At 39.6% G+C, this 118,971-nt stretch overlaps 4 protein-coding genes across 14 annotated transcripts; 2 read left to right on the top strand and 2 right to left on the bottom strand.

Moving 5' to 3' along the window:
* Positions 1-314: 314 nt before the first annotated feature.
* On the bottom strand, positions 315-20,001 carry mapre2 (microtubule-associated protein, RP/EB family, member 2). Of its 2 annotated transcripts, none has more exons than XM_033982635.2 (7): positions 19,919-20,001; positions 9,578-9,705; positions 6,039-6,184; positions 5,141-5,357; positions 4,910-5,064; positions 3,549-3,707; positions 315-1,526 (listed from the first exon to the last, which is right to left on the bottom strand). In XM_033982635.2, exons 2-7 carry the CDS (start codon positions 9,696-9,698, stop codon positions 1,431-1,433), a joined length of 894 nt encoding a protein of 297 aa, XP_033838526.1. In that variant the 5' UTR covers positions 9,699-9,705; positions 19,919-20,001; the 3' UTR covers positions 315-1,430. The 2 variants fall into 2 exon arrangements, with proteins under 2 accessions (XP_033838526.1, XP_033838525.1); XM_033982634.2 differs by lacking the exon at positions 19,919-20,001 and adding an exon at positions 12,015-12,285.
* Positions 20,002-21,225: 1,224 nt separating this feature from the next.
* Positions 21,226-62,665, bottom strand: dtna (dystrobrevin, alpha). Of its 10 annotated transcripts, none has more exons than XM_055228501.1 (22): positions 62,387-62,663; positions 56,018-56,080; positions 55,076-55,156; positions 53,713-53,926; positions 51,912-51,997; positions 50,372-50,526; positions 48,268-48,373; positions 46,338-46,504; positions 45,439-45,563; positions 41,129-41,212; positions 40,898-40,984; positions 38,974-39,069; positions 38,033-38,117; positions 36,193-36,287; positions 34,624-34,737; positions 33,797-33,893; positions 32,389-32,412; positions 31,042-31,201; positions 29,847-29,936; positions 29,660-29,753; positions 25,343-25,454; positions 21,232-24,271 (listed from the first exon to the last, which is right to left on the bottom strand). In XM_055228501.1, the coding sequence occupies exons 2-22, from the start codon at positions 56,049-56,051 to the stop codon at positions 24,254-24,256; spliced, it is 2,124 nt and encodes a 707-aa protein (XP_055084476.1). In that variant the 5' UTR covers positions 56,052-56,080; positions 62,387-62,663; the 3' UTR covers positions 21,232-24,253. The 10 variants fall into 10 exon arrangements, with proteins under 10 accessions (XP_055084482.1, XP_055084476.1, XP_033838780.1 ...); XM_033982889.2 differs by having other exon boundaries at positions 40,898-40,975; XM_055228503.1 differs by having other exon boundaries at positions 40,898-40,963.
* Positions 62,666-63,640: 975 nt separating this feature from the next.
* Positions 63,641-83,509, top strand: LOC117384817 (coiled-coil domain-containing protein 178). Its single transcript, XM_055228260.1, has 20 exons — positions 63,641-63,694; positions 63,836-63,929; positions 64,778-64,914; positions 65,014-65,072; positions 65,148-65,227; positions 65,301-65,504; positions 66,188-66,408; positions 66,960-67,102; positions 67,171-67,324; positions 67,410-67,505; positions 68,162-68,298; positions 69,312-69,495; positions 69,616-69,678; positions 70,455-70,583; positions 70,735-70,848; positions 71,503-71,648; positions 71,926-72,085; positions 77,252-77,401; positions 80,802-80,936; positions 83,381-83,509. Exons 2-20 carry the CDS (start codon positions 63,869-63,871, stop codon positions 83,507-83,509), a joined length of 2,502 nt encoding a protein of 833 aa, XP_055084235.1. The 5' UTR covers positions 63,641-63,694; positions 63,836-63,868.
* A 12,106-nt stretch (positions 83,510-95,615) lies between these two features.
* klhl14 (kelch-like family member 14) lies at positions 95,616-112,459 on the top strand. The gene is made up of 9 exons (XM_033982656.2): positions 95,616-95,695; positions 96,506-97,402; positions 100,159-100,280; positions 105,904-105,993; positions 108,933-109,011; positions 109,109-109,299; positions 109,946-110,104; positions 110,834-110,991; positions 111,709-112,459. The coding sequence occupies exons 2-9, from the start codon at positions 96,525-96,527 to the stop codon at positions 111,847-111,849; spliced, it is 1,818 nt and encodes a 605-aa protein (XP_033838547.1). The 5' UTR covers positions 95,616-95,695; positions 96,506-96,524; the 3' UTR covers positions 111,850-112,459.
* The last annotated feature ends 6,512 nt before the right edge of the window (positions 112,460-118,971 follow it).

Raw genomic sequence — 118,971 nt, 5'->3', positions numbered from 1 at the left:
TAGATTGAAAAGTAAAAGTATTTTTTATCATTGTTTTGTGTTTATTTTGAACACATTTGTCGTCCGTGCAAATAAAATATACAGAAACATACAAAAAAAAGCATACAGATACCTTTTACTCTTCAAGTATAATTTTAAGATTAATATTTTTACTTAAGTAGTGTAAAAGTTGCCCTGGTAGCTGTACTTACTTAACAAAACTGAGTACTTCTTTCAACACTGGTTTACCTGAATGAGATACTGTGACTGAAATAATAAACACTGAAACGAATCTACCCAAATGATTGTAGTGGAGTGACACAACAACACTCCTAAGAACTCATACATTTTATTACAGCCAAACCATCCAAATCTCAACATCTCTCAACCAGCAGCTAAAACAAAAGCTCACTTAACATAGTTTTTTATTAAATATGTAAAAAGCAGGTCAAGTTATTCACAAATAAAATGCAAACATGCAACACATTTTTGGGGAATGCATGAGTGGGACATAAAAAACATAGACCATTCATCACATATAGACAGTACATGTTTACATTCCTTATCATTTACACATGTATGACTTAAGCATTATAAGCATCGCCCAGTTCAATATTAGTAAATGCAATGTTAAGAATGGGTTTACTATGTAGTCACTGGAGAAAAACGTAGCAGTGGATTCAATGTACAATTCCATATAACCGTTTGCTTAAAAAATAAACAGATGAGATTAGCTTTAACGACTTTGAACGCTGCTTTTGTAAGAAAAACAAACCATATGTATATTTACCATACGAATATACAGTTTCCACTCTGCAGGGCATTAGTAACAGTAAAGCACAAACATGACTGGAACCTCCGTAAATCGTGAATAAAGATATTAATCATACACAGATGCTAGTTTACTACGTTTTTTCCTATTTTTGAATGACTGCGTTGTCTTCCTTCATGAACTTGTCTTGCTGAGTGAAGTCGCACTATTCCTAAGGCTTAACAATAAATACAGATATAATGGACAGACTGTTCAGAAATGGAATCTACCATCAGTGCAATAAATGGAGGGAACTTAAATAAAAGCCGCTATGAGCTTTGTGTATTGCATCATTGCATTGACTATTTACGGTGGCTTTGAAATAAAACATAAAAATACGAAGTTAGCGCATGGGTAAAAAGCTACCCATTTAAAACTTCAGCATTACAACTAGGATTTGATTTCATCCACACAATTCCTTGGAAAATTGCGATGATCTGAGCTTGTTTGCTGCCGGTTGGGGTTCAGTTGGCGCAACAGCATTCACCAAAAGTCACAAAACACGTTGAGTTGAGGGTACAAAATGATGATGATTGCTTCGTGTGCTCAGTCTTTGAGATTCAAACAAAACCCTGTGGAAATAAAAATCCTGGTACAGTTCTCACAGACTGGAAAGGTGGTGTGATTGTGTGGGTGAGAGTCAGTATTCGTCTTGTTCTTCCTGCTGATCATCTGGGAGCTCGTGTGCATGGAGGTCCTCATCGGGGCCGTCTCCCTCCGCCAGCTCTGCTCCTTCCTAAAAATAAAAAAAAGTTAGAGATCCAGAGGCAAATTAAACACAAAGACTGTTTTCTGACTTGAACCAAAACCCATTCACATGATTTTGCCACTTAAAAAGTTGTTGGAGTTAGGCCTGTCACGATAATACATTTTGTAACAATAGACAATAAAATTGCAACTAATTTACGCCACTGACACAAAAACCCGAGAGCAGATTAAAACCACAAAAACTATTCTAAATCTATGATATTGTTAAAAAATCACAAGCTGCAATAAATAAACAGCAGAATGAAACACTTTAGTTTAGTTTACATCTGGAATGAGACAGAAGTTGTCGATTCAAACTTTTACAGCTTAAATCTGATCATATAGCCAAAATATAACCACCAATTTTCCAGCAGTGCAAAGAAACAGTCCACACGATAAATACTGATTCCAAAGAAATATTGTTCCAACTTTCATATACAGAATGAGAAGTTTATATGAAAAGAGGAGCTAACCTCACTGAAGCAAACACACCTGTTTGTTGACTAGGTCTATTGAACAAAACTAACAGAAACTGTGAGCTGAGTCATATTTTGCATCATCATTCAGACCCTTAATGGCTGCTTTCACACCTATTAGCATAATGGCTACTGTTTTCCTTGTTTAGATTTAGGTCTGAGGATGGAGTTGCAAACAGGAGATAAATGTTGTTTAAATCCAGGCTTCAAACAGTTGTTTATCTGTGCATATGACTGAAAGGTTTTATTCTGTAGGTTTTTTTTAATGTCAATTTTATGATGATTATTTATGTTTTAATTTGTTGTGTTGTGATTTTAATGTCTTTCTTTTTCTGTAAAGCAGATGGATTGTCTTTGCTAACAAAAAATGCCTCTTTAACTCCTCTCAAATGTGATGTTTTATTGCAGATCATACTGGGAGAATATTCAAGAACAGGCCACCACAGGTATTTTCATTCAGACACAGTCACCTCCATTACTGTTTGTACCTCTGATTAAATCTATAGCAACACAAGTTAGGGCTAGATATTAGTTTGAGTTTTTCAGACCTTTGGACCCAGGAACCATTGTCCAGTTTAACAGTTTGTGACAGCAACACTGACCTGGCCTTTTCCAGTCTCACTCTAAAAACTACAGATCGATTAATGTGGGTGTTTTCATGGTCATGAAAATGTCGTTCAGAATCCAGAGCAACCCACGGCCAATAAGCTCTGCAATATTTTGGCCAGATGATGTCATTTAAATTTACAACAAACCAAATATCGGCCTGTGCATGAAATTTTAGGATGATATTAATTAATTAAACAAAGAGAGAAATGTGAGAAAATGTTAATGCCTGCCTGAGAAAAGTGTATGAAGTGTGTGGTGAGGGGTTTTACAGCTGCAAAACATATATAATAATTGTAAAAATAAAGCTGACTACTTCGCAGACTACTTCACCTATTGTGGGTTATTTTTAGAACATAAACCCCGCCATAAACGAGGGACCACTGTATGGTAAAAAAAAAAAAAGTGCAAATATCGGTCCAATATATTGGTCCATCTCTACTAAAAACATTCTGTTAACCACAAGTATAGTTAGTTTAATATAGCACATTAGAATACATAAGAAGGTAAAATATAATTTATGGATAATACTTCAAATGTGCAAATGTGCGATTCTTGTTCATCTAAAATGTAGTGTTTTTTTTTTTTTTTTTTTATAAATTATGAAACATTAAAATAACACTGCATAACTTTTTGTAGGTGGTACATCACCACCTACAAGATTCCATGGAAATAGAATGTTAAAACAATACATTCTCAGAGAAGTCTTGCGCCACAGTATGGAATATTAAACCCAAAGAAACGACATTTCCATGGAGACAAGCAAAACCAGGCCATCCTCCAGAACAAGTAAGAGTCAGGTTTGTGGAGGTGCAAGCCAGCTCACATTCAGGACCCATGGTATGTCAGTGAAGTAAAAAGTTCCCAAATGATTTTAGTTCATGTTTTCAGATCACCATGGATACTAACATCAACCACTGTGGACTCACCTGGTCGTCTGCAGCGTACAGGACCTCCATTAGCTGTTCCACAAACGGGGCGTTTTCTTCTGCCTGTTCTTGGCATAGCTGCTCCACCGCTCGCAGTCGACCAAAGTAGTAATCCCGCTCCTTTTCCACTCCCTCTAACGCCATCTTTAACGTGCTCACCTGTGACAAAGGACGAGCAGTTTACACGATGAGAATGATACAAAGGTAAAGCACCAGGGAAATGAGATAAGATGATAGATCCAAAAGTCTTTACATGAGGCTTTGTTTATGTGAGTACATTTTAAATACAAAGAGCATACTTCAGATTCTGGCTGATTGGCTGAGTTTCAAAGAACAAGTTAAGACCTTCACTTAATCAAATCAGCAGAAAGAGTAAACAAAAAGACTGCAGCTGTTTATGAAGTCAAAATACAGCTGACAAATGTTTCTGTTAAATCAACCCCATTGTGCTTGTGTCTCTATGGTTCTCATCTCTGACCCCTGTGGATCATTATGTTATAATTTACACAAAATGATGATTTAAGTAATAAACAATAACATTTTAAGAGCATTAAGCAATTATTAAAATGAAATGCTTTGAAACTTAATAAAATGCAAGAATTTGATCATTAATGCTGGTAAAGTCTCCAAATACTTGAGAGGCTTCTACAACACAGAACGATTAATGTTAAGTGAGTAATACCCTCACTGCAACTGATCACCATCGAAACTTTAGTTGATCTCAATAAGGCGAGGGCGTTTCAGTGGACAGGTCTACAGCGGGTCGTGTGTCAGTGCGAGCCTGTGGTGCTGAAGTCACCGCTTTCTTTTAACGCTCTGAGTCAGGACCAGGATGTTTCCTCAGGTGTGTCAGGTGTTTTGGTACAAATGAAAAAAAAAAAGTGCTGTTCGCTAGTGTGACGTGCAGCTATCCAAAAGGGACACCAACAGCATGTGGCACTTTGTTGTGATGATGTTTACGCCGACGTCAGCTCCCATTGGACACCTCAGTTTTCTCATTTCTTTTAATTTTCTTATTAAGTGGTTTTAGATGAATATTGTGATTTATGTATAAATTATAACATAATGATCCACAGGGGTCAGAGATGAGAACCACAGAGACACAAGCACAATAGGGTGGATTTAAGATGTTGTACAAATTCATTCCAAACTTTAAGTGTGGAATTCTCCGGAATTATTGGTCCCTATCAACATGAAATAAAGCTGTAGTGATCCTGACCCTCTGCTGTTTATGCTTGAAGCCTGTTTTCAATAAGATGGAAAAAGATTGCATCAAAAATCAACACTGATCATATTGCCTAACCCAAAGTAGTCCTAGTATTCAATTTATACATTTTAAAGAAAAGTACTCCTAATCGTACCTGATCTGTGAGGTGTATGACCTGTGCTTCCAGTTCCTTCTCTCCTTTTGCAGTTGGAAACGCCGCTGCCGCTGCCGTCGGGGTCCTTTTGGCCGAGGAGGGTCTGGACGTCGGGGTTGAAGATTTGGGGGTTGTTGAACTCATCCTTGACGCTCCTGAAACAAAACAGTGGTGTTGTCTTAAATCCTTTTCAAAGTTTGACCTTCTGCTGATGCTGAAGAGCCTCTGTACCTGCAGTGGGGGAGCTCGCTGCATGATGGGACTTTTTTGGCAGGTTGAAGATCTGCTCTCCCGGGTCTGGGGGCGGGATTGCGTCTTGTCCCTGCCTCGCCTCTTTGGGGTCGTACTCTTTTCCGTCATAATTAGCATCAAAGAATTTTTTAAACCACTGGATAAAATCAAGATTGTCCTGGAATCGTCCCTTTACCAGTTTCTCCACAGGAATAATCTAAAACAAAAAATTGTTTGAATATCGAACATTTTGCAGCAGGGATGAGACAAGATCTTGCATCACAAGATCTCACGAGACAACACTGCCACAAAAATTATCTTGCAAATTTTATTTTCCCCATTTGGATTGGTCAAAAAAGGGTTAAGAGCGGGAGAGTCGCATCTTTTGAGAAGCCATAGTTCCAAAAGTCCTGCTAAATTGACAACACCACCAGTCAGATGTTTGTGGACGCATCTTCTCCACCTCACCGCTTAGACATTTAAAAATAAACATTCATGCAGTAACTGGAGGTGCCATCATAATGACTCCAACTAGTGCCTTAAGCTTAAAAAAAACCAAATGAAAAAATAAATAAATAAAATAATTGGAACATCACAAACTTTATGGACTAATTTGGTTGCCTTGAATATTTTTTTGTATCCTGTTATTTTTTTTAACTATGGAACGAATAATATTTATGTCTGAAATAAAGCATAAACAAAAATATTACGTAATCACAAGTTCTGAAGCCAACTTTGGGAACAAAATGGCTCTATTTACTTTATTAGAAATAACGTCAAAATCTTGTTGTGTCTCGTTTTCGTGGACCCAGTCTCATGTCTCGTCTTGTGGGAATTGCGTCTCGTCTTGTCCCACCCCTATTTTACAGTGAATACGAAGTGCGTTTGCAAACCTCACCTTGTCCACGTTCATCTTCTTAAAAGACTGTTGCAATACTTTGAAGTTGTGAATGTATTCGTGTTCAAATTTAGCTTGAAACTTGACCTTTTTAAGACCGATGCACCCAGGGAAGAGCATGTCCATGAACTGACAATAGGCAGCTCCTAAAAAGCAAGAAATAACACAATTAACATCGTGATGAAAATACAAAACCAGCACAAGATTTATGAGTGATTCTACACTGCCTGGCCAAAAAAAAAAGTTGCCACCAAAAAAAAGGTCACACACTCTAATATTGTTCCACCTTTATCTTTGATTACGTCACACATTCGCTGTGGCATTGTTTCGATTTCGCATCTGCAATGTCACAACATTTATTTCCATCCAGTGTTGCATCAATTTTTCACCAAGATGTTGCATTGATGATGGTTGAGTCTGACGCTGCACAAAGCCTTCTTCAGCACATCCCAAAGATTCTCAATAAGGTTAAGGTCTGGACTCTGTAGTGGACGATCCATGTGTGAAAATGATGTCTCATGCTCCTGAATCACTCTGTCACAATTTGAGCCCGATGAATCCTGGGCATTGTCATCTTGGAATCTGCACGTGCCATCAGGGAAGAAAAAAATCCATTGATGGAATAACTTGGTCATTCAGTATATTCAGGTGTCAGCTGACCTCATTCTTTGAGCACAGACTGTTGCTGAACCTAGACCTGACTCGTAACTATAGGCTCGTACCTATTTGCTTAGTTAAATCCAGGTGGTGACTTTTTTTTTTGGCCAGGCAGTGTAATTAAACATCCTATATTACACAAAATGGTGAGTAAAAGAACGAACGAGTAAAAGGTGACTGGAAACAACTAGAACATGGTTAAAAACTTTGAAAAGTCCATTTTGCAGAATAGGTTTGATTTAAAAGCATACATTTCCGCCGCACCCACTTCTGCCTCTAAATGCTACTGAACGCATTTTAAGGGGAGAATTTCAGAATAGTTTAGCCTGTAAAATCTGACATAAAACAGGCCGATGGTGCGGTGTTGACTTGTTGGTCACATGAACGATTCTCTGGAGGCTTTAAAACGTCTCTGTCCATATACAACACATTTACTCTCAGGATCAGCCCCATGCAAAATAATACAACCCCTATGACGATGGCAGTGCCCATAGAAGCTTCCAGAATAAAGTGAACTGAAGAACTCTGCATCAGCCCCTTACAAAAAGATCATCTGCTCCACAATGTGAAGCTTCAGTGAGATGGAACAGCCAAAAATGGTAACAAAGTACAAGTAGTAAAAGAACTGCACTTAAGTAGAATGTTTAGTTATCTGTTCTTTACTTAAGTACATTTTATAGTGTGTACTTTTTAGTTTTACTTCAGTACATCTGAGAGCAGTATCTGTACTTTCTACTCTACATTTTTTAACTGGACTGAAAAGTAAAAGTTCTTTTCATATGATTTGAGTTGTTATTTTTACCATGTTTTACCAAGTCTTCAAGCTTTGAGCAAAGCAAAAATAAATACACAAAATTCAGAAGACACTGATTTGTATTGTTTCTGTGATCAAAATCTGTATTATTTTAACCAATATCTCTACATTTTTACACTTTAACAAATGAACACCACTTGTCTGAAATACTTTTACTTTTTACTCTTAAAGTACATCTTTAAATGGTTACGTAAATACTTTGAGTAACTTTTTACCTCTGTATGTTCTTTTACTTAAGTAACAAAATTGAGTACTTCATCCACTGCTGATAACAACAAAGTCATTTAAAAGTTCAAAGGTCCTGTATCACACAAAACTTACTCTTGTAGCTTTAAGTCATGTTCTAATGCTGTTCCCTCCTCAAACAGACCTGGAGTTGTGTTTTGTTTCATTCACACATGTTTGAGTAACACTTTATTATTAGTCTGTCTACATCTCCAAAGCTCAAAATGCTCTGTTCCACCTTGTGATGTCATGAAGTGGTAGTTTTCAAGTTAACAGCTCATTTTACTTTTCGTTCAGTAGAGATTGGCAATTCCAGGTATGAAATGATCCAAATGATTCTAGTGAAGGTGTGTGGAGTTTAAAAACACAGTGGAGCAATTCCTGTATTACCACATGATGACATCACAAGGTGGAACAGAGTGTTTTCAGTTTGAGAGAAGAACTCAAGCCTAAGTATGCAGGTTTGTTTGTGTGTTAAACATGTGTGAATGAAACAAAACACAACTCCAGGTCTGTTTGTGTGAAGGAAACAATAATATGGGCCCTATAAAAAAATAACTGAAATGTAACAGAAGCAATATTTATAAGTCTATTTTAATCAGCATGTGAACCAAAATAGTCTCAAACAAAAGGATCGTTTGCAGAAGATAACACAGGAACACACAAATTGAGCTGGAAACAGCCGGTTGTCTTGTTTAAGTAGGGAGGAGTTGAAATTGGATTACACGGTCAGGGCAGGAGAACGCAGCTTCAACTTTATTTTTAGACAACTGGCAAGGAGGTGTGCACGGTCCCAGGTTGTTTAGACTGCCATACCCCAGATACTATAACGTTACCTCATTTATATAAAAAATACAAATCTCTGGGGACTGGAAACGTTACACATACACGAAATAGGCCTGATAACATTAATTACACTTATATCAAACTTCAAAATTGATGTTATACAATAAATGATAACTTTTAAAAAAATGTATGCCACTGACACATAATGTTGAAGATTTTAAACAAAACATGATTCTAAATGTCTTAAAGACATGAACTGCAGTAAATAAACAGCTGAATGAAACTCTGAGTATTTTCTATGTTTGTATCTAAAATTTGTTATTTATTCAACTCTCTGTAGCTCAAATTTTATCGTAGAAAAGAAAAATAACAAAACGGTTTCCACTAGCGCAAAGAAACAGACCCCACATTGACTACTGATCCCAAAAATTATTATTTCATCTGACCAGCAATGGAAGAAGAACTCAGTTCTGTTACTTAAGTAAAAGTACAGATACCAGAGCAAAAAAAGTATCTCATGAAAAAATATACTTAAAAAAAGTATTAGACATGTACCATATAGTTTTACTTTTTACTATAAGAGTAAAAAGTAAAAGTATTTCGAGCAGATTTTGAGATATAATGAAGCTTCAAATGTGGTGATTTTGATAAAGATTTGAGCTGAATTTTGTTCAACAGAAACGACGGAATCAATCATTTTTTTTCTCTCGGTTTTTATATCTTTGTTTTGCTCAAAATAAACAAAACTAAACTAACTAAATGTTCAAAATAAACCCTCAGCCTCTTCAGCAGGTCTCACAAAATAATAAAAAATACTTTTATTTTTCAGTCCAGTTCAAAAATGTAGTGGAGTAGAAAGTACAGATACTGCTCTCAAATGTACTGAAGTAAAACCAAAAACTAAAAAGCATCCACTGTAAAAATGTACTTAAGAAACATACAAATACCTAAAATGTATACTCAAGTATAGTACTTCACTACTTTTACTTCATTACGAACATATATTCCACCATTGAATGATAACTCTACGCAGTACAGTACAGGGTTTGGGACTCACCTGAGGACAGCTGCTCCACTTTTGTGTAGTTTAAACAGAGCAAGTCGTTGACCCAGGCGATGATGTCATGCCTGCTCATAGTCTCCTGGGTTATTGAGGTAGAGTAAACGTTGACCGCCATCCCCCAGCTGTAACAGACACAGAAACATGGAGTTTAAACAGTCAGAATCATCTTATACATGAAGGTTTTGGCATTTTGGACAGGTCTTCTCTGTACACGACTATTATAGCTGCTACTTGTGAACGTTTGCTTATAAATGTGTTCTTTCTAACCGAAATATCGGGATATCGTCCAAAGTCTCACAATAATATCATTGGCTTTCACAACTTCTTTGCTTAAAGGTCCTATGTTATGCAAAACTGACTCTTGGGAGCTTTAAGTCATATTATAATGTTATGGAGCACTTTTGTATTACCACTTGATGACAAGTGTTTTCTGGAAAGAACGCAGTCTAAATATGCAGGGTTTGTGTGATAAACATGTGAGAATGAAACAGAAAACAACTCCAGGAAACAATATTAGAAGAGAGATCAGAGAATAGTGTAATATGGGCCTTTAAAGTCAGTGTTTTTGTTTAGCAGACAGTGAACAACATAGACCATGATCCTTTGCTCCATTTCAATGCAGACTACATGAAGAAATAACTGTCATTAAACACTTTTATATGTGAATTATTTGGATAATGACAGAACCAAATGCTTGAGAGGCATTTTAAAGGGAAAAAGTAGCAGATTAACTGTTTGGTTGGGCTTTTGGATATGGTCACATCCCACCTTTGAACACCAAGGTCACCATAATAATAATAATAATAATAATAATAATAATAATAACAACAACAATAATAATAATAATGCACTGTGCTGAAATGGGAACATTTTCATAAGACCAAATTCAAAAGCATGTCCCAAATGGTTCTTGTGATAAAAAATCTTAATAATAATCATGTTGCTAACTCATCATTGCAGTGGACACAGATCCTTTGACTGAACGTTAGGCGACAGCAGTAGAGCATCATGTTTCCTCCTGCAGTCTCATCATGACGTCGTATTTTATTTATTAAGGAACAACAGTGGCATTAGATACACAAACTTGTCTCTCCAAAATAATTTTGTTTATAACAGCTGTTCAGGACCCAACAACTCAGAGGCTAAAAGTCAGCGGTACACCTCTATACAGTGGTGGAACATAACGAAGTAAAAGTAGTAAAGTGCTATACTTAAGTACAAATTTTAGGTATACTTTTTACTTTTACTTCAGTACATTTGAGAGCAGCATCTGTACTTTCTACTCTACTATATTTTTGAACAGGACTGAAAATTAAACATTTTGTTATTACTGTTAGAGACCTGCTGAAAAGACTGCAGGTTTATTTTTAACACGTTCAGAATTGGAGCAAACTAAATAATAAATAAAAAATAAAAACAGATAGAAAAAAACGATTGATTCAGTTGTTTCTGTTGAACAAAATTCAGCTCAAATCTTTATCAAAATCACCACATTTGAAGTTTTATAAGACTCAAAATCTGTGAGAAATACTTTACTTTTTACTCTTTAAGTACATTTATAAGCGGGTACTTTAATATTTTTACTTAAGCAGATTTTTTCATGTGATATTTTTACTTTTACTTGAGTATTTTCAGCTCCAGTGTCTGTGCTTTTACTTAAGTAACAAAATGGGGTACTTGTACCACCACAGCCTCTGGACACAGCCTAACTAACCTCCCAGTGATGCTAAAAGCTAAAGCCAGTCCATTTTCCTCCTCTTCACACTGGGACATGCTGCAGGAGCCTGTGTGCATGACTCTGAGATGGGAGGAAGGAAACTGGGCCATCCTCCACTCCCATGTCAACAAAGCGGATGTGTGCGCAGCACCGTTAGCAGCTTTGTTAGCCCGGAGACAAGCCGCACACTGGGGGCGCAGGCTCCGGGGGCTGGAGCCACAGAGCCAACCCCCGGGACGGCTCCACAGTGACCGCCGTGCCTCCTGTGTGCTGTTCTGTGTGGTATTTTAAGGCTCCGGTCAAAAACGGAACAAGCTAGAAGCGAAGGGGACTGACCCAGGGCGCAGCTGAATCTAAAAATCCCCCAAATGGACAAACTGGAGCCGTGTCCTCTCCCGAAACGGCGCTAATTCAGTGCGCAATATTTGGAGCAGAATATTGCAGAAGAGCCACAGCAGCGTGTTATGTGGCTGGTGTTCACAGGCCGACTGGTGGAGAGCCTGTGTCCACCAGCTCCACTCGAGAGAGACGAGCCGTGAGCCGTGAGCCGTGAGGGACGCAGCCTACATGACAGAGACATCGCAGCTGGGTGCAAACTGCGCCGACATAAACGGCCAATAACAGCCCGGGCAGTGTCTGGTTGAGTGCGACAATAATGCTCGTGTTCTTATTTAATGAGAGCACATCAAATGAATCCGCTGTGCGCGTTTTTACCTGTAGGTGCGCTCTCCTCGCACTGTATTTTTCCTGTATGGAATGATGTTGGTGCCGTTGTCCTGCACGATGTCGTTGTTATTTTCTCCATTTGGGGAAAGGGCTTGGGTGGGACCGGGCATTTGGGTCGCTGTGATGTTGAACAGACGCTCTGTTCTGTCTCTGGACAAGAAACAAAAGCAAAAGCCGCGATGCGAAGGCAAAGAACGTGCCGCACCTCAGCGCTTCCTCGCCCGGAGTCTAGCGCTTATTCTCCACAAATCTCCAGTCTAATGACGTTGCCGTGCCCGGGACCACGTGACTGATGGGGCTGGCCGCTTGTTCCTGACGGTGGGCGTTTTAGGAGCGAGGACAGCGCGTTGCATTAATCAGTGGGGTTTTTAAAAAGCTAAACGATGTCCCAGTCAGTGCAGGACGCGTTTGGAGAGGATTGTGAACCCAGAACAGTTTGGAGAGGAGTGTGAACCCAGAACAGTTTGGAGAGGAGTGACCCAGAACAGTTTGGAGAGGAGTGTGAACCCAGAACAGCAGCAGCAAAAGCAGCGGACCCAGACTTTGGTTCATATGTGCAGCCGCATACGCAAGAACAAGACAGTTATGAGCTGACTCTTAAAATCTGTTTGATCATCAACACTGGCACTGGGACTTCATTAAAGCAGTGTGCAAACTCCATGAACATGAACCACACACAAATCACACACTAAATACACATGACCTACACATGAATCACGCATGAATCACACATGAACTACACATGAACTACACATGAATCACACATGAACTACACATGAATCACACATAAACTACACATGAACCACACACTAAATACGCATGAACTACACATGACCTACACATGAATCACAAATGAACCACACAAGAATCACACATGAACTACACATGATCTACATATGAATCACACATAAACTACACATGAACCACACACTAAATACACATGAACTACACATGACCTACACATGAATCACACATGAACCACACAAGAATCACACATGAACTACACATGACCTACACATGAATCACACATGAACCACACAAGAATCACACATGAACTACACATGACCTACACATGAATCACACATGAACAACATATGAACTACACATGAACCACCCACAAATCACACATGAACTACACATGAACTGCACATGAATTACACATGAACTACACATGAACCACACACAAATCACACATGAACTACACATGACCTACACATGAATTACACATGAACTACATCTGAATCAAACATGAACTACACATGAACCACACACAAATCACACACTAAATATGCATGAACTACACATGACCTACACATGAATCACACAAGAATCACACATGAACTACACATGATCTACACAAGAATCACCCATGAACAACATATGAACTACACATGAATCACACATGAACTACACATGAACTGCACATGAACTACACATGAATCATACATGAACTACACATAAACTACACATGAACTACACATGAACTGCACATAAACTACACATGAAGTACACATGAACTGCACATAAACTACACATGAACTGCACATAAACTACACATGAACTGCACATAAACTACACATGAACTACACATGAACTGCACATAAACTACACATGAACTGCACATAAACTACACATGAACTGCACATAAACTACACATGACCTACACATGAATCACACATGAACAACATATGAACTACACATGAACTACACATGAACCACCCACATATAACACATGAACTACACATGAACTGCACATGAATTACACATGAACTACACATGAACCACACACAAATCACACATGAACTACACATGACCTACACATGAATTACACATGAACTACATATGAATCAAACATGAACTACACATGAACCACACAAGAATCACACATGAACTACACATGATCTACACAAGAATCACCCATGAACAACATATGAACTACACATGAACTGCACATAAACTACACATGAATTACACATGAACTGCACATGAACTGCAAATAAACTACACATGAACTGCACATAAACTATACATGAACTACACATGAACTGCACATAAACTACACATGAACTACACATAAACTACACATGAACTACACATGAACTACACATAAACTACACATGGACTGCACATAAACTACACATGAACTGCACATGAACTGCACATGAACTGCACATAAACTACACATGAACTGCACATGAACTACACATGAACTGCACATAAACTACACATGAACTGCACATAAACTACACATGAACTACACATGAATCACACATGAACTACACATGAACTGCACATAAACTACACATGAAGTGCTCATAAACTATACATGAACTACACATGAACTGCACATAAAATACGCATGAACTGAACATAAACTACACATGAATTACACATGAACCGCACATGAACTGCAAATAAACTACACATGAACTGCACATAAACTATACATGAACTACACATGAACTGCACATAAACTACACATGAACTACACATAAACTACATATTAACTGCACATGAACTACACATGAATCACACATGAACTACACATGAACTACGCATAAATTACACATCAATTACAAATGACACAGGAATTACACACGAATCATATAGAAATCACGCATGAATTAGGCATGACTACAAATGAATTACATATTAATTACACTTTTCCTATATGAATTACACATTTATTTCAGTCCTATTGCTCAACCTTTGCCTTCATTATTGTAAACTCCACATGACTATGATTGTTTGACCCTAACCACATTTAAATAGAAATTATTCATTGGCACATCCATTTGTGTTTCTTAGTTTGGGGTTCTTGGTGTTTGAGAGGTCAGTTTTCACTTTGTGTAATAAGACCCAGTTCTGCACCGGCTTACAGATGCTTCAGTGCATTTTAAATTAGCCTCGTAGCTCCTACCTTGAAGCTAACATGGCACTTTTCAAATATGCATTAAAGGCAGGGACCGATCCATGTCGATACTTTGCTGACCCTCGATATCAAACGATACCAGGGCAGAGACTTAAAATCGAATTAATGTCCTTTAAACGCAAAGTTCTCTAAATGTCTTTTGTAAATATAGAACAGCTTTGAAAAAATCTGTGAGTTTAATATTATGAGACGTTTGTGACCAACATTAGCCAGTAAATCATCTTATTACTCCAGTTTATAAACCAAAATGGGATATTGACTGAATCGTTATCTTGGAAGCCGATATCTGGTCCACCAAAATGTTCAATATTCGCGCCGATGTTTGATACCAGTATTATATCGTGCATCTTTAGCATAGCCTGTATATATAAATGAACATAGCTAACCGGCTAGCCACCGTGTTAAAACAGGAAGTGATCATAGGCATGCTTGCGGCTCGATCAACTCTGGCTCCAATTCACTTTCTATTGAAAAGCTGTGTCCCCTCTCTGTATAACTGCTGCTGTCAGACTCGTCATTTTGGTCTTAAATGTTCGTAATAACCCGCTCTACTTGATCCGGGGGGTTTTATTTCACTATTGTGTCTGTAAATCAAGATAAGAACAATAATAACAAACAAATTAGGCACCTCCTTTCCCTGGGGTCTCTCCTGCTAGCGTTAGCAACAGGTTTGATTCACAGTGTTGCTAAATGCTCGCTCTCTGCTAAACCAGTGGTGCGGGCAGGAATTGGCTCTTTTGTTGCTATGATACTCGTGGTCGGAATTCCAAATATGGAAGTCTGCTCCAAATTGTCCACTATAACTGCTAACCTTGATGAGCTTCATTTGACTGGAGCCAAACGCTGTGGGTGACTTCACACTCACTTAGTCCACTTCTTTACACAGTCTATGGTCCCGATGCACCATACCAAAATAAATGGTGTAATTGGAATCTAAAATAAAACTTTACTGACATGTGCTGGGTGTTTGTTGATATTAAAACAGGGGGAGCAGCTCATGCATGTGTTTTAGGATGGTTAGCTGCAATCAAGTGTGTCCACATCAGTGACGTTTAGGCCTGTTACTATAATCACTATATAAACTTATCGTTCTATATATGAAATCTGAAACAATATATTTTGGGATCAATTTTTTTTTACTATATGATCAGATTTAAGATGTAAAAGTTTGGATTCATAACTTGTATACCTCATTGCAGATGCAAACTAACGACTGAAGTGTTTGATTCTGCCATTTATTTATATGTATATCTATTTATATATCAAACTTCAAAATGTGTTTTGTCGTGACAGGCCTAGATTAGTTCATTTGTGCTGTTCTATTTTCACTGTAAAAACCTGCACATAATGGCTTTTTATTATGTGTCTGGACTGTGGGAAACATGGTGATACTCTATTGTATTTCACTGCTAGCGTTAATGATGAACTGTTAATCTTAGTGTCATTTTATTTTTAATGTGTATTCACCTGCCCTGGGACTGCATGTGTCCAAGGACCGCTCCTGTCCCGAGGCCACGCCGGTCCAGAGACTGCAGATGTAAAGCAGCAGTAGATAAATCTGGTATAAATCATCTTTTCCTTTATAAGATGACTGAACTTGCAGATGGTCCTGACAGATACAGACATACAGGCTTTGTGAATGCAGCTGTGCAGTAACTGTTATGTTTCTACATAATGGAGTGATTCATTTTAAACTGATGATGTGGAGATAGACACACACAGGAGGGGAAACTAACTGCCATTTCACATCCATATTTACAGTCTCCATTGGACACTTGTCAGATCTGTTTCATGTAGCACTGTGTAGACTGGAGAATCCTTTTTCTCACTGCGTTACTATAAGTACGAGTCAGATCATTTCAATCTACATAACTCAAGTTTTGTTTATTATAAGAACCACATATGTGAATAAAAAGCCTCTTTGTACACTTCAATTGACAATATAAAAATATTATAGCATATAATGAGGAGAGTACACACAGTCAAGTCTCAATAAATGTCATAAAGCACAAAATAATCTTTCATTCAAATTAAATTAGTCGCTGGACAGAAGAATGAGGCAGTGCTGCCCCCATCTGGACAACTTGATTTTAACTCCCATTCAGTCAAGAGCTTTCTAAAATGTTTTAAAATTATATTCTAACTAAAATAATCATAATCTTGTGTTCATCTTTATGTCTTTTTACAACAGAGACTCACAGTTGTGTTAAAATGTTGTGTTTTAACTAGTGCACCATCTCCAAACACTGCCCGGGGCTAAAGTGGCACAGGGCTAAAGTGGCACAGGGCATGCCATGGAGGATTCCAAGATGTTTCTTTGGTCTTTTTTTTTCCAGAGGAGGCGTGAGTCTCTGTGGATTGTGACAGTCTTTCGGATCATGACAGTCTTTTGGGGTAGAATCTTTAGGTCGGCCTGTCATAATATATGGAAGCTGGAACAATATATTTTGAATTATCATCGTGTGTCCCATTTCATAGTAAAAATGTAATGGAATTTGAACTGTACAAGGTTGAATAAGTGACTTCTAGAGCTCATTATGATTTTATTTTTGCGATTATCATTTTATTATTGTTATCATTGAAAAATATTAACTATATTTTTGGGGTCAACATTTATCGTGTACATTTTCTTTGCAATACTGGGAATGTTTGGTTATTTTTTGTCTTTATGATCAGATTTAAGCCGTAAGAGTTTGAATAAATAACTTGTCTGGCTCATTACAGACTCAAACTAATATCAGCAGTGTTTCATTCTGCTGTTTATTTATTGCACCTCATGATTTTTAACAATACTGTAGATTTAGAATAGTGTTTGTGGTTTAAATCTGCTCTTGGGTTTTTCTGTCAGTGGCGTACATGAGTTTAAATATTATCGTTTATCGTCTATACTTAAATGGAACTTCAGAATGTGTTTTCGTGACAGGCCTGTCTGCTATGCATTTTGATTCTGTGGCTAAGGCTGTGATAATAAATAAACCAGGTCAAAGGCTTTTCTTTTACACGGATTCCTGTAAAGAGTGTAACTAAGAAGTATGTGAAAAGGCTCTGGACTCACACAGTCCCAGAATGCAACATTCCTGCTGCACTGAGACTAAGGACTCACAATAGAGACTATATGGGCAGAGTATAGGAGCAGACTATAGGGACGGACTATAGGGGCAAGCTATACGAGCAGACTATACGGGCAGACTATACGGGCAGACTATACGGGCAGACTATACGGGCAGACTATACGGGCAGACTATAGGGGCAGACTATAGGGTACGGTATGTGTGTATGGATTAACCAGCTCCATCATATGAGTGGGGTTGCTTAAGGAGATTTGGTCATCTCAAAAAAAGTGACAAAAGAAATGAGAAGCCATTTTGTTTTACTGTTTTTGTGCTTTTTGAAACAGAGGGTGACTCCAGACTGTTCTGCTCTTCAGAGGGCTATAGGGTAAATGAGCTCAGATATGCATCTCCCCCAAAGTTGGTTTCAAACTAATAAAAAGAACTCACTAAAAATCGTGAACTAACCTGTTGCCCTGGTTGTATAAAGCCTAAACTTCTTGCACATCTGAAATCATGCACATTATGTACTTAAAGGTCCTGTATTACACAAAAATGACTCTTGTGAGCTTTAAACCATGTTATACTGTTGTTACACCCTTAAAAACAGACCTGGAGTTGTGTTTTTTTTCATTCACACATGTTTGAGTAATACTTTATTATTGGTCACTATATCTCAAAGCTCAAAATGCTCTGTTCCACCTTGTGATGTCATGAAGTGGTAGTTTTCAAGTTAACAGTTCCTTTTACCTTTAGTTCAGTAGAGATTGGCAGTTCTAGGGCTCAAATCATCCAAATGGTTCTAGTGAAGATGTATAAAGTTCCTGCACTTCCTGTAGCACCACATGACATCATTAGGTGGAACAGATTGTTTTCAGTTTGAGAGAAGAACTCATCCTAAATATGCAGGGTTTGTGTGTTAAACGTGTGAATGAAACAAAACGCAACTCCACGTCTGTTTGTGATGAGGAAACAACATTAGGAGAGGTCAGAAAATAGTGTAATATGGGCCTTTAATTGAAAAACTGAAGATGGGGGATTGGAAATAGCTGCAGGTGGCCCACTGACAAGTCTGCTCTAGCCTTGCATTTCTGTGAGGTTAATACGACACAGTATGTTCTGCTATGTGCCCAGGTTTATCCAGTATGCTAAATAAAACAAGCCCATAGCAGAATAAGAAGCATTTTATAGTCAGACTTAGATGGTAAAATGGTCAAGGGTCACATTTTTATACAGGCTTCTCCAAGTCACTCAAAGCTCTTTACACCAAGGAACCACTCACCCATTCACACACACATTCATACAGCAGTGTACACAGACACTTAAGGGTTAACTGTCTTGCCCAAGGACACAACAACAGTATTCAGTATTATGTGGGAGCTGGATCAGAGGAGGAACACTCTAGATAAGAATCAAAAAGCTCAAACAGATTGGGTCATTTGGGGTCAATATCTGGTCATATGCAAAACTAATAGTATTTTGTGATCTATTGAGTCCCAGTGTTGTCAGATTACAAACAGTGGCTCTAAAAAGAATGTGTTTGTGGTCGCTGCTGCTGTGGACCAGATGTGTGACTATAATCTAATCTCCTGAGTGGCCTAAAGAGCTAACTCAGCCCGCTCCTGCTGCAAGGAACGTAAACCAGGCGACGAGTCCTGCACGAGAACGAACGAACGAGACTTGAAGGCGGAAAGAGCACATCTCGTTCAGGCTAAAGCAGGCGGGTTCGGTTCAAGCTCAGACTTTGTGAAAACGGTGAGAGCGGTGAGTGGCGACATATGTCCTGACCCAACATCAACAGCGTGAAACCTGCGGCCGCGCAAAATAAACGCAAAGCTTTTGAGTTTGAACAGCGCAAGAACACATCTGCATTTGGCTGAAGCTTGTTTCATGAAGGTTGTGTCACTCACCCGTTAAGTGTCCCTTTTGCAGCTTTACAAGATGTCAAAAGAAAAGCTTTTCCGGCTGAGTCACCCCACCCTCAAACGCCCCTTTGAACGACACACAGAATGCCGCGCGCTGATTGGTCGGAGCCGCGTGGCTCTGGCTGCTGATTGGCTATGTGGTGACAGTTGTTCTACCGGTGACCAATCACGTGTTTGTGCGTCGGTCATTCACACACTGGTCCGCACTGAATGTCTGCGGTTTCACTTTTTATTCGAGAAATGCAGCGTTTAAGTAGTGCACTATTTTTGTGTTACTTAGAAAGTTTAACATTTAATAAATAACGAAACTTTAAAATATATTTTTTTCAACTCAGACCCACGCCACCCTCTTCAAATGCTTCTCTCTTTACGTGCGCTAGAGGGCACACAAGTGCCCTGTATGTGACTCAAGCTGGTTTACCCATAATGATTTATACCAGGTCTAAACCAGGTATAAACCGGGTCTATACCAGGACTATTCTAGGTCTAATCTAGGTCTAAATCAGGTCTATAACAGGACTATTCCAGGTCTAACCTAGGGCTAAACCAGGTCTATAACGGGACTATTCCAGGGCGAAACCAGGGCTAAACTAGGTTTATAACAGGGCTATCCCAGGTCTATTATAGGATTGAACCAGGTCTATAATAGGACTATTTCAAGTGTAATCTAGGACTAAACCATATCTATAAAAGGACTATCCCAGGTCTAATCCAGGACTAAACCAGGTCTATAAAAGGACTATTCCAAGTCCATGACAGGACTATTCAAGGTCTCAACCAGGTCTGTAACAGGATATTCCAGGTCTCAACCAGGTCTAAAACAGGACTATTCCAAGTCTAATCTAGGACTAAACCAGGTCTATAACGGGACTATTCCAGGTCTATAACAGGACTATCCCAGGTCTAATCTAGGGCTAAACCAGGTCTATAACAGGACTGTCCCAGGTCTAATCTAGGACTAAACCAGGTCTATAAAAGAAGTATTGCAGGTCTATAAAAGGACTATACAAGGTCTAAACCAGGTCTGTAACAGGACTATTCCAGGTCTATTCTAGGGTTAAACCAGGTCTGTAACAGTTGGTAGAGCATTTATCCACTGATCTAAAAGGTTGGTAGTTCAAATCCCGTGTGCGCGCGCGGGTGTATATATGTCTGTGTAACAGTGTTGTACTTGGGTTAAAAGGAATGAATTGCAGACGATACCAGGTTGAGGGCAGCCAGTGGAGGACTTCTGGTTATAAATGTGCAGTTTATAGAGTGTGGTGCAAATAGAAAAAAGGCTCCAGTAGAGTGATATTATGTCAACAGTTTATTACGCGTCACCACCATGCAAATTCACTGCTATGAACTTAAAATTCAAACTAGATATTCTTCACACATTTATGTTTTAAACTGGCTTGTGGCTGAGTTTCACACACTCAAAAATACATAAGAGGTGTGTGAATGTGCTGTATTTTAGCAGGTGAGCAGCTTGAACCATAGCCAAAGGATCTGCGGGCCCGGGTCTACAGGGGGGCAAAAGGGTGCATTGCAAACTCAGATAAAAATGTTTGCGCCCTCATTTCAGGCTCCTAAAATAATGCCACGTAATGGAAGCATTTACCTTGATGCCCCTTTGAAACTTGAATTCACCCTCAGTCAGCTTCATCTGTGCTAGAGATAGACTGATGTATCTCCCAGGCCAATATTTGGACTCTTCAGAGGCTTGCGTGGACTGTACATATAAATGGACACAGCTAACCTGCTAGCCACCACGTTTCAAATAGGAAGTAATCATGGGTGCGCTTCTGGCTTCGTTGACTCCAATTCACTTTCTATTGAAAAACTGTGTCCCCTCTCTCTGTAACTGCTGCTGTCAGACTCATCATTTTGGTCTTAAATGTTCGTATTAACCCGCTCTACATGATCCTGGGGTTTTTATTTTGCTATTTTGTCTGTAAATCAAGATATGAACATTAATAAGTGTTAGCAACAAGTTTGATTGACAACATTGCTAATTGCCCACTCCCTGCTAAACCAGTGGTGCAGGCGGGAAGGGGCATCAACTTCAACAGCCTTGGTCCGAATTGGCTCTTTGGTTGCTATGATACTTGTGGTCAAAATTCCAAACATGGAACTCAGCTCCAAATTCACCCCTATAACTGCTTTAGCCTTGATGAGCTTCATTTGGAGCCGAACTCTTTGGGTGACGTCACACTCACTTAGTCCACTTCTTCACACAGTCTGTGGTGTATCGATCTCTAGTTTGCACCCGGGCCTCCAAATCGTGATGTAAAATTGGAATTAATTATTCCAGTGCCCTTTATGGTGTAACCTGTGTTTCTAAGCATAAACAAAATATGTTAAGTTGAAAGAGCAACAACATCACAGCTTTAGACTTAAAGGGCCCATATTATGCTATTTTCTGATCTCTGTTCTAATGTTGTTTCCTCATCACAAACAGACCTAGGGTTGTGTTTTGTTTCATTCACATGTTTAACACACAAACCCTGTATATGTAGGTTGAGTTCTTCTCTCAAACTGAAAACACTCTGTTCCACCTTGTGATGTCATCATGTGGTAATACAGGAAGTGCTCCACTGTCTTTTTAAACTCCATACACCTTCATTAGAATCATTTGGATCATTTCAGCCCTGGAATTGCGATCTCTACTGAACTAAAGGTAAAAGGAGCTGTTAACTTGAAAACTACCACTTCATGACATCACAAGGTGGAACAGAGCATTTTTGAGCTTTGGAGATGTAGACAGACTAATAATAAAGTGTTACTCAACATGCGTGAATTAAACAAAATACAACTTCAGGTCTGTTTTTGAGGAGGTAACAGCATTAGAACATGGATTAAAGCTCACAAGAGTCAATTTTGTGTAATACAGGACCTTTATAGGACCTTTAAGAAGCAGAACATAAAACAAGGAGCAGAGCAGTGCTGGCTACATACTGCGTTGACGTCTTCCAGATTCACTCAATAAGCTAAGGCAGAGTGCAGTTTTAGACAGAAACCACATGAAATGGCACCAAAAATAAATTAAAAAAAACATTTAAAACATTTAAGAGCAATGGTATAAAATCATGTGTCAGATCAATTTTGCCATTAACGAAAAGTAAAGTTACATAAGTATTGCAGTCATCATAATCTTTGATCTGAGATGGCACATGAAGAAACATCCCGGGTGAACGTCATCAAACTAAGATTTGCTAATAGACTCTGTGCACAGTAGCATGTTAGCTAGCTCATTGTGACTCAAAGCTAACAGTCACTTTTATTAAAATTGGAAAACATAAAATAAACAACCTATTAAAGGGCTCATATTACTCTATTTTCTGATCTCTGTTCTAACGTTGTTTCCTCATCACAAACAGACCTGTAGCTGTGTTTTGTTTCATTCACACACAACATGTTGAACACATAAACCCTGCATATTTAGGCTGAGTTCTTCTCTCAAACTGAAAATATCACCTTGTGATACATCATGTGGTAATACAGGAAGTGCTCTGCTGTGTTTTTAAACTCCATACACCTTCACTACAATCATTTGGAATATTTCAGCCCTGTAATTGCCAATTTCTACTGAACTAAAGGTAAAACATAACTGTGAACTTGAAAACTATCACTTCATGACATCACAAGGTGGAACAGAGCATTTTGAGCTTTGGAGATGTTGACAGATTAATAATAAAATGTTACTCAAACATGTGTGAATGAAACAAAACACAACTCCTGGTCTGTTTTTGATGAGGTAACAGCATCAGAACATGACTTAAAGTGCACATTTCAAGTCAATTTAATTAATATAGGACCTTTAAAATGAATTAAAATAAAGATTACCCAATTATTTTTATATGTGGACTACTTCAGTTTGTGGTGTTGTTTTAATATTTAATACACCTCAAAATTAGTATTAGCGTTAGCACTGAGACACAAACATTTCTGTCCACTGCCTGATCTTTATGTTAGCGTGACTTGGCAAAAACCTCATAGACATGAAACTGGACAGGAAGTAGAGATGCTAACAGTGAGGTTGCTAGGCGATGTGGTGCACAAAGCCTATTGGCACTGGCAGTGTATTATATCATTCTTAACAACTTAACAAAAAAATATATATTTATCCCCAAATTGTGTGTTTTTATGGCACCTGTGGTATTATAGACAGCTCAGTAGTAATCTCTTTACACAGTAGTAGCTTAAATAGCCTATATGTGTTGGTTAAAAATATATATCTTTACATAAACGTCTTCTGTGGTTGGATTCAACAGTGCTCGTATTCATTGCTTTGTATCAGTCCAGTGTTTTGTCCAGTGTTTTGTATTGCTGGCGTGGTCACTGCTGCAGCGTCACCTGTATAACATAAACACATAATTTTTTTGTATTATTATTTATCTTAATTTATACAGAGGAACCCAATGAGAGCACTTGAGCTGTTTTTCATTGGCTCCCTGTTTAAAATACAATACAAGTAGAAAAACAAGCAAGTATACAAGAAAATAAAAAATATTACAAACAGGAGCAGGTATGAGTATAAAAGCTCGTTACCAGATTATTATATATATATTAGGCATGTGACGATATTGAAATTTAGTGTCATGATTATCTTGCCCAAAATAATTGCAATTAACGATTATATCACAATAATTATTAAAGCTGCTGACAGTTCAAAAATGTTATGGATATGAAACATTATCATTTTAATCTTATGAATAAGTACCATGTTTAAAGAACTGTTATAGTACTGTACTTTGTCATCAGTGAAAACAACTACAATCCAACGGAGGAGCAGGGCCGTCAACTGAAATTTGGGGGCCCGGGACAAGAAGATTGGATTCCTCTAATACAAATTATTTGGAAGAGAGTCCAATACTGGGCCCCTAAATGCCGGGACAACAGAACCCTTTGTCCACTCCCGTCGACTCCCCTATGGATAAGTAGGTTTTTTCTGCAAACTAAATATAGAGAATCAGTGTTTCAGTCTTATGCAGCTAAAAACTGGAACATTCTTCCTGAAGATGTCTACTTTGACAATGTTTAAATCCAGGCTCAAACAGTTCTGTTTAGCTGTGCATATGACTGAAAGGTTTTTATTCTGCACTTTTCTGTTTTAATGTTTTAATTTTATGATGATTATTTGTGATTATTTATGTTTTGATTTGTGTGATTTTAATGTCCTTTTTAGTCTGTAAAGCCTTGCCTTACTGTTGACCCTTTTATCACGATAAATTATATAATTGTTTATTGTCCCATCCCTAGTCATCAATGCCATGCTGCATTCTGGGAGTTTTTGAAGTCGTCCCTTTGATACAGCTCTGGTTTTCTCTAACAGACCCACTTAGCCCGTATAGTCACAGTAACACGAGAGTTAGTCATTAAACTGGGAATATTTTTGTACTTTTGTTGGTGTAACTTTGAGCTTACCATGCACGATTTGTCTGGTTCCGGTCTGCGCTTCATTAGTTCCTCCAACTTGAGCTCGTCCTCCAGCTGCTCCTCCAGGCTGTTCTCGTAAGTGTCGGCGCCGCTGGCGGGTCTGGAAGACAATAGCCCGTTTCAAAACATGACCAAGAACACTGGGGCGTAATCAGCAAAGCGTGGGTTTGATTTGACAGTAAATAATTTAAAGAAAAGACAGAAAAGTGATGCCTGAAGAGAGCTGTTTTTAATGACCTTTGAACTTGAATGAAACAAGAGAAGTAGTCAAGTAAGTCAACTTTACTTATACTGCGATTATGTGCAGATAAAATAAGATGCAGTCAAAACCAAAAGTGATGGAGGATAGCACCTGAGCGATGGAGGGATGATGTTACCAGAGTGATGGAGGGAGGATAGAACTGAAGTGAAGTGGAGAGATGATAGAACCGGAGTGATGGAGAGAGGATAGAACCAGAGTGATGGAGGGGTGATGTAACTGGAGTGATGGAGGGAGGACAAAACATTCCTGTCTTGTATTTATTGATATAAATGGTCTTTATTATTAAGTATTATTTTTATTTGGGACCTGACCCTAAGCTCTGGAACGCTCTGTATTTGAACAACTGCTTGATACGTAAAGTGGATTTGAAGTTGTATTGGTTTCATAATACAGTGGGGCAAAAAAGTAGTCAGCCACCAATTGTGCAAGTTCTCCCACTTAAAAAGATGAGAGGCCTGTAGTTTTCATCATAGTTTCACTTCAACTATGACAGAGAGAATGAGAAAAAAATTCAGGAAATCACCTTATCTGATTTTTAAATAATTTATTTGCAAGTTAAGGTGGAAAAAAGTATTTGGTCAATAACAAAAGTTCATCTCAATACTTTGTTATATACCCTTTGTTGGCAATGACAGAGGTCAAACGTTTTCTGTAAGTTTCCATGAGGTTTTCACTGTTGCTGGTAGTTTGGGCCATTCCTCCTGCAGATTTCCTCTAGAGCAGTGATGTTTTGGGGCTGTCACTGGGCAACACGGACTTTCAACTCCCTCCAAAGATTTTCTATGGGGTTGATATCTGGAGACTGGCGAGGCCACTCCAGGACCTTGAAATGCTTCTTATGAAGCCACTCCTTCATTGCCCATGTGGTGTGTTTGGGATCATTGTCATACTGAAAGGAGGTTTTCACTCAAAATCTCACAATACATGGCCCCATTCATTCTTTCCTTTACACTGATCAGTCGTCCTAGTCCCTTTGCAGAAAAACAGCCCCAAAGCATGATGTTTCCACCCCCATGCTTCACAGTAGGTATGGTGTTCTTTGGATGCAACTCAGCATTCTTTCTCCCCCAAACACAACAAGTTGAGTTTTTACCAAAAAGTTCTATTTTGGTTTCATCTGACCATATGACATTCTCAGTCCTCTTCTGGATCATCCAAATGTTCTCTAGCAAACTTCAGACGGGCCTGGACATGTCCTGGCTTAAGCAGGGGACACGTCTGGCACTGCAGGATTTGAGTCCCTGGCGGTGTAGTGTGTTACTGATGGTAGCCTTTGTTACGTTGATCCCAGCTCTCTGCAGATCATTCACTAGGTCGCCCCGTGTAGTTCTGGGATCTTTGCTCATCGTTCTTGTGATCATTTGACCCCACGGGGTGAGATCTTGCATGGAGCCCCAGATCGAGGGAGATGATCAGTGGCCTTGTATGTCTTCCATTTTCTAATAATTGTTCCTACAGTTGATTTCTTCACACCAAGCTGCACCTATTGCAGATTCAGTCTTCGGGGCCTGGTGCAGGTCTACAGTTTTGTTTGTGGTTCCTTTGACAGCTCTTTAGTCTTGGCCATAGTGGAGTTTGGAGTCTGACTGTTTGAGGTTGTGGACAGGTGTCTTTTATACTGATAACCAATCATCTACCAATCCTACCAATCCTGATTGATGATGTTCAAATTGAAAGTGTAAATGAGATCAAATTTTTGGGTGTTATAATAGACAATAAATTATCATGGAAAGCCCATATTAGACAAATAAAAAGCAAAATCTCAAAAAGCCTCGCAATAATAAATAAAGCAAAAAACTACCTTGATCAAAATGCCCTACGTACTTTATACTGTTCCTTAGTACTCCCATACCTCACTTATTGTGTTGAAGTGTGGGGGAATACTTACCAATCTACACTTAATCCACTAGTTGTATTACAGAAACGTGCTTTGCGAATCATCCATAAAGTCGGATACTTGGAGCACACACATGCTTTATTCATATATTCAAAGCTCCTAAAAATTCCTGATCTTGTAAAATATGTTACATTAACTATACTATTTAAAGCTTCCATAAACATGTTACCGAGTAAGCTGTAAGTTTTGTTTACAGCCAAAGAGAGAACATACAATCTTAGAGAATATGAGAAATTCAAATTGCCTAAAGTTAGAACTACTCGAAAAAGTTTCTGTGTATCGGTATGTGGTGTTAAACTTTGGAACAGTCTGGATATACACATCAAGCAATGCCATAGTATCAGTACGTTCAAGCATCGATATAAAAATATGATCTGGTCGCAGTATCTAGAGGAAGAGTCTTAATATAATTTCAGTAATCTTGTAATGCTGGCTTTGTATCTACCATTTCTTTACCATTGTTGGTATTTGTTGTCCATTACCATTGTTGGTATTTGTTGTCCATTACCATTGTTGGTATTGTTGTCCATTACCATTGTTGGTATTGTTGTCCATTACCATTGTTGTATTTTGCTGTCCATTACTATTGTCGTATTTATTGTCCATTACTATTGCTGTATTGCTGTTCATTACCATTGTTGGTATTTACTGTCCGTTACCATTGTTGGTATTAATAACTTTCCTTACCATTGTTGGCACCTTATCCAATATGATGTAACACATAAGTTGCATGAGTCTAACTCATAGTCCCCAATGTAATCATGTAATACAATCATGAAAAGGAAGTAAAGTATGCTAAAGTTAAGAAATAATAGCAGAGGGGGTGGGATTAAATAAGTTTTCTTCTTCCCACTCCTTTTTGGGCAATTGGAGATACTCTTTTTTTTTTGTGTGTGTGTTTTGCTGTCTGTTTTTGTTTATTTTTCCTTGTCTCTTGTATCATGTGTTGATTGACATCGATTGTGGCTGCCTAGGCTATGCAAGAGAAAAGATGTCCATTTGCCCAAGACAAATAAAATTTAAAAAAAAAAAAAACAGTTCAAACAGGTGCCATTAATACAGGGAACGAGTGGAGGACAGAAGAGCCTCATAAAGAAGTTACAGGTCTGTGAGAGACACAAATCTTGCTTGTTTGTAGGTGACCAAATACTTATTTAACCAAGGAATTTACCAATTAGTTAATTAAAAATCAGACAATGTGATTTCTTGGATTCTTTCTCCCCAGTCTGTCTCTCATAGTTGAAGTGAACCTATGATGAAAATTACAGGCCTCTCTCATCTTTTTAAGTGGGACAACTTAAACAATTGGTGGCTGACTAAATACTTTTTTGCCCCACTGTATAAGGAATCTATTGTAAATGACAAAATCAGCACAAATCCTCTTACGCATGTCGCCCATTAGGTGGTGCCATTGTGTAACTATTTTTCCCAGAGAAGGGCTTGCTTTGGTCACTGAGAAAGGACTGGGTGGCATAGTTATTGTAAAATCTTTAGTCAACTGGTGAAACAGCTTCATGTTCTGAAATGTCCCTGTGTGTCAGATCCCCTCCCTGTGTCTAAATGGTGTCTAATTCTTCATACAAACTGCTGACCCTGTAGTTATGATCTGTACAAACATGTTCTGAAATGTGATTCTTGTATTAGCTTGTATGGACACGTTTAAAATGTGAACTGTATACAGAATCCATCCGTCCATTCATGGATGCTTAGACCACTAAGCCCCAGCTCAGGAGGGCAAGTCTAAGCAGGGACTCCCAGACTTCCCTCACCCCAGACACGTCCTCCAGCTACTCTGTTGGGACCCCAAGGCGTTCCCAGGCCAGCCGAGAGACAAGGTCCCTCCGGCGTGTCCTGGGTTTTTCTCCCATTTTTTAAATTAATTTGTTTGTTTATCTAAAAGGGGACAATGCAAATAAATAAGCACTTATGTAAATGCACCAGTATTATCCATGATGTTACTAAAACACAAGACTCAAATTTTCGTTCTGGCCTAAACTGTAAGCACAAGACGTACTGCTTTAGGTTTTGGTTAATTAAAAGAACATAAATACAGAATGTTCTAAATGTGCTATATAAATAAAGTTGAATTGAATTGAAAAGAGTCACCCAGAGAAACAATACTTACAAATGTGCTCATTCTAAATACCTTGTTTTATAACTGAAGAAAGGATCTGATGTTGCCGCCAAAAGCTCACGTCCCAGGTCTGAATCTACTGTGCTCTCCGTCTCACTGCCTCCTTCTGTGAGACAAAACAAACGCATCTTATTCAAAATACTTGAAAAAATAAATTTAAAAATAATTTGACTTTTTCATTTTTATTTCAGTGTTTTACCTGAGTTCAGCTCTTTAACCAGTGATGACATTGTGTTGGTGATGGAATCAGCAGCAATGAGCAGGTCAGTCCTTAAGTTTCTCCTCGGGCCTGTTACAAATGTCAGAAATGTTCTAGTAAGAATTTTGGTTTGGTTGTGTAGTCTGTGTGTTTGTGTATTAGACAGTGGAATGTAATGAAGTAAAAGTAGTGAAGTAAAGTACTTAGGTATAAATTTTACTTTTTGAGAGTAGGATCTGTACTTTCTACCTCACTACATTTTTGAACAGGACTGAAAAGTAAAAGTATTTTTATTATTGTGTGAGACCTGCTGAAAAGGCTGAGGGTTTATTTTTAACACATTCATAAATTTAACAAACAAAAGTATACAAATAAAAACAGACAGAAAAAAAAACCTGATTCAATTTTTTCTGTTCAACAAAATTCAGCACATATCTTTATCCGAATCACTACATTTGAAGCTTAATAAGACTCAAAATCTGTTTGAAATACATTTACTTTTTCCTCTTTAAGTACATTTTAAACAGGTATTTTAATACTTTAACTTAAGTGGATTTTTTCATGTGATACTTTTACTTCAGTATTTTTTTGCTCCGATGTGTGTACTTTTACTTAATAAAATGGATTACTTCTTCCACCACTGATAGTTGGTTTGTCAAAAATATCAAAAATCAGATAGTAACCAATACTAAAACTAATATTAAAACTAGATACTGAGCAGGTATTGGTTCTGCAAAAATCAAATATAATAGTTATAATTATTTTGTATATAAAAATGACTTTATATAACTTAAAAAGAAGCATGTTTTATCTCCACTGTCGAGTATTGAGTATCGAAATCAAGTTTGAAATTTTAGTATCGTAACAACACTGTAGGCTTGTCACAGTAACACATTTTAAGATATATATTGCTCCAGAGAGATATTGCAATAAACGATAATATTGAAACTAGTATACAAAGAAAATAATTCCAGTAAACCATTTTAAATAAACAATATCTTTAAAAGGCATGGGTTAACAGGTTAACCAATACTTAGCCATAGAAGTCACTTATTCAACTTTCTGCATCTCAACAAAAACACCCCAAATCTCCCCATTTTTGATAAGAAATTGCACACATGATAAATATGGTCCAGTTATCATCGATATAGTGATTACTATATTGACAGGCCTACAGCACTAGTATGAATGTTACCTTGAGCGAACGCCTCCTGTACGTCTCCTCCTACGCCCATGAGTGAGTCCTGGGGCATGTGGGTGGGGGTGGTGCAGGTGGAATCAGACAGGATGGGTGTGGGGATCGGGCGACTGACGGTGTGACTGGGGGAGGAGCGTGGGGAGCCAGGACCCTGAGTCTAAAGAGAGCACAACATGGACAACACGCGGCTTAGCTAGTTTCAAATCAGAATATGATTTAAAATTGACACTTGTGAAAATTTAGCTATGTCAAAATCTTGTTAGCTCATCACAAACAGACCTGGAGTTGTGTTTTCTTTCATTCACACATGTTTAACACACACACCGTACATATTTAGGCTGAGTTCTTCTCTCAAATGGAAAACACTCTATTCCACCTTGTGATGTCATCATGTGGTAATACAGGAAGTGCTCCACTGCATTTTTAAACTCCATACACCTTCACTACAATCATTTGGATGATGTCAGCCCTGGAATTGTTAATCTCTACTGAACTAAAGGTAAAAGGAGCTGTTAACTTGAAAACTACCACTTCATGACATCACAAGGTGGAACAGAGCATTTTGAGCTTTGGAGATGTAACAGACTAATAATACATTGTTACTCAAACATGTGTGAATGAAACAAAACACAACTCCAGGTCTGTTTTTGAGGAGGAAACAACACTGGAGCAGAGATCACAAAACAGCATAATGTGGGTCCTTTAAGTTAACTCTCTGTGCCATACACAAACACAACTTCAGTTTGAATTGGTAGAGAGCATTGTATTACTGTGTTTCCAAAGGATGACTTTGGGAAAATTTTGAAGTAATCTTAAACAAGATCGTATCTTTGTTTCTCCATCTGGCTGTTGTTCTATTGTTCAGATTAAGAAGCACTTAATCTACACCAATTCATTTAGCTCTGTAAAATTCCAGTGTGATTCTTATCACACCGTTTTTATTTATAAGATACTCAGCTAAATGCACAGAAAAAATTTATTTAGCAGTTATAGGGACCATTTGGAGCCGAGTTCCATATTAGGAACTCCGACCGTGGTCATCATAGCAACCAAAGAGCAAATCCAGAGCAAAACGGCGGCTATCAGGTTAGCTAAGTCCATTTATACATACAGTCTATGGTTTACACACAACAAGCCCTGCCCAAAAAGTATTTTATATTATTAATACCTAGCGTTAAATTCCAGTGAAATGCCATAATTAGAACATGATTAGAACACAGTTAGCTCTAAATATTAAATGTGTTATAGCCGTTTGACTTTCCAGGCTCATGCATAAGTTTATATCTATAAAACAACAAGCGTGTTTAAATATTTAGTGAGAGTTTGTCTAATTCTGACACTTACAGCCTCCTTTTTCTCCTCTTCAATCTGAAAAACAATGTTACGGTTTGAACTCTCAACCTCTTTGAGTATTTCTACAGATCCATAGCGTTTGCTTCAGGCGGTAGCAGCAGGTGACTCTCTCATACATCTTTAATAGATTAGCATTGATCCTTTTAGGCTAATTAGACTCAGATCCTGTCCACTTAAACCACTGCAGTTTGAGCTTTTAAGAGGAGCTGTCCTGTTGTCTAAAGATGATGTTCTTGCTCTAAAGGTGATCCGTCTCAGTGGGGGGCGGACACTTGTTCATCACACCTGTGAGGTGTGATGAAGCTTGAGCGTCCAGTTCGGCGCCCTGTTCTTAACTCATGTGTTCAGACTGAAGCTCACAGCAGACGCCTTTCATCTACAATGCTAATTTACAGCATGAATATTTGTTTTAACTGAAAAATACAGGGAATAAATAATTTTTTATGGATCTACGTAACTGTCTTATACAGTACCAACTCTTGTGCAAAAAGTCTTCACTGGTTTAAAGTCAAATATGTCACAGTCAGGAGCCGACAACAGTTAAGGCTTTTTTTGCAAACATTTGCAGAAACAACTCCTCTAACAACGTCTGTACAAAGAAAGTCTAATTATGAATGTGGAGCGGCTGTGTGCATGTGTGGTGTGAGTGAGGTGTGCGTGTGTGTCTGTGTGTACATGTGCGTGCAAACACCTACGTGTGTGTCTGTGTGTGTGCGTGTACATTTGCCTGTGTGTGAGGTGTATGTGCGTGTATGTATGTGTGTCTGTGTGTATGTAAACATGTGCGTCTGTGTGTATGCGTGTGTGTCTGTACACATTTGTGCGTGTATATATATGTGTGTGTCAGTGTATGAAGTGTGTTTGCATTTACATATGTGTTTGTGTGAGTCTGTGTGTGTGTTTGTGTACACGTGTGTGTATATATATATGTGTGTGTGTGTGTCTGTGGTGTGTGTGCATGTAGATGTGTGCGTGTATATACGTGTGTGTCTGTGTGTGTATAAACATGTGTGTGTGTCGGGGTGTGTCTGTGCATGTATGTGTGTGTATAAACGTGTGTGTGTATATACGTGTGTGTGTGCGTATGTGTGCGTATATACGTGTGGGGGTGTCTGTGTGTGTGCGTGTATGGGTCTGTGTATATACGTATATACGTGTGTGCGCGTGTGTATGTATGTGTGTATATACATGTGAGTGTGTGTGTATGTGTGTGCGTATGTGTGTGTATATATGTGTGTGTGTCTGTGTGTGTGCGTGTATGGGTCTGTGTATGTACGTGTGTGTATATACATGTGTGTGTGTGCGTGAGTGTATGTGTGTGTGTGTATATACATGTGGGGGTGTGGGGGGGGGGGTGTGCGTGCGTGTGTGTGTGTATATACATGTGAGTGTGTGGTACCTTGAGAAGCATCATTAGCTGCTCTAGCTGCACCATGAGTTCCCTGCGACTCTCCTGCAGTGTAGACATTCTTTGTTCGAGCTCATCTTTGCGTTGCCTGACAAAAAGAACAAGCTGTTCAGTATTAACAAAATGCACTTTTACATTGGAAAAAAGTCTAAAAGATTTTTTTTAAAGTAACAGTGAATTTACAGCCAAAACACTGAACAATATTATCACTGTACCTGGGTGTTACTGTCTTAAAAACGGTTCAAATATGGTCCAAAGTTATTACTCATTTACCTTCTGCATTCTGATTATTCAGTGAGATTAGTTCATGAACACTTTTCACAACTTTAAGAGACCGATTCAGCAAGTTTTATTTCTATAGCGCATAAAACTGCGGTGTCCAATGGGAGCTGACCTCACGGTAAACATCATCACAACAAAGCGTTGCATGCTGTCGGTGCCCCCTATGGATAGCTGCTCATCAAACTAGAGCAGATTTTTTTCCATTTGTGCCAAAATGACGACGCAATGCTGCCAAATCCTACAAGTATCTGCGATTAAGAAAATAAAACTGAGAAGGAAGTGTGTACATCACAGTGGGCTTGTATGTCACAGTGGGCGTGTACTGGTGGAGGTTAAACGGGGACAGATCAGCAAAATGGTGTCTTGAAAATAGTCAATTAAAGATTACTCAAACATTAATCACTCCAAATACAACTTCAGAGTTTCAATGAGAAGAAACAACTAGATGAATAGATCCGCTTTAAGTATTTACTGACAGATTGATCATAAGCTGAAGCACTGTGTGTGGTGCATGTGCTAATAAAGACGTGTTGTACCTGAGATGTCGCAGCTCGGCCAGCAGGGCGGGGTTCTGCTGCCCTCTGTCTGGTGGGGGCTGGGATGCCTCTTCATGCTGAAGACGTAACCGCTGGATTTCAAGTAAGATTTCTCTGAAACACATTTATTCATTTAAGTAAAGTAAATTTGTAAAACACAACTCACACACAAAGTTATTCAAAGTGCTTTACAGAATAAGAAAGACATTAACAGCGAGAGTAGCTCAGTTGGTAGAGTGTTTGTCCACTGATCTGAAGGTTGGCTGCTCTCAACTTAAACATCTTGGGTAAGACACTTAACCCACTTCCCCCAGTGTCTGTGTACACTGGTGTGTGTGAATGGGTGAGTGGTTCCTTGAGTGAGCTTTGAGTACCTTAAAGGTAGAAAAGGGCTATATAAAAATTGGACTATTTATTTATTTATTTATTTATATTTGTGTATTTAAAATCGCGAACAAATCAAAACATAAATAATCATCATAACATTAACATTAACCAGAAGAGTGCAGAATAAAACCCTTTCCATCACTTGCACAGCTAAACCTCTCCTGGGGTTGGACACACCTCTGCTGCTTTGGGATCAGAGGGAGGGCAGTTTGTACTTAATCACAGCTGACAGTAATGGATGGACAGACACTGACACCGAGCAGCGTTAGAGAGAATCATTTATACTTTGTCTGGCCCTCAGTTTTACTCAAGAAAATGACCTTTTTTACAGGTAACTGCTGTGAGTCATCATGTCGTGTCTTACATGCATTAGTAGGTTTTCTTAAACAGTAAAGCGACGTTTACATACAGAATTGTGTTTTTTGTGACTTTTTGTTTCCTTGATTTGCTTAGAAGGATTCCAATGAACCATGACATGTTAAGCACTTAACAAATGTGAGGAAAACTAAACTTCTGTATATAGACAGACTGATATATCGGACCAATATTTGCACTTTTTAGCACATTGGTTATCGGCCTTAAATCTTCAGAATAGGCTGATATCTTGTTTTGGCTGACCTGCTGCCTGAAGAATACACATAAAGCTAAATTTCAACATTTTAGTGCAAAAGATAACTGCATAAAACACGACTACACTCCTCTCTTAAAGGTTTGTGGTAAAAAAGGGCTGTGAATGTAAATTTAAATGACATAATTTAGGGGAAATGATCAAAATCAGCTCTAAGTATGGGCAGAGCTCATCGACTGCTCTGATTCTAAACCACTGGCATCAACACTGGCCATGAAAAAAAGTCTTATCTGTCAATCTCTACGTCTGTGTTTACAAAGGTATGTCTTTGTGTGTCAATGCTAATGCTAATGCTAACTTCTATCAAAATGTTAAATGTAACAACAAAGTTTAATTTGTTGTCATGATGACCTAATTATTTTTAGGTGCAGATTATTTCAGTCAGTGGGCTTATTTAAATATTTATTAGTTTCCAAAATTGAATTAGCATTAGTGTCGACACACAAAGACCTGTGTAGTTTTCCTCCCATTTGTGAAGTGTTTAACATGTTGGTTTCTTATCTGGTATCTGACACTTAAGTAACAGAATTGAGTCTAACTTGCCGTTGTCTCACCTGTTTTTGCTCTCCAGCTCAGCGATGAGTTGCCTCTGCTGCTTGTTGGCATCCAGAGAACAGGGCAGGTCTGTGGGGACCCGCTGCTGCTGAGCCTGCCAGGGAAAACCAAGAGATCACCAGAGGTACACGACCAGTCCAGTGTTTGGATGAGAGGAGTATGTGTGAAGGAGATGTTACTCTGTCCCATATCTGTCTCAAAGCTCTGCACCAAGATGGCTGAGGGTTTATTTTTGTACCCAGCAATTAGTTTTTACACTAACCCTGACCCTAACCAGATTATTTACACCTATGAAAAATAATAAACAAAACATTTACTCAAAATAACTATAGTTTTGGATAAAATAAAAATAAAATTGAAATAGCCACCCTTTGCTTTGAACCCTGATTTGCACATTTGGCATTTCTTGATCCTGAGAACGCAGGGGAGTTGACAGGGGGAAACAAAGTGGTCTGTTGTCCTGGATCCCAGGGTCTTAAGGGCTCAGAATTGTTACCTTCATCCTATTCATTTATATTAGAGGGGAGAGGCTCATGTGCGGCTTCTTGCCCCGGGCCCCCAGATGTATGTTGATGGACCTGCTGAAGTGAAGTGAGGTGAAAACCATTTCAAAAGAGTTCATCAAGAAACTCACTGAGAGAAGCCCAAGGGTACAGCGGTGTTGACAAAGCAAAGGGTGGATACTTCCATATATCTGCATTATATATTTGATATCTTCTGTGTGTTTATAAAACATGTAAGGATGTAACGATAACCAAAATATCACAATAATAAGTCTCATAATAATATCGTGGACTATCACAATATATCGAATAATACATTTCTTTGCTTAAAAGTATTGTTCTGTTACAGCAACAGCTAAACCACAGAGGGAACTACATAGACCAATCATCCTTTGCTCCAATTCAATGCAGACGGTATAAAGATCTTAATTCTTTGTAATACGACAGTAGTATAATCCCAAATGGTTGTCAAGGCTTTTTAAAAGTAGCATTTCTTCAATTCTGTTAGCATCTCCACAATATCGCCATTATTATCATTTTGTGACAACATCATACAGTGAGTTTATTTTAATGGGTTATTTTTCCAGACCAAGGTTTAGTTTGTTTTCATCCCTGACAGTTTGGAGTCTCAGAGTGGTCACATGATGTTGCTGTGGTGTGGCCGGTCATCTTATTTTTGCTGCTGTCTTCCTACTGGTGGAGGCAGAACCACCAGATGAACCTCATTGGACTATTGTTCAGTCAGATTTGCATATGGTTACATCCCTAGTAGTGCTGCGCAATTAATCTAATAATTTGATTGATTTGATTGCAAAATTGTGAAATCAAATTTGTAAAGTAACTGAAGCCAGTTTACGACTTCTTAAAAAATAGGATATGACAAGAATGAGAATTTAAAGAGTTTGACAGACGGTAAGTCCCATGTCGCTAATTGTAATTGTCCAGTGTGTGCAAAAAAAATCTAGATTTAATTTCTGGCCATATCGCACAGCCCTAATCCCTTGTATAAAGTAGTAATCATTACAAAAAAAACCAACAATCTTGTTCCTGGTCATGTAGCTACTGCTGTCCAATCAGCTTATCTCACATCTCACCGTTAAACAAAAGCAGTGAGGTCACCAGCCGTCCATCAAGCCAACACAGTGGCTTCTTGCTCCGCCTACAAATGACCACAACGTGCACATCCCTCCTTCATCTTGACAATAACAGGACTGAGGACTCCCAAGGGTGTAGATATAAACATTGAGCCCTCTTGTATTGTGTGATGCATTCCCGGCACTAGCCCCAGATGAAAGATGTGCTGATAGCGTGTGTAATATTGTGGGTTCTATCTCACCGCAGCATCAGCAGCCAGCCGGGCAGCGTAGCGAGCGATGAGGCTGTGTTCTTCGTCTTGGAGGTGGCTACTCCTCTCCAGCAAACTGAACACAGGGAGATTAGAAAAAGCACAGTCACTCCTCCACATGATAAATATAGAGAAACACATGAGGAAACGCAGTTAGGACCGAGATTAGTTTCTAGGTGGGTAAGCATTAACAGCGGAGCCTCAGATGAGCAGTTAGGTTGTATTGTCGTATCGATCAAGACGAGATCGTTCTCTCTAAAGGCAGTTGATCTCGTACACTGTAAAAATGAGTGTTTGTGCACACATGGGAAACACACTCACTCACGGCGCAGATAAAACAGGTGGTAAACTTTATGCGTAGGACTGCGTCTACTGGAAAAAACATGCACAGCGGGATTAGTCCTCACATACACACATACACATTCACGGCACACATACACACGCACACACGAGGATAGAATGTACGGAATTTAAGTATATATGAACAGGCCCGTTGACAGGAATTTCGAGGCCCAGGGGAAGAAGCCTCATATGGGCCCCCCTCTAATATAAATGAATAGGATGGTCAAATTATAGGCCCATAAAACCCTGCCCACAATACAAAGATCCTAAATCCTAAATGAGGCAAATTATTCTATAGTGTATGGCGGACTCAAGGGTGCCCAGCCTGTCCATATAAAACACTAAAATCAAACAGTAAAAACAGAGTCAGATATGAAAAGCGTTATGCTTCAAAACAGCTAGAAAATAGAAAAAGTCCATGGATTCATAACTCTTTCTCAGGGGTTAGCAGACTTGAAAAGCAGCATGCACTTTTAGCTCAGAAACCTAGCCAAGATTAGGGTTAGAATTGCAAAGGCCATCCAGCAGGGCGTATGTTTTTGCTCTGTTCTTGGCGGCACACATGAGCAGGACACCACACGCACACTAACCATGACTTGGGGTTGTTTTGGAGCAGGCTCACATAGAGACCAATGAGAACATGTTCATCTGCAAGTCTATCAGCCACATCCAGGTTGTAGTTTAACCTGAAAGAGTGCAGCGTTCCACAAAGACATCAGACATCGCACAGGTGACGGGGGAAAGAAAGACAGGAGGAGACGGGGTAGGTAGCAGGAGAGAAAGGAGAGAACGTGCAGACAAAGGGACTAGGGGGGAGAATGAGCTGAGAGAGAGTTTTTCATGGATGACTAGAGAGAAACAAGGCCGCGTTATGCGTGGGAGACACGCCATTGATAAACGCTAACCGAATGATTAAGGGCATGCTCAGCTAAAAGGGGAGGAACATGGACGGTTTATATTACACAAGCATAAATCACCCACGCTGCATTACTGAAACAACACTCCCTTTAAGACTTAAGGAATTGTATTGTTACCGGCTATAGAACAAACCAATTATGAGAGGTATATGGCAAACTTGGCCAAAACATGCTGTGTTATTCAACTCAACTTTAAAATGAAACCAATGGAAACGACCCTTCAGTTTGGATTAACTAAAGTGCAGTAAAAAACAAAAGTACAATTTGTCAACTGGACAAAAAGTTGTAGGAGTGAAGACGTTTGGCTGCTCATCTAAGCCGCTTCTTCAGTTCTGGTCAGATTACTGCTGGACACTGCCTTATATCTCTCTGAAGCTAACTACACTGAAACCAACTATTGTTTAAAGTTTCTGTTTTTAGGCTATGTCTACTGAGCTACACTAAGTGTGCACCGCCTGAGTCATACTTAGCATATTCATTCAGCTCTTAATGGGTGCTTTCTCACACTCCCTTCAGACAGATATAAGGAAGTGTCCAGCAGTAATCTGACCAGAACTGAAGAAGCAGCCAAACGTCTTCACTCCTGCAACTTTTTGTCTAGTTGACAGATTTTACTTTTGGTTTTTACTATAGATCAGACCTGGACGACTGAGGGATTACACAGTCTAAACTAAAGTGGATAACATGTTTGTGATAAGGATTAGGGATCCACTGATACCATACTGATATCAGCACTGATATTGAAAATCTTGGTGGATCAGATATCGGCTCCAGAGATATCGGTTCAGTTGATATCCTATTTTGGTTTATAAATTGGTGTAGTAAGATTATTTACTGGCCGCAAACATCTCATAATATTAAAATTGTATTTTTACAAAGCTGTTCAGTAAATGCTTTAAATGATGAATAATAGTTTTAGTAATAGTTTTTTTTTACCTCATGCTGTTTTTTTTTTAAAGGAAATAAACACTGTTTTCAGTCTCTGCCCTTGTATTGGTTGAGAAGAAGGCAGAAAAGTTACACAGTCCATCTTTAAGTCTTACTAATGTGTCAATGATGTGGATAAAGATTGAAGTTTTGTTTTAAATGGCAGTATATGCACATATGTAACCTGCCTATCCGGGTTTAGTCCTGGTTCAGTCCTGGTTCAGTGCATGGGAATGGATCATTCCTTCACTGTGGTTCTCCTCGAGGTCTCTATATTTCCCACTGGGTTTGTTTGAGTTGTTCCTGCAGGAGGAGTGTCAAAGGATAGGGTGCGCTCTGGGGCAGTCTTCTTTGTTTTCTATGAATGTTAGTCAGTCTGTCTTTTATTGACCAATGTGTTGGATTTTGCAGCTTTCTATTGGTTGATCCTGATCCTGTTAAACCCTGCGAGGCGACTGCTGTTGTGATTTTGGGCTTTACAAAAATTCATTGAATTGAATTGTCAGTAAGTACATTGCAAACCAAACAGTTACTAACCACATGCAAACTAACAGAGCCATCATTGCTCAACTAAAATGATCAACTTCTTGCTGCAACAGTTACTTACATCCTGGTTACGTACAGGTATTCACATGCGTTTTTTTCTGATCTATGCACCTGTGTGACTTACCCTCTCCCTTTCAACAGATGGGGTGCCGTCTCTGTCAAGGGCTTTCTTTGTTCAGCAGTATTCTTGCTGTAAGATAAGCTACGTGCTCTCAGTAAAAGGGAACACAAAGGCACACACACACAGTAGAAAAGACGACAAAATGAACATAGTCTGGTTCACACAGTTTACAGCACCAGCGCTCAAAAGATCTGCTCTAGAATCCAGGACAGACATTGTTTGGGCGGTACTCACTTTTTGGTGGAGTAAGGGTTCCCTGATGTAGGCATGGAGTGGGAGAAGGAGTAGTCATTGGGATAATTCATGGGTCTTGGAGGCCTAAACCGAAAAATCACATTTATGAGAAATATAGGAAGTTTGTATATGTTTGTTAGACAATGCATGGGATTATACACAAAGAACAAACAAAGCATGAATGTAATTAGGGATGTAAAAATGTCCAAATTTCAAGGTACAAGATGTATTGTACAACTTCAATTCCAATGAAGTTGGGATGCTGTGTAAAACAGTGATTTGCAAATCGTTTTCACCCTATATTGAACTGAATAAACTACAAAGACATGATATTTAATGTTCAAACTGATAAACTTTATTGTTTTTATGCAAATAGTCACTTTTTTTTTATTTGATGCCTGGAAAGTTGAGGAACACTTAAAATACACCTGTTTGGAACATTCCACAGGTGAACAGGTTAATTGGAAACAGGTGAGTGTCATGATTGGCTATAAAAGGAGCATCATCAAAGGGCTCAGTCCTTCACAAGCAAGGCTGGGGTGAGGTTCACCACTTTGTGAACAACTGCATGAGCAAATAGTCCATAATGTCATCAAAAGATTCAGAGAATCTGGAGAAATCTCAGCGGCAAGGCTGAAAACCAACATTGAATGCCCGTGACCTTCGATCCCTCAGACGGTACTGTATTAAAAACAGACATGAATGTGCAAAGGATATTACCACATGGGCTCAGGTACCATTGTCAGTTAACACAGTTTGTCGCTACATCTCCAAGTGCAAGTTAAAACTGTACCATGCAAAGTGAAAGCCATATATCAACAACACCAAGAAACGTTTGGCTTTTCTGGGCCCAAGGTCACCTGAGATGGACTGATGCAAAGTGGAAAAGTGTGCTGTGGTCTGACGAGTCCACATTTCAAATTGTTTTTAGAAATCATGGATGTCGTGTCCTGCAGGCCAAAGAGGAAAAGGATCATCTGGATTGTTATCAGTGGAAAGTTCAAAAGCCTCAGTGATAGTCTGGGGGTGTTTTAGTGCCCATGGGTAATTTGCTCTTCTGTGAAGTCTCCATTAATGCTGAAAGGTATATACAGGTTTTGGAGCAACATATGCTGCCATCCAAGCAACATCTTTTTCAGGGACATCCATGCTTATTTCAGCAAGACAATGCCAAGCCACAATCTGCACGTAGCCACAATCTGGCAATCTGGCTTCGTAGTAAAACAGTGCAGGTACTAGACTGGCCTGCCTGCAGTCCAGACCTGTCTCCCATTGAAAATGTGCGGCGCATTATGAAGCGCAAAATACAACAACGGAGACCCCGGACTGCTGAGCAACTGAAGTTGTATATTCAGCAAGAATGGGAAAGGATTTCTCCTGCAAAGCTTCAACAATTAGTGTCCTCAGTTCCCAAACACTTATTGATTGTTGTTAAAAGGAAAGGTGATGTAACACAGTGGTAAACATGCCCCTGTCCCAGCTTTATAGGAATATGTTGCATCAAATTGAAAATGAGTGAATATTTGCATAAAAACAATAAAGTTTATCAGTTTGAACATTAAGTATCATGTCTTGTAGTTTATTCAGTTCAATATAGGTTGAAATTATTTCAGCTTCACTGGAATTGGGGTTGTAATATGTGCATGACAGTGGCTCAGTTGGTAGATCCCACTGATCTGAAGGTTGGGGGTTCGAATCCCACTCTCAATGTAAATATCATTTGTGTGTTCAGTCAGATTCACTGACCTACAGGTTAACAATTGGAGCTCCCACAGATGAATGCTGTTGTTGCGTCCTTGAGCAAAACACTTAACCCACCTTGCCCTCAGTGTCTGTGTACACTGGTGTATGAATGGATGAGTGGTTTCTTGATGTAAAGTGCTTTGACAGTAAAAATGTGACCATGTTGTTAACAAAATTGTGAATATGACAAGCCTTTGGTTATAATATAAAGAGTTAAGATTTAAGTGCTTTATAGCTTATTTCTTCATGCAGGCTGCATTGAAAGGATGTTTCTATGTATTTTCCTCTGTTTTTTAGCTGCTGCACCAAAGCTATGAATTTAAACAAAGACTTAAAATGTATATTACAATGGCTCATTATATTATTGAGACTTTTTGATGCGATATCATGATATTTTTTCACACTGTTAGCATCACTACTTCCTGTCCAGTTTTATCTCTAAGAGGTTTTTGCCGAGTCATGCTAAAATGAATAAATATTTAAAGATGAGGCAGTGACAGGGAGCTGCAGGTGGGTTAAGGGTCAGAGGTCAGAGGTTAGGGGGTTAAGGTCAGACAGAGGACAGGGAGCTGCAGGTGAATGTCACTGACAGCATGTTAAACATGACACAAATAAAATTAATACTTCACCATAGACACTTCTGTGTTTAGACAGAAACATGTTTGTGTCTCAATGCTAACAGTAATGCTAATTTTGAGGCATAATACATACTAAAACAACACCACAAACTTAAGTATTCTACATATAAAAATAATGGAGTAGTCTTTATTTTAATACAGTGTTTATTTTATGTTTTCCGTTTTTAATAAAAGTGACAGTAAAAGTTAGCTTTGAGACACAGTGAGCTAGCTAGCGTGCTGTTAGCAATGTGAATAGCAATAAGGGGTGGAAAGTAACTCAATACAAATAGCCTACTTATGTTGCCCAGTAGTAATAATACTTTTTGAGTAGATTTTTAAGCACATACTTGATACTGAGTCAAATTCTCAGCAGTTAACTGTATCTCACTACATGTAAACACACAGGAGTTACTGAGGACAGCTCTAATCACCCCAAAACACGGCTGTCTCACAGTCATCTAGTACTTTGAGTAGTAGTTTTATTCGAGGCAAGGCAAGTATATTTGTATAGCACAATTCGTACACAAGGTAATTCAAAGAGGTTTAGAGAATAAAAAACCATTAAAATCACATATTTTCATTCATACTTTATAGTATGAGTGCAGATATCTGATATCAGTATAGTATTCAACAGCAGCAGTATATAATAATAGTAATATAATGTTTAGGGCTGTAGTCAGTTGTATTCTCTTCATCGCTTGTTCCCTGCAAATGTTTCAGATGCCCTCCCACTGACCGCCTGGACCCTAGATATGTACTTTTACTTGAGTACACATTTTCAGTACTTTTTTAACTAAATACACAGATAAACTGGAGTGCAGTTTATGGGGTTCAGTGGTGGTTAAAGTACTCAATTCATGTTTTGTTTCACACATGTTTGAGTAACCCTTTATTATTGGTCTGTCTACATCTCCAAAGCTCAAAATGCTCTGTTCCACCTTGTGATGTCATGACGCAGTAGTTTTCAACAGCTACCGTTTACCTTTAGTTCAGTAGAGATTGGCAAATCCAGGGCTGAAATCAATTTCAGAGATCAGAGAATAGAGTGATATATGATATTAAGTAAAGCAGATACCTAAAATTCTACTTAAGTACTTTACTACTTTTACTTCGTTACCTTCACTACTGATGGTTATGTGGTATATAACGTACAATGAATGGAAAGATCTAGTACAAGATAAGACAAAATAAGTAAACTTCACTCACCATGTATCTCTATTTTCATCAAGGCAGCAAAAACAAGGAATACAAAGTGCTTTTAATATTTAGCAGAAAACATAAGCCAGACACATTAGGGAAACACACAGCAAATATGCACTATAGTAAATTCTATGATATTAACTCCATTATGAAAGCTTTTGTTTATGAGCTGTTACTGGGCGGCAGATGCAGCTAACGTAAACTACAATCACTCCCAGGGCTATAATTAAGTCCTATTCATTGGTCGCCTCAAATGATTGACTGAAATCACTTCACATTTAGCACAGCCTTAAGGACAATAATCAGCCAGAGGCACAAATCCAACAGTTACGATTGAAAAGGAGAAAAGACAGGTTTTCTACACAGGCCCGTCGACAGAAATTTAGGGGCCCGGGGCAAGAAGGCTCAAATGGGCCCCCATGCTAATAAATTAAGAGGCAGAGGTTCCAACCATAGACTGTATAAAGAAGTGGACTAAGTGAGTGCCACGTCACCTACAGCGTTCTGCTCCAGTCAAATGAAGCTCATTGAGGCTAGCAGTTATAGCGGCAAATTTGGAGCCCAGTTCCATATTTGGAATTCCAACCGTGAGTATCATAGCAACCAAAGGAACACGACGGCTAGAAGGTTAGCTATGTCCATTTATTTTCTATGTTTCCAATATACACTTTGTCCCCAGTGTCAACTTCCATTTCTGTACCACACAAACAGACTCGTCTTGATGAAAATAGGCAGAACTGGACTTACACGATGTGAGCGAGGTTCAGAGGTTTTTCAGGTATTTCGGGAAACAGCGGGTGAAGAGGTTCCCTGCTGGCCGCACAGCTCAGAGACTTACTCAGAGCATGGGAGAGCTTCTTAGCCGGGGATTTCTACCAGGATCAAGACACAGGAAAGTCAAGTAAATAAAAGGATAAACACATACTTAAATGTTAAAATCTTTTGCATAAAAATCATAATATTTCCACACTCAAAACCACTTTCACTTCACACTCACATACTAGTAAAAACTGTTTTAAATTCTACTTTCTTTTAAAATGCATGGAACAAGACATTTTGTTTTAAATGATCCTACAGCTTCGCCCTGTGTTTTAAGATTTTAATAATATAATGTTAAGTGCTGTAGTTGTTTATCACCACGGCAACAACCAATAGTTCTGATCTTTGGACACTTTAGAGTCTCGTTTTACTGTAGACAGGAAACAGGTGATGCCAGGTGCGCTTACGACTTTTAGATTGTGGTGTGCGGTCTCTTCACTGCCATATCCCACTGCAGTCTTTGTCATCTGATTTCCCTGATGTCTGGGTCTGCGCTTTTTGTCACACATTTAAAAATCGTTAAAGACTGAAGAATCCTGCAGCGTGTGGCAGGTGTAGTCTTGTGAGTGCAGAGATACGCAATCGTTTTGAGAGCTTTTGCCACGTGTCTTTAGTCCAACAAGAATTTATTTAATTGAATATAACCTTAATAATGTTTCCATAATCTATCAGTCTGTCAGACCCCTGAATGCAAACAGAATCTGTCAGGGGGGGAGGTAGAATCCATACATTACAACATAGCAAATAACCATGATGACGGTTTATTACGGACGCGCCCCCTCCTAAGCCCCGCCCATTCCTCCCTCCTCCGTCTCGTGTGTCTTTACCCATGACGTGTACTCCTTCATTTGGTGCTGGTTGCTATGGGAACCGCTGGCATGCCCCCTCCAGAAGCAGTCCTGACAGAGCTGGTAATTATGACATTGCTGGCAGCGGTAGCGGAAGCCCATCATGCTCTCTGTGTGGCAGTACGAGCACTCGACCGGGTGAAAAACTGTAGAGGAGGGAGGGGGAGAGAAAGAGGGAGAAAGGAGGGAGGAGAGGGTAGGGAGGGGGAGGAAGGGGGTAGAGAGAGAGGGAAGAGAGAGGGGGGAGGGAGGGAGAATGAGGGAGAGGGAGGAGGAGAGGAGTGAAAGAGCGAGAAGAAGAGAGGGAGGCAGGGGTGAGAGACAGAGAGAGAAACATAGAGAGGTAGAGAGAAAGAGAGGGGGGAAGAGGGGAGAGAGAAGGAAAGGGGGAGGAGAGAGCGGGGTAAAGAGAGAGGGAAGAGAGAAAGAGAGAGGGGAGGGAGAGGAGGGATGAGAGAAGGGGGGAGAGAGAGAGGAAGAGAGGGACGGGGCGAGAGACAGCGACCGAGTAGTAGAGAGGGAGAAAGAGAGAGATAAAGAGTAGGAGAGAGAGTGAGACGGGAGGAGAAAAAGCGGGAAGAGAGAAGGGGGAAATGGAGAGAAGAAGAGAGACAGAGAGAGAGGGAGGGAGTGGAGAAAAGAGAGAGGAGGGGAAGGGACAGAACCGAAGAGAAAGAAATCGAGGGAGAGAGTGAAAGAGGAATAGAGAGAAAGAGTGGGAGAGAAAGAGAGAGAGTAGGGGTCAGACACAAAACGTGATGTGAGTAAAGCAGCATCAGTCTAATCCATTCCCACTCGTTTAAGGACAGATGTGTTATGACATCGAGCTGCTTTAAAAAACAGCAATGAGCTAATCAGACTTTCTCATAATAGACTGAGTTCAATATCGTTATTTTTATATTTCAAAATTCCACAGAGTCATAAACAAAGACTAAACAGACTGCATGAGGACAAATATGGGCATAAGGCATAGGGCCCTTCTGTTCTCTTATAAGGACAAGGTCACCAAAATGTTTTTAAACGTGACCACTGACCAGTCTGTGGAAGCACTGAACAGGTGAATCTAAATGGCTCATAATAAAAAGTGCTTCAAAGTGGAAAAAGATGATGATCCAATGTGTTTAGCCCATAGACTGTATATATAAATGGACAAAGAGTAGTTAACCTGCTAGCCGCCGTGTTCAAAATAGGAAGTGAGCATGGACTCGATTCTGGCTCCATCGACTCTGGCTCCAATTCACTTTCTATTGAAAAAGCCCTCTCTCTCTAACTGCTGCTCTCAAACTCATCATTTTGATTTAAAAATGTTCGTATTAACCCGCTCTACATGATCCTGGGGTTTTTATTTCACTATTGCGACCGTAAATCAAGACATGAGCATTAATAACAGATAAATCACGAGCCTTCTTTCTCCGAGGTCACTCCCACTAGCATTAGCAGCAGGTTTGATTGACAGCACTTCTAAGTGCTTGCTTCCGGGTGCGGGTGGGAAGGGGGTGCTACCTTCAACAGCCTCGCTCCGGATTGGCTATTGCTATGATACTCACAGTCGGAATTCCAAATATGGAACGCTGCTCCAAATTGGCCCCTATAACTGCTAGCCTCGATGAGCTTCATTAAACTGGAACCGAACACTGTGGGTGACGTTACGCTTACGTCTTTGGTAAGCATAATTTAATAAAAATCGAATGTTTTAATGACAAAAGTTCCCTGTACTTAGATAATATGTATGGAGAGGACTTGCGTTGTGTGTCATCGAGGTTTAGCTGAGTGTGTGGGCATCTGGCACAGCACCGACCCAGAGAGCCGTGTTTCGAGGTTATGATGAACATTTGCTCTCCACAGACACAAAGCCGGCTCGTGCAGAGTTTGAGCACTGAGGTGGGAGTGAGTTTGTGTGACTTCGTACCGTTCTCCACGTTGGCGAGCCGATGCATGAGCGGTAACCAGACCAGACACTGAGGGGGCGGGTCTGACATCAGCGTATCCACGAACGTGTTGAGAGAGACTTTTTTCTGCACAAACAAGAGAACAAGAGAGAGGGTCAAGATTATAAACATCTGACTCACTGAGATAGAAAGTTAAATAATAAAATACAATCTCTATTGCTCTCTCTCTATGCTGTCTCTCTTTCTGCCGCCTTTCTCTATCGAGGGAGTGGAGGGAGAGGGAGAGAGGAAGAAAGACAGAGGGGGGAATAAGAGAGACGAAGAGAGGGTCAAAATTACAAAGATCTGACTCACTGGGATAGAAAGTGAAGTGCAGAATTAAAGAGAGAGGGAGTGGAGGGAAGGGGAGAGAGGAAGAGACAGACAGAGCAAAGGGAGAAAGTGAGAGAGGAAGAGAAATAGAGAAAGATGGAGATAGAGAGGGAAAGAAAGAGGGTGGAGGAGTGAAGGGAGGGGACAGAGGAAGAGAGAGACAAAGAGAGGGGGGGTGAGAGAGATAAATATATATAGAGAGAGGAAGAGAGAGACAGAGAGATGGGGTGAGAGAGACAAAGAGAGAGAAAGGGTCAAGATTATAAAGATCTGACTCATTGGGATAGAAAGCGAAATTATAAAATACAATCTCTATTCCTTTCCCTCTATGCTGTCTCTCCTTCTGCTGCCTTTCTCTATCTGTAGAAAATGAGAGGGAGTGAAGGGAGGGGGAGTGGAAGACAGACAGAGAGGGGTGAGAGAGAGGGATAGAGGGAAGGGAGGGGAGAGAGGAAGAGAGACAGAGAGAGGAGGTGAGATAAAGAGAGAGAGTGAAGGGCGGGGGAGAAAGGAAGAGAGAGACACAAAGAGGGAGAAAAAGGGAGAGGGGAAGAGAGAGAGACAAAAAGAGAGAGGAGGGAGGGAATGAGGGAGAGATAGAGACAGAAAGAGAGAGAAAGAGACAATGAGAGAAAGGAAAAGAGAGACAAAGAGTAGAAGAGAGGGAGGAGAGACAAAAAGAGAGAGGAAGGAGAGAGACAGAGAGAGGGAGACAAAGAGAGAGACAGGGGAAAAGAAACCATGAAAAGAAGAGAAAGAGAGTGAGAGGAAGAGAGACAGAGAAGGAAGAAAACGACAACAAGAGAGAACGAGATAGACAAGGGTCACGATGAGGTCGAGTGGTAGTTCATTTTCCAAATCCTGATCTTTCACTATTGATTCTCGGTCCATCCAGTTGCTCCGTCTGTAATGTCATTAGGTCCATTGGATCCTCCTGGAAACGCTGCTCAAATCCACAGAGACCTAGCTAAATAAACGACTACAGAGCAATACATGCAATAGCGCTCTGAAGGGGGAGTGACTTAACATGGGGAGCAAAGGGAGGGGAGACTCACAGCATCAAAACCTTGAAAGTGAAACTTATAAAACATGTTAATATGCTATCTTGGGCAAATATAATATTTTCAAAACAATAAAAGGAAACATGGTGAACTTAATATGTCATGTGTTACAGTTATTACCCCAATGAAGTTAAATACCCCCTCTTTAATACCCCATAGAAGTAAAATAACCCCTCCTTAATACCCCATAGAAGTAAAATACCCCCTCTTTAATACCCCATAGAAGTAAAATACTCCCTCCTTAATACCCCATAGAAATAAAATACCCCCTCCTTAATACCCCATAGAAGTAAAATACCCCCTCCTTAATACCCCATAGAAGTAAATACCCCCTCCTTAATACCCCATAGAAGTAAATACCCCCTCCTTAATTCCCCATAAAAGTAAAATAACCCCTCCTTAATACCCCATAGAAGTAAAATAACCCCTCCTTAATACCCCATAGAAGTATATATACGCCTTCTGTAACCAAAAGTGCTATCACAAAGAGATTCTGGTTTTGCAAGGTTTAGAGGTAAAAGTGGGCAGAAAAAAAATCAGAAGATCGGTATTTCAAGTAAAATAGAAAACAAATTAAAGCTAGAGTATGTAACTTTTCAAAGGAGGTGACAAGCGAACAATTCCTTTCCATTAGCTTAAACTATTCTATTTAATGTTGGGTACTGTAAATATTTAAATTTTCCCACTTTACCTGTTGGGAAAAACACGCTCTAGCTGCTTGCTCCGTGTAGCCAAACGAAGGCCCTTCAAACACCGCCATCGGTAACTTCAGCACCTCCCTCAGGAACTGGTCAAACTGTGAGTGCATCATGATTCCAGCCGAGTCCGACAGCTGTGAAAAAATATCTGGGAAGAAACAGAGAGACGAAACAAACAAATGAACTGAAACTTGACACCATAGTTAGCTAATTACAGTATAGTACAACGGAATGATGCTAATGTGAAAACAAATGAATGGAAACTTGTTATTCAAATTGTGTGTTGTGATTCTGATGGTGTGACTCCCACAGGCTTGGATTATGTAATAAGGGCTATCTTGAGATAATGAAAAACGACTTCTGCCAGACGCAAGCAGCCAGGCCTGTTCCCATTGTGAGGACGCTACACAGAGATAGAGCCTTTTACGAGCACCGGAGAAAATATATACGGAAACTAGGGATGTGGGACTTAAGTGGCTTAGTTGATTAATAGGTTGATGCTGTTTTAAAGGTCCCATATTGCACAATACTGGGGCTCATGTTAAAATGTTGTTTCCTCATCACAAACAGACCTGGAGTTGTTTTGTTTCATTCACACATGTTTAACACACAAACCCTGCATATTTAGGCTGAATTCTTCTATCAAAATGAAAACACTCTGTTCCACCTTGTGATGTCATGTGGTAGTATGTATAAAAAGTCAGATTAAACTCATAATTCACAAGTTTAGTCAGTCTATATAAATACATTGTTTCTTAGTCATTTATGCTTCCTAAATAGTAGTTTTTGCATGAACTCCCCCTGCAGGTGTAATGTTGTAAGTGCAGTTTGGGGCAGATACATAGAAACAGTTTTGAGAGCTCTTGCGACGCCCCCCTTTTTAGTTGTTCGGCAGCAAATGCCTTTGGTCCAACTAGAATTTGTTTAGTTGACTACAGTCCATAGACTGTGCATATAAATGGACATACCTAACCTGCTAGCTGCCGTGTTCTAAACAGGAAGTGACCATGGGTGTGCTTCTGGCTCCATTGACTCTCTCCCTCTCTCTGTAACTGCTGCTGTCAAACTCGTCATTTTGGTCTTAAAATGTTCTTATTAACCCGCTCTACATGATCCTGATGTGTTTATTTCGCTATTGTGTCTATAAATCAAGATAAAAACATTAATAACAAACAAATCAGGCGCCTTCTTTCCCTGACGTCACTTCCACTAGCATTAGCAACAGGTTTGTTTAACAGCGATGCTAAGCGTTTGCTCCCTGCTAAACCAGAGTTGCGCCTGGGGAAGGGTGTTACCTTCAACAGCCTCGCTCCTGATTGGCTCTTTGGTTGCTATGATACTCTCGGTCGAAATTTCAAATACGAATCCCTTCATTTGACTGGAGCTGTGACTGTGGGTGACGTCACACTCACTTAATCCACTTCTTTATACAGTCTATGCTACAAGCCCAAATGTAAAATATATTTGAGATAATGAATGGGTTTTGCTGAGTATGTGATTTTTTATTTTATTTTTCATGTTTAAAATTCTTACATCTTAACTTGTCCAGGATCTTCCCTCCACACAAAGTCGCCAGCGCCGTCCTCACCACAAAAGTGGAGATCTTGCCGTGGCCTTCCCTGAAGAAGGCAAAAGCAGGTTACATTACAGCCATTGGTCTCCTTATCTCTCCATCCCATCTCATCTGTCCCATTGTCATTAAGGCCTGTCCCCTGACCGCAGCTGGCCCTTTAAGATGACCACTTTCACTCTGCATTGTGCCGTGGTTTGACACAGCTAAAGGTCAAGAGTTCACCTCGCTATTGTCCGACTAAGAGCAATTTTTTTTAATTTCATGTCAGCTTTGACTAGTGCAAAATAAAAGTAGTAAAGTACTGCACTAAAGCACAAAAAAAAATTGGTATCTGTACTTTACTTTAGTACGAAGTATATATTTTCTATTTTTACTCGAGTACATTTGAAAGCAGTATCTGTACTTTCTACTTGTAATCGCCCGAATAGCAACTTTAGCGGTTAAAAGAGGAACAGAGCAGAGCTGAGCCAGTTAGTCCAGTGCAGACCCAAGTGCGTTTATTTTCCACCACAACCATTTACAAAAAAAACCCAAGGCAAACGTTTAAAAGAATCATCATTTGCAGTACCTGTTACATACAGCACCCTCTCACGTAGCCACTGAGATTTTTCCTTTTATAGAGCCTCTCCTTAATTGGGTGAGCCCACTCTGTATAACAGGTAATTCTTTTCTCAGATCCAGTTCTCTTGTTAAAATTCAGCTCCAATCCATCAATGTACGAATTTATTCAATTAAATTGTCAATTAAAATAGAGCTCCGTTTAAATTCAATTATTTTAACAGTGGAAAATAATCACATTACCCACAAGCTAAAATATATAACACCCCTCCTTGTTAACCCCCAGTGGTCTGCCCCGGAACCTTCTTAAGGTGCTTCGGCTCCACGGGGACTCATTTGGCCGAAACACCTAAGGCAGACAACATGGGTAAGTTAAAATTTGCACAATTACAATCAATTCAGTGATACACATTTATCAATAAAACATTTTAAACATTTGTGTATGTCCTTTTCTTCCTGTTAGCCTCCATGATAGTAATGGACTAGCTACATTACTCCACTACATTTTTGAACTGGACTGAAAAGTAAGTATTTTTTATTATTGCTTGAGGCCTGCTGAAAAGGCTGAGGGTTTATTTTTAACACATTTGTTTGAGCAAAAAAATATAAACATCTAGAAAACAAAATTACAACAAATTGTTTCTGTTGAAGAAAATTCAAATCTTTATCAAAATCACTACATTTGAAGCTTTATAAGACCTCAAAGTCTGCGGGGAATACTTTCTTTTACTCTTCATGTGCATTTTTCATATGTTACTTTTACTAAAGTAACAGAATTGAGTACTTCTTCCACCACTGACTAGAGATATTAAAGCCACAGTACAGTGGTTCCTGCTATATCGCGGTTCACCTTTCGCTGTAAGTTTGTGGCTGTGACATGAAAATATGTGAAAAAGATCCAGGGGGATGAATACTTTGGCAAGCTACTGTACTTTTACTTTTCACTATTTAAGTACATTTTTAAACGGGTACTTTCATGTTATACTTTTACTTTTACTTGAGTATTTTTTGCTCCCGTATCTGTACTTTTTCTTAAGTAACACACTTGAGTACTTCTTCAGTACATACTATGGTAATTACACTCTATGTATAATAAGTATTTTCAAGGCTGCTCATGGACAGCTCAGTCATATTTCTGCATTAGCTCAAATCCAGACACCAAAACCCGGGCGGTCGCTAACCTCACATGAGTGGGTTACTCACGGGTCGTATGCAGCCAGCAGGAAGTTGAGCAGGAGGCCGATGCACTGGTCTACTCCGATCTGGTGTGTGGTGGGCATGCGCTTGTTCAGCTGGTAGAACATGGTGGACAGGACCACTTCTAGGCGAGCCACACTCAGCTCTGTGTTCATATCCGTGGAGTTGAGTCCGCTCTCTCGGAACGCTTCGATGACGTTCCAAATGTCAACCAGGTGCACTGCAACACACAGGGCACATGGCTCACTGTTGTGTAATTAAGAGACTTTGTTTATTTGTAAAGCACAATTGGATTTAATCTGGATTTAAACACTGTCACAGTAGAGGCCTGTCTCACATCTTCAGGAAGACTGTTCCAGGTTTTAACTGCATAAAACTGAAATGCTGATTCTCCATGTTTAGTCCTGACTCTGGACACCAGCAGGAGGCCGGGACTAAACCGGGACTAAACTAGGACTAAACCAGGACTACAGCAGGCCTAAACCAGGACTAAACAAGGACTAAACTAGGACTAAACCAACACTACAGCAGGCCTAAACCGGGACTAAACCAGGACTACAGCAGGACAAAACTAGGCATAAACCGGGACTAAACCGGGACTAAACCGGGACTAAACTGGGACTAAACTAGGACTAAACCAGGACTAAACAAGGACTAAACTAGGACTAAACCAGGACTACAGCAGGCCTAAACCGGGACTAAACCAGGACTACAGTAGGACAAAACTAGGCATAAACCGGGACTAAACCGGGACTAAACTGGGACTAAACCAGGATTAAACTGGCGCTGAAGTGGGCCGGTTGAACCAGGAATAAACCGGGAATAAACCAGGGCTGAACCAGAGATGAACTGGGATTAAACTAGGACTAGATCAGGACTAAACTGAAACTAAACCAAGACTAAACCGGGACTAAAGCAGGACTATAGCAGGAGGCGGGTCCCTGAAGTCCTCAGAGTGTGAAATGGTTCATGTGGCTCTAACATGTGGGAGATGTTCTTTAAGTAGAGCTGCTTTAAAGTCTATTCCCTGAGCCACAGGAGCCAGTGCAGAGACCTGAACCACTTCCTGTTTCTAGTCAGGACCTGAGCAGCAGTGTTCTCGATGTACTGCAGCTGTTTTAAGGCTTGTGTGGAGAGACCAGTGAGCAGGACGTTACAGTAGTCTAACCTACTGGAGACAAATGCATGGATAAGTCTCTCCAAGTCTGGTTTTGTCAATATACCTTTGATTTTTGACATGTTTTTAGATAGTAAAAAGCTGCAGATCTTATTGATTTGATGTGGCTGTTAAAGTTCAAGTCTGAGTCTACTATTACCCCAAGATTTCCAGCCTGATTCGAAGGTTTTAGAGAGACTATTGTATACTTACAATTGCATTTCTTCTGCACAAATCGCAGTTTGCAGGCTGTTCTGTAAGTGGATAACCGAATAGAATCCAGATCTTGAGCCCCTAGGAAACATTTTTATACATTTATTATTGAATAAGGTCAGAAAATACAACCGCAAAAGGTCAGTTTTATCTTTACATAGTTCTCGTCCAATTAGCTGACTGCCTGCTGCTTTACTGAGAATAAGGAGCGGTGCAATGAAAGAAGTAATATTTTATGTGTAGTGATCATGCTGATTGTAATTGTAAGGTTAAACACATTTCAGATTCATGACTAATTAAAAGCTACAAGAAACTATTTATACCTTTAAAGGGCCCATATTGCGCTATTCTCTGATTTATATTATATTGATATTATATTGATGTTTCCTCATTGCAAACATACCTGGAGTTGTGTTTCATCTTGTGATGTCATCATGTGGTAATACAGGAAGTGCTCCACTGTGTTTTTAAACTCCACACACCTTCACTAGAATCATTTGGATCATTTTAGCCTTGGAATTCACAAGCTTTACTCACAACTTAAGGTGAAAGGAGCTGTTAACTTGAAAATTACCACTTCATGACATCACAAGGTGGAACAGAGCATTTTGAGCTTTGGAGATGTAGACAGACTGATATTAAAGGGTTATTCAAATATATATGAACGAAACAAAACACAACTCCAGGTCCGTTTTTGAGGAGGTAACAAAATTATTACATAGCTTTTGTGTAATATAGGACCTTTAATAAAAACTGAACCACTGTCTTAGCAAAGGTAAACAGACAAATAGTGTCTAAAATGAACCTGGGCATATTCTTACTCCGTTATAATGAATCAATGAATCTTTATCTGTGCTTTACATGGAGGTCACAAAATGGTGGTAGTCGTATTTTTATGGCAGGTGAATAAAAGTGTCCTGAAGCCTGGTTGCGAGCACTTACTCATCTCCACAAACAGTTGCCGTCGATCAGCCATGTTGTCCCTGCCTGCGCTCCTCAATCATTCTGAAGGAGAGAAAGACTCATTATATGTGCATTGATATTTAACCACACTCACTGTTCACTCATCATCTGGACATGAAGCAGAAATACTCTTAAAGGTCCTATATTACGCAAAATTGACTCTTGTGTGCTTTAAGCTGTGTTATAATGCTGTTATTTACTCAAAAACAGACCTGGAGTTGTGTTTTGTTTCATTAACACAGGTTTAACACATAGACCTTGCATATTTGGGCTACACCCAATTCCCATACAGAAAACACTTCACCTTGTGATGTCATGATGTGGTAGTTTTCAAGTTAGCAACTACCTTTGACCTTTAGTTCAGTAGAGATTGGCAATTCCTGGGCTGAAATAATCCAAATGATTCTAGTGAAGGTGTGTGGAGTTTAAAAACACAGTAGAGCATTACCACATGATGACATCACAAGGTGGAACAGAGTGTTGTGTGTTAGTAGAACTCAGCCTAAATGTGCAGGGTTTGTGTGTTAAACATGTGTGAATGAAATAAAACACAACTCCAGGTCTGTTTGTGAAGAGGAAACAACATTAGAACAGATCAGAAAACAGCGTAATATGGGCCCTTTAAACACCGCAGAAATGTGGAGCAAATGAACCTGCGCCTCATCACATTCTGTTATATCATAAACAACCCTGGGCGGAAAACAAATGGGTGAACCTTGACTTCCGCAACATGGACCTTACAAGTGAGGAGACACGGAGTATATTTGAGTGGTGCTTAGGACAAAACCTGCAGTAAAACTTGAGAGAGAAGAACAAGAGTTTGAAAGGGCCAGTGCCAACGAGCAAACTCTCACACCACGCCTCACTGCACACTGTCCAAGGCAATCTAATACACCTAGTCATGTGGTCGGTTTCCATGGCAGCAAAGATTCTCGCCGCTCAGTTCGTAAAAACATAATGACCCCCCCTCACACACACACACACACACACACACACACACACACACACCTACACGCAGCCCACGCCTACCATCCCAGACAGGCAAAGTTTAGACACAAACTTTGATACACACAGATTAGTGCCACTTTGAGGAAAAGTAGTTCCAAATAATCATTCACCTGTGGAGTTTTATATGGAAGTGATGAGCAGACTGTGCTCTGGATGTTATGATGTGAAAAGGGTGAATACAAACTGATTAATGTCAAAATGGTGGTGTATAAGCAAAATAGTTTATATAATTTTAGAGATCAGTAAATATGGGTTTTTCATGGCTGATACCACTCTGCCAATTCTCATTTTTTCCCCCAAATTATGACTTTTAAATTTACTACTAACTACTAACTCCCCCACAGCCCCTTTTTACCACAGTCTGGATAATGTGACAGTGTAATTACATTTTGTGCAGTAATCTCTTCAAATAAAAGTGTACTCATTTTTTATGTGGGTCAGCCTAAACCAAATATCGGCGTCTGCTGTAGATTTAAGGCCGATAGCCCATATGCTGAAAGTTGCAAATGTCGGCCCAATATATCAGTGTAGCTCTAGTTCATTTAGATACAGATGTTATAGTAATGCAAATCTCATCTAATGTGTTATGTTCCAATAAGATCATATTGAATTAGAAGAGATTACTACTACTACTACTACTACTACTACTACTACTACTACTACTACTACTACTACTACTACTACTACTACTACTACTACTAATAATAATGATAATGATAATGATAATGATAATAATAACAATAATGATCATAATAATCCTTAACTAGATCCATGACAGACATTACTCATTACTAATTAGGAATGTCATGTTTTTTGTTTTTTTTTTGCAAGAAAAATGTTTTAATATTTCATTATAAGACCCCTAATATAAGAAAGAAAGTAAGTTTTCCAGTAAATATATGGTCAATAGTAAACGGTCACATTTTTATATAGCGCTTTTCCACCTTCAAAGCTCTTTACATCAAGGAACCACTCACACATTCACACACACACTGGAGGCGAGGTGGGTTAAGAGGCTTGCTCAAGGACACAACAACAGCATTCATCTGTGGGAGCTGGAATCGCACTGCAAACCTGTAGGTCAGTGGGTCTGACCGCTCAACCCATGATGTTTTTGTTTTTTATGTAGAGAGCAGGACACCAGTGTACACAGACAGTGGAGGCCAGGTGGGTTAAGTGTCTTGCACAAGAACACAACGACAGCTTTCATCCTAGCAGGATTCGAACCACCAACCTTCGGATCAGTGGACAAACACTGTACCAGCTGAGCTGCCCCATATGTTGCCCCATACAAATGTCTACAAACACACACAAATACTGTTTTATAGACAGTTTTATGGCTTGACGCTGACATGCTTCCCACTCATCCAGGCAAACACGCGCTGAGTGCCAGCTATGTGACCTTCGGCTTTTTGTTTTCATAATCTCAAATAACTAAGAATGATACAATCCTTGTGCCACATTAAACCACATACCAACTCTGCACCTTGGCGCCCATACAGTGGAGTAAGCCCTGCAAATCCTCCTTATTACCCATAATGCCATGCGACTATTAAATTAAAGTATCACACAACCAAAACACAGATACTTAAGTCTGTGTAGAAATATGAACTTAACACTGTCACCTCGTATACAGTCTGGGCCGCTTCTATATTTATCTCCGAATGTGATGGGCCACATTCTTGTCCCGTTACAGGGGCTCTGGTTGCAGACCCTAAACCCGAGTCCTGCCCAGCACCCAGGAAATAGCAGCGCCCGGGAAAACAGCAGCGCCCGGAAAAACAGCAGCGCCCGGGAAACAGTTCTTTTCTTCAGTGGCATGTTGGCATAACACATTTGGATGTCTGTTATATTAGTACCATAAATATCATATTCACCTACTTGAAGTACTGCAAACTACTGAACAAAAATACTGAGAGTACTGCAAACTGCTTAACAAGAATACTGAGAGTACTGCAAACAACTTACCAAAAATACTCAAAGTACTGGAAACTGCTTAACAACTGAGTAAGTACTTCACTCCTACAACTTTTTGTCCAGCTGACATACATTTTGCTTTTAGTACTGAAGGTACTGCAAACTGAAAACTATTTAACAAAAATACACAGAGTACTGCAAACTGCTTAACAAAACTACAGAGAGTACTTCAAACTGCAAAGTACTGTTACAGGCAAAGTTCCATTAAAGTTGAATAATCCCAGTGAACCCTTTTAAATGAGATATAATAAAACATGATGAGCTGCAATAAACAGAGAGCTCCACAGAACTGTACTGACACAAACAGATCAGACCACAGTGGCTCGGTGGTTAGAGCACTGCCCCCTCAACCAGAAGGTCAAAGGATCCATCCCCGCTCGGACCAAGTTCTGTCATTGTGTCCTTAGGCAAGACACTTCATCCAACTTGCCTAGTATGAACGTGGTGTGTATGTGAATTATTGGTGGTGGTTGGAGAGGCTGATGACACAAATTGGCAGCCGCGCTTCTGTCAGTCTGTCCCAGGGCATCTGTGGCTGCTTTGAGAGACTGTAAAGTGCGTAATTATTATTATTAAATCAAAATTACAATATGAGGTGGCACAGTTATCAAATCACAAAGGCCCCATTTATTTAAATAATAAAGAATAGCAAAGAGTAGCAAAGAGTAAAATATCGTCTTTTTGAACTTTAGAATTCTACAGACATGGGATTCTGATTATATGCATGTGTTTCCTGTATTTGTTTATCAGTTCATATTTCAGTTATCTTTCAAAAGAGAATGCCCCCTCAGCTGTTAACAATGTGCGGTCTGAACAGAACCCTACATTTTAAACATAGACTCTCCAATCTAATCACACATACTGTTCCACCTCATCATTTATCGAACAATACCATAGAAATAAACATTAAACACATAGAACATAACTTGGATTTACAACTGACACTGCTCACTTTGCAGAAGATGGATGAGTCTGACTTCTGCCAAGGCCAAAGGAAAGGTCCAACTGTTATGACCAACTCCATCTAAGTAAGTCAGCTTTTATCTTTACAATGAACTAACGGCATTTTAAATCTTTTTCCAACACCACTCGAGTATAGGCCTGTCACTTGAATCACTATATCGACTTTTTGTTTAAATATTAAACTTGGAACAGTAATTATTGCTTGTACATTTTCTCTGCACAACTGGGACATTTTTAGTTCTTTTTTTGGCTATATGATAAGATTTAAGCCATAGAAGGTTGAATTAATAACTTCTATGACTTGTTTTAGACTGTATATGTAAATAGATGTAGCCAATCTGCTAGCCGCCACGTTCCAAACAGGAAGTGATCATGGGTGCGCTTCCTGCTCCATTGACTCTCACTCCAATTCACTTTATACTGAAAAACTGTGTCCCTCTCTCTGTAACTGCCTCTATCAAACTCGTCATTTTGGTCTTAAATGTTTGTATTAACCCGCTCTACATGATCCTGGGGTTTTAATTTCACTATTGTGTCTGTAAATCAAGATATGAACATTAATTACAGACAAATCAAGCGCCTTCTTTCCCCGAGGTTGCTCCTGCTAGTGTTAGCAACAAGTTTGATTGACAGTGTTGCTAAGCGCCTGCTCCCTGCTAAATCAGCGGCTCCGGATTGGCTCTTTGGTTCTGCTAGCCTCGATGAGCTTCGTTTGACTGAAGCTGAACGCTATGGGTGACATCACTCTCACTTCGTCCACTTCTTTACACAGTCTATGCTCATTACAGATGCAAAATAAAAACTAAAGTCTTTCAATATTATCGTTTTTTATCTATATTTACTTTAGCAATATATCGAACTTCTAAATATGTTATTGTGCCAGGTCTAGGCTCCAGCACGGTGAGACATGGGAGGGTGATGCATGTCCCTCTTCTGGAATCACAAACACATTACCATATAACATTTGCAAACACACGCACTTACTTGACTTCCAGTGCAGTCTGTGTAGGCCTGGCCCGCTTCGCTACCCGGCAGCTGTTGGCACTGATTGGCCTGGGTTATTTTTACATCACGAGACTATAAACCACTCTGGCATGTGAATCTCGGGCCCCTGACAGGAATTTTAAAAAATATGTAGTGTGAAGTTTAAAGTTAATGAGTAGAGCTAAGCTGGTGTAGCAAGTTTGTGGTGGCCAGACGTCCCTGTACAGAAAAATACATACTGGGACAGTCCCCATTTTGAGCCCTGTGTCCCCTGTTCCAGCAGATGTATCCAAAACCTGTGATTTTTCACAGTTTTATACAAGAAGTGTCACAGATGTCTTGTATTTGTTTCTTTTTTTTTTTTTTTTACCATTTTGCCAACAGTAAAGAGGAGTATGCATTGTCATCTCTTCAGCCAAAATACAGAACGTGTGTAAAAATGACCAGAACACTCACAAAAAAGTTAGATTACCGGTATATACTGACTCACAAGTAAGTGGTGAATAAATCCTGAATGAACTGCGTGCGTAACAGTTTTCCTCAATCAGGCGCTCTTTTCACAATGTCACTATTAGGACTTTGAAAATTTGGTCCCACTCGGTTTGTAGCTCCAGCCTGTGGCGTCTGCAGTCAGTGTTTCGAGTTCATTGTCATGGTTTCAGCTGCAAAAAGGCCAAAACTGTGAGGCTCTGATGTTAAATGAGGACTTGGGCGACATATTTACGGTTAGGAGAGCTGGGATTTACTACAGCGCTGTTGTTAAACTGCTATGGCCACTTCAGGGCATAAAATGTGCCACAGCAAAACAATACGAGAAGAATATGTGGCAAGTAGTTGGAAAGAATGCAGGTGTCACTTTCATTTGGGGGAAGACCTTGGGAATTATGCCTGATGTATTACAATTTAAATAACTGATTATGTATGATCAGACCAGGATAGTGATTGATAAGGCCTAGGCAAGTGTCCAGATCACCTCAAAAGCTGGATAAATGTCATTAACTCAACTATAACAAGAGGTTTACACTAAAAACATAAACTAAATAATCATGAGATAGGAGGAATAGGATAGGAGAAAATATGAAAAATCTTATATTGTCTGAAAGTTATCTGAAAACACAAAATGAGCCTGTGTTAGGAACTACCGTGAAACAGGCAACAGGCGCCTCATGGCACCAGCTCTGCCCTGGCATCACCTGCCACTCACAAAGACACCTGTGTGGAAGACAAAGCGCTCACGGTCACTGAACACCTGCCGCGTAAACCACGTCTCCTCTGTTGTATTATCACCGCACATTAGCGCTTTTATCCGCGTAACACGATCACTAAACTCATTTCTACACACTGACAAAGTAGGTTAAGGTCGCCCGCGTCCACAGCAGCCGCAGCAGTGTTGTAGCGCACTTGCAGAACACTTACCAGAATCTATCCCGAGGCTTGTCATCCAACATAGCTGTGTTTTTCCTCTCCGTCCCAGAATCCGACGGCTCCTCCAAAGCCGACGCTGTGTTCAGGATGTGTTTGGTGTTCGCTGCAGCATCGTGTCGCGCTCCTACAAAGCCCTGCTGTAGTGGAAATGTTCGGGCAGCGCACTGGGCAGAGCAGCCTCAACCTGCCTCCAGTGCGTGGCCTGTGAGGTGACGTAATGCGGAGACTGTTCACTTGCGTCAGTCCGCATCGGCTGCAAAATGACAAAAAAAAAAAAAAACTTTGAACACACCAGAAAATAAAAACACATGCCTTTGAAGCCGTTGTGCCGTTGCTATAAAACGGATTAGGAAAAATCGTGGGTATTGAGCAATAACACGAGTACATAATGTGTGAATAATGTGGATTTATATCGATTATAGACCGAATAGTAGCCTTTTGAAATGCCAAAATACCAAAATCCGTGGAAAAAATATTGAGTTGATGGAATAAACTAAATGCATCACTAACAAAGGTATAAAACGAAAATTAAAAAAACACCCAAAGCAAAAGAGGACAAAGAGGAGCCACGTGATTAGGGCTTAAAAGTGCATTACACTGTGTGGGTCTCAAAATGTTGAAATATTAGAACCGTTACCATAGCAATTAGTTGTTTCAAACTAAATATGGCATCCCCATGGTTTCAGGGTAAAATGTGCTCAAAATGTTGCCAATAAACAGAAGCTGAAACCCACGAATTTATTGATAACCGCTAAAATGACGCAGTTCATGTTGTTTTACCACGTGATTTACTTGAGTTTGACAAAAGCGCGAGAGGAGAGTCGTGTAATTATTTGTAGTTAACGTCTTCCTTTTAATCGCTATATTTTTAGGAAGCTAACCTCTGCACTTCTACACATGGCAGTATTTCCTAGTGCCCCTGAACGCACCTCTGCAGTCACGGCGCACGAGCACAGCCCCTTGTTGCCTGGCGACCACCTCTGCAGATTGACAGGGACTTTAGTTTGATTCATTCGTCAAAAAACTTTTCCAAAACGGCGCTTTTCAAGGACCACGTGGACTTTTAGCACAAGGAAGAGCTTGGACAAACTGTAGAAGTAAACAAAAGTCAGTGTGAATCAAAGGTACACTATAGATGTAAGGTGATATCCTGCTATTTTTCGCTTTCACTTCCCTCCATGACAACGACCCCCTTCAGCTCATTAATATATTATGAGCCAACTTAATTAAACGTGAACTTGTCCACGGCCAAAAGAACATCCGCAGATGAGTGAAAGTCTCAGCTCCAAATCCAGAAAGGTAAGTAAGCAAACTTCAGCAGCTAAAATAGAAGCTTTGAGAACTATCTTAAACTTTGCACTGTGGGGTCAGGGGTCACCGTTGGGATTGTAACGGTAATTGATTGAAACTACAACTGATGCTTTTTGACGTGTGTTTCAGACAAAGTGCAGACTATAAGGGACAGGTTTCACAATGCCAGATATTGAACCTCTCAGATTTCCATCACGAGAAGAAAGGCGACCCCCACAAACAGGTAACACGTTTCCTCTGAGTCTTACAGTTTTGTTTTAAGCTCCATGTGGTATTAACCATAATCTGCGTATTTTTCTGTATCGCAGTAGATCGCTGTATTTTTATTTTTTTTTAGAAAGCCATAATGAAGATTTTAAAGTACTTACATAATACCTGCACTTGACAGTTGTAGCTACTTTTGTTTATGAAGCAAGTCCTGCGCTGGCCACATGGGGGCGCACTTCACATGGAGCATGCACCAAACAGGAGCACACACTTAAGTTTGAGGAGCTATGCACACATTTAGCATTCTTTCACTAGTTTGTTTGAATCACACACAGTGGAAATGTAAAATGTGATTGCAGTGATTATAGAGTTACATGCGTACAACAAAAATACTACCAGCTACAAAAAACAGTGATAGTAAAATGCAAAGAGTAAAATAAAAACGTTTGAATTCAAAGTCACGTGTTCGCCGTGTGCGTATAGCTTTACACGTGTTTGTTTTTCACTTGTGAAAAGTTGCTGCTGTGGCACGTGTGCTTTTTAACATTTGCCAGCCAGATGGCGTCATTCCACCACCAAGAATGATACCCTTGGGCTTGTCTTGAAATGTTCAAATTAGTGCTCTGCTTTCTCACTGATGCTTTCAATAAATTGCAATATGCAGAGAATCACAAACATATTTTTACAGCCAAATGAGTTTTAGTAATTACTTTGCTAAATAAAATGAAAAAGTAAAGCTTTAGCTTGTTCCAACTAATGCTCATCTGTTTCATAGTACTGTATGCATGCCTTTTATTAGACAGTGCAGTGAAGGGCATTTTCTATTTGCATTTTACTTCTGTTCTGATGATTTTGTCTTTGAAGATCAAGTTGATCTCCAGGGAGCTTGCTCTGGTCGGCGTCGGACTTGTGCTTTGCTGAACAGCCCCCTGCCCTGTGTGAACAGTGCTATTCAACATATTCAAGTGCTGAGAGCCAAAGTGGACAAGTGGTTTCAACAGGTAAATGAGTAAAACCCTGGAACATCATAGAGTTTAAACTTCATATGAAAACATGTGCTTTTACATTTCATTTATCTAATGAGCTCTTCTTCTAATAAGCCAGGGAAGTACCATCCCCAAATGGACCTGGACAAGCACCCATATGGCCAAAATCTGCGGTCTGTGCTCTGAATGTAACTGTTCATGTTTTCTGTTTGTGGTTCAGTGTTTAATGTTTATCTCTGTTTTCATAGATTTCAACCTGGAGATTCAGATTCAGAATCAGTCATGTCTACGGAGTTAGTCATTGAAGGCATCGGCTTAACACCGAGAGGTGAATTTAATACTGATCTTTAACTGATCAAAAATAATGTAATTGTATTTAATTAACTTGTTTTACTGTTTAGAAAGCTCCTCATCATCACCACTGCTCAAGAACATAAACGACGTCCTCCGAGAGGTTGTGTATCTGATAGAGCGTCTGGAGGCAGACCGGCAGAATGCAGAGGAGGCTTTGCTTGTTGAAAACAGAAGAAAGAAGTTTTTGGAAAATAAATTTGACAGTGTTTCTTTGTGGATGCAGAAGGAGCATTCATTTGTTGTCCAAAAAGGTCAGTGACAATAAGACTGTGGATAGGTGAGCTGATATCCTTTAATAGACCCAAACACAGGACTATGGTTTTATTGTTCTATATTGTTCTATATATATTATACATGTTTTAAGGCTACATTCTGAATAAATTGTCAATTCTTTTGTTTTCTTCACTTATGGCTGTTGTGGGTGTGTTCAATCTCTCAAGTAATCATTGGGGTGGTGGGGTACACCCAGTTTGTTGAGATTACACCCTGCACTTTTACATTCATTACAGTTTGAGATGTTTGAGTTATGGTTCACAATGAAATTATGACAGAAAATGACCTCACATTTACTACCAATTGTTTAGACGATTAATCAGTTGATAAAGTCTTAGTCAACCAAATGTAATATTAGTTGATTTGCAGCAGAGAAGGTCGGAGAGGGAGATTTAGCTGGAGTTTTGCAGTTTCACTTATGAAGATGCTGTTTACTTTTCTGTTTACATAGTAGTTTTTGTGTGTTTTTGAAGGCTAAATAACATTTGCATAACACAGTTGGATCTCTGTGTAATAAGTTAACTGTGTTTTAAGGAAATAAATGCCATTTTCTGTCCCTACACTGGTATTGGTTAATATGGAAGTATCAACAGATACTAAAAGTCATCAATATCGGTATCAGAGCTGAAAAAGCATCCCTAGGTTTCTCATGTCTTTCTAGAGCACGAGGCTTGTCTGAGGGACATCACTGAGCTGAAATGGCAGCTCCGTTTTGAAAAGGACAAACTTGAGCAGCTCCATGTGAAACTGGCCCAGACGGAGATGAAGAAGCAACGTTTGCATGAAGACATCAACTTCTCCACAGAACAAATCCCCATCGTGAAGGACAACATGGACTTCCAGAGAAGTCTCATTCTTCAGATCAATGCAGAACAAAAAGAGGTAATTGCACAGGGCTCTTTACAGGGCCCATATTACTGTTCTGATGTTGTTTCCTCGTCACAAACAGACCTTGAGTTGTGTTTTGTTTCATTCATACATGTTTAACACATAAACCCTGCAGATTTACTTGGGAGTTCTTCTCCCAAACTGGAAAGCACTTCCACCTTGTGATGTCATCATGTGGTAATACAGGAAGTGCTCCACTGTGTTTTTAAACTCCACACACCTTCACTAGAATCATTTGGATAATCTCAGCCCTGGAATTGCCAATCTCGACTGAACTAAAGATAAAAGGAGATGTTAACTTGAAAACTACCACTTCATGACATCACAAGGTGGAACAGAGCATTCTGAGCTTTGGAGATGTAGACAGACTAATGATAAAGTGTTACTCAAACATGTGTGAATGAAACAAAACACAACTCCAGGTCTGTTTTTGAGGAGGGAACAGCTTTAGAACATGACTTAAAGTTTATAGGAATAAATTTCTCATAATATAGGACCTCTAAATTCAAATTTTATTTTATTTTTTGTCTTTTCTAATATAACAGGCTGACCAATTGTGCTTGAAAAAACGTGCAAATCTCGCCATGGTTGAGAAAGAGTACGACAACGCCAAGGATTTGGCTGAAAACGAGAGGAAGGCCATGGAATTAGAGCTGTTGTCTATGAGAAATCAACTGGCAAAAAGAAAGTGAGTATCAGAATAAGATGTTGGATTCATTGTGTAGCTGTATTTAGCAAATTTTATAATTGTTTTAGGAAAGACTTAGAACAGTTATCAGTCGTGCAAAAAGCAGTTGATGCTGACATAAGAGAAGCTAATGAATCCTTGGCTCAAAGTAAGGAAACGTGCTCCACTACATGTGAGAATATGACAAAGTTAACACAAGCAGAGAAAACCTGCAAAGACGAGGTAACGCTCTGTTGGATTATCACATAAAGATATCTGATCTGATTGAAAATCAGATATTAGTGTTTTAATATTGTGTCTATTGCAGATTTCAAAAATAAAAATCCAAAGTGAAGAAGAAATGAGAAAAAATACAAAGTTACAAAAGAAGTTAATTTCACTGATGGAAGATCTAGAGAAAGCTGTACGTATGGTGCTTATAAAGTTTTTAAAGCTGAATGTGGGGCGGGGGCAATCTAAAAGCATTTATGAGGATCTTTGTTTTCTTATTAACTGAACAAAATTAAAAAAGCAGTTAAATTCAGATAGTAATTTACATAACAGAACTTAAACAGGTGTTCTGTGCATGTCCCACCGAAAGGAGAACACAGGGAAGACCTAGGACACACTGGAGGGACTATGTCTCTCCTCTGGCCTGGGAACACCTTGGGGTCCCACCAGAGGAGCTGGAGGAAGTGTCTGGGGTGAGGGAAGTCCCTGCTTAGACCGCGGCCCTGCGCGCAGCCCAGCGGCCACGCGACCCAATCCGGATAAGCAGAGGAAAATGGATGGATGGAACATAAACAAACTTTTAATCAGTGCCATTTAACACAAAAAATAAATTTCTTCCTCCAGAGTCTAAACTCCCCAGACTGTGTGCTTTTACTGCTGCAAACCTCAAGATTAAAATGACCCCCACATCACTGACCATTAGAAATAACTCAATCTCAGTCTTGATTCATTGCTCACCCTGAGCTCAATGTCAAATTTGGTTTTATGTTATAATTTGAACAAGTTGACACATATTTGAATTCAGTTAACTGTAAGTGGCATTACTGTGAGCATATTGTGTGTCTACAGAGACTTAAAGGAGAGGCAGACGTTTCTAGCACCAAAGAGCAGCTTGTTTCTGCAGTTAATGCCTTTAATGCTCTTCGGAAGGAAAACTTGGACAGTGAAGAAAAAGTAGAAGACTACAAGACCAAGATCTATGAGAGGTACAGCATAAGCTAATTACTAACAGGATGGGAAGTAACTGAAAACATGTAGACAGATTACATATGCTCAGTGCAAATTTTGAGTAACTGTACTCTAGTACAGTTACTAGTACATTTGGTGGTATTTGTTCAGATTACAGTTACTTTCCTAAAATCAAAGGGATACACCGCAGTACTTGATCATAAAATTTTGGCTTCAAACTGCACAAAATTTGTGAGAAAAATATAAACACAGTTCTTGTGGTGAGGCAGGTGAGATTTTAACTTCTCAGTGATAGGAAATGCATAACAAACAGTGAAACACACATAAAGCAGTTTTTAGTACGCCTGTCACTATAATCACTATATTGACTTATCTTTTGGTATATGGAGTTGGAACTATATATTTTGGGGCTAAAAATGTATCCTGTGTACATGTTTTATGTAAAAATGGAGAGATTTTGGGTGTTTTGTTGTAATATGATAAGATTTGAGCTGTAAAGGGTTGAAAAAATAACTTCTATGTTAAATGTTTTGCTTCATTTTGCCTCTGTGTGTTGCCACTCATGCCACTTAATGATACTGCCTATTTAAAAATAGTTTACTGGGATTGGGACAGGGATTCTTTTGCATTATTTTTATGGTATCAGTGGCATAGTTGTAGTTTGAATGTTATCTTTTTATCTTTCTATGTCACGATATTCTGTGCCTCAAAATCAGGCCTAGGTGGCAGGCCTAGTTTTTAATCCTATGCTACATATTTACTCTATAATTTAAATGCAACTCTAAATACTAAAAGTATTCTAAGTATTCAGAATGCAGCACTCTGATTGGACCATACATCAGAATACGTTACATAATACATTTTACTTCAAGTATTCACTTTTCTGTAAGTAAATACCTTTCCAAAGCATTCTTCCCATCACTGCTGACACGGCCCAGTTGTGTATCTGCATAATTAGAGCAAATTTATTAAATATCTCGTAGGTGGATTACATGTGTTTCGTCTTAGTTTTCTATGTAACTCTCATCAGTAAGAAAGCAGTGAAGCAGATGCGAGAGGAAAGGAGGCAGATGCTCCAGAAAATCAGTGACAATGACGAGCAGTGGGAAAGGGCCAAGGAGGAGGTGACCCTGGCTGTAGCGCAGCATTCTGCCACTCAGGATAAACTGGAGGTGCAAGAACGGCTCACCTTCATGGAGGAGGAAAAGGCCAGGGTCAGTGGAAACATATGTACAGTGTTTATGTATACACTGCAGGGGGCGCTCTCTCCAGAAGGAAACACTCAGACTGCAGCTGCTGTGTGTCACTGACTGTCTTCTGTCCTTTTGATGCAGAAACGTATCGAAAGCCTCAGGAGAGATCTGACCAATCAGATCACTGCTGTGGAACAACTCGAGGTACGAAAAGACAATACAAACATGTACACAAGCAGTCAAAATCCAGACACACCCTCTCATTCAATTTTTTCTCTGTAATTTTACTACTTTCTACATTTTATATACACACGGAGGGCATCAAATATGTGACACAAGATACATGTAATTATGTAGTAAAGAAAAAAAGTTAAACAACTCAACAAATGGTAAATGGTAAACGGCGATCGCATTTTTAAACAGCGCTTTTCCACCTTCAAGGCTCAAAGCGCTTTACATGGAGGAACCACTCACCCATTCACACACACATTCACACAACATTCATACACCAGTGTACACAGACACTGGGGCGGCGGGCGGTTAAATGTCTTGCCCAAGGACACAACAGCAGCATTCATCTGTGGGAGCTGGAATTGAACCGCCAACCTGTGGGTCAATGGATCTGACCACTCGACCAATGATGACGAAATCAGTGGACAAACTCTACGATCTGAGCTACTGTAGAGTTGTTTAACTTTTTTCTTTACTATATAATTCCATATATATTACTTATTTTATATTTGATGTCTTCTGTGAATATATAAAATGTAGAAAGTAGTAAAAGTAAAGAAAATAGAACATTGAACGAGAGGGTGTGTCCAAACTTTTGACTGGTAGTGTATATAGATTATTATTTATCCAGATCCAGCAGCAGAATAAAAATACTACATCATATTATTAATACATTTTTATATATTTGTGTGTAATGTAAATTTTGGTAATCTGTCAGTTTACATTTTAATGATGTGAATCGTCATCAGGCTCAGTGTGCAACTATCAACGATGAAATGTACCACCATCGAAGAGCCGCCAAGGAAACCAACCTCAAACTTCAGAGAGAGTTTGAGGAGGCTTCATCTGTAATGAAATCGTTAGAGTCCAGAACTGAGGTATTTAGCAACCATCCACATTTACATAAGTCAATAATAATAATAATAATAATAATAATAATAATAATAATAATAATAATAATAATACATATGACTTATAAAACGATAAGAATGTTACTTATATTTCATAATTTTTGTTTTGCTTTTAAAGAATTTGAAGGCTTTGATTAAACAGTTGGAAGACCTTGAGAGTGAGCACAGGAGAACTTTGGACAGCCTTAATAAAGAGAAATTAGTCAAACAAGGACAGTTACAGGCTGCTAAGGTAAGAACGAATATAAAGTACATCAGTATACACTACCAGTCAAAAGTTTGGACACACCCGTTCAATCAATGTACTTTTTATTTTTTATTTTTACTACTATCTACATTTTACATATCTACAGATAACATCAAATATGTGAAGCAAGATGTATGGAATTATGCAACAAATGAAAAATAGTTTATATTAACATGAATCTTTGAAGTACCCATCCTTTGCTTTGTCGAAAAATATTTAGTAGAGTTGTTATGATATTATTATACTTTTTTTCTTTACAACACAATTCCATATATATAGTACTTCATATACCAGTATTTGATTTCTTCCGTATGTATCTAAAGTGTCCAGCAGTGATCTGAACAGAATTGAAGAAGCAGCCAATCAACTTCACTTTAAAACTCTTGTTCAGTTGACAGATTAGAATTGTTCTTTAACTATGGATCACACGTAGACGACGGAGGGATTACACAGACATAGCAAAAATAAATTTAAAAAAACACTGAATGAGACGGTGAGTCCAAACTTTTGCCTGGTAGTGCACACCTCGCTTCAGGACATGCCGGGGACGTGGTTAATTCTCACTGAAGTGCAAAGCTATTAATGAACCATTATGAACATCACTTCAGTTTAACAAACGATCTGTCCTATTGATCGCAGGATTTACTCGCTGCTACATTAAAGAGATATGAAACCACTGTGGACAGGACCAGTGAACTCACAAAGCAGAACAAGGAGTTCCACCAGGATTCGGATCAGATACAAAAAGCATTGGAGACTATGCCGGCAGTCATTGAAGAGCTCAAGTAAGAGTTTGTATTCTCTGTGTCGCTAACGTAATGATGACTTATGAATTATTATGATACCAGTTAAATGTAAATAAACGTCTAATGTAGTCTATAACCGTGATACCATGCTAAATTTAAAAGAAAACCCAGCCAATCGCTTGATACCCCATAATAGTTTTCTACAGTAGTAAAGTACGACATTTGAATACCATTTGTAGTAAGTTATGGTACATTTCAGTTATTTAATGTAGAGGAACTATCTCTCACTTCTTTGCATTTTTTTACCTTCTTTCAGGAGTGTTTTTGCTGTGGTAGAATTCAAAAACAAATCAGGTGCTTTCATAATGAACACCTTGCAGTCTGATATTAATAACTGCTTACAACGAACACAGCGATCCATGCAGGTGCACACCGCTCATGTAACAGCAAGGAAAAAGAAAATGGAAGACACCAAGGTAACGAAATAACAACCTGACATTAGTGCTGTTCACTGTAAATCTGGCAACCCATGACTTTCCCTTTCAGACTCGCCCAATTCGAGAAGCGTCTCTGAAAAATATTGCATTGTATGTTTGTTTGTGGATTAGTGTCAGCACATTGGCTGTCACAATACTTCCCCTTAAGATGCCGAGGACAGGAGTGCGTGCGATTAAAATTACAAGCCACGGTCAATCTTGTTTAAATGCTTCTCCCACAAATGACAATTCTCACTGGTTATAGGCTTTGTCTGGACAAATTTGATGATGCGCGTCGTTGTGAGATTCTGAGGTCCTCTCTTAACCTGTAGGGCTAATTTTGAAACGCATATTTTATAGAGTAAACATCTGAAATGGATTACAGCAAGACAAAAGGGGAAGGGAGCACGCAAAAATAGCTGCTGCTGTCTGAGTGCTCTTTTGTATGAGAAGGGCCTATTTATTGTAAGGTTTTCATCTGCAGGATTATCAGCCCCAGCCAGAGCCTCTTTGCTGATGGGGGTTTCACATGGCTTATCTAATGTGAAATCGCCATGTGGTATATAGTTTCATTAAGCGGTGATCAAGAATGCATTAGTTCAAAACAAGAAAAGCCAATGGAGCTTAAGCCGCCATGCATCCAAGTGCAACAACTTTAAAGAAGTTGTTGGCGTGAGACAGTTTAAGAATTAGAAGTCTTCCTCTTAGACACAACTCCCATTAGCCAGATAAAAGTTAGTCATGCAAAAAAGGGTTTAGTCTTTTCACTTGACGAAATCAAATGATATAAAAACAACAGTCCTCACCAAATAAAAGATACCAGACATTTGTGAGGTCTGAAGGAATACTGCAGGAATATTACAGGAATGCATAGGGATATCACAAGAATATTACAGGAATACTACAGAAATATTACAGGAATACAGAGGAGAAATACTTAAGGAATACAAGGGATACACAGGAATATAACAGGAATACTACAAGAATACACAGGGATACTACAGGAATACACACGAATATCACAGGAATACTACAGGAATACACAGGAATATTACAGGAATTCACAGGAATACTAAAGGAATAGTACAAGAATACTATGGGAGTACCACGGCAATACTACAGGAATATACGGGAATACCACAGGAATACTCAGGATTATAACACGAATACATAGGAATATTACGGGAATACACAGGATATAAAGCACATATAATGTCTGTGTTAGCGTCACATAATCAGCAGCATGCACATTCAGCAGTCACAGAGCATGAACCATGGGACACACTCCAGTGTCTGGGTTTGTTATGAAAATGTGAACACAGAATTTCATCTTACAGGTTTTTCAATTCAAGTTTATTTCTATAGCACATTTAAAATAACTTCAGCTGACCAAAGTGCTTCACACAAAAGTCAACAAAGCAAATATACAGATAAAACAATACACAGGAAAAGAACAATAAAACACAAGATATTAGCTAGCTCGTATTAAATGCCAGGGAGAAGAGGTGGGTTTTTAGCCTGGTTTAAAGTACACTAAAGTCTGAAAGGACCTGACAGGCAGAGGGCGCTCTTCCATAGCCTGGGCGCTGACACAGAAAAGGTTCTGTGGCGCAGCCTGCAGGAACTGGTCAGCTGACCTCAGGGCTCTGGGTGGACTATAGGGCTGCAAATAGGAAGGACTCATAGAGTGCACACATTTAAACACAATAACACTTTGGAGAATGTGATTACAACAGTATCTGGGATATAATATAGGATTCATTAACAAAGTTTTAGTTTAATTGTCTGGGAGAGTGAGGGTCACGCCCACACTGTATCTACAGTTCACAATGAAATAGAGGCTGTTGTAGAAGTACAGCTACTATCTTAATTACCCATCACTGTACACTCTATGGAAAAGTAGGTTGACCATTGCTATCTGTCAGAAGAGAACAACACTGTATAAATGTATTTTTAAAATGTATTTATAAGAGCTATGACAATAGATTGCCTGAATATCTCACTTTTTTGTTGAACGTTGATATGGGAACTTTTAATCCAAGATCTCATGATTGTCTATATCTAAAAATTGTCTGCACTAGAACTGAAATGGGGAAAAAAGCTTTTGGTTATTTTGATTCACAAAAATATATTTCAAGGACATGCAAAACTGGATAGATTGGTGCCGCTTATTCACTATAGTAAATTGTGATAAACATTTATAATCACTCCTGCTCCTGTTTTTAATGTTTTAAATGTTTACCTATGCAGGGTTTTTTTTGTTTGTTTGTTTGAAAAAGAGTCTGGTACTTTAATTGAGCTCTCCCTGTAGAAATAAAGATAAAAAATAAAAATGAATCCCGTAAGTACCACAGCATTATCTTTCTAAGTAATCTCTGGTCATTTTAATCTATAAGGAAACGATTCAAAGTCTTCCACTATGATGCACACCCATTTTTGATTTGATCAGACTCTGACGTTTGGCGAGCACAAAGTAAACAATGCAAACTGCCGACGTTATCAGTTTCTTATGGGCAATGAAGTGTAATTTGTTCCATTTACACTTCACAACAGCATCAGATGGGCTTTGTCAGTGCGGCATGGAGTAATTAAACCTGAAATCAATAGCAGGCATTTGTCATGTTTACAGCACCTCTTTCTGCTGGGTTAAACTCATCACTTTAGTGCTGTTCTGTTTTACTGCAGAGACACACTTCATTATGTCGGCAGGTAGAGTTGAGATATTCAGCAGGCACATCTCCCATACTTGGCGAGATTGTATTCAAACTAAAGGAAGATACAAGGAAAGGGGCTACCTATGAAACGTGTTTGCTTGATCAAGATGTTGGCAGTCTTGTTACCATGGCTTCAATAATGAGTCAATCAACATAAATCTCTGTGTAAGTTCCAAGTGGTAAATTTGACTTTTTAAAGGTCCTATATTACACAGAATTGACTCTTGTGAACTTTAAGCAAGGTTATAATCCTGTTACCTCCTGTTTTGTTTCATTCACACATGTTTGAGTAACACTTTATTATTAGTCTGTCTACATCTCCAAAGCTCAGAATGCTCTGTTCCACCTTGTGATGTCATGAAGTGGTAGTTTTCAAGTTAACAGCTCCTTTTACATTCGCATTGGAGACTGTCAATTCCAATTGGCTGAAAGTTATCCAAATGATTGCAGTGAAGGTGTATGGAGTTTAAAAACACGGTGGCGCACTTGCTGTACTACAACATGACATCACAAGGTGGAACAGGGTGTTTACAGTTTGATAGAAGAGCTCAGCCTAAATCTGCAGGGTTTCTGTGTTAAACATGTGTGAATGAAACAAAACACAACTCCAGGTCTGTTTGTGATGAGGAAACAACGTTATAACATTGATCAGAACATATGAGGAGCAGTGTGATTGGTCTAACCAGTATCCACATGTCAGATTCTACCCCTGCAGTCAGGTGTAATCAGGGTAGGTCTTTGTGATGTCATGTAGTACTTGATTAAGGTGGTTTTGAAAGCTGCAAATTTACCAAAAATGACTAGGAACAGTAGATAATGCTATTAAAACACCACATACGAGCAAAAAAGTGGATTTAGTGCTTAGTTCTACGGCTAAAATATTCTTCCTATGAATCAGTTGATGGACCCAGCGTATTTTCCTAATGAAGGAAAATATTGTCAAAGTATGAACAGTTTCTCATTGTTTTGCATGTACTCTGTGGAGCTTGTCTTGTACCACTGTTAACCTGCTTACATTTTATTTAGAGATTATATTAATTGCTTGGATTTAAATTAGCAAATTTCAAACTTGACCAGCTCCTTAAAGTGTCACACAAGCCTTTTATTCACTTAATGTCCACACTGAGCCTCTGAGCCACTCTTCTCTTCTCTTTGTTGGCACTTGTAACCAGTGGTGAAAGTGGAAATGGAAGTATTCAATTTTGTTACTCAAGTAAAAGGACAGATACCGGAGTAAAAAAAAACTAAAAAAAAGTCAAGTAATAGTAAAAGTATCACATGAAAGAAATATACATAAAAGTACCTGTTTAAAAATGTACTTAACGAGCAAAAAATGAAAGTATTTTGCACATTTTATGACGTTTCAAATGTAGTGATTTTGATAAAGATTTGTGATTGATTTTGTTCAGCAGAAACAACTGAATCTAACTTATATTATTATATTATATTTTTTGTTAGCTCTAATTATGAATGTGTTAAAAATAAACCCTCATCCTTTTCTGCAGTAAAAGGCTGCAACAATAATAAAAATACTTTTACTGTTCAGTCCTGTTTAAAAATGTAGTGAAGTAGAAAGTACAGATACCTGATCTCAAATGAAGTGAAGTAAAAGTATCCACTTAAGTAAAGTACAGATACCTAAAATTTGACATAAGTCCAGTACGTTACTGTTTTTTACTTATTTGAGCTGTTAGTATTTACATAGAACACATTGGATTACATATGTGCACAGTGTTTACGTCCAAGAGCACTGCTATCTGTATTTATTTGTTTTATTTATTGTTCATTCTTGATAAAAGATGAAAACTTGAGACAGGTGCCTATAGGAGGAGACAGTGTAGACCCAGTGTGTATTTGAATAAGAGACACTCACTTTGTTGTCCGTTTTTAGTCATGTTGTTAATCATGTTGTCCTCAAAAACAGACCTGGAGTCGTGTTTTGTTTCATTCACACATGTTTGAGAAAAACTTTATTATTAGTCTGTCTTCATCTCCAAAGCTCAAAATGCTCTGTTCCACCTTGTGATGTCATGAAGTGGTAGTTTTCAAGTTAACAGCTCCTTTTACCTTTAGTTCAGTAGAAATTGGCAATTCCAGAGCTGAAATGATCCAAATGATTCTAGTGAAGGTGTTTGGAGTTTAAAAACACAGTGGAGCACTTCCTGTATTACCACATGATGACATCACAAGGTGGAAAAAGGGTTTTCTGTTTGAGAGAAGAACTCAGCCTAAATATGCAGGGTTTATGTGTTAAACATGTGTGAATGAAACAAAACACAACTCCAGGTCTGTTTGTGATGAGGAAACAACATTAGAACAGAGATTAGAAAATAGCGTAACATGGGCCCCTTAAACTAAAAATGAACTTTAATAGAACACAAGGCCTTCATCGGGCAAAATGAGCATGAAAGGTAAACTAAATCCACTCCTCTTTGTGTTCTTGTGGCTATAGGAGGAGCTGACTGCTGCTCTGAGCCAGAACCAGCAGTTGGCAAGAACCTACGAGCATCTCACTGAAGTCCTGTTGGAGACAAAACAAGAGGCCGTGTCTGCCCTGACTGACAAGAGCAGTGCTCAAAGATCTTTTCTGTACTACACCCAGGTATGTGTAGAGCTGCTTTTCCTCTCCATAGGAACTGAGCCTGTAGTGAGGAGGTTACCGCGGCAATAATGATGAGTAAGGGTGCGTGGAGGAGTGTGATGGATGGGACATGTTGTAATGATAGCATTGTAGTTTTGCTAAAAAAGGGAGTAGTGCTTTTGATGCTGCATATTAATACTTAAACTTTAAATTTAGAGTTTTATTGTTAGGCTGTAAAAGTTAAACATCTCAACTATTCCTGTTTTCCATAAGATAAAGGAGACTGGGGCGATGGTGACTCAGTTTGTAGTGTTTGTCCACTAATGCGAAGGTTAGCGGTTCAAATCTCGTTCTCGACGTGTACATTATTGGTAGAGCAGTGAGATCCACTGGCCCACAGGTTGGCAGTGCAGTTCCCTAAGGCTCGTTAATCGCTTTGCACTTCAGAGAGAATTAACCAGGTCCCCACCATGTTCTGAAGATGTACACTAACATCAAAGGTTTGGACACACCCTCTAATTCAATGTTGTTGTTTTTTCTATTTTTTTTTATTTTTTTTACTACTTTCGACATATTGTATACACATAGAAGGTATAAAATATATGAAGTAGCAAAGAAAAAAAGTTAAATAACTCAACTAAGCACCAAAGCAGAGTGGATACTTCAAATCCTGCTCTCTACATAAATATCATTGGTTAAGTGGTCAGATCCACCGATCCACAAGTTGGCGGTGCGATTCCAGCTCCCACAGATGAATGCTGTTGTTGTGTCCTTGGGCAAGACACTTAACCACCCTCGCCCCCAGTATTTGTGTACACTACTGTATGAATGTGTGTGTGTGAACAGGTGAGTGGTTCCTTGTTGTAAAGCGATTTGAGTGTCTAGAAGGTGGAAAAGTGCTATATAAAAATGTGACAATTTACCATTTCCTCCATATTAGAACAAAACGAATGTGGGCAGCCCTTTAGCATATTCTGAGTAGCTGCAGAACACTATTCAGCCCCCTCTTAATGTTTAATCTTTATACTTTTTGACATTATTTAGCGGGATTGGAATTACACATGACAGCTGTAACACCACCAAGAAACAACACCGCTCCCGCAATGAAAAATACATATGATTTTGTCCAAATAATACCTTAACTTGAGCAGTTCCTCATCTAACTGCCTGAATGTTATCAAGTGAAAAATGCATGCAAAAATAAAATCCTGTGGACAGGATTTTCCACGCTCATGATCAAAGCCTGATTTTCTTTTACTCCGGATTCAGCCTTCACCATTTTGTTTGTTTCAGCTCTACACTCGTATAACAGCAGCCTGCCGGGCAAGTGCATGTCCCCACTTTATATATATATATTATCAAGAGCCAATCTGAAATGTAGATGGGAGGCTATTGAATCGGATTTCTATGCAAACATGCAAATATCCTCCCTCTCTTTTCTTGATTTTTGTTATGTGTGACCTAGTAAGACAAACACATTACATTAGATTAGGGTTGTAAGAAAAAAAAAATCAGTACCCATAGTGTCATCAGTACTATGACTGTTATCGAAACTAGATAATTAGTTAGTTAGTTATTTCAAACCTGCACATATACTTCACATAATAACGTAACAGTGCAGACACAAACACACACATGTATGGTTTGAAAGTAACTGAAAAAAGTATAAATATAAAATCAGACAGTTCTGGACCTTTCCTGACATTTTTTTTTATATAAAACACTTACTTTTATTTTAATTGATCAAAATCAGTAATGAGTTTCGCACTTGAAATTTTTGTCCCAGGCAACATTACTTTAGCTTGTAAAACACAACACAACACAGCTGAATTTTCAGAACTATCGTGACTAATTGGACATTAATCATAATCATAATCGTTATCTGGACTATCCTAAGACACATGCAAAAAATATGTTAGAAGGATAGCCCACTGAACTAAAACTATTTCAGATTTTCAATGATACACTTTATTTGTAAATATTGTGGTGTCACTGTTTGGACGGTGTGCTGTAGGACTTTAAACTAAACCACCTGAAGATGGTAGTTGTACTTTTAAGTGTTATGAAAAGAGCTTATAGGTAGTTCACTAGCAACCACTATGCCACAGCAATGGAATATGATAAAGATGTTTATTAGAGCTATAGGTAGTGGCCCATTAGTCACTGCAGTGATAGAAGTACTTGTCTAACTCTCTGGACAAATAGGTGTCTTCGCCAGGCCAATATACAGGTCAGATCTGTGGATATGAGCAACCACGCTCACATTAAAAATGCATGAATTTCAACATATTTTTTATTTAATTTATGATAACAACAAAAAACATGTAACAATGATTTTGGTTTTGGACCATAATGGGGATCCATCAGTTTAATGCCATACTGTGGAGCATTCTAGACAAAGCATAAACACATCCGTGGTTCGAACACCATTGAACTCTGTACATTGGGCTCTTGGGCAAAGCACTTTTCCTGGCCTTTTCTAGTGTGAATGTGCTGTATGTGTGATTATTTGTATTATTATTAGACACATGTTTTATCTGTACTGTTCTGTATCCTCCATAAACACCACAGACATCTTTACTAGACTAACCTAGCATCCCTATAGCTGTAGATAGTATTGCACTGTTTATCATTTAAACTAAGTGATGTTCAAGTGCTTCTTTTTGAGAATTAGTAACTCTAACAAAGAACTAAAGTGTACTGTTAAGTATACGTCTCTCCAAACCTCTTTGTACTGTATGTGGTGAAATGGCTTTGTTTATGTGGGAGCTTTCAGCACTTGAATTTAACAGGCTACACCATAAAGAGCATTCTTGTTATTGTCTTTCCTTCAGGAGCTGATGACTGAGCTAATTCGCTTTAGTTTTCAATGCACTGGGGAACACATTGCCAACCAATGATAAGCTTTGCAGGAAGAGTAGAGAGATGGAGGGGAAAGAAAAGCAATGGCATCTATCAGAATTTAAACCTCTTTGCTCGAAACTGTTTTCAAATAATAAAGCAAGCAGCATGTCTTTCCAAGAGACTAGGAATAATTTCTGGTTTCAGTGGGGGGTTCATGACTCTGTGTGTATGTGTAAAATATGTCTTGAGGGGATTGGTATAAAGTTAAACTGGGTGAAGTAGAAATATTTTACTCATCAGCTTTGCAGTCACAGAGTTTGCCTCGGCTAGAACAAAACTGCTGAAGCATTTAGAGAAAATTAACCCCCCATCCTGGCAGCCAGATGTGACTGGATTCTGATGAGTGCACACGAGTGGGCAGAGAAACCAAGAGACTGTGAAATTCCTGTCAGGCCCGTGTACTGCAGAATGGGCTATTGACTGCTTTCTCTATTCCCTCCATCATTCTTCTTGAACACTGCCATTAATTTCCTCTCCTGCCTTACCAATTCCTTTTCTCTGCCTTCTCTCCCTCTAGCTCTCTTTGTTGCAGAAGAGGATGCACAAAGCTTTGGTGAAATACTTCAAACAACGCAGCGTCTACAGCCAGGCTGAACTGGATCAGTGCCAGGCTCTTTCCCGAGAGACCGACCAGAAAATAAAAACAGCCCAGGTATTTATACATATACGTGTAAATCACAACTACAACTGCACAAACCTGCTCCACCCATTTACATGGCAAATCCTTTTATTCAGGCATTTGACTGGTTGGTGGCATATTCTTGTGCATACTACAGTAACTCCATGTTACGCTTGGCATTGTGTGAGCCTCATCCGGCTAGTCAGTTGTCTTGTGTCTTCTTTGCCAAGCACGAGCAGCCAGGCAGTGCCACAGTAAAACATCCACCAGGGTTTTGTGGCTGCTGTGGAGGGGCTGAGACACTGGTGCCACATTAGGCTCTATACATTCCCTCAGTGACTCATGTGATGAGCGATGTGATGGATGAGGCGTGTGCAGGGCGCCAATGTGTTGACCCCATGTCTGAGCAGAGCGCTGCTTCCACAGATAACTCTATAGACATGTGTTTGGTCAGCCTGTGTTTGTACTTTTATAACTCACACTGCCTTTGTGCTCTAGTAAATATAACAGCCCTATCTCCACATACGACACCATAGAAGAAGCATATTCTGCAAGGTTGAAAACTTAGGCTCTTCAATTAGAGGATAATCGGTCTCTAATCTGCGCTGTGCCGTGAGATGAGGTCAAAGCGGACGCAGGGACAGTGATGAATCTTTATGAAACGTCTTGTCCAGGTGCTTTACGTTTCTATACACCATTAATAAGAAACTAGAGCTAATATCTCACCACAGAACATTCTATTATTATCATTATATATTAGAAATAACTCAGACTCAGATGGTTCTAGCCACTCGAGTTGGGATGTTGTTGAGCAAAGTTTAAATGGACCACTGCTACGATCTAATGAGTAAATCATCGTCTGAACATGGGAATTCATTCTTCTTTTGGTTTAAGGATGACACATTCCACCTAGCTCTGCATAGTTAGCATAGTTTTACCCTTCACGAAGCAAACCTCCCACATTATTCATGTTTGAAGAGAATACAAGGCTCCCTGTTCAGTTGTAATGTATTGTCTCAGTGAGATTTGGATAGTGTTACATCCCTGTTTGTAAACATGACTTTTTTGGTAGTAAAATGTAGTTTAAAAGGCAGAAAAAATTAGCTCTATTTGTCACTTTGGTTCAATAACTTGACATGACTTGAAGCCCAAAGCAGAGGACTTGGACTCGACTTGGACTTGTGGGCCACCGACCTGAGGCTTGACTTGGACTTGCCAGTCTGTGACTTGGGACTTGAGTCGGACTGGGAAGTGTATTATTATTATTATTAAGTTCATTAGAGTGATGTTTTCCAAAGGGGCACCATGTGAAAACCCCATTAAGTACTTCTTCTCACTTCCTGCTCTCTCACAGCTCACATGTTTTTTGATGGGTCTGGTCCAGACATTACAGGCAACTGGCATGTCTCAGCGGCCCAGGCTGAAAAGGCCCCAGCAGATCACAGCTCGAGGCAGGGAGGAGTGGGGCACAGGGGGAGGAGCCATCAGAGCGCTACAGAGTGTGAAGGACAAAAGAGCTGGTGTATTCAAGCGCACAGCACCGTCACCCGTCACAGCTCAGCACAGGGTCCATCAGAGCAGGCAGCACTCACTTTGAACACTTTGGATCACAATCTTACAAAGTGCATGTGGAGAAGGACAGGGAAATAAGGACAAAGAATGATATGCTTGGGTTTTAAATATATATATACATATATACTAAACATGTAGGTTTGTATAGCAAAAATGCAGGTAGACTTCGTAATGAGATAAAAATGTTGTAAATCATTAGCAGTGATAAACAGAAGGTAAATCAGGCTAAATAGTGACGTCCATGCTAATTCATCATGTCCACTTAACCTCATGAGCCGGGTATAAGAGAGGTCAGGTTCGTTTCACAGTGAAAGCCAAATGGCACTTTGTTGTGCTCCAGCTTGTGGGGAAGAGGCCAGGGAACCCTGGGGTGGGCGAGTGGGTGGGTGAGTGGGTGGGATGTAGGAGTGGGGGCTGGCGGGCTGTCATCCTGTTACACTGCTGCCAGAACTGGCAGTTCAGCCTTGTGTTCTGAGAGTTTACACTGGGGATGGCATAATTGACAATGGCTAACAGCAGAGAGCACAGCACAGCCTTGTTGAATGGCCAGTAATGATTGGAGCAGACGCCCACTGCCCCGTTCCCAGGGGACAGTAATCCGAGATCCTGTTTCTGATATAATTGTTAGTCAGAGAATTTCTGCATGGCTAGGCTGGTTCAGATTCCCAAGCTGGTTGACAGTGCCAGGCAGTTTAATAGAAAAACTGGATGCTGAGGTTTTTAAAACAGAGGAGCACTGAACCTGGACGTGGTTCACCAGGAGCTTCGTGCTCCTCCTCACAAAATAAGATGGTAACTCTCACAGGTGTGTGTGTGGGTTTTACAGAGCAAGCACTGATTTAATTCAGCACTTTTAATATGAGCCTATTTCAATAATTGCACCATTTTCGTTTCCTTTCTTACAGGAGTGGTTGGTCGGAGAAATCCATGCTATTTCAGCATTCCTGCAGTCGTTCACAGACGGTTCCACTTCCAGGGATGAATCCCGAGTGAGCAGACAAGTCCATTCAGATGCTACTGAGTCAAATAAGTAGATTCCTTGAATTATAACGGCAGTTTATTTGCACATTCACCTGTACTAGACAACCACAGCATGCTTCAGTATCCCCCTCTTTACTTTACGTGCTTCAGTCTCCTCCTCTTTACTCGTATCCCCTCTTTCCTCCGTGTGCTTCAGTATCCCCCTCTTTACTCAGAGCATTTCAGTATCCCCCTTTTTTCTCTGTGTGCTTCAGTATCCCCCTCTTTACTCATTTCCCCTCTTTCCTCAGTGTGCTTCAGTATCCCTCTCTTTACTCTGCGTGCTTCAGTATCCCTCTCTTTACTCTGCGTGCTTCAGTATCCCCCTCTTTACTCTTATCCCCTCTTTACTCAGCGTGCTTCAGCATCCCTCTCTTTACTCCGAGTGCTTCAGTATCCCCCTCTTACTCTGCGTGCTTCAGCTTCTCCCTCTTTTCTCGGCGTGCTTCAGTATCCTCCGCTTTACTCGTATCCCCGCTTTACTCTGTGTGTGTTTCAGTATCCCCTCTTTACTCGTATCCCCTCTTTACTCAGCATGCTTCAGTATCCTTCTCTTTTTACTCCGAGTGCTTCAGTATCCCCCTCTTTACTCTGCGTGCTTCAGCATGTCCCTCTTTTCTCGGCGTGCTTCAGTATCCCCCTCTTTACTCCACGTGCTTCAGTATCCACCTCTCTACTCGGCGTGCATCAGTATCCTCTTCTTAACTCTGCGTGCTTCAGCATCTCCCTCTTTACTCGGAGTGCTTCAGTATTCCAATCTTTACTTGGCGTGCTTCAGTATTCCAATCTTTACTCGGCGTGCTTCAGTATCCCCCTCTTTACTCAGCGTGCTTCAGTATCCCCCTCTTTACTCGACTTGCTTCAGTATCCTCCTCTTTACTCGCCATGCTTCAATATCCTCTTCTTTACTCTGCGTGCTTCAGTATCTCCCTCTTTACTCAGCGTGCTTCAGTATTCCCCTCTTTACTCGCCATGCTTCAGTATCCCCCTCTTTACTCGGCGTGCTTCAGTATCCCCCTCTTTACTCGGCGTGCTTCAGTATCCCCCTCTTTACTCGGCGTGCTTCAGTATCCCCCTCTTTACTCGGCGTGCTTCAGTATCCCCCTCTTTACTCGCTGCACATCCATAACAATGAAACAGGTGACTTTCATGCTCCTGTCAGGTCTGATCTAATTTTAGCTGGGTGAATGATTGCAATTGGCTTTGCCTCATCAGATAATTAATCTATGTCACCATTAATTGGAAAAGAGAATAATTACAGGCAGTGTTGACAGAAATTCTACGCTTCTCCAGATTCCAAGATCTAATTACAACTAGTGAAACCCGGTGACCTTAACTAGCACTTAGCTCCCTAACACCACCTTGACCACCTTGACCATGCCCATGCCAAGTCCAGCGTCTCTTTAAAAGCCTGTTTTCATCGTCATACACGCACTCCTTCCTCCTCTCACTCTCCGAAAGCTGTCTCTCTCAATCACTTTTCAATATTCAATCTTAATTTTGTGGAAGTTTAGCATTTTCAATGAGCTGGAGATGAATGATTAATGAATAAATTTAAATGCTTCATTTTGTCCATGGATCATTAGTTAAGTCCTTTGTGGGAAGGACCTGAGAAAGGAGTGAAAATTATTGAGACATTAGCCTGAAGCAATCCACGGGTAAATAGTGTGCACACTATCCACTGGCTTTTCAGAACCCCGGGGACACTCTGTTTTCAATTTAATCTCAACCAAATTACATAGAACGCTTGTGCAAAAAACACATTTTGACTTGTATCATGTTTTAGCAGTGTCACACTTGTACCTATGTGCACCGCTTAGAAATGAAAGGAGCTCAGCTGGTAGAGCGTTTGTCCACTGATCCAAAAGTTGGCGGTTTGAATCCCGCTCTTGACGTAAACATCATTGGTTGAGCGCTCAGACCCACTGACCCACAGGTTGGCAGTGCGATTCCAGCTCCCACCAATGAATACTGTCATTGTGTCCTTGAGCAAGACACTTAACCCACCTCGCCCCCAGTGTTTGTGCTTGTGGTTCCTTGATGTAAAGTGCTTTGAGTGCCTTGAAGGTGGAAAAGCGCTATATAAAAATGTGCCCATTTACCAAAGCAGATGTTACTACTATGATTGTGTAACTGAGCTATAAAATTAAAACTACTTCTTCCATTTTCCAGTGGTTAATATAACTGAACTTTTTGTCTAGTCTTATGATAAAACTTGAAGCGGTGTGAATATGTGAGCAGGGGTTTGGTGATGCAGGTATGAGACGCCTCTCTGACATGTGAGACAGAAGGGGGCAGTGTGAACCTGTAACTTTACGCATAGAAAGTGAATGCACTTTTTATCTACAGTAGATTTTAGTATCACATCAACATTTGGAGGAAAAACTATATCTACCAATAGTATACTTTCACTTCTGTAGTATACAAATACACAAGTAATGACAGAGTTTAGAATGAATAACACTTAAAGCTATCATCTTGTAGATTTCAGAAAGCACCTTGAGGAGAAAAATGCCATATTACTTACGACGTGACGGTAATGGTTCAGATGAAGGCGTCCTCATCACATTCATCTTGTTTCTTTCTTCTAATCGATCCTATGAACAGATTGAAATGTGCCACACGTTGATGTCATCACATTCATCTGAAGAAGCACACGCCTGCTTCTCTGAAAAAGCTGAGGTTTGACAATAACCTACTAAAGGGCCCATATTACGCTATTTTCTGGTCTGTGTTCTAATGTTTTTTCCTCATCACAAACAGACCTGGAGTTGTGTTTTGTTTCATTCACACATATTTAACACACAAATCATATTCAAACAAGGCTGAGTTCTTCTCTCAAACTCAAAACACTCTGTTCCACCTTGTGATGTCATCATGTGGTAATACAGGAAGTGCTTCACTGTGTTTTTAAACTCCATACACCTTCATTAGAATCATTTGGATAATTTAACAACAATTGCCAATTTCTACTAAAATAAAGGTAAAAGGAGCTGTTAACTTGAAAACTACGACTTCATGACATCACAAGGTGGAACAGAGCATTTTGAGCTTTGGAGATGTAAACAGACTAATAATAAAGTTTTTCTCAAACATGTGTGAATGAAACAAAACACAACTAGGGTATGTTTTTTGATGAGGTAACATAAAAAACATAAAGCTCACAAGAATATTTTTCTATATTACAGCATCTTTAAAGTTAGGTTAGTTTGGTTTTATTATGAGATCAATTTATACAACTCAAACTCCACATGTATTATATATCAAAGACTTTTTAGAATATACGCTTGTTTTGTAAAGAGGAATATGTTTGCAAGAGACTAAGATCTGATTTACAGGCAGCCCGATTCTCAATTTCAGCCCGGCGCCATCATGCAGACGATGGCTCCGTTTCGTTTGGATGCACTTGGCCGACTCCCTCTGATCGGTGACGTGAAGCCAAGTGAATCAGAGCGGCGTTCTGTTTTCCGAATCTAACCCAAATTCTGTTTTTGAGATCGCCCTACACCCAGGAAAATGGAAGGGAGCACTCAAAAGCACCCTGCCTTTGTTTGTGAGAGCAAGAGGAGAACGAGCCACGGAGCTGCTGGAGTCAAGGAAAGAATGTGAGCGGAGAGAGGTGCCACTGTGTCTAAAATATCAATGAAGGGGATACGGCCGAGTCTGAACACAGAGGGAGAAGGTGTTTGGGGAGGGCTTTATGGAGAAGGGGCTTGTACCTTCACCAGGTTTAGAAGTCATTAGGAAGTTTTAAACATAGCACTTTACATAGGCCTACAGGGAAGTCCTGGATGGTAATATAAAGACAGATCAAAGTTAGTAATGAATTTTATAATCTCAAATCCAGATTGATCTCTCTCTGTATTTTTTTTATACACATTCATACCAGTCTGGTTTCCATGTCCTCCACTGCCTGGCCAAAGGTCCAATCAGATCACTTTTTTTCAGTGACACATTGGTCACCTGTGATTTACAAATAAAATCACATTTCTCTCACCTGCCATGTTTTTCAGTACTGTGATCTTTTTTGCCTTTATTATTTTCAATACGAATGGATCACGCGTGTTCCTGATTGGCTGATCTACCTGTCCATCATGCTCATCTAAACTCAGGAACATTTACTGATGACCACACTCACGTCTGTGTATTGAAGAGGTGTGTGTTCTGGATGATTTTTTGTGCTGGAGATAAACACTGACACATGTTTAGGGGTTTACTGTTACTATTAAAATCATAATGTCATGATTAATAATGAAACTATAGTTCATTAATAAAAACTGTGTTCCTTTAGCTCCAGCGTCTGTCACTCAGTCCATGTGCAGCACTGCTCTGGAACAGTCCATGTCCAGGTGAGTCAGCTTAAGTAAAACTGTACACAAACATGCCAGACACACTCGTCACAATAACAATACATGCTCCTTGTGTTTCCACACTCGTATGATTTCAAAGATATTTATCTTAACAGGATAATAATTTGTGAAACTCTCTGACATTTGTGGCTAGCTAGCATGGTAATAAATCCATGGCTTGGAACATTTTTTAGTTAATTAGAGTCAATCAATCCAAACTTTGCTCACTTACCGGTGTGAAACCGGAGTATAATGAGCAGAAATCAGCATGGTGATTGGAAAACACAAATTACAGCTGTTAAAGAGAAACTCATCCGCTTTTGTTCTGTTGATGCCAATGCCTGCTGCGAGGATTTAAAATTAGCATGGCATCCCTTTAATGGATGTTTGGGGAATGTGTGCCTCTATAATTAAAAACAATTAATATCCCTGAGCACAAAATAACAGGGGTTAGTATGATTACATGACGACTTTCTTAGACCATGTAGTGACCATGTCTGTCCTGGTATGATCAAAAGTGATTTTAATAGTTTAAAATACAACTTTATGTGGGTCCTTTGTGATATCCTGTAGATGGGACTTTTAAACCTGAATGTCCAACCAGGCCTAAATCTATATTAGTTCTGACACATCCCAGGCTCCTTACATTCTTGGTGTAATGATGTGAGTAATAACGTGGTGATGTTAACAGTCCCCTATTACGACCTTTATCTGATCGGGCTCAGAACATGTGTGTCCAGGCTGACCTGATGTGGTCATGTGACCTCAGTCCTACCTGTTATTCTTCCTCAGAGTTCATGGAGGAGGGAGACAGCTTATGTTGTTGAGCTCGTGTCGTCAGGGCTGCTAACAGCAGCTTGCCATTGTATTAATTATTGTCAGGGAATCCAAGGGCTGTAGATAATACAGAATGCACTGGTTGGTCCCATTTGTTTCACTTGTCAGTGGAGTGAATAATTGGGAGTGCTGACCATATTAGACACAGAGAATTTTGAAGATACGACTCAAACAATTTCAACACAAAAGTATGACTCGGAAATTAAAAGCTTAATGTCTGAGAATTTTGAATCAGTATGGAATAATTTGTTGGCTCTTGTTGGCTTTTGTTCATTCAAACAGTTTCCAATTATAGCAAGAGCAATATTAAAAATCTACATTTTGTTCTCATTTAACACAATACGCAACATTTGAACCACTATGAAGAGGGCACTTATCTTTACAAATGATTTAGGCTTTTTTATATCAACATATGACCAAACATTAACTGTCTTCAGCACGACAAAACCTGAAATCACATCTCAAAAATGAAAAGATGTCTCTCTTTCTGAAAATGTTCCACACTGGTCTCAATCACATTTTGATCAGTACTTTTAGTTTTTGTGTAAAGTCCTGTTCGAAGGCAGATGTCAGATGCCACAGAGCCATATATAAAGTTTCATGTTAACTTTGCCTGTTTTAATGGCCTGAGGACTCTGGTGCGTTTTAGCAGAATGGGGTTTGCTAATACAATGGGGCTCATCTTGCAATTCTCTCAAGGAATAAGTATCAGTCCTGCTACAGCGGCTGCAGCGTCCCCAGGTGACCGCGCCACTGAGCCTGTGTCCGCTCCATCGCACCCCACTCCACGCCTGCTGCCACCCTGAAGGTAGATGCATCACGCTGGGGAGAGAGCGCAGCAGAAACCCCCTCTCCTCTCAACCCTCCAACCTCCTCCATGGCACAGTGGCCTCCTGCGGCCCCCACACTCCGAGGGTCCCCACTGCCGCCCTGGTCTGTGTCGCCTGTCCCTCAGGTGAGTCTCTCTTAACAGCACCCCTCCCGCAAGCAACAACTGCTCTGCTTTTGTCATTTGAGAATGCCACACACTCACCCACACACGCACAAACACACGCACATGCGCTCTCACCCATACGCACACACACGTTCACCCCCGCACACAAACAAACACACACACATTAACACACTCTCACCGTGGTGCACACACATGTGCGCTCTCACACACACACTCACACACACCCCTACACACAAACTCTCACTCACACACACGCACTCTCACACACACATGCACTCCCACCCACACACACACATGTGCTCTCACCCCCACGCACACACATGCACACACACACGCTCTCACACACGCACACGCTCTCACACACGCGTGCTCTCACCCACTTGCACACGCGCACACACGCACACACACACTCCTGCAGTGACTCTGGAGGGGACACCGCCTGTTCCTTTCCGCTCACCTCCCGGCTGCCGCCTGACTCTCTGAGCCGTGTCTGTGGTGGCTACGCCATGTGTGGGGATCTAGGGGCTTCAAACAGCAGGCTTCCTATACTCCCAAAATGGCAACTAGAAAAGCTTACAATTTATTACACACCGGACGATTTATGAATTGTCGTTGAGCAACTTTCATGAGGGAAACAAGCGTGTGCTAATCACAGCTATTATTTATTTGAACAAATAGTAAGATTAAAGAAACACAATGTTTGATGCACCTCAGTTTGGCTTTTTAATACAAAATACAGACTTTATTAAGACAAGAATTCATTCAGTAAATAACATTATTCTGAATCTTTTTTGTCTCTGTGGTGTGTTGTTTGTTTAAATCAATCTTGTGCATATGTATATATGATTTTTAGTGTACAATAAAAATCTTGCATATTTTTGAAATAAGATTCTGTACATTTTTGATATGTATATTTTTCACATTTTTATTTGACAAAGTGCATCTTTAATTGTATATACAACATTAACCTCAAGACTTTTTGATTCTGCAGTTTTTAATTATCCTTTTTTTTTTTTTTAAATTAGGCAAATTATTTCTGTTTAAGCTGATCCTGGTAAAACTGTAAGATCAAATGCCTGAGGTGTTTTGTTTACTGCAAAATTTGGGGTCAGATCTGGGGATTCACTCGGTCAGTACCTCCTGATGTGGCAGGGGGCGTCTGTGAAGACACAGGTCAACTCAAGGCTCTCACTGTGGGGGACTGCATCCCAATATAACCACATGACCTCTTCCTCTCCTCCACATAGCGGAGTAAACCTCTTCCTCTCCTCCACACAGTGGAGCAGGCTCCACCATGAGTGGAGGACATGGAGCTGCAGGTTGTTTAGAAGAATCAAACAGAGCTGTGGAGATGCTGTAGACTGGTTCCCTCTGTGTGTCCCTCTGGACCAGGGACTCTCACATTGGACTCTTCTGTGTGTTAAATCATTTTTGGGAATCATTTTTGGGATAATTTTACAAAAGGTGACATGGGTTTCATGGATGCCCTTAGGGAAGCCCCCTCCCTGGCACTCAGTCACTCAGTCACTCTTACATCAAGAAACTCAAACTTTAATGATCAGCACCAAACCTTTCACCCTTTGTGTTCATGGCATTACAGAAAATATCTCTATCCTTAAAACGGCACAGCATGTAACTGCATATGATTGGTTTATTGTAGTTTTCCAAAATTATGCATATATAATATATATTTTAAAATATATTATTAAAAAAAAACAAAAAAAACTCTAAAATATATTCTAGATCTAAACAGAAGCAATATAAAGTGAACCAGTTTGAACTTCATGTGATGCCATACCACACCACACTTAGTTAACAAAATATTTTACAAACAAGATGATATCGGCCTCTCCATGATATTAATATGATATGTTCTCTGATCTGTAAACAGCTGGTTATCTTGCTTTTCCACGATAAGAGAAAGTGCTGAGGATTTACGCTCGGTGAGCACATTTGGGCTGAATCTTTCACACGTCACAAATTGCAGATGGGAAGCAGTGATCTTGAACAGCCGATCACATTTCCGTGACCATCTGACACCTTCCATTTAGGAAAATAATACTTTCTATCTTAGCATACCCCTCTGCAGCAGCCGGGAGAGGAATTATGCGGCTACACTTTTGCTGTTCTCAAGTTTGGAGCTTTTGCATCGTATTGTTTCATTGCGCTGATTAGATTCAAAGCTCACATTTTAATCAGACCATAAAAATGCAATGATTTAAAACAGAAAGTGCTGCGTGCGCATAACAGAAAAGCATATCTGATTCTAACTCCATGTTTCTATAGTTGTTGTTGTTGTATTCGTTTAGCCATGAAAAGACCTATATCCCACAAAACTGAGTCTTGTGAGCTTCAAGTCATGTTCTAATGCTGTTCCCTCCTCAAAAACAGACCTGCAGTTGTGTTTTGTTTCATTCACACATGTTTGAGTAACACTTTATTATTAATTTGTCTACATGTCCAAAGCTCAAAATGCTCTGTTCCACCTTGTGATGTCATGAAGTGGTCGTTTTCAGTTTAACATCTGCCTTTTACCTTTTGTTCATTAGAGATTAGCAATTCCAGGGCTGAAATTATCCAAATGATAATGAGTGAAGGTGTGAGGAGTTTAAAAACACATTCGAGCACTTCCTGTATTACCTCATGACATCACAAGGTGGAACAGAGTGTTGAACTGAAGAAGTGAGAGTGAACAACTCTAAAGCCTAGCCTAAATATGCAGGGTTTGTGCGTCAAACATGTGTGAATGAAACAAAACACAACTCCAGGTATGTTCACAATGAGGAAGCAACATTAGAACATATCTCAGAAAACAGCGCAATATGGGCCCTTTAAAACTACAAAAACACGGCTCTTTACGTTAACAATGTAAAAAATACTTGCAGAAAAGGCGCAGAACGTGTGTAATATGACAGATAACGATGAGCTGGGTTAACTGGTAGCGAGAGTTGTAAATCAGTGTGGTGTGATTCTTCGTCTCTGAGGGTTTAATTAGTCTAGAAATTCTTCTCTTATCTGATGACCCCCCTCCCTCTGCACACTGCAACAACTTACCACTATAAACGCCCTGCAATCTGAAGACCAGCGCCCCGGGAGACCAAGCTGCTACGAAGAGCTGAAGGAGTTAGAAATGGTCATTTTATTGTGTTAGTATAGTACGCTGGAGACTCTGGGTAATGTAGTGCTGGTAAAGATAGCAATATGAGACTCCTATGTAAATTACAGAGAGGTGCTGTACTGTGCTCGCTGGCATTTTGTGTACCTTTACTCAATTCAGTTTTATTTTTGACTTAAACTATTCAACATATCAAGTACTATGGTTGCAAAATGAAACAATAAAACCTGAAATAGTCCATTAGCAGTGGCATTAGGAGTTATGTAATGTCTTTAGAAGTGGGGAAATATCGCAAAAATTGACACTATCACAATTGTTGTTGTGGAAATAGGTGGAATTAGAGTAAAATGTTGAGTAAAATAAACGCCTAACCTGAACCCTTCCAAACAACAGTATAATGTGACACTTCTGTACTTCAGGAGTTTATTTTATCAGCCCATCACATTGTGTGTTTACATATTTACAACCCCGTTTTAGCACGTTACTGACGCATTGTTAAAATATCTTCTGAATATTATCAAGATAATGCAAAAATAGAGATTAATTTGAAGTGAACACAACTCACAAACTAGGAACTTGCTTCGGTGATAAAGTGCAACATAAAAACACTGAATAATAATAATACAAAAAGTTGAAATATAGTTATTATAATAAAAAAAATTGTATTGTTTTGATGCAATGTCAAAATAAGGTCTGAATATTATTATAAAGATATAATTATAATCATTTTTGTATATCGCCCGATCCCCTGTTTTAGCGGTGTTAGCAGTAGCTGTAAAAGTCTATTTGATTGTATTGTATAGTGTTGTACTGTCTTGAACTCATTTGCAGATAGTACATCTTTAGCTGTGTATGCTAATGCTATTTTCAAGTACTATTACTCTTATTCCAAGCACCTCACCCACCTCTGCCTGTGTATTTGTATATGTAGGTGTTGTCATACACTTTATCAAACAAACTTGTGTTATTAATACTATCTATGCAGGGCCTGTTACTGCTTTACGGTAGCATGGTGTTGCTCTATTTCATAGTACATGAACAAACCCATTTATCCCTATCTGTCATTTCATAACTGGCGAGGTATCTGTCACTCGTGGTCCCCTGGGAGTCCTGTATGTTTGCTTTTTTAGCCTAATTGAGCTCTTTATTTAATTGACAGGTTCTGTTCTAATAAGTAATTCTCTCCATTTTTGATTGGAAATTCAAGGCTGCTTTGCATAGTGATGTTTAGCCATGTGTCAGTAACATGGGTAAACATTAACTTTGCCCAGACTAAGTGAAGGGGCGTGTTGGTCACTTTGGAAGAAGCAGGCCTGTCTTAAATATAATAGAATATATTCACTAAAATGTGTCTGGACTCTTGACATCCTTAGAACAATGATAGTTTGAACAGTTTTAATGCAGTACAGATCTGTTATGGTGCTACTCCACATTGAAGTTGTATTATTACAGTAGTATGTGTGCTGTTACTATGTGCATGAGCGTATACACATGCCCCTGTCCTTTACTGTTAGTGTTTATAATGTGTGTAATGTTTAATATAGGGGGATTATGAATAAACTCTTTATTACAGTTACTCCTGGCTCCTATAGGCTGCTATAGTTTAGTCCCATACATATGCAGTAACTTTAACATCTTCTTCTATTACAGATATCAGGTATCAGATTAATGGCCATCTCCAATACTCCTGAGTAAAAAGTGTTCATGAGAAACACACGCACCAATGAGATCCTAGATGGCTCTTAGTTTGAGTAGTGCTTTGGCTGTAAACATGGAGCTTTAGGACATTTGCTGAGGCGAGGTGGGCCACATTCACAGGGTTCAGTGTGGACTTGTGTGCACTGGTGGCTGTTCTGTATCAGGTTTCAGTCCTTTGTGTCTATGGCCTGGAGCTATGCCCCAAAGAGTGGCCAGGGGGTATGATTAGAAACTAATATGAAAATGTGGCATGTGTTTTCAAACTTTGGAGTAGGGTGTTTTTTTTCTTAACAGTGACATTGTTAGTATGTGCACTTCTGGACACTGTGAACGTGTGTGTGTGTGTTTGGGGGGGGGGGGGTCTGTGTGTGTGTGGGGGTGTGTGTGTGTGTGGGGGGGGGGGTGCGTTGGTGTGTGTGCGCGCGTACGTGTGCGTGTTGTGCTGTTATAAAGATGCAAAGCTGTACTTTGTGTCGTGCACCTTCTTTTGAAGGACTAGTATGAGCAGACTGAGATGAGGGGTTATTTTGGCGATGGAGATTAAGGCAGGGGCTTTTTGTCATTTGTGCGAGACAAGCCATTCATCCATCCAGTTCACAGCCAAAAAAAGGCTGGTCCCAGAAATTAGCAGTTTCAGCTCAGCAGCAAAGTCGTCGGGCTGTGAAGGCAGAGAGAAATTGACTAATTAGCAATGCGCACTAAAACTTGACGGTTCTCTCTATAACGGCGAGGGAAAGACTCGCTTTTTCTCCCCCTTTCTCTTTTCTTTCTTCCATAGATGTTTGAAATCGCAGTCATTTACGCTCGACAGTTTTTACAATAGCCTTGAGCCATAATTTTGCGAGTCTCTCCAGCATCCATACCCCTGCATGGTCTCTCTCCACCGGCCATGCACGACCGTTTCTCTCCCCAACCGTGGATTTCCTATTACTCTCGTTACGACTCACTGAGCCCCAGGCCCAAGGATAATGATGTGTTGTTTCTTGGTAGCATAATTTGTCACACGTATATTTCTTCTTCTTCTCTTGCAGAAAGCACAGCTCCCTCTCACACTCACACACTTCTTGTTAATTCAGAAGAACAAATGATCAACGTGAAGAAATAACGCGAAATAGTGACTTTAAGAGTTGGAATCAGTTGTTATTTGGAGTCACCGGTGGCCGTAGACTTTTTCAAAGAAGAACACACGGATTTTAAGTAACATTGCTGGAATCTTACTTTCTTCTTTGTCGGGAGCTGAAGTCAGGTAAGTTTGGTTTCCTCTGTGTGAGCTGTTCTCATCATTTAGTGGTGACAGGCGCTTTTACTGGATCTGGCGACTAACGTTTACGCACGCTCGGGTTAAGTTCATACAGATTACGCACGTCAAAATACCACTTCGTTGTTAAGAACAGGCATGTTTTTTGCGCGCAACTTTTTAGTAAGCTGCATTACAACGAGCATTTTACCCAGTCGCGTTCGCGTAACTCAGGTGTTGTCGAAAAGGCAAACGTACCCGTAGCTTTCTGCTGCTGCTGCTGCTGCTCACGGCAAGGAGACAAACTCATTGCTTTTGTAAGATTCCGTGAATGCCCGAGATGTGCCATGTCTTCGTTCTGGGGGAGTGCAGCAAAGTGTCAGGGGTAGGTGAAGGAGGGATGCAGCATCTCAACCCCTCGGCGTAGCGGCTGTGTCTCTTCTCCGTAGCCGACAACTTGAGTGCGTTGTTGGGGGATAGCTCTGCAGCATCTCCCTATCTTCGTTTGGTTTGACAGCGTCCCTCGGAGCTCAGCGTGCGTTATAGCCTCTCCGAATAAGAATGAATAAGTGCGGCACACTATGGAAACTACTGCGTTTTTGTTTGTTGCTGTACGACCAGAAGTTTAAAGTGACTGAAGCTGTACTGGACATACATTCACGCCGTCTGCTGTTGGCTGGTTCTTATTTTGAAACGGACAAAGGAGTGATTTGTTGTTTAACTTTTGTAAGAAATGTTTTAGTAGTTGACTGAAAGCACCCAGAGGGGGCTTATAAAATAAGGCACCTAAAGTGAATAGTTGCTTGGTTGTTTGTTTAGGTGGCGTTCACATAAAGTCATGTCCAGATCGGGTGATAGAACATCCACCTTTGACCCAGCTCACAGTGACACGCTGCTGCACGGGCTCAACCTTTTGTGGAGGAAACAGCTTTTCTGTGATGTGACTCTCACCGCCCAGGGACAGCAGTTCCACTGCCACAAAGCGGTGCTGGCGTCCTGCTCCCAGTACTTCAGGTCCCTCTTCTCCTCTCACAATGCAATCAACAATGAGGGCAGTAAAGGAGATCAGGCCAGCAGCGGGACCCCCTCGTCCTCCCCAGATGACAAGCTTGTGACCCCCACTGCCAGGCCCATTAATAACCTGGTACTACAGGGCTGCTCCTCTATTGGACTACGGCTAGTGCTGGAGTACCTCTACACTGCCAATGTGACTCTTTCCCTGGACACAGTGGAAGAGGTGCTGTCAGTGAGCAAGATCCTAAACATCCCACAAATCACCAAGCTCTGTGTGCAGTTCCTCAACGACCAGATCTCTGTGCAGAATTACAAGCAAATCTGCAAGATTGCCGCCCTCCACGGACTGGACGAGACAAAGAAGCTGGCCAACAAGTACCTGGTGGAGGACGTGCTTCTGCTAAACTTTGAGGAGATGTGTGCCATGCTGGACGCTCTGCCACCCCCAGTGGAGTCAGAGCTGGCACTGTTCCAGATGTCAGTGCTGTGGCTGGAGCATGACCGTGAGACTCGCATGCACTACGCCCCAGACCTCATGAAGAGGCTGCGCTTCGCCCTCATCCCTGCCCCAGAGCTGGTGGAGAGGGTGCAGTCCGTTGATTTCATGAGGAGTGACCCGGTGTGCCAGAAATTGCTCCTGGATGCCATGAACTACCATTTGATGCCCTTCAGACAGCACTGCAGGCAGACCGTGGCCAGCAGGTGAGACTCACTAATATATGACATTACATACACTCTGTGAAAAAGTCAGTTGAATGCCTCCCACCTAGGCCTGTCACGATAACATATTTTTAAGTAAATATAGACGATAAATGATAATATCGAAACTAATTTATGCCACTGACACAAAAACCCAAGAGCAGATTTAAACCACAAAAACTATTCTAAATCTACAATATTGTTAAAAAAAATCCCGAGTTGCATTAAATATACAGCAGAATGAAAGACTTTAGTAGTTAGTTTACATGTTTAATGAGTCATAGACATTATTAATTCAATCTTATCGTATAGTCAAAAAATTACCAAAATATTCCCAGTTGTGTAAAGAAAAAGTGCACAAGATAAATACTGACCATAAAAAATATAGTTCCGACTTTGATATAATGAACAGTAAGTCGATATAGTGATTATTGTGGCAGGCCTAACTCCCACCAGTTAAACCTGAACAAACAGCTGACTCAAGTCTTGTACTATCACTTAACTCATCCAAATCATTATGGACATGCAGAGCTAGAGCCAACGGCACTTCATCAAACACTGATATCTGTGGTTGTATAGAAGCCCACTCCCCAAAATACATTTGTTCTTTTTTCTCTCTCGTGTAATTGTTTCGTAATCAGTGGAGACATGATGTGGCTAACCAGATAAAGGCTGCGACTGATTCATGGCATCTCTCATGAATACAATTTGAAACGCTGTGATTATGGTGGTACCAAAATGACATGGTAATTAAATCAAAGATCTCGTAATCGCTTGTGAATAAGCTGCTAATTTGACACAAAATGAAATTAAATATATAGCTACAGATTTGAGTCTTTTTACTAAATATTTTCTTTACTGCATCAATAAAAAGTGCTGTGTTTATGTGTCATGGGAAGTAATTCTGTGAAGGAAAAATATAAGGCCCTGGTCTGAAATAGGCCTAACTTTGCTCTACAGTCACAAGCTGATTGATTGACATAGCTGTTGTCACGTTTTGTTTACCTGACAGCTGTGTGTGTGTGTGTGTGTGTGTGTATGTGTGTGTGTGTTAGCACCAGAGCAACAGTCTAATAGCATTACGGATCACAACTGAAATCGATCTGATCCCAACGTGTACATTTGTAAGAGCCTTAACAATAATATTTCTATTTCCGCATACGGGTCTAAATGAGCAAGGAATAAAGAATCCTCATAATTAGTTCACATGCCACTGTTTCTCTCCTCTCAATTAATCACCATTATCTATGTCCGGGGGCTCATTTGCATATGAATAACCCCAAACACTTCGGAGTGGGCCTGTACCAGAGCGAATGTACTGAGACAATAGCTGTTTACCCAAGCATTAAAAAGATACGATTTGGAAAAAGGTGACTTGAATATAAACCGAGTTAGTCTTAATACTTGAGCATATATTGTGATAAATTAACAGATTTGCAATAGAATCCATCAGAGGCTAGCTAATAGTGGCTAATGTGTACTAAAGTGTGAGGTGATGTTTTGTATAGGACAACAGGGGGAGACTTCGGCACACGACTGTCACATGAATCACAGCGGCCAATGAAATGGAGACGTCGTATAGACAGGTTTATGTTCTCGATTGTGATCTCTGCCTCCAACGTGGCAACCCACTGGAGTGACCTCACTTCACAAATAATTGGATATCTTTAGGGAGCTGTAAGCATTCAGAAGCACATACAAAAACGCAAGTACACTTAAGATGATCTAATTGTAAGAAATGCTGGCACAAGATGTATTCAAACTGCAATAGTGAAGGGTCCACGTTTGGAAGTATGATGTAATGCTATAGAGATACTTTACGCCACTGACACAATTCAAATAAAGCAAGTTAGAATAAATAGAATCATTAAAAGACATCATGACCTGCAACAAATAAACAGCTGAATGAAGAAATAATTAGCCATAGAAGTGACTTATTCAACTCTCTACAGCTCAAATTTTAGCGTATTACAACAAAAATCTCACGCTCGATAAATATTGAGCTCCGTCATATATTGTTCCAGCTTTCATATACTGATGTGCGTGAGTGATAAGTCGACATAGTGATTATTGTGAAAGGCCTACAAGGGATTTTCGGCTCTTTTTATTAAATCCGAATCTTTTGGATCCATTCATTTCGACGAGCCATTCAAAGCACTGGCTCGTTTACTGTTTATTTCTATGACAGAAGCCAATGTGAGAACTCATTTTATCCACAAACTAATGACAGAGAGAAACAACCAAGACTCAGATGTGTTTAAAATGGTTCGAACTGAGAGTGAGAGAGAGTTTACCCTTTCAGTGATGCTAACTGATATGTTTTTATTATGTTTTTCTGTGCACAAAGCTCTCACTCACGTCGCCTCCTCTGTTTCTGTGTTGATTCAGCATTAATCGGGATAAAAATGCACAAAAATTAGAAAGAAAAAGAATCGGCTTTTTAAAACAAACGAGATCCGGTGCCATCCGTTCAGGTTAAAGAGACGTTCAAAAGAGCTGACTGTGCCCCTCATTGTTTCTGTATTCTTCTAATATTTCACAGCATTATGAAGTGTGCTAATCAGTAGTGTAGTAATTAACCTAAATGACATTATATAGAAGATTATATCGTGACAGGACTAGCTCTGTGAAACAAACCCCTCTGGTCATCTTACAGCTATAATGTTTATTTTTATGCTGGAGAGAGTGGGCTGTTTTTTCTCTTGTTTAGTCCTGTTTTCTAACTCTGGTCCTCCAACCCACACTTTGTGACTTTGCAGAATCCGTTCCAATAAGAGGATGCTGTTGCTGGTGGGTGGGTTGCCTCCTGGACCTGATCGTCTCCCTAGTAATTTAGTCCAGTACTATGACGACGAGAAGAAGACATGGAAGATCCTCACAAGTGAGTGTAAGCCTTTGTGTTTAGTACCCGGGGCGTCTGGTTTTACTGGCTTTATGATGAGAAATGGCTTTTCCTATGGATGACTTTAACAGGTTAATTTCCAGGCAAAATGGAGGAAGGAGTTCCCTAAATCCTTCAGGTAATAATGTGTCACTATCACTTTTAATATAAGTTTTTAATCAGAGCGTGACTTCGCAGCACTGTGGAGCGTCATGCCCGGGTTCCCTTGTTTTTGCTGAAATATGCTCACAAGATCCATGATGAGATTTACCTCAATGTAATGATCTATTGTGCCGGAGTTACAACAACAGAAAGAGTCACTCCTTTTCTCTGTAGTTTTTCTCAAAAATTCTAACAATACCTTAATTATTCAATGTCTGTCGATGCTAGGGATGGAACAATAAACAATGATATAATTTACTGTGATAAAAAGGGACAATAATAGACAATAATCGTGATAATCGCCAACAAAGATAATCACCATTATATCACCACAATGTGCAGAAAAAATTGCGTATCCCGTCACGGTACATAAGGTCTTAGAATTGGACCCTCTTACTATTAATTTGTATTACAGGGGGGCCTATGTGAGGCTCATTGCCCTGGGCCCTCAAATTTTAGTTGACGGCCCTGCTTATCCATATTCTCAGCTAAATCGTAGCTGTTTTCAAGTGTCATACTGTAACGGTTGATTAAACATGGAGCTTATTCATAACATTCAAATGACAAATATTTATATCCATAACATTTTTAAACTGCCAGCAACTTTAATAATTCCCATGGTACAATTGTTAATTGAAATTATTTTGGCCTTGATAATTGTTACGCAAAATTCCCATGTCGTCCCACACCTAGTCGATACCTACACATACAACCATTTTAATCTGATTTATTCTACACTTGTGACATGTTAAAACTGCTTTTCGTTTTTGAAATCACACAAAATTAAGTTTGAATGCATACAAAGGGATAGAGATATTATCGTATCGTATAGAGATATTTGAGTTTTGCAGATGTATCAGGTTGATATTTGGACTGTTTTGTGTATGAGCTCTCGGCCCTGACTCTCCTTCCTGAGTCGATATTTGGTTTGGGCTCACCTATTGCTGCATATAGATATTTCACATATAGAATATATGAAAGATAGAACTATATTTTTGGGTGGTCAGTATTTTTCTTTGCAGTAATGGGATATTTATGGTTATTTTTTTGCAATAAGATGTTGAAAATGTTGAATAAATAACTCATTATAGATACAAACTAATTACTTAAGTTTTTAGCTTTAGTTATTTCAGCTCATGTTTTTGACAATATAGTGCATTTAAAATAGAGGATCATTTTGTTTTGTGGCTTGGTTTCAATTTTATCGTTTATATTTTCTTCAGTGATATATGGCATTTCAAAGTGTGTCGTGACAGGCCCACTTAAAGCTTTATTTTGACTCTTTAGTGCAATGATGGCATCGACAAAATGAGATCAAACTGTTGCATTATGGGTTAGCAGTAAAAACAAGGTTCCCAATGTCTAAAGATAATTTCTGTTGAGGTTATTTTTCCTTGTTATAGTTCAGTTTCAATTCAGTTCATTTCTATTCAATTTATTTTTGTAAAGCCCAAAATCACAGCAGCAGTTGAACATGAGAATTGATTTAACCAAGAGAAAGTTAGAAAATCAGTAGTGAAATAGACAAGACAAGCAAATGGATAACTGTCCCAGAACATCCCCTGTCCTTAGGCCCTCCTTCTCAGCAAGGAAAATTTTTTTTAAAACCCAGTGGAAAAAAGAGAAAGTGCTCTGCATAGTTAAATTATGCAGAGCAGTAAAACATGTATATATGTTATACATTTATTTTAATTTCAATTTGTGGAAAAAAATGATCAAAATCAGCCCTAAAATATTGGTAGAGCTTGGTTCCTCTGAATTCCAAATGATCGGTATCAACATCGGCGATGAAAAAACCCATATCGCTCTATCTCGACAAAGGGACTGACCAAACAAACAGCATCTATACTGTTTAGAGCAGCTTCTCTGAGGAAAGCAGGTCCTTTCTCTTTGTCATCCCTGACCTTTGAAGGCCCAGCACCAAACAGCTGTAGTGTCTCAAAGGTCAAACGAGAACTAATAGAAAACCATATTTGTTCTCTGCATCCTCATCTCTGGACTTATTGAGTTCTTGTCCCTTGTTTTGGTTTGAGTCATAGCCCAGCACTGTTTCTTCATTTGTATATATTACTCTGCCAGACTGCCCCATTACCCTTAATCTTTTATATAAGTTTGTAGTAAATTTGGTGAGATTTGTGTTCTTAAGTACTAAAGTAACAGCGTTGGAAAGAGTTTCGCAATTCATAACATTTGTTGGCAGTAAAGTGGCATTTGAGCTGGTGTTTGGACAGATTTATCAGGAGGCATTCTGCTAAAGGAGGCGTGCGTTCACAACAGCCTGAAGCTCGCTGGTGTCTCTATTGTTATTTTCTCATTACACTCACACTCATGGGTATAAACTGCAACAAGCAAAAGGTCAATAGGGATTTCCATCAGTCAAAACTAAAAAGTTAACACTCAAATGGTCCGTGTCCAAATGGAAGGACAAAACTGCAAAATCATCCCCTGAACACATCAGCGCCCATCTGATGTAGCCTCCACACAATGGATGTGGAATAGAAGATTATTAACATTCAATCATAACTTTTCAATGAGGCGAAACCTGAGAGGGACAGGCTTTGATTAAGGCATTCATCAACACAATTTGGGCAGAATCTGATCCCTCTCTTCTGAATCCTCTGCCTGGCGATTCCAGTGCAAAGTTTGCCATCTAGTGTACCCAGTGTAGCGTGGCAAAGAGCAGACAAAGCCTCGGACTCTCCCCCCGTCTGTGCTTACTTAAACCAGCCTTGTATTAAAATGGCAGGCCGGTGTACAGTATTCGGCCTGAACAAAGGAATGGGCTCGGCAGGATGCGGCTGTAATGTGTTGAAGCACGTCAGAGCTCAGCAGCAGTGGTGCATCAGCCCAAGAACCAGTCAAGCGCCACAACTGCGTCTCTATGCAGAGGTTTGTGCCTCCCTCTAGTGAGCCCTGCAGCTCACTGTAGTCCAGGGCCTGATGGCTTCCATCTCTAAAGACGAGCTTCTAATGCCCTCGTATGGCTGCTGCCTGAGGGTGTACCTGCAGGGTAGAAACACAGAGTACTTCAAAGACATTTATACAGATGAATGGTATTTATTTTCATGATTTTGTTGTCTGGATAATCACTATATCAACTTCTCGTTCAGTACGTGAAGCTGGAACAGTATTTTTTGGGGTCAGTATTTACCATGTGTACATTTTCTTTGCACTACTTGGTTTTTTTTTGTTATTTTTTGGCTATGTGATCAGTTTAAGCTATAAAAGGTTGAATGAATAACTTCCATGTCTCATTACAGATGCAAACTAATGACTAAAGTGTTTCATTTTGCTCTTTATTTCTTGCAGCTCATGATTTTTAATAACATTATAGACTTAGAATAGTTTTGTGGTTTAAATCTGCTATTGGGATTTTGTGTCAGTGGCATAAATTAGTTCCAGTATTATCGTTTATCGTTTATACTTCAGCACTTCAAAATATGTTAACGTGACAGGCCTAACATTTACATAATCAATAGATTTTTTAATTCAAAACTTTGTATTCATTTTAAAAACTATAAGTACAATAATAACTACAGGGTCTTCTGCCATTATCAATACAATCTTCAAACCTGTCAAAACCATTATATGCGTTTTATTCCTGCTTAATTAGCTGTGTATTCAGTGAACTATGATGGACTGAAAAACGCATTAATTAATCAAAGTGTTAATGTTAATTGTGATAATAATGTGAGGTCTTATCGCCCAGCCACACCGTAAAGCAGCAGGCGCAAGATTATTTGTAGACATCATGGAAACGGGCACTCATCCATGTCTTATATACTGCAGACTGAGTGATAATGTGAATAGGAACAGTAGTCTTATGGCACTTGTCTTTGAGGTGCAGTGGAGTCGGGGCAGCCTAATCCCTTCTCTGTAGATAAAGATGTGTTTTGAGTATGTTGTGCTAGTATCTATCGCAGACCTCCTCCCCGGGTGGAGCGGCACATGTCACCGCACCAGAGTGAGATTGCAGGGAGAGGCCAATTGGAAAGAAATGAGATTCAAGGCTGTCTAATTTTGCAGCAACTGTGATCCATCAGGCAGTGGGGAGGTGACAGTGGAAATGACTGATGGAGACAGACAGGTGGGGTTTACCATTTCACTGATTTGTGCTCAAAAAGAACCCTGCCCGAGATTTATTGAGTGAACACGATCATGTTCATTATGACTGACACCTAAGACTATTTCTCTACATCTCAATGGGGTCACTTCCACAAAAAGGATGGAGGAGGAGAGCATGAAATAAACTCAAGGGAGAGAATATACACAGGTGGGCATTCATCTGAGGGTCTGGGCTGTTTAGAAGAGCAAGGCTTTTAAATGTACTGCGTAACCACTCTTAACAATAGTAATGGTATTTAATTAGTATTAGAAGGTCTCTCTGTTAGTTCAATGAGCACACCTCGTATTATTCTCACAAATACTTGATTATTGAAAATACTAACCTGTATACAGTCAAATTATCAGTACACGACCGTCACTTACTGTCCATCTGTGTGCTCAGAAATAGTGACGTCTATGCAAAGGTCTATTTGGAGAAGTTTATTTTTGCAATAGTTTAATTTGGAAACAGTGGCTGTGGTTACACACGTGCTCACAGTCTGATTTATTGTCAGATTTTTTTGAGTTATAAGATTTTTAAATGAATATGGAAACAACAAAACAGTAGATTTCTTTCTGATCATGGTCCCTTTGATTACTCACATCCAGTGGTGGAAGAAGTATTCAGTTGTGTTACTTAAATAAAAGTACAAATACTGGAGTGAAAAAATACTCAAGTAAAAGTATCATGTGAAAAAAATCTACTAAAAGTATTAGAGTACCGGTTAGAGTAAAAAGTAAAAGTATTGCAGATTTTGATGTCTAATAAGGTATTGATTTTGAGATTTGTTCTGAATTTTGTTCAACAGAAACAACTGAATCAATAGTTTTTTTTTCTAGGTGTTTTTCTTTGTATTTTTTTGTTTGCTCAAACTAAATTCTCAGCCTTTTCAGCAGGTCTCAAACAATAATAAAAATACTTTTACTTTTCAGTCCTGTTCAAAAATGCAGTGGAGTAGAAAGTACAGAAACTGCTCTGAATGTGGTGAAGTAAAAGTAAAAAGTATACACTTAAAAATGTACTTAAGTAAAGTACAGATACCTGAAATTTGTAATTAAGTATAGTACTTTACTAAATTTACTTTGTTACCTTCCAGCACTGCTAACAATTCTGCAGTTTACATGTAATTTTAATCATCTTAAAGGTCCAGAAATCAGATAACATCAGATCTCAGTGCATGTGAACAAGGCCAGTGATGTGTCCAGTGAGTGGTCTCAACCAAATGCGTTTTGGTTATTAAAAATCAGGAGGGATATTTGAACAGTATGGTTTAACTGTTTAGGTTGAATGTGCTTTTGTATTGTTAGTAAATGTTTTTTATAAACTCATGGTCATATATTTTGTGTTTCTCCACAGTAATGCCTTACAACAGTGCTCATCACTGTGTGGTGGAGGTGGAGAACTTCCTGCTGCTGCTCGGAGGAGAAGACCAGTGGAACCCCAACGGTACAGAACATACAAGGCCACACATGTACCACACATATACCACACATATACTACACATGTACCACACATGTACCACACATATACTACACATGTACCACACATATACTACACATGTACCACACATATACCACACATATACTACACATGTACCACACATATACTACACATGTACCACACATATACTACACATGTACCACACATGTACCACACATATACCACACATATACTACACATGTACCACACATGTACCACACATATACTACACATGTACCACATATACTACACATGTACCACACATGTACCACACATGTACCACACATGTACCACACATGTACCACACATATACCACACATATACTACACATGTACCACACATGTACCACACATATACTACACATGTACCACACATATACTACACATGTACCACACATGTACCACCCATATACTACACATGTACCACACATATACTACACATGTACCACACATATACCACACATATACTACACATGTACCACACATATACTACACATGTACCACACATGTACCACACATATACCACACATATACTACACATGTACCACACATGTACCACACATATACTACACATGTACCACACATATACTACACATGTACCACACATGTACCACACATGTACCACACATATACTACACATGTACCACACATATACTACACATGTACCACACATATACTACACATGTACCACACATGTACCACACATGTACCACACATGTACCACACATGTACCACACATATACCACACATATACTACACATGTACCACACATGTACCACACATATACTACACATGTACCACACATATACTACACATGTACCACACATGTACCACCCATATACTACACATGTACCACACATATACTACACATGTACCACACATATACCACACATATACTACACATGTACCACACATATACTACACATGTACCACACATGTACCACACATATACCACACATATACTACACATGTACCACACATGTACCACACATATACTACACATGTACCACACATATACTACACATGTACCACACATGTACCACACATATACTACACATGTACCACACATGTACCACACATATACTACACATGTACCACACATATACTACACATGTACCACATATACTACACATGTACCACACATATACTACACATGTACCACACATATACTACACATGTACCACACATATACTACACATGTACCACACATTTACCACACACATACTACACATGTACCACACATATACTACACATGTACCACACATATACTACACATGTACCACACATGTACCACCCATATACTACACATGTACCACACATATACTACACATGTACCACACATATACTACACATGTACCACACATATACTACACATGTACCACACATGTACCACACATATACTACACATGTACCACACATGTACCACATATACTACACATGTACCACACATATACTACACATGTACCACACATATACTACACATGTACCACACATTTACCACACACATACTACACATGTACCACACATATACTACACATGTACCACACATGTACCACACATATACTACACATGTACCACATATGTACCCCATATGTACTACACATGTACATGTACCACACATGTACAACACATGTAGAACACATGTACAACACATGTAGAACACATGTACCACACATGGAACTACACATGTAAAACACATGTACTACACATGGACCCCATATGTACTACACATGTACATTGTACCAACATGTACTACACGTGTACATGTACCACACATGTACTATACAGGTACCACACATGTACTACACATGTAGAACACATGTACCACACATGGAACTACAAATGTACTACACATGTAGAACACATGTACTATTCAGGTTCTACACATGTACCACAAATGTACCACACATGTACCACGCATGTACTACACAGGTACTACATGTACTACAGATGTACCACACATGTACTACACATGTAATACAAATGTGCCACACATGTACTACACATGTACCGTACATGTACCACACATGCACCACACATGTACATGTACCACACGTGTACCACACATGTACTACACATGTACCACACACATAAGACACATGTACAACACTGTTACCACATATTTACCACACATGTATATGTACCACACAAGTACTACAAATGCACCACACATGTATTACACATATACCACACATTCACCACACATGTATCACACATGTACCACATGTTTTACGCATGTACCACACCTGCACAACACATGTACTACACATGTACCACACACATACGACACATGTACAACACTATTAACACATATTTACCACACATGTACATGTACTACACATGTACCACATATGTACCACATGTTTTACACATACACCACACATGTACTCCACATGTACCACACATGTACATGTACTACACATGTACCACATATGTACCACATGTTTTACACATACACCACACATGTACTCCACATGTACCACACATGTACATGTACTCAACATGTACCACACATGCACCACACATGTACATGTACTCCACATGTAGCACACATGTTGACTCTATTTTATAGAGCTCTGAATGATTCAGTTCAAACAACTCCGTGTTGATGCTGTCTCCCTCAGAGGCGGGAGAATAGACAAACACCATCAGATCAAAACTGGCAGAAAACAGTGAAATATTTTAGTGTGGAACTGTTAAAAGTGCCGTTTGTGAAGAAGAGTTTACAAGCCACAAAAACAACACTTGAAATGGCCTTCAGTTATGCCATTCTTGTGTAGTTTCTAATGTAGTTTTATATTTATTTGACTGAACAAATAAAACATTAATCCAGTTTCACCAAGACATTATTATCAACAGTTATTTATATCGCTCGCTTTGACCCTTTATAAAAAATGTCTTCTGCAGGAAAACACAGCACTAATTTTGTGAGCCGCTATGATCCGAGATTTAACAGCTGGATCCAACTGCCCCCGATGCAGGAGAGGTGAGTCAAATTTATGTGTGCTTCCAGAAATGGTGCATTTAAATGAATATAGTCACGGTGGGTTTATGGGATAATCTTGTTCTCACATCCTTCACAGGAGAGCCAGTTTCTTCGCCTGTCGCCTGGATAAGCACTTGTATGTGATTGGTGGGAGGAATGAGACAGGGTACCTCTCCAGTGTCGAGTCCTACAACCTGGAGACCAACGAGTGGAACTATGTGTCCTCTCTCCCACAGCCTCTGGCCGCCCATGCCGGAGCCGTGCACAATGGGAAGATTTACATATCAGGTGATGCTCATGGTAGTTAGTCTTCAAACCCTTTTAACCTGTATGTCTTTCCATAAACTGTCTTTATAAATGGACATGTACCACACATGTCTTCAAGCTGCTCAGGGAAACAAGGCACATGCTGCTGTCAGACTTGTCATTTTGGCCTTAAAATGTATTAACCCGCTCTACACAATCCTGGTATTTATTTCACTATTGTGTCTGTAAATCATGATATGAAAATTAATAACAGACAAATCCTTCTTTCCCTGAGGTCTCTCTTTTAGCAACAGGTTTGATTGGCAGCATTACTAAGCTCTTGCTCCCTGCTAAACCAGCGGTGTGGGTAGGAAGGGGGCATTACCTTCAACAGCCTCGCTCCAGATTGGCTCTTTGGTTGCTATGATACTCGCGGTCGGACTTTAAAATTGTTAACTTGGCTCCACATTCACCTCTGTAACTGCTCTAGCCTCAAGCTTCATTTGAGTGGAGCCGAACGCTGTGGGTGACGTAACACTCTCTCAGTCCACTTCTTTATACAGTCTATGGCGTCCCCACAGCGTTACCTTGTGTAGATGAGAGGATTATTACAGACTCCGACAGAGCCAGTATTATGAAATATTGAAAGCAGCTTAGATAAGATGGATAAGAGTTTACCTTTTTTCAGGGGGAGTGCACAATGGCGAGTATGTGTCCTGGCTCTACTGTTATGACCCTGTAATGGACGTGTGGGCCCGTAAACAGGACATGAACACAAAGAGAGCTATTCACGCTCTGGCCGGGATGAACGACCGTCTCTACGCTATTGGCGGAAATCATCTCAAAGGCAAGTACTCCATCATGAATCCATTTTGAGCACACTTTATTCATTTGGCATCGTTCATTAAGAGAATAAGGTCAGGGATGAATTAAATTACTGTTATATGGTCTCTTGTTAGTGAATATTCTGCTGCTGTTCCAGTTGGGACATGCACAACTTTGGTAGCGTAGGCTTTTTGTTCAACATTTTAAAGTACTGATACTAAAATTTCAAACCTGATTTCATTACTGAGGAATAGACTCTATTCTGATTCCAATACCATAGTGATAATAAAAAACATTCTTACTTCTGCTTTAGACTATACACTGCAATTTTCCACGTTAAATGTTTGTACTTTGTTTTCTATTCTCATGTGTGTTATATGTGTGTAATCCCTCAGTGTCCAGTAGGTTCATAGTGGTCCATGGGTGTATATTAGTGTATGTGTCTTATACTTGTGAAAGATACAGAGAGACATTATTCTAAAGATATTCAGGTTCATTTCTATCCTGTTGTATCGATACTTGCTCAAATGAGTATCTAGTTTTGATACTAGGTTAGGATCTGATTTTCAATTTGGAATTTCTTAGTTTAAAGCTATAGTTTTTGTCAAGTATATTCCCTTTGTTTTAGCTCTATCAGTTCTGTTAGTTGACATATCTTCTGGAGCTTTCGTCGGGCTTAATGCTCTGCCGGCTCTGGTAAGACGGTTTTAATTTGCCAAACTTTTGATGAGCATTCTTCGTTTGCACACAGGGTTTTCTCACTTAGACGTGATGCTGGTGGAGTGCTATGACCCCAAAGCCGACCAGTGGAACATCTTGCAGACGCCCATCCTGGAGGGCCGCAGTGGGCCGGGCTGTGCCGTTCTGGATGACAGCATCTTCCTGGTTGGAGGCTACAGCTGGAGCATGGTATTATCTGCACATACATATCTGTACATTGTTTCTATTCACCCAGCATCTCTAGTGTCCTCAGTGTCCAAAGCATAGACTGTATATATAAATGGACTTAGCTAACCTGCTAGCTGCCACGTTCCAAATTGGAAGTGATCATGGGCGCACTTCTGACTCCATCAACAGTGAAAAACTGTGGCCCCTCTCTCTGTAACTGCTGTTGTCAGACTTGTCATTTTGGTCTTAAAATGCTCATATTAACCTGCTCTACATGATCCTGTTTTTTAATTTCACTATTGTATTACTATCAAGATATGAACATTAATAACAGACAACTCAGGCTTCTTTTCGCGCGCCTGATTTGTCTGTCTGAGCAACAGGTTTAATTGGTAACATTGCTAAGGGACCACTCCTTGCTAAAACAACCGTGTGGATGAGAAGGGGCTTGTGTGGGCATCGCAGTGGATTGGCTCTTTGGTTGTATGATACTCGCGGTCAGAATTCCTAATATGAAACTTGGCTGAAAAAGTTGGCTCCTATTGGAGATGAACACTGTGAGTGACGTCACATTGACATAGTCCATTTCTTTATACAGTCTACGATCCAAAGCTAATAAAAGTGACATTTTGTTCTTCATCTCAGATTAATTTAAATATATACGATTTGCTGCTAAAAAGTTTCAACAGCCCCAAAAGAAGTAAATAAACTGATTATTGCAGTGTTGTTTGTTCTTAGGGGGCCTATAAGTCTTCTACCATCTGCTACAGCCCAGAGAAAGGCTCATGGACTGAGTTGGAGGGAGAGGTGGCAGAGCCGTTAGCGGGCCCTGCCTGCTCCACAGTCATACTGCCAGCCTGCCTCCCTTTTAACAAATGACAACTAATGCCATCGACGGGCCCAGACGTCAGGGAGGAAGAGTCCGACTGGGAGGAAGAGCGACACTGAGAAAAACATCAGCAGCCTCCAGACACCTAAACGGGGTTGTGTATAAATAGTATTTTTTTACCTGTTTGATCAGAGCACTTTGGTTCTTCCCTACTGAAGATTTGGAAAAAAAATGTGTAAGTAATGAAAAATGCAGTATTCCAACAAAAGAGTTGGTTCATGTTTCATTCCTATGTAAATGTTTTGGCTTCTCTTGGATAGCACATGACTGAATTATAGCTTTCAAACCATTGTATCTTACATTCAATTGTGATGCTCCAGTGATGGACTCCCAAATATGAAAGGAGCTGAAAAGAGCTGGATATTACAGAAGGTAACACGGACATGTATAAATCTTGTTTATGGCGTCACATTCATGTCTGGGTGGATCGTGCACTTATCCTGATTTTCACCTGGGCAGAATATGCAAATATTTGTTCGACAAAGACAGTAAATTAGTGGGCTCATTGGGCTGTGATAATCCCTCCTGTGTGTTGGGTTTATGTGTTAATGGGTTAAAACACAATAATGGGTCATCTTGACCAACGTGGAGCACACCTGGACAAAAGAATTCGATTGTACTCACCTGAACTGTCACATGTGGATCATATACACTGAAAAACTCCAATGGTCAAAGCATTATGCAAGTGTGAGAACATTATTATTTACTTTTTGTTGTTTTACAAATTAAAAGTGTCTTAAGATTTTGTAAAAAAAAAAAAAAAAAAACCCTCAAATGAAAGAAAAGTAAAACTAAAGAAAAAACATGGCCTCCACTAGGCTCCATTCTTCCCTTTCAACAGCAGAGGTCACTGTGAGCTGCACAGGTCAGAGGTCATCACTTTTGTGACTGTAGTTCCATCAAACACAGTTCATTAGTCCATTAATTCTACTGTCTTTGTGTTTTTGCTTTCATTTCCAGAAAACATTTTCTACACCACTGTAAAAAGTGAAAAATATGGTGTGATGACCAATCGTCATGTTTCAGCTCCACTTCTGTGAATCTGTTTCTAGAGATCTACATGCAGACGCTTTACACTAAACCTGCCAAATGTTTATTTAAAAAGAACGTGTTAATATAGAACACATGTGATGTAATGACAGAACAATCAGATTGTGAATGTGGAGTTATCGGTGCTTAGCATCTTTGAGGAAACACATTTAGGGACAATTGTCCTAAAACAATTCAGTGATGGAATCTCAATGTTCCATCAAAAACAGCCGTCCAAAATGCACTATTAGTGAGACTTTACTCTAATGAACTAAATGTAAATGACAATTACTTTTGCATCTAATTAGGCCTGATTCTTTTTGGATCAGGCTCAAGACGTGGACTCAAACATAGGCGCCGTACCTGCTGCGTTCTGTACAGACTTATGGATTTCATTCTTGTACATAGTTGCTTGCAGTGAAACATTTTTTGTGCAACTCAACTTTGGATTTATTCTCAAATCCTGTCCTTTGCATTTTAGAATATAAAATAAATACACTCTGATTCAAGCCTCTTCACTTTTTATGAACTTGGTTGAAAGATACTGTTTTTTTCTTTGTTGTTTGATTGTCAATAGGTGGCGCTGTTCCTTCTTAACTTGGAAACCTTTCAGTTACCAAAATGTCACACTCCCACCATAAAAACACACACTCTTACATATGCATCTCTTTGGTACTACATATATAGGCCTTTTAGAACATACTATACTATTACTACACAAGCAAAATCCTATTCAGTGTGAAGCAGAACAGCAGATAAAGTAAACCTGATGTTTACCTGCAGGGCACGCGCTCATGCCAGACCGGATTCGATTTGCAAACCGTTTACCACCACCTGTCTCGCGCTCCAAACAGCATGCACGTCCTGCTATGAGCACGCCTGGCTTCTCCTCCACTTTTAATGGCACCACTCTCTTTCTGCTTGGCATATTCACTTCATGAGTATCTGCCTGCACTTGGCCACACGCCTGGAGGATAAGACGGCAATTATTTTCTCACATTGATGATTTGGATAGATTACATAAATCCATATCTAATCTGCGACGTGCGATATGGGCCCCGCAAAGTTGTTGTTTTTGGTGATGTGTTTTTGTTTTTTTTGTTTTTTTAAGAAAGCCTCGGACAATAAGCGAGATAATTGGAGGTCGATTTTAGTTTGTTTTTTATTTATTTACGTATTTATTATTTTTATTTTATTTATTTATAATTTTTATGTATTTATTTATATTTTATTTAGTTTTGTTTTCTACTTAGACTTCTGATTTCTTTTAGCTGTCAAATGCAAATGTTTTTAAATTGTATTATATATATTTTTTTAAATATAATTATCTATAAAACTGGGTTTAGTTACACAAAATTAAAACTCCCATGAAGTTCCATTTCTATATCAGCACAAATGGTGGAGTGTTTATCCAGTAATATGAAGGTTGGCGGTTCAAATCCTGCTCTTGACATATAAAAACTATCATTGGTTGAGTGGTCAAATCCACTGATCCACAGGTTGACGGTGCGGCTCCAGCTCCCACAGATGAATGCTGTCGTTGTGTCCTTGGGCAAGACACTTAGACACAGAGTTGGACAGTAATGAGTGACTTGAGTAAGTGTTTAGAGACATTTGTTCTCAGAGTACATTGTTTGCTGTAGTATTCTCTTAAAATATTGTACTTTGAGTGGCTAAAGCTGTACATTAAATTAAATATGCGTTTTACTTTTCCTGCACCTTCCCTTCAGATAGGATTTTTTTTTTCTCATTTTTGTTGTCTATTCTTTGGAAACATAAAGTTACACATTGTTAATAATGGACCTAAGAAGCTTTATTCAAACTAATATATGCATTCAGTGTTTTGATATGTATGTGTGATGCAGAAGAAGCTTTATTAGTTGATATACCCTTCAACATCTATGACTTATTTGAGTAGTGAAGAAACTTTAAAGGGTCTGTGTTACTCCATTCTCTGATCTCTGTTCTAATATTGTCTCTTTATCACAAACAGACCTGGAGTTGTGTTTTTTATTTCATTCACACATGTTTAACACAAACCCTGCATATTTTTTCTCAAACTGAAAACACTCTGTTCCACCTTGTGATGTCACAATGTGGTAATACAAAAAGTGCTCCACTGTGTTTTTAAACTCCATAAACCTTCACTAGAATCATTTGGATGAGTTCAGCCCTGACATTTCCAACCTCTACTGAACTGTAAGGTAAAAGGAGCTGTTAACTTTAAAACTACCACTTCATGACATAACAAGGTGGACCAGAGCGTTTTGAGCTTTGGAGATGTAGACAGACTAATAATAAAGTGTTACTCAAACATGTGTGAATGAAACAAAACACAACTCCAGGTCAAGTTTGTGTAATATAGGACCTTTAAACCACTCAAACTTTCAAACACTCACCCATTCACACATACATTCATACACCAGTCATACACAGATGCTGGGAGCGAGGTGGGTTAAGTGCCTTGCCCAAGGACACAACAGCAGCATTCATCTGTGGGAGCTGGAATCGCACCGCCAACCTGTGGGTCAGTGGATCTGAGTGCTTTACCAATTATGTTTATCCAAAATGCTAATTGTTTTGTTTTGATTCAAACTCACCAGCGTGCAGGTTTAAGACATTTTTTTTGAATGTGTGAAACTCATTGACGAATATTCTAGACCCCAGCCCTCAAATTATGACATTCAATTCTAGAAAACCACAAAGACAGTAGTAAAGCTGATAATATGGGCCACCTATGGGGACTCAAAATACTCAAAGCATAAAAATAACTACTGCAATTTGATGAAGACATGCATAATTAAATCCCCCTGTACAGAAGCGAGCAGACAAAGCTAGCTTTAATCTGGTGCTATGTGCATTTGAAGTCTCTATCTGTGTTGTGTTGGTGGTAGCTGTGGCAGATGGTCGCTGTAACTGCTCCCAGTCCCAAAGCTGGTTCCTTACTGAAGCTCTGGGAATAACGGGATTGGTTAAAAAGAAGCATAAGTGACCTTTTAATTAACTCCAGCGACCATCACGGCACAGTTTTAATCAAAGTTGTGCTATCTTTGGTTTTGTGAAGGCGCTGGGAATAAGAGCCGTCCTGGGAGAAGCTAAGGTGTAGTTATGACTGTACCAGTGGAGGGTGGAGTTGTATAGAGGAGGCGTCAGCTGAGTTTGTTTATTAGTATACGCCATAGACTGCATATGTAAAATGGCGTAGTTAACGTGCTCGCCACAGAGTTCAATATACGAAGTGGGCATGGGCGCGTTTCTGGCTCCATTGACTCTGGCTCCAATTCACTTTCTACTGAAAAACTGTGTCCCTTCTCTCGGTACCTGCTGCTGTCAGACTTGTCATTTTGGACTTAGATGTTGATGCTCTACATGATCCTGGGTTTTTTATTTCACTATTGTGTCTGTAAATCAAGATATTAACATTAATAACAGACAAATCAGGCACTTCTTTCCAAGAGGGCACTCCCGGTAGTGTTAGCAACAGGTTTAATTGACAGCATTGCTAAACGCCTGTTCCCTGAGTGGTGTGGGCGGGAAGGGGCGTCAACTTCAATAGCCTCTCTCCAGATACTCGTGGGTGATGTCACACTCACTCAGTCCACTTCTTTACACAGTCTGTGGTTCACCCACATGTTGAGTTTATCATCTTTAAATCTCCAAAACCTTCTGCTCACCATGGATATGTTGTTTCGCTTATAGTGTTCCACAAAATTCAGTTCAAGTGTATTTATAGTATGCAGTATGCATGGTACACAGACAAGAAGTGTCTTACCCAAGGGCACAACAACAGTATTCAATTGTGGGATTTGGAATCACACAGCCAAACTGTGGGTCAGTGGATCTGGCCTCTCTATCAATGATGTTAATGTCGACAGCAGGATTTGAACCACCAACCTTCGGATGAGTGGACAAACACTGAGCCACTTGTTGCCCCGTATATATCACTTTAAACTTGAACCGGGGCGCAGCAGCAGCAGAAGCTAGTCAGCTGACCTCTAACCTCAGGAGTATAGGGCTGCAGTAACTCCCTCAAATAAAGAGGACCCATAGAGTGCACACATTTAAACACAGTTAATAACATTTTGAATTGGACCTGATAAGAAACGACAAACAGAGCTAGAGTTGTGTTTTGTTTCATTCACACATGTTTAACACACAAACCCTGCATATTTAGGCTGAGTTCTTCTCTCAAACTGAAAACACTGTTCCACCTTGTGATGTCATCATGTGGTAACACAGGAAGTCCTCCACTTTTTAAACTCCATACACCTTCACTAGAATCATTTGGATAATTTCTGCCCTGGAATTGCCAATCTGTACTGAACTAAAGGTAAAAGGAGCTGTTAACGTGAAAACTACCACTTCATGACATCAGAAGGTGGAACAGAGCATTTTGACCTTTCGAGATGTAGACAGACTAATAATAAAGTGTTACTAAAAACACGTGTGAATGAAACAAAACACTGCATTACCTTATTTTGAAATTTACAACACATTCTATTTTCCATGTTCCTTTTTAGTCTGTTTAAAAATAAATACATAAATAAAATAATAATAATAATAATAATAATAATAATAATAATAATAATAATAATAATAATAATAATAATAATAATAATAATAATAATAATAATAATAATAATAATAATAATAATAACAACTATTCTCAAAATATTATCGATTTCTTTATAATATGCCCACCTCCTGATTGTGATTAACCGTGCTCAGATCTGGAGGAGAGTCCTGGGGTGCTGTCTGAGGAGGTGCAGATAGAGTTGTCCAAAGTATTGAAAATCATTAATCGATACTAAAACCAGTATCGAAACAAGATACTCATTTGAATAAGTATTGATACTAAAAAAAATCACATCAACCATACAGAAATGACCCTTTCCTGAATATGTTTAGAATGATCTTGAGCTGTATGTTTCACAAGTTTAAGGCACATAGACTAGTATAAACCCATGGACCTCTATGAACCTACTGCACACTGAGGATTACACACATATAACACACATGAGAATAGAACACAAAGTACAACATTTAATGTGGAGAGTGTTTTTAATTATCATATGCGATTATCATATGCAATATCTATTCCTTAGTATCAGAATCAAGTCAGTATCGTGACGACACAAGATGTTTTTTGTTTTGGTAACTGCACATGATCAGCTCGTTTTTCGCACAAGGAGGAGATTACATAATAATTTGACCCACATTTTAAGCCAGATGCCCTTCTTGGTGCAGCACATGGACAGTAGTGCAGGGGCTGGGTTCTGTTTAAATGCCTTTACATGTACACGGTGTGAGCTGTTTGGTGAGTTGTAAGGCAGATACCAAAATGATAGAATTTTTGGGCGTGATTCATTATTATAGACCAACTGTTAAACCAAATGTTGAAGTCTGCTCAACTTTTCAAATGTCGTCTGAGCTGCAAATGAGCTCTGCTCATTCACACAGTATATGAAGTACACAGAGTATAGGAAGTACACACAGTAACAGAGTTTTAAGTCATGTTCTAATACTGTTCCCTCCTCAAAAACAGACCTGGAGTTGTGTTTTGTTTCATTCACAAATGTTTGAGTCACACTTTATTATTAGTCTGTAACATCTTCAAAGCTCAAAATGCTCTGTTCCACCTTGTGATGTCATAAAGAGGTGGTCTTCAAGTTAACAGCTCCTTTTACCTTTAGTTCAGTAGAGATTGGCAATCCCAGGTCTAAAATTATATCCAAATGATTGTAGTGAAAGCGTGTGTTTAAAAACACAATGGAGCACTTCCTGTATTACCACTTGATGACATCACCAGTGTTTTCAGTTTGAGAGAAGAACGCAGCCTAAATATGCAGGACTTATGTGTTAAACATGTGTGAATGAAACAAAACACAACTCCAGGTCTGTTTGAGGGAAGGAAACTAAATTAGAATAGATCAGAGAATAGAGGAATATGGGCCCTTCTGTCCAGAGTGCTTCACATAAAAGCCAACAAAAAACAAACATACAGATGACATGTTATACAGGAAAAGAACAAGAAAACACCTGTATATCCTGTGTATAGTATTAAAGGCTGTAATGTCATATTC

Source organism: Periophthalmus magnuspinnatus, chromosome 17, assembly GCF_009829125.3.
Source record: "Periophthalmus magnuspinnatus isolate fPerMag1 chromosome 17, fPerMag1.2.pri, whole genome shotgun sequence".
In the NCBI taxonomy this organism is placed as follows: domain Eukaryota; kingdom Metazoa; phylum Chordata; class Actinopteri; order Gobiiformes; family Gobiidae; genus Periophthalmus; species Periophthalmus magnuspinnatus.
Note: the sequence above shows the minus strand (reverse complement) of the source record. Positions and strands in the feature narration are given on the sequence as shown.

What these genes read in the sequence shown, in the direction of transcription:
- dtna (XM_055228501.1), bottom strand. Translation starts at nt 56,051, where the DNA reads ATGGCTGATCGACGGCAACTGTTTGTGGAGATGA. An exon ending in CTGCTGGCTGCATACGACCC is followed by an intron (nt 51,998 to 53,712) that starts GTGAGTAACCCA and finishes TGCCTTCTTCAG; the next exon opens with GGAAGGCCACGGCAAGATCT. An exon ending in ACAGGAGGCGTTCGCTCAAG is followed by an intron (nt 29,937 to 31,041) that starts GTAACATTCATA and finishes CATTTGTAACAG; the next exon opens with GCCCGAGGAGAAACTTAAGG.
- klhl14 (XM_033982656.2), top strand. Translation starts at nt 96,525, where the DNA reads ATGTCCAGATCGGGTGATAGAACATCCACCTTTGACCCAGCTCACAGT. An exon ending in AGGCAGACCGTGGCCAGCAG is followed by an intron (nt 97,403 to 100,158) that starts GTGAGACTCACT and finishes GTGACTTTGCAG; the next exon opens with AATCCGTTCCAATAAGAGGA. An exon ending in TGGCGGAAATCATCTCAAAG is followed by an intron (nt 110,105 to 110,833) that starts GCAAGTACTCCA and finishes GTTTGCACACAG; the next exon opens with GGTTTTCTCACTTAGACGTG.
- mapre2 (XM_033982634.2), bottom strand. Translation starts at nt 12,136, where the DNA reads ATGCCCGGTCCCACCCAAGCCCTTTCCCCAAATGGAGAAAATAACAAC. An exon ending in AGTGGAGCAGCTGTCCTCAG is followed by an intron (nt 6,185 to 9,577) that starts GTGAGTCCCAAA and finishes CTTGCTTTTTAG; the next exon opens with GAGCTGCCTATTGTCAGTTC. An exon ending in AGAAGATGAACGTGGACAAG is followed by an intron (nt 5,358 to 6,038) that starts GTGAGGTTTGCA and finishes TTTTTGTTTTAG; the next exon opens with ATTATTCCTGTGGAGAAACT.
- LOC117384817 (XM_055228260.1), top strand. Translation starts at nt 63,869, where the DNA reads ATGCCAGATATTGAACCTCTCAGATTTCCATCACGAGAAGAAAGGCGA. An exon ending in CATCGGCTTAACACCGAGAG is followed by an intron (nt 65,228 to 65,300) that starts GTGAATTTAATA and finishes TTTACTGTTTAG; the next exon opens with AAAGCTCCTCATCATCACCA. An exon ending in GACAGTTACAGGCTGCTAAG is followed by an intron (nt 70,849 to 71,502) that starts GTAAGAACGAAT and finishes TATTGATCGCAG; the next exon opens with GATTTACTCGCTGCTACATT.